This window comes from Manacus candei, unplaced genomic scaffold, assembly GCF_025592945.1.
Source record: "Manacus candei isolate 608988 ecotype Guabito, Panama unplaced genomic scaffold, ASM2559294v1 h1tg000014l, whole genome shotgun sequence".
NCBI classification, from domain to species: domain Eukaryota; kingdom Metazoa; phylum Chordata; class Aves; order Passeriformes; family Pipridae; genus Manacus; species Manacus candei.
In genome coordinates this window covers 36,690,081-36,834,259 of record NW_026138062.1, presented here as the reverse complement: position 1 = coordinate 36,834,259, position 144,179 = coordinate 36,690,081, and the positions used below count along the sequence as shown (strand labels likewise).

Below are 144,179 nucleotides of genomic sequence, written 5' to 3'. Positions count from 1 at the left end.
ACTGACATTTGGATTCTGTATTCCTGGGAACAGATTCAGGGTGTGTTGCCCCTCCTTCCTCTGGCTCTCTCTTTTTGACTAGTGTGTCAATGTTTTCTTGAAGACAAGATCTCACTGTCTACAAAGACACCTCTCTCCCCCTCCAGTCTTTAAGGAACCTTCACTCATAGAATCATAGAATCATTTAGGTTGGAAAAGACCTCCAAGATCACTGAGTCCAATGTTTGACAGAACACCACCTTGTCAAGTAAACCATAACACTAAGTGCCACATCCAGTTGTTTCTTGAATGCTTCCAGGCATGGTGACCACCACCTCCCTGGGCAGCCCATTCCGATGCCTGACCACCCTTTCCATGAAGAAACCTACGCTACATGGCTGAGGGTCTTCAGTTTCACTTGCAGTGAGTTAATCTGTCTCTACATTGTTATTCATGCACAGAAAAACCATTATATTCCTAGGGCATTTTTGCTCAGACCTTTCTTGGTTTCATATGGCAGACTCCATTGATTTCAAATACCTAAGAACCTTGGAAGATGCTTTGGGAGAGCTTTGTCTGGTTGGTTTTGTTTTGTTGGGTTTTTTTAGTCAGCCACATTTCATTTTATATCTTTTTCTTACAGTCTCCTAAACCTGAATGCAGTTCTCTAAGTTTCTCCCGGCATGGTAGGCAGGATACACAGCTTCTGTATACACACTAGTTAAAGCAATGCAGTCATGTTTCTGCTGCTTTAACATCCATTCCCTCTCCTCTTTGAATTCATCTTTGCAGGTCCTCTCCTGTTATTGGCTTCAGCTCATTCGCTTGATTTACAGAGGCCATCTGACTTTGCAGATGATACAGATACTGGCAATCCCTTTCAAATTACTAGTATATGAAGGTATGACACCCACTCCTGTTCCCATGAAAGTGGTGACAAGCCTCTCATAAAATGTTATGAAAACAGTATTGGGCCTCAGACTCTTCATTCCATTCTCCATAATGGTAATTAAAATAACATTAAAATTAGCAGTAGAATTAGCAGGTGCCAGTCTCTTCTTACCGTCTTTCATTTTCTGCATCTGGTAAGGCATCTTGGTGCTAATGATTCCATTCTCTGAGCTGATATATACAGAATATGGATGCTCCAGGCTTTTCGTAGTGTCGAGCACATGCTAAGAAAGAGAAAACTGGGGACTGCACTTCAATGTACAATCTGTCTTTCCATTTGTAATTGCAATAACAATAGTTGCATAGATGCTTAAAAAGTATTTGTAGCCTTTTACCTTTTTTTAGTGTGAAATCTTTTGTCCTTTTCTAAAATGTTAGTGACAGTCTGAAGTTGTTCCCTTTTTCAGCCCCACCCTGCACTTCAGATAATTATGCCTTTGGAAAAACACTGATATCAAGCACCGGCAGCTTCAGAAATCACAAATTAAGCTAAATCTCTGCAACTCACTTCAATACAGGGTTACCAGAAGTTTACGTTGCATCCATGAGAAGTTATCATTGCACCAATGTAATTATTGTGGTGTCAGTATGCTCTAATAAAGGCAAGTATAGAGATAAAAACCCCCAAAGATTTTACAACATTATGCAAATCGTTTTATCTCAAACTAAGAAACAAACACAAAATCAGATGTAACCATTTTGATGCACTTGCATGCAGGAAAGAATTGCAGTGCATTGTGAGATGCTCATCATTACATAGCCATGAAAGGCAGTACTGGTTATGCACTGGGAGGTAGCCGAGGTCTTTTTCCTCTACATTTGGAAATTTGAAGAATTTTTTGTATTCCTCTCTCTTAATCCTGTAGTTTTCCTTCCTCCCCAGAGAATTACAGAGCTGTGGTAAAGGACAAGATGTTTCTCTGGATCGTTCTTATGGGAATCAGGATCCACTGGGTCAGTGTCTGGCTTCATCTCGTGTTTCCCGAGCTATGGGAGCTCCCCTCGTGCTAACCAGTGGCAGCAACAACAGTTTTTGCCAACAACATCATTTTCAGCTACAACATCCTTCTGGCTTTCCTTAGTATTGTCTATGCCAGGTGATTTTTATAAGCACAGGACACCTACTAACATGCCAACCCATAGTTAATGTTAGTACAGCAATCTGAAAAGGCCAAATCCTACACACATAACCTTAGAGATACATATTAACAAAAAGCCCCATTCCTCCCATGCATGCTAAGAATACCATCAGCAAATGTCACCACGGTATGTTCAAGAGTTGAAAATTTTCCAGTTAAATTATGTTGATAGTCATCTTCTGTGGCTCTGGCAACTCCTGGTTGAACAGCCCTAATTTTGAAAGTATTTGTTAGACTCTTCAGAAAGAAGGCCAGCTTCCAAGAAGTAAAAGGGCCCTCACAGGAGGCATCTTGTAGAGGCAACATTTCAGGGGTTAGGTCAGGGGGTTCTGTGTAGGTCGTAGAAAATTAATGAATATAGATAACAGCAGTCTGGACAAAAGAATTTAACTATTTGCATCTGCTACTGTTTGACCGCCAGTAAGAGACATGAATTTGGGAAAGAATATATAAATGCAGAGGTATATAAACACACAAATTGTCCATTTACCTTACTGGCTCAGTCATACAGAGTAAATATGTATAACCCTTGAATTCAGCTACTTCACTCTCACAGGATCCAAACGTACTGCAAAAAAACTGGTCTTCCTCTAAGATTTGCGTTTTATTTTCTACTCCAACATTATATGCTTTTAAGTGTTTACAATGTTTTATGCAGCTGTACAAAGAACAACAAACCGTGTTCTGCAGGACAGAGGCTCTGTAAATTAGCCCTTAAATGTGAGCTGGTAAGGGCCTACAGGATTTAGCCTTAGAGACACAATGTGTGTGGAAACTTATGAAATGCAGAGCAAAAGTCAGAATTAATTAGCTGCTAAGTTCCCAAATGACTTATCTCCTTCAAGTAATCTCTTCTTCCATGGCTTTGTTTAGAAGCTGCATAATTACAGTGTCACTGCTTTCATATATGTTTTATGCTTTTTTGTATATTTTGTCTGTGAAAGGCCATGCTTTTTATTGGCAAAAAGAATGATTATGGTTAGAATATATTTATGGGCCTTTGACTTTGGCCCACCCGTTGGTAACTGCAGCTGCATATTCACCTTCAGAGGTATTATTAGTCGTGGGAAAATAGCTTCAAATATTATCAGTTACACTGACATTTTCATTTTGTAAATGATCATATCTATGAAATGTTGTTATATACCTTCCTGCTGGAAGGGTTACAGCTACTGTCAATCTTTGGAGGTCCTGGTGTGCATTTTCCCTGCTGCCCCTGGGGCTATGAGGGTCTGACATGGATGTTTTCATACACCCACAAAATCATTCACAGGGACCGTTGGATAAGCAGGTAACCTATGTGCCAAGTATTCTATAATATTTTTGGCCGGAGTAGAAAAATGGCTTCCTACTGGTGTAGAATGGAAACCTCAGCAATAATTCACATTTTTCCTCATTACTTAAAGGAAATATTCCCCATTAATTTGTTGCCCATTCCTAGACTTCTTGGTTAAAAAGGAGCAGGGTCTCCCAGAGATTCCCAGGTCTCCCTGGACAGCTGGGCCAGCTGTCCTATGTTGGCTCTAACTTAAGGAGTGCCGGGCTTCCAAAACATAACAAGGGCTTTTGCCTTACTAGCTTTTTAAAGAAACTATTTCACATTACATTCCTCCTTTACCTCCCCTCTACCTTACCAATGAAATGAGAGAACAGGTAAGAGCCTGTCTTGAAAGTGTTAGGTTTAACCGTGATGAGGTCCATGTGACTGAGGCTCCAGGGGGGTCTCATGGATCCTATCCTCCCAAGTCCTCTTTCTCTGCTCCCACATGTCCTGCTGCTTCTCTCTTGGGGTGTGTCACCGCTCTTTACACCTTCTAGGCCAAGAGCAAGATTTTTTCCTTGTTCTCACAAGCATTTTGATTATCTCAGCAGCTCAACAAGCAGTGGCAAAATAATAATGGGTTTCCATGAGTTACTCCAAATGGATTGTGACTTTGAATTAATAATTTGCAACAATGGAGTGCAAGATTTTGCTATGTCAGCTACTGGATTTGAACAGGAGTCATTCCCAGCATGTGCTCACAGAAGCATCTCAAAAGCAAAATTCTTTAATCGCTCATCATGCAAGTGAGTAAACTGGACTCTGCAACATAGGTACAGGCTGAGCAGAAAGCTAGCAGCATTTTCCAGCTCAAGGACAATTGTCCCCCAGCCCCAACACTTGCCTAACTTTAGAAAGACTTAAGTTGTAGAGATGGAGTGACTAAAGAAGGTCTTGACAAACCTCCCCTCTTCCTTATATTCCCTCAAGGAAGAGAAAGGAGGAAGAGATATTCCCAGCTCTCATCCCTCCTGAGGTATTCCTCAGTTCCCATCAATTGAAACCACTGAGATAATATCTGCTCTAGTGCCAGAGAAGTCAAGCCCCAGTCATAGCCTTTCTTTAATTTGGTCAAGTATAACTCATACTTCATGGCCTTTATGAGATCCTACCTGAAGAGGTGAGAAATATATCCTTTGTCCCGTAGGATATCATTACAGGAATCCCATGAAGAGTCCTCTACCTCCTGAAGCATGTGGGCTGCTGTCAGAGAGAGGATGCTGAGATCAGCCAGTGGTGACTACTATCACCTTTCTGGCCTGTCTGCTGAGCCCATTAGTATTATCTAAGAGTTTTCATTCAGCCAACACTGTTGATTTTCAGTGGCCAGTTGGTGCCTCTCATCTAACTCCTACTGAGTAGAATGGAATGGTCTCTGCTTAGCCAGCATCTTCCATCAGACACTGCAGTCAGGACTATGCCTAGGGACAGCCCATCCCATCAAACCCTCCCCAAGGTCACAGCTGATCCTAGCTAATCATGGGTTAACATGCCAACGTGCTCCTCCTGCCCCAGTGCCCAGCCAGCCCTCTCCTCTCTTCTTCACCAGCATGGCCAAGCAGATGTCACCTGAGTGGGCAGAGGTTGGGCAATACAGGACAGTCACACCCTCTGCTTTTCCTGCTTTGGCATGATGACGATATATTCTGGGGCAGCAGGAAGATCTGTGGAGCACCTGTGGCTCTGGAGGGGTGCAATCTCCAATTTTTCCTGCTGCTTTGGGTGCACATCTGCGTGGTAATCTACAGCACGGGGGTTACAGCGCTGACTCAGGTTGTGGGAAGCCTTCTTGTCTCATGACACTTAAAGGTCCCCACTGAGACTGTGCTAGACATGTTTATGTTACAGGAGAACCTCCTTCTTCATCATCCAGCAAACCAGTTTTCCTCCTAAAGAAGGTCTCTTCCCATTTATCCCAACATTCTGCTTAGCAATGAATGAGCTCCTGCTTACTTCATCCTGCCAGTCATCCCCTTTTTGGTATACGCTGACTAACATCTCTGCATTTCTGGCATTCAGCAGTTTGAATGGTTGGAGGTTGGAGGGCCTGGCTGTGATCTCCTGTGGTTGCAAACCTCCGGTGTCCTGGGTGCTCTTCCTTCCCTCACCCCATTCAGCAAAATTGTTTTATTTCCACCAGGTTCAGGATCTCCTGTGGCTCCAAGGGAGGAAAGATTTGCATCTTAGCCATGAAACAAGATTTGCTTTGGTTGTAGATTATTCTCTACCTAGTAAAAACAGCCAGGAAATTTGTTTTGGACTATGGAGTTTGACTTCTCTGTACACGATTTTCAGCCACTCATCTCAGCCAGATGGTTGAGATCTCTCTTATTTGAGACATAGGCGAGAGGGGAGACCATCAACTGAATGGAGCCACCAGAGTGTCCCTGGCATACGACATGAGACAAAATCCATATGAAAGCCAAGTGAAATGCAGACACAAAGACATGTTAGAATGTGCTCTGGTTATCTATATGGTCTTCTGCCAGGAGGATAGAAAGACTAGAAAAAAGGGAAGGGCAGGTATGAAATGGAATTGGCAAACATCACCTTCTTAAGCAAAATGGACACTTAGTACTGTGTAGAAGAAGTGACTCAGATTTTGATGCTGTCTGTGTAGATTACATGGCATATTTGCGGGAGGAGTACTCATAGAATGAAGATGTTATTAGAGCACAATAATTATTTGTATTTTGTGCCAAGCCAAAAGCCACGTTACAGAAAGGTCTTAAATGCAATTTTAACAAAATTATTCAAATGCAGAAATGAGAGCAGGAGAGTTGATCAGTGTGTAAAGGATGACACATCGAACGCAGAATTCTTTCTTTTTTATGTGAGTTGCCTTAAATTTAACAAAGCAAATCCCATAACAATAGTTGTTTTCAACTAGGGCGGGTGAAGGCTTGAGCTCTTGAGAAACCAGCGGGCTCCTGCACAGAAAGAATATGTAAATAGTCCCCACCAGGAATTTTGGAGGGCAGGAGCTGTTGACACTTATCCACATCCTTGTTCTGGTGTTTCTTCTGTCTCGCAGCAGAAGATGGGGCCACTGAAAGCAAGCTCTTTTCTGGGCCACAGGGGTGATGCATTACTCTGAGGTGCTCAGGATACAAGAGGGAAGTCAGGGTGTCTAGGAAGCCTTTTAAGTCTTCACAACCATAAACATTTCTGTTTAACTTCCAGAATCCCTCTTCCCTCGGGGGAAACTGCTGCATATTTCTCTTTTACCACTGAATGTGAGAGCAGGCATGTTATTACTGGCACTCCCTTCCCGTGAATGCATTTTTCTTGGTTTAAGAGACTGAATTTTTAAAAGGGAAACCTGAGACTTTTTTTGTTAAAGCCTCCTGTATTTTATGTGAGCAGAAGAGTTCTCTCTGAGTACATTTGCCATCATCAGGGCCTTGAGCATGAAGGACTCCTTCTTTACCTGGTACTTCGTATGCAACTCTGCCCTTTCTTCAGCCATGAAATAACCACACCAATACGAAAATAACTCATTGCCTACCTGTAAAACAAAATTAATAGTAAATTAGGAAAACCAGAGAACAAAGCAAAGGTAAATAACTGCTCTTTCATTGTCTTTATGAGAGATGAATCCTGCACATAAAATCCACATCCCAAGTGTAAGTAGGAAAGAGAGCTGCAAGGCACAGATGTCCAGAGGGGTTTGTTTTGCCCAGATGCCGTCACAGCCTCCCAGGGCCATCCTTATCCACCTACCCAAGACCCGCCTGCTGCAACCACTTGAGGGTCTCACCTCTAGGAGAGCCCCTGCCTTCTCCTGGGACACAGAGCCGTGGCTCACACATGCAATTACTGGGTCAGTGAAAGGACTGAAATTTGCGTCTCCAAAGCCTGTGCCATGGACCATGCCACATGCTGAGCAGCAGTAGAAAATTTGTCCTGAAAGCAGCCTTACTGAAGTGGATACAATCAAAATAAAACCCAAACTATGAAACATCAGTATTTTCCCCCTCAGTGATGGCCCTCTCTGTGCCAAGCACTGGGTCTCTGAGTCCATCTCATCAATGTAGAGTAGAGCTCACAGAGGGAATCAGACCAGCTTGTGTTTTACATGCTTCTGTGGCTTTTGTTGTGACATATGTCACCTCCCACCCATAGACCCCCATGGGAATGCATGGGTCTTCCGAACACTTTTGGGAAATCATACGTCCACTTGGCTTCCCCACTCAGTTTCCCAGCTTAACCCCAGAGAACAGGTGTTCCCTGGGACTTTTCCTTGGGGGACTCTATGGCATAAGGCAGGAGTTTTAAGAAAGAAAATTTTACATGAGCTACTTAAGTATGACCTTGATTTGACCTCTCCCTCCTTTGCAAAGTCAGGGTGAGGCTTTCACCTTGGCATTGGCTGGCTGGGGTCTGGTGGTGCCACTGAGCATGTACCTACAGGCTTTCAGACTGCTTTGAAGCGCTCACAGTTCTCATCCATAGCTCTTGTCCTGCAAATCTCTCAGGGTAAAACCCTAGTACAGAGAACCCTGATCCCTGTGGTCCTGCTGGAAAGTATACAGCAATAGAAAGAATAACAACACATATCAGATGTACATATGCTGAGGAGGGTGCAAAGGAACTTAATGAAAAAACAAATCCTAACAAGCATGGGATACTAATTTTAAGTAGTAATTCACATATTGCTTAAGGGCAAAACTCATACTGCCTGAGATACTTTCCCAAGTTTGCAATGCATGGCATTTGCAGCACAGTAAGTAGGCACATTTTAACACTTTCCATGTCCACAAAGATGTCTCTATAACTCATGCCACATCAGATATTCACAAGGCAACAGCATGATTTTGGGAATACATTTTAGTGTTGTTCAGATCCCTGACGAGATCTATTCCTGCTCTCCCTCCTTGAAGGGTCCAGACTGCCATTACAACCACATTGAGCAAGAAGGAGGAGAAGATGTTCATTAACTCCTTCATTAAGTGCTGAGGTGGCAGTCACAAGTCAGGGTGCATCCAGAAGAGCCAGATGAACAACTTCTGTAGAGAGCAGAAACCCCACTTGAATCCCACGGGGCTGTGGACAATACCAGCAGTAACAACACTGAATTTTGATGCAGCTTTCTGTTTCTGGAACTCAGAGAAGCCCATGGTGATTAACCAGCTGAATCTGCCATCAGTAAGAAAAAATTTCCATTTTGGAGCATGGAGGAGGCATCTTGAGTGCCCTAACACGAAGCAGTCCACAGCATGGGATACAAGCTTAGGGTCACCTTCTCCATAAGACCATTCAGGTTTTGTCACAATTTCTTATTTTTATTCCCCAGTTACAATAAAAATGTGATAAAAAATTCTGCTGCTGTCTGTCTTGCCCAGAGCTGCGTGCTGCAGGAGACTGCAGTGGGGTTTATCTTGACTCCCAACTCCCCTGCCAGGTAAAACACCACTCACACGCAGACACAGTGATAGATGGTGATGTCTACTAAGCTGTTGTTTTTAGTGGTGTCTCTATAGCCTCCCACCAGGACATCAGGTGGAAAAATGACATTGTCAGGCATTCTCAAAAAGACTGGCAAAAGAACACAAGATCACTGAGCTGCTCTGCCCAAAGTCATGGCTGCAGGAGTAACCAAGGTCTTGTTTTCTCTTACTAGGAATAAAGGGTCCTGAGGAAGGGGTGTTCCTCAGCCTAATGTGCTGCTTTGGCAGGTGAACAGGACTTGGGTTGGTCACCTGCACACAGGTGCTGCAACACCTCCACTCAGCAATCTGTATCCAAATCTCAGCCATCCCCAGTGGACCACAGCCAAGACAGCATCCCATAAGAGGAAACTCTGGGAAAGCATTAGTGGATTTTTACAGAATAACAGTAAAAATGTAGAAACATTATCCAGAACTGGACTTCCAACATGCCCAGCTCATCACAATCCAAGTTCTCTTGAGGTCCTCACCAACGACCACTCTCAGCATTGGCAAGAGCTAAATGTTTGTGGGAGGAAAGAAACCTATATCTTAAAAATCAAATTACTGTGTAAACTAGAAGGCAAAGAATATATTGCATGAGATAAATTTTCCTGTATAGAACTGCCAATGTGCAAAAGTGAAACCAATTATTTTTCTAACAAACATCAATGTGTATTTCAAATAACATTGACTTATAATTTTTAGTTCTTTTCTCCTCTCTTCTTTCTTTCTTCCCCACTTCCCCGTCTAAATTTCATTTTGGTAAATATTTCTCCCTGTTGCTCATATAACCGTATCTGATTGCAGAGGATTGAAGCGTAACCGATGATGAAAGGCAACCTGAGGGATACAGGGGTGCGTGTGCCACAGGGGTGTGGACATAAATCCCTGAAATATGCCAACAGTATGACCAGAGTGGTTTTACCTGTAGGTTAAGTCAAGATAAGAACTTGCTTGATTGCACATACAGGGGATTAGACAAAACCAAGTGCTTCATGGTTGTTAAACATCCACCAGGACTGTTGGCTTGAGATGGGGCTGAGCCTACAAGTTAGGGGACCGGGAGGGTCTGAGTTCCCCATGTCTTTTGGCATAAAAATTGATGGCAACCCTCTATCCTGATGGTGTGCTCCCAGCTGAGAGAGTGGGAGGAGAGAGTTAACCCTACCAACCAGGACCAGGGCTTTTGCTGCATGAGGGCTTTTCATCTCAGGGCTGGCACTGTTGCACCTAGCTCATGCACCTCTGCCTTTTCATGGCAGGCTTCAATGTCACCCAAGGCACAAGGTCCCTGATGGGCACTGGGGTGGTGGGTGGTGGTGGGCAGTGAGGCTCCCCATCACCAACCAGCTCTTTGGTGGGGTTTACATAAAGGCAGTGGAACATGTCTGTTCAGGGCACAGGCAATGAGGCATGTGATGAGTGGATGACTAATGGCCCCACTAGACTGGCCTAGTTAACTCAGGACAGCTTTGCTACGTGCTGCTCCAGTAGGTCCCTGCAGCACTGGTGAACAGGAGAGAAGGACTGCTTCTTGCTGGAGTGGAGGGCAGGTGCCTCCCCTTACTCAGAGATGCTGAGCACAGATTTCACCTCCCTTTCATACAAGAGGAGGGCTTAGATTTTGTACAGGAAAGAAATTATGGGAAAATACTCATAGAATCATAGAATATGCTGAGTTGCAAGAGACCCATCAGTATCATTGAGCCTAACTCCTGGCCCTGCACGGGTCACCCCAAGAACCACACCAAGTGCCTGAGAATATTGTCCAAACACTTCTTGAACTCAGACGGGCTTGGTGCCACGACCACTTTCCTGGGGAGCCTGTTCCAGTGCTCAGCCACCCTCTGGGTGAAAAACCTCTTCCTGATGTCCAGCCTAAACCTCCCCCAAATCAGCATCATGCCATTTCCTTGAGTCCTGTCACTGGTCATGAGAGTGAAGAGATCTGTACCTGCTCCTCCACTTCCCCTTGTGAAGATTTTGTAGACTGGGATGAGGTCTTCCCTCAGTATCCTCTCCTCCAGGCTGAACTAACCAAGTGATCTCAGGCACTCCTCATAAGGCTTTCCGTCCAGACTCTTCACCATCCTCGTGACTCTCCTTTGAATGCTGTCTGATAGCTTAATGTCTTTTTTATATTGTGGTGCCCAAAACTGCACACAGGACTCGAGGTGAGACTGCACCAGTGCAGAGTAGAGCAGGACAGTCGCCTCCTTTGAGGCGCTGCAGCGTGCGAACTGGCACTTCTTGCATAGCACCTTCATACAGAGCTATATAAAAATTATTTACAAATGCCAAGCAAAGCCAAAGGCACAGCCATGCGATGCTGGTCATGGTATTGCAGGATTTTACAAGTGTTGGCTGATGATAGATTCCCTCTTTGAAAAGCCAAGGCTGCTTGGGTTGCCTGGAGTGTGCAAAGATCTCTGCAAACAAAACAGGCAAGCAGAAATGCATTTTTAGTTCTGCAGATTGTGGATAGAAGAAACAAAAAGTAGTCTTAAAGTAGCCAAATGCTCTAATACAAAGAACTAATTAAAAAACTCTCACAAACTAATAACAACAAATAAAAAGTGTTCTTGACAATGAAAGCCAGGCCTCTGGCTGTCTGATGCCCTGGAGCTGGAGTGGTGCCAGGTGTGTGCACCCACTTTCCAATCACATGGCTCCTCCAGTGCAGACCAGACAAGGTCTGTCCTGCCCCACCACAGCTGGAGTGTGGATAGGCAATGATGGAGAGCATCTCCCAGCATATAGCTTCTGAGTTTGAGAGGCTCAGGTGTTAGAGGGGACTCCCAGTGGAAGGCTATGGCCAGAAACATGTTATTTTTAACGCTTAAAAGCTATCCAGTGTTTAATTCCTCAGTTCACCTCTCCCTTTAGGTCTGTACCTCTGATGTTACTGCAGCTATTTTTAAAGTGTTTAAACTTTTCTTGCTATTAATCAGCTCAGGAACCTGCATTTCTGCAGGTTTGTAAATGCCCATGTTGTGGACCTGTACTGTCTTACTCTCCATCAAGTATTAAAATGTCATGAGATCATTTTTTTTTCTTCAGACTTTTTTGACCCATTTTTAATGCTGAAATTCTTTATGGCTAGACTGTTGATTGGGCCATGCAGCAGGGAAGCAGCAGGCATCTGCTGCCAGCAGTGACACAGAGGAGTGCAGAACTCATCTGCCAGAGAAATGGGAAGGGAGTGCTGCTCTAAACATGGGGCCATGTTTGTGCCACAGAAGTGGATATGTGCAGTGAGAGATTTTTTCCCTGCAAGAGTGGGGCCTTGGCCATAGCTTGCAGTCAGCAGGGAACGTGCAGCTCCTGGTTCAGGGAGGGAGCAGAGGTGGAGGATGACTCACAGCCCAACCCTGTCCTCCCTCCCTGGCATCCACAAGTGCCGGGCAGCAGATTTCAGGGAGGAAGAGAAGGACAAAGCACGCACCATCCACTCCATATCCTCTGCTGATTTGCTCTCTGCTCATCTAGACAGGGCTGAAAATAACAGCGTGCAAGAGGAAGTGCAATAGCTGCAGGCTGGGTGGGAGGTCTGAGCTTGCCAGAGTTTGAATGGGATCACCACTGACCCTCATGTGGGTTGCCCTGGCATGGCAGTAAATCAGTTTGAGAACTGGGAGAAGGTGAGCATTACCTTCACTCCTCTTGACACAGAAGTGAGCATCAATTTGGTGTGGTTTGATATACGCTATGATCTTTCAGTAAATTAACTGGAGTGCTGGGTCCTGGTCTGGGCATGGTGCTTGCAGACCTGGAAGCATTCAAGGAGCACAAGAATTAGGAGAAATATAAACCAAGGGATTCAAAAGGAAAAACTTAGGAACTTGGCTCATTTAGTCCAAGAAAAGAATATTAGGAACAGAGATGGAAAAAATCCTCTAACACATAAAAGCTTCTTGATCATTTTACATTATTTGTGTAGACAAAGACATAAAGAAATCAGTTTTCCTTCTGCAACAAAGCGTGCTTTGACAGCCTATTAGGGAACATTTCCAAAATGTACAAGGCATGGAGTGGAGGGAGAGGTTGGAGAATCCCTTTCCAGAAAGATTTTTCAGGAGTCCTTGGACAATCCTCCCTGTGATATTTCCCAGTGGTGTGGTAGGGGTCTGGCAGGGCTCCCTGGCAAGGGTGGGGGGGGTCTCAGTGCAGAGGGGGAACCCAGCAATCCCGACAGGTCTCTTCCTGGTTTACATTCCATAATGTAATGCCAAACGTGGCATTAAGTATTCTTGGCAAGAGTTGTGACTTGGCTTGAACAAGCATTTGATAAGATCCAGAAAGCTAAACACAGCTTACTGCTCTATAAGAAAGTGTTGAACACCAAATATGCTCCACTTTCTATGATCTAAACCATGTCAATTCTCTACATGCAATTCATAACACATCTGGAGCCAACTATTTCCATCTACTTACAGACAGTGTCAAGTGAGATACTGTTTTAATTTTGCTGAGCCAGACAGAGATAATACCCCCAGGAAACAGTTTAAGCCTGTAAAAAATAAAAAGGACAGCATAGGTTGCTAAGTGATAATGATTTGCAAAACATAAATACTTACACAAAGGAAGTGATTAATTCAGGACATTCTTTACATATCACCTCTATAATCTTTTCAGCTGCAGACCATTACGTACCTTTATCTCACAGCATACTCACTTTATCTCACAACCAATCCTTTTAATCTGCCCATTTTGTTCAAATTTACGTCCCTAATTTACCCAGCCTTCTACCTGCTGCAGCCATCCTCACTCCGTGGAATGACACCTGTGGACCCCTTGCACTCAGGATTGGACACATTTGCATTTCGACATCAAAGAGAGGTTCAAAGAATGGTTCCATGTACCAATGTCTGTTCAACATGGGTGGCTGAGCCACATCTCCTTTTGTTATCACCATGGAGGAATTAGCAATGTGGAGTCCAGCTCCTATGAACATGGCATCCATCTGCTCTTTATTAATTCCTGTTGGGCATGGCAAGATTTTGCCCTTTGTATTAGATGAAGACACCGGAGATGAGAGGCTATAAATCTTAGATGGAAAAACTAATGTTTGCAGGACAATGGAGAGTGTTGTCAGTAATTTAAACCTGTCAGCTGTTTGTACTGTCTTACATGCAGTGACCAAGGAACAGCATTCAGATCTTCCATGAGAATATCTCTCCCAGACTCCAAATGCCAAATCATTACTCATGGAAAGGAAAAGCACAGGAGCTCCACAGCTCCTTGGCTACCATTAGCACTCCACCTCAGACAAAGGCCTAAAGGTTTGCTAATTCTTGGAAAACTGCAATCTTGTGGAAAACTGCATTTTGTTTTACAACAGCGTTGTCATTTGAGTGTCTGCATGACTTATTGCTTTCTTGGAAAAGTGCTGCCTCCTGAAGCAGATACCTCCTGGAAGGAATGAGCACGACCAGCCCATGGCATCTCCAGCTCCCAGACCAGCTGTTGGGGTTGACTGGCTCTTCCTTGCTCACTGCTGCCTTTAAAATGATGTGAATCCACTGACAGCAACTTTCACCAAGGCTGCTTCCAATACTGACTCCCATTGCATCCCTAAGGAAGCATTGAAGTGACCCTCCACAAAATCAGGAAAGGGCAGTCAGTACCTCTTTGTGCTCTTCTGGTTTTGGAGATCTTTTCTGGTGTTACAGTGGCCTTTCCCCGCTAGTTTCACATCCATGTTCTGCTCTGGAGCTGTTTCCCTCTTCTTTTCCCTCATCTGTCACAGCCTCAGTGTTGACAGTGATTCCTTCTGACAGGCTCCCTGGTTATTTCAACACCCTGTGTCTGGACTTTATGTCTGGACTCCATTTCTTTCATGACTTCCACTTTCTAAAAGTTATGATTGTCCACTCTTGGTGATTTCTTCATTACTTTGTGCAATGGTGATGTCTCAGAGCCCTGGCTTATTCATACCCTTCTGGAAATTATTGGGTTATGTATTGTTTGCATAGCTTTACCATGTTTCTGTGATGCCCACCACCTCTATTTTTCCACAATGACCTAAAATGCTCCCAAAATATCCGTTTGGAAACCACCTTCTCAGAGCTAGCCTTTACTTAATGTGATCAGGTGTCACCCTGCCTTTTTCTTCATCTTCCACTTCGTCTCTTTAGATAAACTGATTCGTGGCTGCATGAGCATTGGGTGTATGCTTATATTAAGCATTAGGCAATGTTGTATATTATAATTGTTTTTAATTTGCATGTTTGTAGGGATGAAGGATCTCTGATTTGTACTAACTATATCTGCACCATCTTCAAGACGTGTATCTAATCTTTCCTAGAAGAACTCAAAGACCTCTGCAACTGCTCTAAATAGCTTGTTCAGTTGCCTAACTTACATGTAGGAAGACTTTTTAAAAAAAATCTAAGCTATGGATCAAACTCTCTTGGTACTTGTATGATGAACTTTGTACAACCTTGGAAATGCTTGACAAATAGTTTTTAATCTATTTCATAAATACAGTTGAGCAGTGAGTGGGCAACTGGAAAATGAGGGAGACTGCAAGGGACCTCCAAACAGGCATGGATTAACAAAAATTAACAAATTGAGGTACTAGGGCAGGAACTGTATAAAGACACAAATGGAAAAAAAAGAGGCTTCTAGGAGAAAACTCACTGTCTATGAACAAATGGCAGAAAGAAACAGGGTGGGCCAGGAACATTGCCCATCTTCCTGGGCAGTGAAGGGAGATGCTCACATGAATCCAAGGATAACCCACTGCAGCCTCCCTCTGTCCAGGCTATGCTCAGGCGTTATTTCACTTGTTATCTGTTATGCTGCCTATTAGATTATTGCCAAGGGTGAAAATGTACTGTCAGAAAATTCTCCCTAATAAATTCGCCTTCATTAGTCAGCTGGCATTTTAATTGTGAAGACTATACTTTCTCCACCCAGCTACTGTGGTTTTCCCAGGTACGCAAGCTGAGGATTTTAGCCAAGGGTGGAGTTTATGTGAACTCTTGTGGTTCCGTATCCAAACTGAGAAAAGTAACGACAAAAGTACAAGCATGTATTAAAAATTTAATAATTTCCCTACAAAACGGATAAAAAGAGGCAGACGTGTCACAGATTTGCTAAAGTTTTCTCCTAGGGAGATTGTAGGATATACCACAAAAAAAAAAAAAAAAAAAAAAAAAGTGAAAATAATATTTCAAGTAAAAAAAGATTAAAGACTCCCTGAGAAAACCAAGAGTGGAAGGAGAGTATTTGCCAAACAGGCCTGGAAACCAACAAAAATATACCCCATGGCTGGAGAATATAAAGAATATGAAGTGAGAGCTGGAGGGAATGAGGGCTCAGAAAAGCTGTGCCAGTGAGCACTAGTATGTCCACCACACATCCCATCTGTGGGGTCTCTGCTTCTTAGGGAGGATGCAAGGAGTTGAAAAGGCAACAGGCAGGAGCCAAGAGTTGGAAGAGCTGCTCTGGGAGGCTAAAAAGGGAATATAATGTTCCCTATTACAGGGACTGTGCTGACCACAAGGGTCCTGCTTCTACTGCCCTGTGCCTACTAGGTCCAAACATAAAAGCCCCATTGTATAAAAAGGCCTTCTGTCAATAACTTTGTTTGAAAGCTCACAGAGCAGCCAATCACCAATGATCTCAGCAGGCACCAAGTGCACAAATAAATACAGAGTCAGCCATAAAATTGGGAGCAGCTTCATCTTCAAACCTATCATGAGTTATATTGGACAAGTCAAACATCACCTTCAACAGAGAGGATTAGGAAAAGGGTGTGTTTGGCACTCTAGCACCTCCAGCACATAGCACTCTCCTAGTAGAATGTGAGTCAGATGGGCAGCTGGGCTGTGTCTGGGGAACTGCTATCTGCTGCTGAGAATGACCAACACAGGCCCTTGTGACATCAGCTATGATTAAGCAGGGTCCAGACAGCCAGAGATTGGAATTTGGATCCCGTCTACTGAGTGAAAAAAATCAGTAGTCACCATAAAGAGTTTGCTTGTAGAGGCTGGAGAGGGAGGTTGGTACAACATCTGCATAGCAATTAATCCTCATGTGCAGCTTTGAAATTAAAGATGATCCTCTGAGCAGCTGAGAAACACCAGTAATAAAGGGTCAGAAGAAACAGAGTAGAAACAGAGGTGGATGGTAAATGGTGAATGGACAATTCAAAAGAAGGTTTAAAAAAAAAGGAAAAAGAACTATAACATAGGGCAGCATATAACCATATGTCAACATGAGCTTGGCAATCATGGAAAGGATCACATATTTAAAAAGGGCTGGAAAATACAAGTTTCTCCCTCAGAGAAACTTCTCGATGAAATGTACCCAGAAAGGAGGAGTTATGAGAAGCAAACAGAGTAATGCTGTTCCAGTGTCACCATTGAAAATAAGCTCTCTGAGCATTACTGAAAATAAGGAAGAGCTACGGACTTAAAACAAACCAGTCTTCCCATGGTAGCTGAGTTTTATTCAGTTCTGGTCTTTGTGCTTTCTTACTATAAACAAGGTGATCATGTATTGTTCTAGAAGTCTCTCAACACTGCCTTAATTAGGCAGCTTCCAAATTATCTCTGTTGTGTTATGCCATATTATCCATAAATCATGACCATGGTCATATTCAAGCTGTTCTTGTAGGCTCTAACATCCAGTAGTGATCACCTCTGCCTTTTAATATAAGTTTCAGAACCTTTGATATGACCACCAGAGGAAGGTCCTACAACTATACAAGACTTGGCAAAAGAGCCCCATGCTGCTGATAGATTTGTCTCATGGCAAGTTCTCAAGCTTTCCTCACATTGAAGAAATGCCATCCGGTGGGTGGCAGCTGGCGGTAACCTGTGTAAGGGGAAAGCAGAAAAGCTGCAGCAGGTATCACGGAGCAGAGAGCCTGGACAAGCACAGCAGTGGGGCAGATGGACCTCACTTAGCTTTTACAGGTAAATTATCTATTATAGGTGAATAGTTCAAGCTTCTTAGCCTGGGAAATGGGTGAATGAGGATGAGCTGTTAACATCTATTTCTAACTATGCAGTAAGCTGTGGCTGGGCTTCCTATGAGCTGGGCAGACTGGCCTATTTTGGCAGTGCAAGCAAAACTCCTTTGCTACAGAAACAGGGCAGCAAGCCATGCTGGAGGCCAGCACAGACGGATCTGGCCTACAAAATGGAACAAACCCCCAGGATTGTGGGCAAGGCTGTCCATGTTGCTTATTTACTGAAACTGCATCAGCACGGCCAGGAGTGAGGTTTTGGAGCAAAATCCTTTTGGTGACATTAAGGAAACTCATCGGCAGATTACAGGGAAGGTGGCAGCTGGAAATTACACTTCCTTTTGCTCTTCACAGGCACAGGGACAGGACTGCCAGTAGGGTGGACATGGCAGTAACTACCTGAGGCTACAATCAGCAGCCACTGTTTGGACAGTTGTCACAATAAGTTCTGTGGCAGTAAGTGCAATGAGTTGGTCAGGCAGCACTTTACTGAGGTAGCACTCTCCAGAGGAGTCTGGACTGTAATTTTTGTAAATGGAGACTTTAAACCAAAAGCTATATGCAGATGCAGTAAGCACTGTTCACACAATGTAACAAGCGCATACCTCACTTACACCAATGATTAAATATGATTGCATTAATCCCTATCTAATGGTTTCCTTATAACAAACTATTAAGATACTACTATCAGATTAAAACATAAAATCAGATTACTACTTAATTAAATCTGATTTTATTTGTAATAGTATAAATAATACCTGCATCTTGATAAGAAAATTTATATTTTCTGTTTTTCTCTGCAGTCATATCCTTATTTTTAATGCCTTTTGTTTTGTAAACAACAGACTAGTGTGAGATGTCTCTTTCAGCAATTGAAGTTATTTCAGACTTCTGTAATTACCCTTTAGTATGCACTAGATTTTGATAGAAGGGAGATGTAGTTTGTAATTATCTTTTCTTCCTAAAAAAAAGAAAACCAAAAGCAAGCACGAGGAACGTTTCTGGTTTACAGAATTACACAATGTTACTTTGTGCTACTCCATAAGCTTCTGTATGACGTGGACCAGGCACAGGCACTGCTCATTCCATTAAATTGCCTAGTTTCACAGTTTGCTGTCCCCACTAGCCCATATGTTTGAAATGGCACAGTTACATCTTTTCATTACTGCATGGCTTTGAAATGACATTGCTGAGTAATATCAGAAAATCTGTTTTTGTGGTTGCAAAGTGCTCTGGAATGTGAAAAGCATTTCTGTGACTGCTACCTTTGTGTTATAGTGGCAATTCCAATAATATCTTTTTAGCAGAAATAGTTTCTATATTACTACTAAGAACTTAGTAGGCAGATTGCAGTCCATTAAGTTTTTAAATAGGGCTAAAAAAAGATACAAATTCTACAGCAACACAGCTTGGAATAAAGCTGACTGGTAAACTACAACCTCATTTCCTCAGTAAGATCAGAGTGAGAGTGAGGATTTTCTAGCCTCATCTAGCCCTTCTTGGGCTGCCAAAAATGCCCCTATGGTATTCCTTAGGAGGATTATCTGTTTAAGCAGACCAAGAACAAGAAACTGTGGGCTTTGTGTGGAAAGTATCTACCATTAAGGTAGTGGAAAAATTAGTGCAAGATCTAAAGTTAAAGTTTAAACACATAACAAATGCAAAGGAAGGTTTTCACAATGTTTAAGTTGCAGAGGCTTTTTAATGTTTTCTGTTAGAAAACATCTCCATTGTGATGACACAGAGGTGTTGGAACCTTACGGAGACCTTGGGCTGTATGTTAAAAAATGTAACGGTAGTCATCATTGAGGGTTAAGCTAGGCAGATGAAACATCCAATTTAGGACAAATTTGCAGCTCTATTTTATATAAAATCTTCTAAAAAGTAAGTTCAGCTTCTGCAGAAAGCTTTCCTACATCCATATGAAAGTATGGACTCTTAACCTTTCCATGTTAGATGGTATTTTACTCATAGATAAAGAGAAACAAGTTTATGGATGATTGTGCATCTTACACGTCTCTGCTTGCAAGAGCAGGTCTGAAATCCATGTAGCTGGAAGAAGTCTACAAAGCCACATGTTAAAATCTCCATTTCACACTCAGGTTCAAGAAGAAATCTCATGCATGTCAAGTGCCGTTTTATTCCAAGTGTCCCTCCATTTCAGTGTTTGGTGAAGAGCAATCCATCCTTGCTGAAGGAACAAAAACTGTCAGAGAGAAGGGAAAATACTGAGGGACATGGAGCACTTCTTCGAATAAATGTTAAGAAAATAAGTCAAGCTGTTCCCTAGCAAACTAGAAAATTTCTGTTTTTTTTCTGACCTCCCATTTACAACAGAAGCAAGAGGTCTGTGTAGCCTTTCTAGAGAAGAAAATTCTACCTGAAAAATGAACTGTAAGAGACACCAGTCCATGAGTAACACCCTGTAAGCAATGTGCTCTAAGCTGCATCACTGTTTAACTTTGAATAACAGGCTGAAGGGAAGAATTCCTTTCTGTGTCTGAAATCACAGAAAAGAACAGAAGGAAATCCTTGGCTGCTGGCTTGATACATACAGAGCCTTACCAAATCAAATGTGAGTTTTCCCCTGTGGTCAGTTTTCGTCTCTCCACTCTGATTGATTTGCAATAGCACCCACACACACACACACACATGCTCTGAAGCTCGAGGGAACAGGAGCAGATAAGCAGGCAGCTAGAGCAAACATATTCATTTACACTTGTTTAACTAGATCTAAATTAATTTGTGGAACGTTCCCTTTGGGCCTGGTAGGCTGTTGAAAGCAAAAGACCTTTTTTTTTTTTCCTACTTACAGTAATTGCTAGGTTCGCATCTGCTGGGCTCCTCTTCTCATGGAGAACTCCTGTCCTCCATATCTCCATCTCTGCAAGGGCCCCAGTTACATATTTGCAAAGATCTTTTTGTAACTCCATACTATGGCAATGCAATCCTGACATGTAACTATATAGGCACTGGCAGCAGATCTCACCTTTTGACTGAGACTGACAATGACATAGTTTTGTCTCAAAATTATTTTTTCTCTTTTTATAACAAGCACCACAAGCACTTATCCTGCTTCCGTAATGAAGCACAGTTCACTCTTTGCCCAAAAGATAGTATGGATAGGATAACACAGTTTCTTAATACCATCCAATTAGATAACAGGGGAATCAGAAAATGCTTACATTTTAACTTTCAAACTATTATCATGACTAGAAGAATAACTACAGAATAGGGAAGGTAAATTCACATGGCTGCTTTGCAGGCTGCAAACTACTCCCATTACACTCAAAGATTTGGGAAACAGAGGTATTGGACTTCCCTTAGTGAAGGAGGTATTTTCCTGCATCTGTCCTTTCTTCCTTATCTTACACATGATTTAGTTTGATTTCCCACAGCATTAAGTCAAAGGCTTTGGTATGGACACAGTGGTCTCGGCTTTCAGTAAGCAGCAGTAACTTATAGTGAAGTCTGCATAATAAGGAAAATAATAAATATCAAATTAGTAAAACAGAGAAAAACACAGTGCAACAGACTTAGAAAATTCCATCTTCCATCACAAGAAGTTTATTGCATTTCAGGAGAAAAGTAATGGGATAAAAGGAGTAAGACAAATTTGAAGAAAAAAATCAAACCAATTAATTCAACAGAATTGGAATTTTGCAGACTTATTTACATGCAGTAACACCACCCTCAATTTCATTTATGATTTGGGTAAAAAAGTCCTCTCATCATATGTGACAATTTGAACTAATCTATCTACATTCTTTGGGGTTAACTGACTTAAGACAGAGCAACATTTCTGATGCAAAATGGTCCAAAATCAAATGAAACTTGGAATCAGGCAAATGCAGGCTGGGATGGAGCTCAGAGGTCTCTGCTGTAACCTCCTGCTCACAGCAGGTGAGCTCTGAGGTCAGACCAGGCTGCTCAGGGCTTCACCCTGCTGGGACTTGAAAACCTCCAAGTACAGAGATTGCACCACCTCTGCGGACAACCTGTGCCCCTGCCTTACTATCTTCATGGGGCAAAAAGTGTCTTCTTACATCCAGACTGAAACTCTTGCCTTTCAATTTATGTCCATTGTCTCTACCTTCTCCCCCAGCCCCAATTTACAGCCTGACTCAGTCTCCTCGATGACTTCCCTACAGGCACTGGGGACAGCTGGTAGGTCCTCCCAAAGCCACCATCTCTGCTCCAGGTTGTACAAGTCCAGCTCCCCCAGTCTCTCCTTGGAGCACCAGCCTCACCATCTTGGGGGCCTCCCCTACCCCTTGTCCCTGTACAAGATATGTCCCATGTCTTTCTTGTCTTTCTTGTCCTGGGACCTCTAAGCTGGGTGCAGGATTTAGATACCATCTAACGACTATGAGTAAAGGGGATTAATTGTGAACAGGGTACAGGTCCCTGGGATGAGGACAGCCCATTTCATTCTTTTAGCTACCTTTTCCTAATGCTTTCCAGTTGTTGCATTTACTAACTAATAATTGTGTGTACTTCAAATCCTATGCAAATGTCAGCTAAAACACATTTTTTTTCAAGAATCTCCCCCCACCTTCAACTTATAGCTGTGAACCTATGTGGGAACTGATGCTCCAAGGTGAGCTTTGCTGTATGCTAGACCCTGTGGAGGAGCTGCTCACAACACGGAAGTGCTCTGGCTCTCTTCAGAGAGCTTTTCCCCCCACAGAAAACCATTCCCTCACAGCAGAGCCTCGTGTCTGCAGCAACTGGTAAAGTGTCTGCAGCAACACATAAAGTATAGGAGAGTGTGCATTATTTCTTGTCTGTTTTCTCCCCTGACTTCCACAAGTTATTCTACCAGGACACTGGTTTCTAAAGACCCGTATGTAGTATGTAGTAGTGCTACCACTAAAACATCAATCACACTGGAGCACAGAAGTTAATACCTTCCTCATTAAAATAGTTTATTAATAAGCAAAATAAAAACAGTGGCAAATATTTCATTACATGATTCAGTTTTAAAATATCTCAGAATAAACAGAAGCAATGCAAGCTAATTAATTATGACAATGTCATATGCCCATAAGAAAAACAGGTCAAATCTTGAAAGTAATCAGAACCTTGTTTAATAAGGCCTCAGGAGTGAGGATTGACCTCTCCAACTTCAGATATCTAAATGCAGGTTGAGCCAGTTGCTGTGGCAATAAAAAACAATAGAAGAAATCTGACAATTTTAAGTCTATATTGGAATAAAATAATTTAAGCTTACAAATTTTCCTTTCTCTTGGCTGATTATAAAGAAGCACAGGACAATGTCTGCACTATGCCTCCCATCCTATGTTTCACATCCAGAAACGTGTTCTCGGCCCACCATTTGTGTCAAGCAATACAATTTATCCTACATCTCTTTTACTGTGACCTAAGCAGAAATAAGTGGTATTGGTATGTTCATGCAGACGTTTCAGCTCAAAATGGTAACTAATAAAATTTCAACAGCTTGTTTGTATCCTCTATAAAAAACAGGAGAATTAGCAAAATGACAGCTTAAAACTTCTGCATCTGTGCTGTGACTGAAGTTACATGACCAGTTAGCACAAATTCAGAAATGCATAACTCAGGAAGGGTGGGTGCAATGCACTGTTTCAAGTTATTCTTACTATCTGCATAACAATAATGCCCCAAGGTTCCAGCTAAGATCAAAGTCCAACCATATTATAGGGTTCAGACATTCATAATAACACTTTGTCTGCTGTGGATGAAAACATGCCACTGCAGCACCTGAGGTTGATACTACTTCCAGGTGTATCCTGCCTCTTTGTCCATGGAGATGTTGTGTCTCCAGAGGGAAGGGCAGCAGTAAAGCCTAAATGCTGCATTTAAGCCACTGTATCTTTCCCTCTGCAGGGGAGCAAAATAGCAGATCACAGAATCATAGAAGGGCTTGTGTTGGAAGGGACCTTAAAGATCATCTAGTTCCAACCCAGATACCTGCGGTCCCTTCAGCTGCAGCTGTTACACTCACTACAGCTGAGTCCTAAAGAAGCAGATCTTGTTTCAGCTAATGTATAAAACAGACGTGGCACGAGAGAGGTGAACTGGCTTCCCAAGATCATTCAGATGATCATGGAGAAAGCCCAGACAGACCCACTACACGGTACTGTCTCCCAAACTAGCTACTAAATCAAAATCTCTTATTTCTCAGAGACAAGCCTTAAAATGAGGCACATACTAATGCAGCAATGCCAATGGCCAGCATCAAACATCGGTGGGCAAAGCCATGGGGTATCAAGTGCATGGTCTTAAAGACCAAGTAGGTCTCTGGTAAGTTTAACAGAACAAGGGGTAGGGAATAAAGGGGAAATTCTGCTCTATTTACTTACATTTAGATCACCATACAAGTACAGAAGTGCCAAAGGGTGGGAAAGGAGGAGCAATTCTTTCCCGTACATTGTGGTACAGTAATAGATAGGAGTTGAAGTGACCCTTACTGCTGCTGAGGTCTCAGCTCACTGACCAGTGAATCCACTCTTTGCTCAATGCAACCTTCTCCTATCTGCAGCCAGAGCTTCACAAATTAACCTCACTGTCACAGTGATTGGTGGGTGTGGGCTTATTTTCTCCAGTGACAAACAGCTGATGTTTGCCTGTTTCAGATCCTTGCATAATCCCTGCAAATATTGTTCAAGTGCTGAATTCCTAAGCAAGCTGAAAAATGCATTATTTAAAACACGATTGTGTTCCAGCATTGCACAATATTAATATTGCTAAAGCTACTTAATGCTTGCACATCTAATGCATTTATACAGTAATTTGATAAATTTTAACTGAACTTTTTAATAACTGTTTCTAGTTATTCATTAATTTGTCAAATTTGGACCAAATGTTTCATTGGTCTCTACATGTGCACATATCATTGGTTGCACATTCAGTCTCCTCTTCCGCACGACAAAAAATTTCCACTTTTTTATGAAGATCTGCTCTTCATTTGGTCTCTCCTGTTAGACAAGGTGCACCTCAGTTGGATTTCATTTGTGTTTTCAGTTTGGCAAGACCAGTGAGACAGTCATCTCTCCATTTTCTCCTGGCATCCAAGACTTTTGGCACAACTGGAATTTTTTCAGACATTGCCTGGAACAGAAAATTTAAGATGATTAAATCTCACGTTCTGAATAGAAAGTTTCTCACCAGCACTGTTTTCCTGTTTTCCCTGTGTCAGATCAAGTCAACATCCACACAAACTATAATGTAGTTTCACAAGCAACAGGTCACTAATTCTTTACATGGATGACTGGAAATGAGCCAACCCATATGAGAAGAAAAGAGTTCCCACTTGTATAAGGTTATCCTGAATGTGACAATGAAGATGACTACAGAAACAACAAAACATCAGCCTCTTCCCTCATTTTGCTCCACACAGCCACTGCCTAGTCTCTTTGACAATAATCTTTTATCAAGCAGGAGGGAGGCAACCGGGCCATTTATGTGGCTGAAAATGTGCTCTAAACCATATTCTTGTGTGTGTTTTTAAAGCTGTGATGTCTCTTCTGGTTCCCAATAAATGTAATGAGGGATACCACGTTTATTAAAAACATTTTGTCTTAAGAGTGTCAGTTATAATAAAAATGATAGAGGGAGACACATAACGAATTCAGGGGAAAAAAAGGTATTTCTGAGTGTACAACTGAAGTTCTTAGAAGTGCCAAAGAAAAAGCAGTTTTTTTGAGAGAGCAGGTAAAGATTACAAGGTCATCTTTGCCAAAAGAGTACCTGAGGTCTTAGGTTTAAAAATCAAGTGTTGAGAAACTTGGTAAAACCAGGACCTGCTACCAATGACTGGCAAGCTGTGGTCACTCCAGAAAAAAATCAGCCGGAGGGATAGAGAAGTAAGATAAGAAATGTCTAATGATTTACTCTAAGAAAGGATCCTTGCAAGCCCATCTTTGGTGCTGAAGACTGAAGATAATAAAGAGACACAGAAACAGATGTTGAAGTGGAATCCAGCTTTTTATAAAAAACCCCAAAGTCTTTCATGCAGATTAAAAGCTGCTAATTGTGAATGACTCCACAATTATTATTGATTGTTATTATAAGCAATCTATGTTGTTAAAGCATAAAAGAATTCTTTTCCTTTTTAAAATAGCTCATGTTGAAATTGCATTAACATAAAAAGAAACAAAACAGTGCTATCTTCCAGACAGACTGCCTCCATATTTCGAATGAATCTCTGATAGCTGATCAGAAATGATCCAACACATACATGCGTTCTTTAGTGAAGCATTAAAAAAGGCAGAGTTAGGAAACACTTCAGTTAGTTCCTATGGTCATTCAAAACAGCCTACATAGTAAGTATAAACAAATTGTGGGCTTAGAAATGTTAATAGATAAACTAGATCCCAATCCAGAAGAGCACTTTAAAACATCTTTAAACATGCAAGTAACCTTACCAGACTGCTCACATGCTTAACTTAAACATGTATTTGCAGCGCTACAGACTGGAACTCTAGTTTGTAAAGCACACAAAAACAAGAAAAAGAACACCCAGAAGGAAAAAAGCTACAGGGTATATACAGCAAGGAATCTTCTTCCTTAAAGTACATATTCACACAATAAGTACAGACTACGGATACCTATAGCAGTTAACTGAAATGGTACAAATTTTAAAATAAAAGCTAATATTCTTTGTTCCGAGTGGCACTGTTTTTATCAATTCCGTATTTACCTGATTGACTTTCTGCACAATTTCACCTGAAAATTCTGGAACTGGCCCAAAGGTGTTCAGAACAAGTCTCATTCCTTCAGAGTATCTTTCACAATAATTTGCAATACCTAAAAATAAGAGTGAAAAGTTAGATTTCAACAAAATTTCCTAGTTAAGGTCAGTAAGGCTGCCTGTGCTTAAGCACTGTCTAATATCAGAAACCCAAAAAATGGTCTGCTCTTATGATTAAGACATCTAATTGTCATCAAGGAAAAATGGATTCTAATCACCACATTTCCATTAAGGTTCATGGAAAAATCATTTAGGACACACCTTCATTGCAAAACCAGTTAATGTTACATACCAGCAGGTAATGCTATGTGAGGGGTGTTGTACACAACCACAGCTTTACTTGAGACAAGAAAGCCTCCTTGACCAGTGTCCACAAGGAGAGTGCTCTCACCTCTCCTCTCCTCCTGTTCAGTATGTGTCATATCCATTGCAGCACTCCTGTTATTATTTTTATTTATGAACCTGGAGTGTATCAAGAACAACATGGCTCAGGAAGAAAGGCATGGAGACCCAGGTGGCCTCTAGTGAAAGAAAAACACCTAAGGAGGAACAGATGGATCTTGCAGATCAATACCTTATATCGTAACTGGGGTTAGTGACTTTTATGACCCTCTTTGAAGGTTGAACACTTGTAGGGGGAGACAGGATCCACCTGACAAAGAGGAGAAAAAGCATCGTTGCCAAAAACCTGGCCAATCTGGTTAGAAAAGCTTTATATTAGGATCACTGGAAAAGTGAGATTACAACCAGTAATCAAGAGAGGAAGGTGTGCATGGGGATGGAAAGAAAAGAGTGCAGGGTAACAGGTACAAGAAAAATCTCAAAGTACAAAAAAAGGCAGAAGTCCACTCTAGTGTATATGCAAAAATGCATGCAGCTGGAAAACAACCAGGGGAAGTAAGAGTGCGGTCAAACAACTACAACATTATTGGAGCAACTGTGGTGTGGTGGGATGGCTCACACAGCTGGAGTGCTGCAGTGGACGGATATGGTGAACAGAGCAGTGTCAGCTACCAATTATTCTGGTGCTTATCCAGCTGACACAGGTCTATGACACTTAGACCAGTGCTAAATAGTTTGGGTTTGGTACTTTTCCAAAAGTCAAGGGATACCTTTCAAACATTTGGTAAGCTAGTTTAATAATATCATAAATCTGGTAGTTTTGATTTTGGTACAGGAGAAGGTAGAATAGAAGACTGTGTGCCAGAAGTCTTTTTCACAAGCCTTAAGCTAAAGAGCTAAAGAGATAGTATCTTAGGAATGCTGAACGGATATGGCTGATCCATTTACTTGGTAAATGTGAACTTCTGAGCTGGATATGGCCTTCAAAGCTCACTCAGCCAGCTAGACTTGAAAATTGAGCTCCTACTGGTAGCTCACTTTGAATGAATCAGAACAATTTCTGGGTGGGTGTAGCTCATCAGTTCAACAGAGACACGCCAAATGCAGGCTGGGTAATCCAATTGACTTACTGCACATAATGTATGAACGAAAAGAAGCCTTACATAAAGTCAGCAAAATAGGAAAAGGTGGGGAAAAAAAGTTATGGGTCTAGAGAAGAGCAGCAGCATTAGTGCAGTTGATCTCAACATTGTGGCTGAAATGGCAACATGCAGGCCCGTATGCTGCACACCAAGCAGGGAGGGGGCACTGCAGAATCTTTCAAGTCTCAAGTGAGGGAAATAGACCAAGTTAGAATACACACATAGTCTCAGCCAAGGACTAAAAAAATAATAGTTTCAAAATAACTAACTTAAGGTAGTACTCCCAGTGTGAAATGTCAGTGGAGACAACTGCAATTTTAATTTAGTTTCAGCAATCAGGATCAACTGTATGCTGCTGGCTTGAAGAGGGCACTTGAGCAATGGGGAATATTGCTGGAAAAATCACTTTGCTTTTCAACTGCAAACTCAAAATTAACAAATATTTGACTCCAGGTCTTTAGTCTTGGGAGTTCTTTGGTTCAAAGGTCAGGGCTATTGCAAAGGTGGATGTGAAGAGTCCTTGACTAGAGCATAGGGACAAGGAGGAGGAAAACAAATATGACAGAATCCCTTTAACTTTAATCCTTGTTGATACTACCCAGGGAGCAGCTTAATCTTAAAGAATTAGCATTAGTAAACAGTGTGAGACAGATAGGAGAGCATCCTAGAGATGGAGAAACAGGAAGAAGATGGCAAATGGGGTTGTTAAAAACAACCATCTCTTCTTGCATCCAGTTGCTGCACCCACACTGTGCCTCACTACCTCTAACTGGAGAACAAGAATGACGCAAAATGCATCTGGGACAGAGAAAGAGGATGATAGCTTCTTGTCTGTGTGGTTTGTTGGCTCCCTGTCTAAACCTCCATCTTCCCTGCACACGCTCACTTCATCAGCTTTGGAGAAAAGGCTGTGGGAGAAGGCAGATGTTGCAACAATTGGGAACTATGAACACAAGGCAGAAATACCTCCAGGGAAGGCAGGAATTCCTTGAATCTTCCTTCCACCACTTAGTCACAGGTATGGCAGAGATTGAAAGAACCTCTTCTTGAGGTAACAAAAAGTTCTAAGGGAGTAGTGGATGCATGATTATAGAGAAGAAAAGGGGAATACCCTACCTTCCTTGAAAGTTCGAAACCCATCTCGGCCTTTCTGACTTCTACAGTATAGTTACGGGAACATGTTATCACAGGCTAGACAAGGGCATTGATTCAAGGCTCTTCAGCTGCCCATATGTATCTAGGACACACAAGGCTCTTTACACCACCACCAAAGGAATAAGCTGCTACTTACTCAGCTTCAGTAGGAGTCCGGGCAGTTTCCAAAATGGCTAACGAACTGTCCCACAAGAATTTGTCCAAATAACCACACTTCAGGTTTACAGGTCCTTACCTGAAGGACTTGCACTGGTGTGGTTCAAACATGGTTCTTGCTGAAATGCCTCCAGTTGCATCATCAAGATGAACACGACATTGATGAAGAAAAAATAACTCAGAACAGATATTTAGCTTAGAAACATGCATAAAATGCTTCACTGCCCCAAGAAGACCTCTTCACAAGTGAAGTTCATAAAGAGAAAGGTGATGGGAGTAGCAGGAAGAAAGGGAAAATGTAACAGTATAAAATGTAGTATATTCATGCATTATAGTTTGTAAGCATCTTGAAGTACCTCAGCTTCTTCCTTTCTCTTCATAAGAAAGACAACAGGCATGAGGGATGCAAGCAAGCAAACTTGGTAAACCAGTCTGACAAGGAGACTACACATGGGGCAAAACAAGGAAGGCACTGAGATATTTGTGAAAGAGAGCAAGAGACAGGAGCAAGTGTTACTGGCATGGTCAGGGAATACGCCAAAGAGAGGGTGCTTCATGATACTGAGTATTAACTTGATGACTTTCAACCTGATGAACAGCATAACAAGATACTGTAATGACTCAAAAAGAGCTGCTAAGATGGTCAAGCCACTGATGCAATAGCATCAACAACTTGAAAAGACTGGGGTGGGGTTGACTTTAGCACATAAAATCTAAGAAGCAGCTGCACTGAAAGATGAGTATGGATGACAGTAGAAAAGAAGGGGCATATTTTGGGAACATCATGGAGTTCTGACATCATGGAGAACATCTGACATGGTTAGGTTATGTTCAGAGAAACAACAGTCCCAAACTCTGTTTTACTGATGGAGGAATTACATTTCTAGACATTACAGCTCCAACGGAAACTTTCTAAATGTAATCCTATCTTCAGCAAAGGTGTCTCTAACACAGATGCATGCTCTTAGTTAGGGTGTGAATTCATAGGACGCTTCATACACTACATTAATTCCCATATGAATTCACTTCAAAATCTAGTTGTATGAATACTTTTGACTACCCTAAGACAGCAGTAGCACCCAAAAAAGTTTTATTCTCACTGTTCCTATACCTCAACAGCAATGCACAAACATTTCTGTAGGTCTGTGAGATGGATCAAGGAATTAAATTGAGTCAATATGAACCACTCGGATGTGCTTTTTTTGCCCCCCCAAAGCAGTTTTCTTCCTGTCTGTTGCAATTCAGTTCTTAATATGCTGGTGGGGTTTCTGCTTCTTTTGATGACTTGATGCTGTCGTTTTATTTCACGTTCAAGGCTGTTGGCTCACTGCCATATATTCAACATTCCTAATACTCACGCATGGATTAACTGGTAACCTAAAGTAGCCTGGATAATAGGTTTGATAGGATCATTTATGAATTAACACAGCAGAAACAAGGCACTAGCACATAGGAAGTTCATGGGAAGATCTTGATGTATGCATCCCACAGGGAAAGAAGAAACACTGACTTCAGAAAAAATAATTGGAATAATATTTCTTATTCAAAACCAAACAAAAATGTCATATCACCCTAAAAAAAAAAAAAAGAAAAGACAGACTCTCCTACAAATAACACTATTTTTCTCTCACATGCCTCCTTCATGCCCACCATTCTTCCTCACTGATTAACAGAGTTTTAAGATTGTGGGCAACTAATATCTTACAGCTGTAAAGAAAGGCAGCTGCCGTGAAGCTGGTGAAGCTGATAGACAGGCTAACAAAATGGATAGAGGGGGTTTCTTATATCTACCTCCATTTCCCTCCACTGATAAAAAATAGACAGTATTAGTACAGTGCTTCAGAGCAGGTTGTCACAGAGTCATTTAGACTGGAAAAGACTTCTAAGATCATTAAGTTCAACCATTAACCCCGCACTGCTCAGTCCACCACTAAACCATGTCCCCAGGTGCCACATCTACATGTCTTTTCAATACCTCCAGGGATGGCGGCTCCACTACTTCCCTGGGCACCCTGTTCCAATGCTTGACAACCCTCTCCACAAAGTCTTTTTCCTTCGTATCCAATCTAAACCTTCCCTTGAGGGTTCCACCTCAAGGTGCAACTTGAGGCCATTCCCTCTTGTCCTATAACTTGTTTCCTGGGAGAAGAGATGGATCCCACATGGCTACAACCTCCTTTCAGGTAGTTGCAGAGAGTGATAAGTAGTTGCAGAGGCTCATCTACCCTGAGCCTCCTTTTCTCCAGGCTAAACACTCCCAGCTGCTCCTCATAAGATTTGTGCTCTGGACCCTTCCCCAGCTGTGTTGCCCTTTTCTGGACACACTCCAGCACCTCAATGTCTTTCTTGTAGTGAGGAGCCTAAAACTGAACACAGGATTCAAAGTGTGTCCGCACCAGTACCGAGCACAGGGGGTCAATCACTGCCCTATCTTGCTGCCCACACTATTGCTGATACAGGCCAGGATGCCATTGGCCTTTTTGGCCACCTGGGCATACTGCTGGCTCATGTTCATCCACTGTCAACCAAGACCCCCAGATTCTTTTCCACTGGGTAGCTTTCCAGCCACTCTTCCCCCAGGCTGTAGCACTGCATGGGGTTGTTGTGACCCAAGTGTGGGACCCAGCACTTGGCCTTGTTGAGCCTCATACAGTTGGCCTTGGCCCATGGATCCAGCCTGTCCAGATCCCTCTTCAGAGCCTTCCTGTCCTCCACAAAATCAACACTCCAACCCAACTCAGTGTCGTCTACCAACTGACTGAGGGTGTGCTCGATCCCCCTTGTCCAGATCATTGATGAAGATGTTAAATAGGACTGTCCCAAATACTGAGCCCTGGGAAGCACCACTATTTACTGGGCCCCAGCTGGATGTAACTCCATTTCACCACCACTCTCTGGCCATTCAGACAGTTTTTTACCCAGTGAACAATACACCTATCCAAGCCATGAGCAGCCAGTCTCTCCAGAAGAATGCTGTAGGAAACAGTGTCAAAGGCTTTACTAAAAGTCCAGGCAAACAACATACATAGCCTGTCCCTCATGCACTAAGTGAGTCATCTTACCATAGAAGATCAGGTTAGTCTAGAAAACCCTTGGCAAACAAGAGGAGGTCCATACTATTCATATTATGTGAAGCAATAGTGGACAACTGAAGAGAAGTTAGCACTGGAATGGAACTATGAACATAAGCCATCACATGTCCTGACATCAGCAATTTTGATTTAAACTGATGAGGGCAAGAGCCTGAGTCAGTCTGCGAGCACATAAAGAGGAGCAGCTCTAGACTCAGAGACAATGCATCTGCAAGGGCAGGAGTGAAGCAATACTTCTCATGATCCAAGTTATTGAACAATGGTGGAAGTGGTCCAGTACACAAGTGTACTAAATATGTTATTTTGGGGTTATTTTTAATTGAGAATATTATTTAATGTTAAAATAACTCTACAGATGTATTTTGGTTTTGTATTTTGCAAGCCTATCACCAGACTACTCTTTCGGTTTATCAGTCACTTGGATTGTATTTTCCAAGTTTTCTTCCCAACATATTAATAGAAGGAATCATTAAATCTAGAAGCTGGATAATTTCTGCCATTAATAAACAACCTACCAGTTTCATGTGTTACCTAAAATTGGTTTGAGACGGGAAATTTCAGAAATGTTTCTGTAACAATGACTATTTCCTGATAGGAAGAAAGAAGCTAAACTGGATCATGATGGAACACTAAAGAGCACTCCAGGAAGAGCCTCAAAATCAACCCAGATGACTTACATGATTCCATTTATCTCAAGTAAACATTGTTTTAGAATTACGGAGTCTAAAATATGGATAACAAAAAAAAGGATTCACAAGCATGATTTGATCTCTGAAATGGATTGCCATTTTTTTGGTATTAATAAACATTCTGTTTCAGTTTTATGTTTTAGTAGAGGCAGTTCAACAAGTTATTCTGACAGAAGACCTTGTGTATGGATGGTTCCTGCAGAGGGATGGCATGAGAGCTTAGTGGAATGGTAGGGGCTGGACAGGACAACCCTGGCCTGCAAGACTCCAGGTAGTTTGCTGTGCTGAAGGCTAGTGCTACATGCATCTGTTTTATATAAAGAATGTATTTGGTTATACTGAGTAAGTCTAAAATCACTAGAGAGAATGGAAACTGCTAGATATTAATATATCAGAAGAGGGAAACTTTTAGAAAGGTGCCTCTATTTAGAGGATGAATGTTGTTTACCTAACAATACACAAAAGCAAACACTCTGTGACATTTAATTTACTGATATACAACCAAACTGACAAGCTGAAAGACTCTGGTAGAGCATCCACAATTCCACATTCATGGCAAATTGCTTAGTCAGCCTTAAGAGACATAAGCTTCTGCTAAGTAACTAACCAAGAAGTAGAAGTAAAATAACACTTTAATTGTGCACTGGTATTTTATGATCTTGGTTTCTTATTTTTATTTTACTATTGTATTCTACTTTTGTTTATTTTACTGTTGCAGGGACCCCTCATGTTAGGGACCATACAAAAGCAGAATAAAGGCACGGCCCATAATATAACAAGTTAGTTTTTAGTTGACCTTCATTTCTTGAATTTTTTGTGATTTGCTAAAGTCTTTGCTCAGTCTTTTTAACATTGATCCACAATTTTTCTTTCATTTTATGAAATTCAATTTTTATTTAGCCAGGATTCACATATACTATTCTAAAAACATCTAAAAATCTGTCTTAATTATGCAAGACAGATTTTGAACCATTACTTGACTGCTTTGTCAAGTCAACTTCGTATGCACAGTATTATGTGACTAAAGTAATTTTACTTCACTCAGGATCTAAGCCAGCTTAAAGCACATCAGCTCCAGTGATATTTATACCAAGCTCTTGCTACAAATTCAGGGAGGGCAGCACTCATCTATGGAAAGTGATTTTCTGTTGACACTGGATTATCAGCTGAATTTTTTCAATACTTTCTTTTCCTGACACTCAGACAGTCCTGAACTATGGGTACAGCAATGCTGTCAAAGCACTGGGATGAATCTTGGAAAAAAATTAATTACACAGCTAGTGTTTTAATGATTTGTTGTCTTTCATCTGATCATTTACAATAGAGCAGTCAATATCCATTTCCTTCCATCAACCTCAAGTTTTAGGTAAATTTTCCTTTTCTTACCATTACAATAAAGAAAGAGACAAGCCATAGTTGCAGCAATCCTAACATGGTTTTATTACACATTTCCCAGTCTTGTGCAATGTAAGCCTTCCCTTCATATCCATAACATTTTAAACTACCTACCTTCTGCATTAAGATGCATGGTTTCCAGAGGTCCAATAAATGCATATCGCATTCCCAATCCATCAGACATTACAAGGTCTAGATCAGTAGGAGATATTACTCCTTCCTAAGCAGTAAAAGTAAAACAGGAAGGAAGGGTGGTGAATGTTTGCTTTTAATATAAAATTTCACAGGTTTTGTATATAATTAAAAAATTAAAGAAGTAATAAAAACCGAGGTCAGAAATAGCAGTTAGTTTGCAAAGAAAACAAAACTGCTTGCCAGAAATGTCCATCTATTATGCAAACCTTCCTATGGTTCAGTATAAGCACTCATTCATATCTCTACGATTGCTGTACTTCATAGTCCAACTACACTTTGATACATTTTCACAGTATTTTTTTAATTTATAAATTAATATACTTTTTACATACAGTATGTACTATTTGTACACAGTAGTTTGCCTGATACTTATTACTTTCAATAATTCATGTACTAAGACTAAACTAGAGCTGTGTATGTTAACCAATATCCTTTTTTTCCCCAGAAACGGAGAATCAGAGAAGCAAGCAAGCATGACACTCTTAATAGCACATGACCAGAAGAGTTTATATCAAATCTAAGTACCATAGTAACTCTTTCAAATACAGGAGTTTTGGCTGAATGTTACACCTTCCCTCATATTCTCTTGGGCTTGGATGTTTTGGGCAGAGTCACAGTTAGCAGAATGGCAGTGCAGCAGTGGGTACTACTCCTGAGGCCACCTGCAAAAAAAGCTGGGACCAAACATGCAGGCAATGAATGCAGTTGCCACTCCCTCCCAAAAAACTCATCAAACATTCAACCTACCCAGTCTCAACCTGCCCAGGGTTCTCAAGTTCATTGCCAGCCTCCCATTTCCGAGCTGGCAGGATACAGAGTATGCAAAATGAAGCATTTTGGTGTTAAAACCTGAGCACTGCTATTCCACTCACATGGTAGCACTTAGAAGAAAGCCAACGCCTCCATCAGGTTAGGGCAAGCACAGGAAAGCTTGTAAAAAAATGAGTTACAGTTCATTACCTTAACAGATTTATTCGAGAAGAATACTATTTATTACATGAGGTTGTTTTCACCTACTAGAAAGATATGAATTAACAAAACTTGTTCTAACCAATTCTGTCAGACAAAGCTTAGTTTCAAGAATCTGTCCTCTTTATTCACAGAGACACGAAAACATTTCCTTCAGGTTTAGGAAGGCGGAAGAGGTTCTGAACTGCTTCTAATTTGTCTTCTCACCCTACTCTGAGGTGCTGTCCTCACTGAGTGCCTCTTTACTAACAAGCCCCTTTGAGCTGCAGAATACAAGTACGTATACACATTTGCTTGGCCAAAGACACATCTTTTTCTGTTAAACTTCCCTCTTGCAGGGCCCTGCCTGAATGCCCCTTTATAACACACAAGCATCAGCTAGAGTTACAGGCACATAGGACAACAACCTGTGGTAGACACTGACATCTGAGCTAGACATCTAGACTCTCTTTGTAATCACTAGGGAGAAAAAGGAAATCAGCATCCTAAAGCAGGCTCCTAGAATAGATAAGATGAGTTGTGTCCTAAAAGGGCCTAATTCTCCTCACTGATTGAAAGATGAGTAAGGATCTTAGATGTCAAAGTCTACATTGTAGACATCCCATCTTAAGTGACTTAATTCTCACCCCACAGTGTCTTCCTGTGTTCATCATCTACATCATCTCCTGTTGCTTTAAAAGAAAGTTATAAGCCAAGAACCAACATAACTTCTACAGCTGGCCATAGACATCGTTTTGTCATCTCAGGCTTAAATAGAGACATTTATACGATGATCTCAAGTCTCAACTTGTCAATTGCTCCTATCAAAAACAAGCCTGTCTGAATCCCTGTTGCAAATGACTTTATAACTCTACCTTGAAAAGAAAACATTAACAGAATTATTAAGATCTATGCACTATATATGGAACACATGGTTCTGGTAACAATTTAATTAGACAGTAAACAGCAGGGATAAGAAAGCATTATTTTCTTCAACTTAAAGGTAAAGCATAGGCATGGTAAAGTAACTCATCTAAAGGCAGACAGAAAGGTCTGCATAAAGACAGGACTAAATGAAAACCTCAGACAGAATTCAGATTACAGACCAGCATCAGTGTAACTAACACAGGCATCATAGGTTCTGTGAAAGCTTTTTCTCCTGACGTGGCAACACAACTTCTCTGAACAACGTCAGCAAAGTCAACAAAAGTGCTCTTCTGTTGGGAGTGCTTCATTCAAACAATGAGTTATGCTGGTAAAGCTGTGCTCCATGAGTGTTTGTTTCTCCCCACCCCCACCCCAGTTGACATGTATTTGTGGACAAAAGATTAACCACAAATTCCAGACAAGCATTTGAACCACAGCAGCAGTTAAAAACTGTAAACATAGCGTTAAAAGAGTTAACAGGCTCTTGAAGCACTTCAGAATAATTGCAAATTAATTTTCAAATTAAAAACTTATTTATTTATTTGATACCATAGTCCTCAGCTTTGATACTGACATTTGAAGACCAGGTGCCCTGAGTCATGACATGAGTGCTTTGCTCTTGGTCTTTTGACTATAGCTGCAGTTGATGTTTACAGGTGCTAAAAGGCAAGAATTGTTGCTACTGGGAGGAAAACATGAGCTGAGAGATATAGTATTTTATACACACAGACTCAGCTTTTTGTCACATAGACTCTCTTAAAGAAAAGGTTTTTGCTTTTTCTCTTCAGAAATTAAAAACACATAAATGATAAACAAGTTAGACCGTCCTCCCCTAGGGAATAATCCCACACCCACTTACGTTAAGGACATCATAAGTTGGTGGAATGATTCAGGAGGGTGGGTGCAAGGTTAGCAAAGTGTCTTCCACAAGGATTGGTGTTTATGCTAAGCACCAAACAAGAAAGAGTTCCAACCCAGTTTCATTAAGTCTAGGTGTGAAATAATCTTCCCAAGGGGAGTTTTCATCCTGGATTACCCTTCCTGTAAGCCTTCACCTCCAGCACTTGTCAGAGGGAAGAGGAAGTGTATTAAGAGCTCACTAGAAGCTCTTGAAGCTACAGAATTAAGCTCTTAATTTAAAAAAAATTCCACCAGAATCCTCAGTGGTCCCAATGGCCAGTCAAACTTCAAAATCTAGACCAGCTCAGAATCATCCACACTTCTTATGACATCACAAGTTCATTTTCCTGGCGATTTTAATCTCCAGTGATGCCACAGTACTGTCCTAATGAGCCTTCAGTATTCTATTAGTGCTTCTCTCTATGCAGGGACCCTTTTCACCTCTCCAAAAACCTGCGGTGGTTCTGCAGTATCCACCTTTATGCTTTGACCCAATCTGTTTGGGTTTAATCAACAGTCTTTACATCTGTGACTCACACTCACATTGCAACTTCTGTCACTGACTTGGTTTGTAATTATATTAGATGTAGCATGGCCAAAACCCCCCAATCTTACTTTTTTTCATTCTACCAATTCATCACGTTCTTCTACTCACTCCAGTCTGTTTATAGAGTTATTCTGGATTCCACTGCCTCCTGGACCACATACCTTCTGTCTTCAAATCTTCATTCTTCATTCCACTTCATTCTCTGTATCTCCCAAATCCAGTATTCTTTTTTTTCTGATTGCCACTAACATATGCATTCTCTCTCAGCAGCACTTCTTACACCCTTCTCTTCACTATCACTTCAATGAAGTCCCTTCCATCTACATACACCCTGATGAGATCTTTTTCCAGTCCTGTCATTTTGAGCAGATAACTTTTCTCCTATATCGCTCTACCAGCTTCATCTCTGCGCATTTCATAATGTTTGAGAAACCTGTTGTCCTCCACACTTCACACCTACTTTGCTGGCCTTTATCTTCCTTCTTCCATGGCACCTTCACTCACCTCACACTGTAAGAAACACTTAATATCAACATTTTTTTATCCCTGTCCCTTTCAACTTCCTTTTATGGGGCCCCTTTCATGGGGCACTGTAACTAGATGTTTAACCCTATATGTTATCTTTGATCTTCTGGAAAGGTCCTCTGTATAATGCTGAAATATAATTAATAGTAAGGAATTTGGAATTCAATAAGTCTTGCCAGCATTTAAGGACTGCTAAGCTAATCACCTGAGAAGGGAAGGGTACATAAATTAAGAATTTAAGACAATGCATCTGACCATTGTGAAAACAAATTAAAATGGTGTGACTTTATTTTCCGAAAGATTAACAAAAACGGCAGGCTGCCCATTCTTCTCGTCTTTTACAATGACTACAACATAAAAGAAAGCCTGCTTGTGAAGAAAAAAACCACATTGAAGACAGTATTAAAAACTTATACAGAGGGAAGCAGAGACTCTTAAGATATTTACACAATCCATCATGCAAAGCAGTTTTAATGCATTCTTAAAAGCAGCTGAAACTCCTAAATTATATCAAGGCTAAAAAACTGTCATCTTCCCTTTGTTATCTCTGTTGCTGTATTTTATGACCTTCTGGCAAATTCCAGGTGATGTTTAAAAAAATACTTCAAGAAGTTAAGATTCCACTCAATAATCCACAGTTAAAGGACAGTCCTAGATATTCAGAGTAAGGCTTGCAACCTCTAAACTGAAGTGTTGGTGAAACCGTTTGGTTGTTATTTTCTGGGTTATGTCTATCAAAACTGTACCTTCAGAACAAGACAAAGTCAAGCTATTTAACTAACAAGCTTTTGCAATGTAATCTCAAACTACTATAAAATGTATTGGTAGTAGTAAAAGTACAAAAGTAATACTGTCCACAGGGCAAAGGGTGCTTCCCAGGCAAATAAAGGCAGTAAGTCTCTGCTCCAAGGAATTATGAACACAATCAGATAGACTCTGTGACCACTGTCAATGGAGATGTGAGAAAGTAAATAAATGGTAACAGAGACTAATAGAGAAAGCAGTTTGAGATATTTTTTATTACTGGCTACAGAGTATTCTAATGGTTCCAAACTAGTAATATCAAAATTTAGGGTTGAGAGGAATAAAGATCTTCAACCTCACAGTACATCTTTTACTCTCATAATCATCAGTTTTGTAACACTTCTACCAAAGACCTAAAGACTAAAAACATAAACAAGAAATCTACAAGAACCTCAGTCTCACATAGTCTATGAGGTCCTACAGAAAGTTCTCAATCCTTAAAGAGATTGGTATCTGCTTTTGGTATCCTGGTATCTGCTTTTTCATGGAATAAGTGTGGAGCATGAGGAGACAAAGATAACTGATGCAAAAAGTTCCTGCCACAAACACCTGCATTGCCCATGTGCTCATGCAAGTCAAAACAATGGTCAAAAAGACATCTTGCCACAAAAAGAGTAACTCACATCCAAAATGAAACATCTCTTTGTAGCACTCTTGCCTCAAAGGGAAGCACTTGCTTGAATTACATCTTTTAAACCCATAAATGAATTTATGGTCTTTGCTTCTAAGTTCTTGTAAAGTCAAACTTCTGCATCCTTTAACCCTAATTGTCCACATGACCAAAGTTCTCAGACCTAATTGTACGTCTCCAAATCAGTTTTCATTCTCCTACCTTCCTACAATTCAAATCTCAACTTTCAGGCCTCTTAATTTTTTATCATCTTAACTCCACAATTCCCACTCCCATATCTAGTTCAGTCCTGCATTCACAGGATTAACAGTGTGGTTATTTTGGTCAAGAATGCATTATTAGTATGTTCCCCCTGCTATCATTTGCAGTTTATCTTCCACCCCCAGGTGCTATGTAGAGTAAGGAAAACATTTGTTACAGATATAATCAACGTGAGTAAAACTTGATTTTTAGGAGTCTCTCAAAGACTAAGAGTGGGGAGGCTGATGTTTTCAACAGTAAGATCTGAAAAGTGATTTAACAGTTAGAAGCAAGAAGTATTCCTCTCCATTTGGAAAGTGGAAAACACCAAAAGAACATGACTTGCAATAAAAATTACTATGTTGGCAGCACAACAGTAGAACCACAAACTGCCCCAGGACTACAGCTCTAACCTATCTGCAGTGATTCCTCTTCCATCAAAGGTACTGTGCAGCCTGAAGTCACAGAGCTGAAACTATACAGCTTTGACAGCTGCTATTTGTTCAGGCTTCTGGAATGGAAATACAGCCACCAAAGCTGCTACAGTTTAAACGTACATTTGCCTGAAATGTGGTAAGTTTATACAAGAACAGAACAACTTTAAAACTTTGATGAGGCACAACAAAAGCGACTTTAATTATCTGTCAGTGCTTCAAGCCCTATTTTATCACTACTCACATAACCACCACCCATACAAACGCATCCACACAGGTTCATACTAAAGGTTCACCCCAATTCAATACCTCCTTTCAATAGTAACCCATGAAGTGTTCTTGCACTCTTTCCACAGCTGAAGACCAAACACAGATTGATACTTTAAATGATACGTACTGCCTCAGCTCCCAGCAGTCCAGTCTTTGAGACCCTTGACAACTGGAGGTTGCTTCTGCACAGTCTAACATGAATGTGCCTAAGTGATCCCATTCAAATTTAGCATCTTAGGTTACTACGGCAGCAGCCTCCACAACTGAGTTTGCCCTCAGAGATGTGAAAGAATCTGACTAGATTTTTGAGGCATTATTGCCTGAATACCTATGCTAACCAAGGGTATTATATCAATGTGCCTACACGTTATCAGACTTACTGGTCCCCAATTTCCCAAAGACTGTGATTTTTTTAAAAGACCTACGATGTGCTAACTTCCATTTCTGCAGTATTTTGCTAGACAGTGCGTAAACCAGCACTTAAATTAGTATTTCATCAACTTCACATTTCAGTTTTATGATCCTCAAAGAAGTTCCATTTCTCTTTCACGGTCTGTCATTACTCATTTATTCTTTCTTCCTCCAAAAACCTTGTTCTTAGAATGACTTATTCTGCATCAGATCTCTCCCTTTCAAGAAGGGAATGCTGCAGTTCAGCTACCTTTCTTCTCATGAACTTACCTTCCTTGTCCACAATTTGTAGTAGTTGTTTTACATTTTTATTCTCAAAAATATTTCTTTTCATCAGTATTTAGAGGTTAATTTAGATAGGACCAGACTCTTTTCAGTGGTGCCCAGCACACAGGACAAGGGGTAACAGGCACAAACTACAAACTCGGACAGTTCCATCTGAATAGGAAGGAAAAAATTCTTTCCTTTGAAGGTGATGGAGCACTGCAACAGGCTGTGGAGTACTCTCCTCTGAAGATATTCAAAACCACCTAGATGTGATCCTGTGCAACCTGTTTAGTAAGGAGGTGGGACTGGATGATCTCCAGAGGTCCTTTCCAACCCCAAGTATTCTGTGATCCTGTGTTACTACCCCTTCTAGCCTATGTCTTTCAACATAATTACAGCTTTCTGAAGGGGTTTTTCTTTTCATAAACTTGAGACTTTGTATTAAATGTTTAATAACGAAAGCAATTTTTAAAATTTAAATAAATATCTGCAGAAGATCAGTTCCTTCCTAACAATATTGTTTTCCTTATTATTCACCATCTCCTTTATATTGTTGTATTATGTTGCTAGCGAGAGCCAGCTACAGGTAAGCAAAATCAGTTCAGCAACTATATTGAGATACTTCTTTGGAAAAAGAGTAGCTTTATTTATGATAATATTACCTTAAAGATCTTAACCTACATTTGTGTGCATGGTTGTTTTAAACAGCTTGAAAAGTCAAAACACTCTCTACAACAAAAAAGTAAGCCCTATTCAAGCCCAGTTGAAACTCATCTCAAGAGAATAGCAACAGACTCATAACTCAGCTCCTGCTGATGAAAGATCAGACTTTTCAGCACAGAACAGGTAACTGTGAGAAAAGCTGAAGGGACACAAACAAATGATTCTCAGCTAGAAGTCTGTCTTTACCTACAAGTATCAAGTAACAGTTGAACCTGAGTGCAATTCCTGAAAGGCCAAAGGGAAAACCATTTCAAATATTATTTTAATAACCAATGTCCATCAGGCCAGCAACATTAAAAAAAATAAAAGGAAATTATGAGACAGCCTACAAAAAAGAAAAATCGGTATTTTGATTTCTATGCTTTTAAGATTTTTCTTTTTATTGTTCTGAAAATAACAATATTCTGAAAAGAAAGCAGGATAAAGAATAGTTGTTATGATCACATATCACTTTGTTTTTGCCAGTCTTTGTTATTTGTATCTGACATCACTTCTTACCGATTTTAATCTACATGTTAAATATATATTTCATGTTCATAAGGGACAATTTAACAAAGATGACACAGATTTATAGGAAGTTTAAATATACATCTCACTTGTCACATCTACAAAACTGACCAAATGTGTGTGTAGATAACAAAAAAAATATATACATACACCCACAAGTCTCCAGGCTTCACTTATCACTGCATACTGTAGTCGATTCAGAACAAACCCCTCAATTTCTCTGTTTAGTTTGACAGGAGATTGACCAATCTTCTTCATTAGGGCATATGTTCTTTCTGTAGTAGAAGGATCTGTTTCTGGATGAGGAACAATTTCAACCAACGGCACAAAGTAAGGTGGATTTACCTCAAGAAGAAACACAAAAGAAGAATGTCAACCATTAATGGAACAAGGTAATATAAAGCATCTTTAGAGTTGCTACTAGCTTGAATATTTTCCAGTGAACTCAGTAAGCCTGATATTCTGATCCTGAAAGACTTCACCAATCCAATAAAAGCTGGTGCATTAATTCAAATTAAAAAAAGTAATTAATCTTGCACTAATTTGAACTCTGTTTAATCCCAGCAAAGTTCATGGAGCTACACTAAAGATGACAGCACTCAAACAGTACTATAAGACTTTATATTGACTGGAGTAACTGATGCTTTCTCAATATTCAGGCTGCTTGTTGTTTTAAGTCATATGTTCACCACTTGTCTTTCCAAATTAAGGCATTTCCTTTTAGATATTCAGGAGCTTTATAATAAAAGTATTGCTAAACACCATCTGTAAGATGCATCACTTAATAGATAAGCTGCTACTGGCCCAAGCCTGTAAATATATGCTAAACACAGTAACAGATATCACATAAAACATACTTTGAAAATGTTGCTGAACAGGTTACCTTCAAACACTGTACTTAAAAAAAAAAAATTACCTCTCCCTGACTCTTCCCAAATGTAATTTCTCATCAAATCAAGAGCTTTGTGTAATGTATTTTTGAAGTAAAAACCAAAAAATCGTTAAGAAGATTCTGGAAACAGCTAAAAGCTCTTTAGGTCACAGTGTTACAGAGAGAAACACTGCCTTGCATGCTCTTTCCAAAGTAGCAGTTCTTCAGCCCTACTCCTAAGGTGTTAAACTCAGCTTTCCATCTAGTTTCCAGGCAATAGAAGAAGCTAGCATATCATAAATGACTACTAGGAATAACATTAACATTTAAAGGATGGTAATTAAGCACTGATTCTTTCATCATGCTCCCTTATTGTCAACCACTCTTTACTATGCTCATGTAAATGCAAGTATGGGGTTTAGTTCCAGCAACATGCAAACAGTCTTTCCTCTCTGCATGTTCTTTCTCGTGACCAGGACCCAAGGGAATGACCTGAAGTTGTGTCGGGGAGGTTTAGGTTGGATATTAGAAAAAGGTTCTTCACCCAGAGGGTGGTTGGGCACTGGAACAGGCTCCCCAGGGAAGCGGTCACAGCACCAAGTCTGACAGACTTCAAGAAGCATTTCGACAGTGCTCTCAGGCACATGGTGTGACTCTTGAGGATGGTCCTCTGCAGGCCTAGGAGCTGGACTTGAATGATCCATGTGGGTCCCTTCCAACTCAGAATATTCTGTGGTTCTGTGATTCTTCTCAGTATTTATATGGTTCCCTTTACTGTAGGGTCTGACCAATGAATAATCTGATGTATGTTACATCTCCTCTAACTACTGATGTAACACACTTCATTCCCTTTAAAGTGCCTTGTGTCTCACATAGCCTCTCTCACATAGTCTCTTTGGCAGTGCCACCACTGACGCCAAGAACAGTGCGATGGATACCATCACAGGTGTGGTGTCAGGCAACTGAGCAAGACCCAAAACACTACAAGCACCAGGACATTCTCTGAAGGCTTTTCTAACACACAAGTATATCACAAGTTCCAATCGGAAAGAGGACAAGTTAATTATTGAGGGAGACTGGAGCTATTAAAAATTTCTTCCAAGACTAGTGTTGACAATGATCTTATTGAAATATTCCATTTCATAAATTTGGCATGGGGAGTATATGGGTGTGTTCATGAGCACACTGAGGAGACTCAGGAAGACAATTTTTCAGGAGTGAGATAATAGATGTTGGTAAAAACTAAAACTGGTAGAACATACATGAAATAAGGAATAGTGGAAGATTTCTAAAAATAAGAAGCATTTCAGGAAGCAGAAGGTTACCTTAGTCTATGAAAATGAAAGCTAAGAAAGGATATGACAAAGAAAACACCAGAAAGAATTAAGCTACACAAAAGCTACCAACATACATAAAAATTAATTTTAATGGACTGTTAATTAGATTGGAACAAAAATTAGAAGACATAAACAACTTCTAACAGGACTAGTGGAGTTAAAAGAAAAACTAACAGAGTTTAGAACATTTTCAGGATGATTTGATTAAAGGGTTTCCTGTACAACAGGGGACTTGACTCAATGGCAGTCTCCTCTAGCTCCATATTTCTGTCATGTGACCTAGCAGGCATATATAGTACATGAGACAACAACTCTGCAGCAGACCTCTACTGATACACTGCCTGAAACTGCTCTCAGAGAACAGTTGTACCTGTTTTGTATTGTATTGTGAGAATTGTGTGCATTTCTATCACACAGCTGTGCTATGGGATTTAATTTCTTTTTTTTTTTTAAATTACTGAACCATGTTAAGCAAAGGGATGAGCTGCTTCTGCGCTTAGGGCACTTCATTTTATTTCATCTCAACATCGTCACCTGTGTCAGAGGCTCTACAACTTTAGCTTTTAATTAATTTTCAAATTCTACACTTGTTTTCAGTGTCTTCCAGAGCTGCTTCCTTCCTGCAGCCACCAAGTCCTAGTGTTGTGTTTGAGATCTTAGTAATGGCAAAACCACCCAAAACCAAACAAAAAACCCCCACCAAAAGCTATCGACTACTACAAAGCAAGCATATTTCCTGATATAACAGATGCAGAAAGGCCCCTAGAAGAGTACACTGGTTTACAGGTTCTCCAGGACACTCAGTACAGCTGAGATTACTAAGAAAATAGTCTCAGTTGCAAAGCCATTTCAGAACAATGAAGACATTTTAAGGCACTCCAGAGTGTTTGTTTTGAAAAAATACATATATCCTTACCACAGCAACCTAGGAAATGCTTATGCAGAGACTAGCTACCTTTCCAGATCTGATAAAACCTGGTTTCAGGAGAAGCTCCTATAAAGACTGCAGTTCAGACTAAACAAAGTCAACTGGTACAGACCAACTTGGGAAAACAGTAAGACAGAGTACAATAAAATCAAAGACTGACAAACAGTCAGGCGGCCAGGAACTGGTTAAAAAAAAATAAAATTGTATAGTTACTTAATACAGAAGTCTAGAAGAAACGCTATTTCTTCTCTTGCACTACAGAAAGTTATAGCCCTGGAAATATGACATAAGGAACTACTGAATTTCAAACTGGAGAAAGGCTAAATCTAGGCACAGATGCATACTTTGAAGTTTCACTTTGTTTTTTAACTAAAAAGGATCAAAACCTATTTATATAGAAACAAACCAATCCTTTCGTTCCCTTTGCCATCCAGTCACCCCAAGGTACAAGGATGGTGGTGGAGGGGTGTCAGAAAGGGACTGATCAAATGCTTTGACACTACAGCATTAGGCTACAGGTAGCTGTACAGACACTACAGTAGAGTAGTGTTGTATTTTTGTGTTCTTGAGCATGCCCAGGGAACCGACATTTATTTTATACACTCAGGGATGCAGTTACCAAATTGCAGAAACTAGAGTAGTACCTTTCTCCAGATACTGTACACCTTCACAACCACAGGCCTCTTAATTGATCGGTCAAACACCAGATTAACATTGGGCTAACAAATTCATTAGCTTATTGAGTAGTAGAAAACAAAAGCAGTAAGAATCCCAGTGATCAAGATAAAATGCTCTTCCATGTTGAGAAGAGATGTGATAAACTGCTGTCTGCAAGTTTTACATAGACCTCTACAGAGGCTCACAAGTACCCTTCGCAATTTTGAGGTTCTGCTGCAGCCTCTAGTCATGCCATTTCTGCATCACTGCCCTGTCCCAGTTGGTCGTGAAGCATGCAAATTCAGCTCCAAGTCCAATTTGTTCCATTTCATCATTCCTTCATTCCTCTTTCAGGTGTACTGCTTCTGCACCAGAAATCTGAAGAAACCAGAGTCAAACATTTCCATCTTTCATCACCTGACAAGCACATGCAGCTCAGTGTTTGGATTCTTACTGTTACTCAAAAGTAGCTGAAAAAGGATACTACAAAAGACTAACCATGGCACAAGAAGAAAGTAGGCAATGTTAGAGATTTGTATTCAAAACACAGAATTCCAACATTTTGAAAGCCAGTAGTTTGAGAAACACACAAGAGTATGAGCACAGGAGCTTACACAGGACATATTGAGCCAACAGTAGGAAACGTGCATATATTCTCTCAATTTAGTAAATGCTGCTGCTCACAGAATGAACAAACTACGCCTTTTTTGAAAAGCTGGGTCCCTGCACGCTAACAGTTGCACACAAACACTCCAAAAACCCTTCTGTATCTTTCAGTCTGCAGGAAGGAGTTTGGGATGCAGCTTATACCAAAACAAAAAACATGCCATCATACTTACAGGATGTGATACAATACACTGCTTAACATGTTTAAGGCCAGTGAACAATTTGCTGGGTAAGAGACAAGAGGTCGAGCTGCTCAAGATAACATTGTCACCCACGATAAGATCCAACTGACCAAAAATCTTCTTTTTCAGTTCCAGGTTTTCTGGAGTGCATTCCTGGAATGAAAGTAAACATGAGTATTAGAAATCATCTAGTTCAATAGTATGTATCCATATAATCCAGATGCTACTGATCCCACCTTGACACCTAGGAACTCAGCACAAACCATCTATTTTAATCAAACTAGGTATACCAGTAAGCCATAACACAAAAATACCTTCCCACTGATAAAGAAAGGGAAAGCCCAAGAGTTTCTCTACAGCAGAAGATGGACCACCACACACCACAGGAGATATAACACAAAACAAATGATTCTACTTTATCTGAAGTGTAGACATTTACTCACATACAGAGATAACACAGTACAGAAGAATAAGACCGGGCCTCCTTTTTATTTTTAAAGAGAATATCACATGATAGTAGTCAGTGTTCTCTCTCAGACAAGATAGAAATAAAGAGGTGTATCTCAAAAGAAGACAAACTTACAATCTACAGAACTACGGCAGGAGATGCCAAGGTACAGCTCTGCAACCTGCACTGAAACAATTCTCAGAGTTGACATGAATGGAGATACTTAAGAGTTTTAATGTGAGAAAGATTTCTGAAGTAGAATGCATGCTATCAAAACTTCTCCCAGAGCTACCAAGCATGTTCAGCTCTACAGTATCGTGTGAAATTTCACATGTACGAGCTAAGAGCCACAATCTACAGTAACTAGATTTCTAAAATTATTTCCAGGAGCTGCCTGAAGGAGAGAATGCAGAAGTCCACTAATCTGAGAGCAGCAAGGACATGGGAGAGTAACTACAGTGGATCCTACAATCAGCAGAAAATACTTCTGTCTGCAAGAGGAAAACAGAAGAACAAAGCCAGCTTGTTTTCTGGGGTTTTTGGAAGGGTTTAAAAAAAATCCAAAATGGATCCCAAAGTTGCAAAACCTCAGCTTTCCCCTTAAAACACAGAAAATACCTGTTCTTTTCCAGCTCTAACCTCCTCCCACCTGTCAGTACTTCATTCTGTCTTTCCTGTTATGCTGAAATGCACATGGGGGGTAGGGAAAAAGGCCACACATGACATAATCCAAAATTTACATTTAATATCTTCAGCTTCACAGCCTCAGTGGCAGGAATGCCCAGAGCCAGAGTTTTTAATTGAGTGAATGGGTTAAAAGTAATTTGAAGTTTTAAAAAATACGTTTCATAGAACAGTACTAAAGGTTCCATGATGCAGAAGAGATAAACAGGGTCATTTAAGAACTTCAGATAGAGCCCAAAGTATTAGATGGCCTTATCAAAACAAAATGATACTCTGCTCATAGTTCCAGAATCCCTGCTTGTTGGTTAGGTTTAAATAGTTTCTTTTAGCAAAGCCAAAGATGACAAGAACTCTGCAGATACTGTTCAAGCTAATAAAAGGGCTGCTCTGAATAGGTTTGTGAACTTGAAACTCTAAGCCTGCTCTCACATCAGATGATAATCAAAAAGGCAAACTCAAATCTGCTGGAAACTCAAACCTGCCATGGTTACGTAAGGTTTCTGAATGGGCCATTTGCTTGAAGTTTCTCATATAGTGTCACAATTGTTTTCAGGTTGTTGGACCACTGCAATAAAGTTTCTGTTCTCAAGCATGCAATTATTTTCTCAGAGACACCAATTCCCTAAAGAACAGGGGGAAAATTAAACCCTAAACAATCCATTAAATAGGAACCTCACTTGATGTCAGTTATGGAGCCTGGAGAGGTCTGAAGCTACTCTGTTTACCCTGAGAAAGAAAAGATCAAACAGAGAGCAGGTAAGATACAGTTTTAAAGCTGCCACAGTCTCTCTCAAACAATCAGTGCAAAAAGGTTACATGCACCTCTACACATTTCAAGTGACACTATATTTCTGTGCCCTTTTCTTAGGGAAGATCATACTTCTTGTTTGCAGTGAACCTTTATTTCAAGGCCCGATCACTTAAACAAGGTTGCTACTAATCTGACTTCCAATTTAAACTTTATTAGACATCTCTTAACACCCTAATCAAAACATGACAGTTGCTAACTTTTAAAACCCACTTCCTGGAAGAGTTGTACTGAATTAAAGGCTTAAAGGTTAAAAGTAACAGGCATTACACTATTCAAATACAGAGAATTCAGAGAACACATAGCAGCTACTTGACCAGTATATGAACTCTTAAAGAGCTACACAAAGATCAACACATACTAGACTCACTCCCCTAGCTAACAATAATACCCTGACAAAGGTGATTGAGGTCTAGTTGCCCCTAATTAAAAAGTTGCACTCGTATGACACAACCCCTGGAATGCCTGTACATGGAAAGCTAGGGGATTTTATCTCTTTAAATCCAGTGTCTCTGTGTTTTTGTATAAGCCTTTCTCACCGTGCTATCCACCATCTGTGCTCCACATGCACCCACACTCATCTAAGTGCACAACTTCATTTATCTATATTTAAATGCTGGCATCTACTCAGGTTCTTCCCATCCATTCTCAAATGTGCCAAGGTAGCAACTCACCTGTACTTTCTGGGAAAACACTACCCAAAACACTATCTTGCAAAATACCTTTTCCTTACACTAGCAATAAGAATCGCTGCCAAACGATTAACTAGTACTGGGAGGCAAAAGAAGCAAAGCATGGCCTCAAGCAAAGCACTGCAATACAGTGGTATGGTCCTAAAATAAGTGGTATTGTCTACACAAACATGGCAATATAAGATGAAAGTCAAATATTTAAACTAGCATGCAGAAGGTCAAACATTAGCAACCATTCAGCAACAAGCAAGTCACTTTCTGTTAGATCATCTGGAGATCTTGTCACAGGGAGCACTTGGGGCCCTCTCAATAGTGAGTATGGAGTCTGATGGTAGTCACCTGCATAAGGAATTACCGAATAAAGAAGTCCGAGCCACAGTTGCACAATGACAAGTTCCTACCTCCTTACTAGATTCTGGCTGCTGCAAATTCAAAATATAATCAAGAAAGCATTTCTTCCCTGGTAATCTTAATAAGATTTATGATAATACAAATTCCTACAAGTGAAGATTGATCTATCTTGAGCTCTCCTAGACTCCTCTTCGTTTCAGGACTGTATCCCATACCATGGGATTCTTCCAAGCAGATCTTGGCCTGAATAGGTCAAAGTTGTCTCCCCTGAAGTCAAGAGCTGTGATCCCAGTTTTTGTCTTGCTTCTCCTCTCAGGATCCTCAACTTCACCACCTCATGGTCGCTATAGGCAAGACTTCCCTGACCTTCACATCTCCAACCAGCTCTTCATTGTTTGTAAGTATAAGATCCAGCACAACATATCCTCTCTTCTGTTCCTCAATCACCTGTGTTGGGAAGTCACATGAATGCATTCCAGAATCCTCCCAAATTCTTTGTGCTCTCCTGTGCTGTCGCACCAACAGATATTGATGTGGTTGATGCCCCACCATGAAAACATGGGTCTGTGAATGTGAGACTTCTTCCAGTTGTCTGAAGAAGGCCTTTTCTTCCTGATCTACCACAATATCTTGGTGGTGGTCCTGTTAATCCCGACCCATAAGTGCTCAAGTGACTCCCTCAATCTAATCAGGGCAGAGCTCTGTCCATGCTAGCTCTCAGCATGGAACAAACACCCTAGGCAGCTGCTCCCCTCCTGTCTTCGCCTTGCACCACCTAAGCCCCAAAAGCTGACCTTCACTGCCATGCAAGAGCATTCTGTAGCCTTCCCCTAACCATAACTGAGGTAGAAAATTATTTTCAAGAGTTCTGCGACTTCCCTCTTCCCAATAAATTCAATAGGGTTTCAAGTAGTAGGTAAACTGCTTAAAAGTCATAATCAGTCTGATTGCAATAGGATGCTCTTCACCTTCTGCAGCTAAGTGAGGATCTCCAAATGTGCCAGAAGCCCTGGCTCGGTTCGTCTACTTATACACATATAACTTACAGCATTTTAAGCAGCCTCAGCTTTTCAGTGCTGTGATTTAGCTGACAATTTCGAGGCACTTCTGTAGATCAGTTCCCAGAGTCAAGTGACAGCAATTCTCTCTTCTCATAGAATGAGGATGTAGCAGCAGTTTTCAAAGCACCGAACTATCTCACAAGCTCAACACAGACTGTCAGCACTCCTGCAACAGGAACCACATAATATCCAGCTTTTGTAGGAATATAAAGATCTTCACATCATTAAGAGACAAAGAGTTCTGCATCTCAGAAAAGCAGCTTTTCTGAAAGTTTTGGTGCCAAATACATTTCTACAAATGCTTCCATTATCTTCTATAGTTATAATCCACTAGAAAAGAACTTCAGAAAAGACAAGCATAACTATTTTATTTTCAACTGAACGAATCACTTCAGAATTTGTATTTCTAAAACAAAGCCCGATTAACATAAACCTACAAAAACCTGAGACCTGTTTATAGAGATAACCCGAATTTAAGATAGATGTTAAAAATACCTGAAGAGGAGACCTGCAAATTTAAATAAATGAAATACAGGTTTCAAATCACTATTACTATCTATAGATAGCAACTGTACAGTCACATACAACTATTCCATAGAATTTTAACACATCTAAACAATAACAATAATAATAATAATAACATTCTTGTAAAAGCCTAGTTGGAAGAAGTACATATGCTACAATAAGCTCTCTGCAAACTAAACCCTGCAATTTTACAACCAGTTCTGTTTCCCCCAATATCACTGGCAAAGTTGAGGTTACAAGACTGCATTTATTCGCTCCCTCTTGCATACAGACTGCTGTGTTTCTGTCATTACCACCATTTCATTCAATTCACACCAAAGTCAAATTATATTTTAAGTCGAATAGTGTTTAAAGTGCTCACTACTTTTTAAGTTCTAATTATTATTATTATTATTATTTCTATTTAGGCTTTTGTACTGACATGTCCGCTCCTGCAGAGTTTAGGTGTGTATTTCCATTCCATGCACTTTCTATTAAGGAAACTGGAGCTTTTTTTCTTTTGTTTTCCATGTCAGACACTGAAGTGAACTCTACTCAGCAAACAAGTCACACACACAAACCTGGGGAACTACATCACCTGCAATCAAAAAATGTGACATTTTGACTGCAGAGTTTTGGAGTTCAGCTACTGAAACAAGCAGACATCTAAAACCATAATTTTAATATCAGAATAAATTATTAAATCAGAATATCAATTTTTCTTCTGATATTATTGTTAAGCATTACAACTTAGCTCAAATATCTAATTTTTTCATACGTTGAATAGGTTTGGTAAATCATTACACATTTCAAATGCAAATATTTTACCTCAAGTATTTTGGAATTTTCCGTCATGCTCCCTTCAAAAATAGTTTTAAACTGAAGCACTTTAAAGATGGATAGTATGTGGATCTAACAGTATACTAAAACATTAATTAAGACAAGATGACAAATAAAAATTCGTTATTTCAAACTGCAAAGATGGTGATGGGAAAACATATTTACTTTAGTCTCCTTTTATAAAGTGTTGTTACCCTCATCTCAGGTTAAAAGTAGGAACAGCAGCTGTCCAGGAGACACACACACTCTTGTTCACCACTGCATGGGTTTGGGATGAGACACATACACACAGCTGTTATTGAAGGAAGTCCCCAGGCTATCACACACCTTTCACTGCAGTGTCAGCATTTTGATCAGTTAAAATGAGGAAGAAGGAGAAAAAAAAAACAAACCAAAATGAACCACCACAAAAACTCTTGGAACCACCACAGAAACCCTTGGAGGTGATGCAGAAACCAAATCCAGTGGAACGCACACAAGAGTACAGAAGCTCATCAGGCTGTCTGCCCCTTTCCCCCTTTAGAGATACTCATTCCACTTAAGTGGGTACACAACTTCCTCCAAGATGGTTTCAAGCACATGTCCAAATACCAGATCATTAACAAAAATATCTTAGGCAACAAAAGACTCCTTAGATGTAAACCAACTCTGGTTAGCCCAAAACAAGCCACACAGCCTTGGCAACCAAGACTTTTACTCTGAAACTGAACTATCTTACTAATTCCTTCTGTCCTGTAAGCCAAAGGTAAGAAAGTATGATAAGGAGAGCAGCACCTTTAACTGAAAAGCAGACTGGCCGTTTATTAGGAATGACAGGGCCACAATATCACCATGCAACACAATTATAAAAAATATTAATAAAATAAAGGTATGAGGGCTTCACATCCTGGGGCTTCAGTTACATATCTTCAATGGGTTATGTATGCACTGAAGTAAAATGCTTAACATGGGAGGAGAAGGAATCACACCACAAGAGGATTTTAAGAACAGGTTAACACATTTTTGACACACAGTTGTCTAGGTATGACTGATCCTGCCTGACTTTGGCCCAGGGTTGGCCTAAGTAAACTCTACAGTCTCTTCCAGCCTGATTTTGTGTAACTCAGTAGTCAGTATGGCAGCAAAGGTAAAGGTGAATCTTCTGATAAAGGGTTTTCTCATACACTGTTCTACTGAGGAACAGAGCACTGGGGGCTGGCAGGGACACACAGACCCCATTCAAGTTTAACTCTTATTTATAGCATTTAAACTTCTTTAAATTGCCATTCAAAATGTAATTTTAAAAATGTCTTACAGCAAATCTACAAGTGCCTGGTTTTTAGAACACAGTTAAGTTCATATTCAGGAAAGCTTTAACAGAATTCGAATCCAGCAACTAAAAGAGCAGTAGATGAGTAAGCTTATTATGGAGCAGTTGTAAAGGCATTAGTTAAAGCACCAGCAATTTCGGGTAATCTAATTAAAAAAAAAAGTAGGGCTATAAATCACTTCAGATCTGAAGTGATAACTTCTTATTTGTCTTGAATATATGAGCTCATACCAGTGTGAAATCTGATGCTTCTTAAATCACTACCTCTTGAGTGACATGAAAGACTGTCTACCACATGATACTGCACAAGTAAACAACATTTAGGTGAGGTGAAATCTGGCATTTGGATAGAAACACTTGGTACTTTCCTGCAGTTCAGAAACATACTCTGTTAAGGAACATGAGCAATAAAAATATCAAGTTACTGCCATTTTATACTGTTCAGAATAAATGACTGAATTACAAGTGTCTGTTCAACCTTTACCCAAAAACACAAAAGAGGATTTGAGGAAGTACTAGTTTTCAGAACTACATTTTCTAAAATTAAACTCACAGATTTGGGAGGGTTTGGGGGAAGTGGGTGGCTTTTTGGCTGGTTTTGTTTGTTTGTTTGTTTAAAACTAATACAACAAATGAAGACATTTTGCTTCACTTCGTGTTAGTATCATGGCATGAAGAGATCCACCATTTTCCATGATGTTCTCATGTCCTACAAAACTTTTAAAAGACAGACAGACGAAGATCCTTTTTGCTCCTTCAACCTCTTTGAGATCTTACTCCTCTTTGTTGACTGACATGTCCTCCCCACATCTCAAAGAACTAGATCTTCTCTGTTTTCTTCTACCCTGATCCCATCCACCCTGAAAAACAGGGAAAGTGATCTAAGAAAGGCAATGGAAACACAATACAGCCCCAGAAAAGAGACTAGGGAGCACTGGAAGAGAACCTGAAGAGTAAGATTAATTGTTAGGCAGAATGACAATTTTGGTAATGACAACCTCCTGAAATGGCGACCAAAACCATATTCAAGACTGCAATGGTAGACAACATCAGCTGTTACATGCAGAGAATATATGGGGAATGAATGTTAGAAAGTTTGGAAGGACATAAGTCCATTCAGCAGCAGCACCACTGCAGTGACACTGGCAAGCTCTTTAGCTAAACATCCTTCAGCTCAATTCAAACACTGACTTGATAAAATGTTTTACAGCAAGTTCTTGAGATCAGATGGTTTCAAACCCTAAAATGGGGAAGAGTTTTCTCAAAACATCTACAGAGACAGCAAGTCAGGTCACATGCTTAAAACCTGTTCCCTCAGAAGCCAAAACACAACTTCTGGTGCCTCAGGCCAGCATTTAAGATAAGTAGGGTAAAGTCAGGCCTAAGGTTATATTTACCCAGCTGAAAGTAAACAGACCCATGTTTGTCCGTCTAAGGCTCAATCCAGAAGCCCTGTTACTGCAATGCTTGCACACTCTGCCTTCCAGCAGTTTTGTTTCTACAAAGGTAGAAACACTAACACAGCTTCCAAACTGGTATGGTCTTCTAGCCTACGAGCTCAGGGCAGCTGAAGACATCTTCACCCACTGTCTGGAGCTAATTCCTTATTCCCAGAAGTAAAGGGGTTCTTGAAAAGCCATCAGGAAAGCAAAACAAAAGCTAGGGGTAGAAATTGGTACCAGACAGTGAAAAAACTAATTTTTATGACCAGAGACATGAGACACCTACTGTCAAAGCTCCAAAGTCAATGGTGGTTTTGCACTCTGAGGCACCACCAGGCTTTTTGAAAGCTGTTAACACTGTTTTTCTAAATATGTCTAACTGGGAGAGACGAACGAGCCTGCAATACCTAAAAGATACCAGGTTGAAGATCTATATTAGTGTTGTTATCACCAGCTCAAGAGAGCCTGCAGGTGTAATGGGATACAACTTCCCCACACACCATCCCACACACATGCACCCCTCTCCTTTTAAAGGGGGGGGGGGCAGGAGATAAAGATACTGTTCAAAGACTTTTAGGTAGAGTTCTTTTAAAAGCAAAAAGGATAAATACCTCAAGAACACAAGGTATAAGTTAAAAGCTTAATTTAATCCCCTTGCCCAGTCTGCTCGGTCCCATGCCACAGCACAACTGATGGGTTTAGAGTGCACATCTCAGCCACCTCCTATGTCCATCTTCAACTAGCCCGACCAACCCTCACAATTCACCAGAACACACAGCAGCTCAGATGTCAAGAGTAAGATCTCACCTTATCTTCCTCTGAGAGCCAGTAAACTTTATTATTCAGTTAGTAAACTGTTCCATTTAACTGGTTTTGTTTTACTAGCACTGCAGTAAGAGATCATACACTGACTTCTATTCAGTTTATATTATTTAGAAAATAGACACACATGCACTTAAAGGTGGTTTTAATATAGAAAGACATAGTAAGATGTTCAGTACCCAGTAGTCACACAAGAACAAAAGGCAAAAGTCATCACATATTTATGCAGGAAAGCTAAGAGAACGATATTAAGAAACATTTACCTCACCCATGATAGTCCCGTGCCAGGGACATTACAGTACAAACATATCCATTAATTTGTCTCATGGAGTTTTCAGCTGATGGAAAACTTATTTCAGAGTTAAAGCTTCTAGTGATACAAGAGCTTGCAGTGTACATTCACCTAAATACTGCACATCATGCATTTTAAGCAGCACAGAAAAGTTCTGAAACTGTGTGAATACTCAGGTTGAGAGCAAAATATGGACTAACTTCCTTCTGAAGTTGATGCAAAGCACATTACTCAAGACAAGTTACTTCATGAAAATGTCAGGAGAGGGAATATATAAAAATATGCATTGAGGCATACTTTGTTTTTAAAGGTTCATGACATTACAGTTACAAATTTTCTTCTTACTCAGTCCTTCTAATAATTTCTTGCACCTTTTTCACTTCTATATCTTCACTAATAGAATTTAAGAAGTTCTACTTTTTACTTCATCATCCCATCTGTGTTATGTCCCATGAAAATTACAAAGGCAACTGTCTGAAGAATTTATTCATGGAGTGCAAACATCCAAGAAAATTTTTAAAGCTTGAAGTAGACTTACTCTACAAAGGCCAAAATCTGAAAAGAAGTTAAGATTTAACCATCCGAAATCCAGGGTAAAGAAATGCAGTTCTCATGGAAGTTTTCTAACAAGTTAATCAGTAAGTTATACCATTAAGCAAGAAAATTTAGTCTTCTATATTCAACTAACATAATGCAACCAATATTTTATTTTTTAAGTAACCAAAGTCAGAACACTTGCATTCCTAAGTTACTATTAATACATTTTGTCCTTCCAGGTTCAAAGTTGTGCTAGGCAATGTTTCTGGAGTTTACAATGGTTCAGCCAGAAAGTAGTCTGCTTGTCGCTGAAATAAGGCCGTGAGCCTAGGATTAAGATTCTTTCATTCTATTCCACCATCCTCCTTTCAAGAGAATATTAAAGACTAGTTCAAATAAGTTGCCTGCCCACTTCCACTATGTATTAGTTAACACTTTGAATCAAACTCAAATTTAATGCTATGGTTTGATGAGCTGACATAAATAGCGCCAACCATGTTGCACACGTACGATTTGTTATCCATGAGCATACTGAAGTAATTTAGTTTATTTTTATTTATATACATAAGAACTACATGTTAAGAGATATCAAGAGGGCTAAGGGAACATAAAACAGTACCAAACAGCTCGAGGTACAATGTTGCTGTTCAGAGACTATCAACACAGCACGGCTGTCTTCAACTACCTGAAGGGAACACACAGACTCTCTGAGGTCCGTGTGGTAGGACAAGAGGCAAGAGACTGAAGTTGCAAGAAGAAAAATTCCAATTCTATATTGGGAAAGAAGTTGCACAATGAGGGTAATTAACATTGTAGCAAGTTACCCAAAGAGACCAGAAGTGTTTATCCAAAACACCAACTGCACAAATCCTGAGCAAGATGATGTGAGCGGGTTGGGCAAGATGACTTCCACTGGTTCTTTCCAACTCAAAATTACTTTGATTTTGCAACATTTGTTCGATGCCCATTTCATAGATCAACTGATGGTGGTGGGAAAGGATGCTGCCTTTGATTTAATCTGAAGTGGCATGTTCAAAAATACGACTGCCAAAGACCCCCTCTAACAGGATCAATGGCATTGGACTAAACATTTCTGTTGGAGCAATAAGATCCAAAAACTCCACAACAGCTGTGTTCAGCTTCAAAAGAAGATGGTAAAAAGAAGTGAGGATGCTAAAGAGATGCAAAATTAGCATTAAGAAGTATCAGATCCTTACAGGTAGCATACAGAGAAAGTAAAGACACCATACAGATAAACCAGGTAGTAAGTAATGCTTGAAAGAGCAAAAGAAAATTAGAAGAACTATTAAGAGCACTGGAAACCAGAAAGGCAGCCTTCCCAAAGTTGATGTGGTACTCAAATGGACATGGCCACATAGGATTGTTAATTTGTGAAAATAAGGCACCCCCTTACAATTTACAGATAAAATAACTTAAAAATATCTCTTTTTTCTTCAAAATGCACAGAGAGGAATATATAAGACCAAAAGATGATGAAGGATCATCTGGAAAATACACACAGAACAGTAATTTCTTTGCATCTGTTCTGTTTTGCCTTCTAATCCTTGTAGAAAACTGAAGCCTCAACTCTTGCAGACTCCCAGGGTCTCTCTGAAATTGAAAGAATTTGAAGGTATAGAACAGAGGAGGGTGGAACCAGAACTAAGGTACTGGGGCATGTTTTGATATTGTTGAAATCCCCAACACAGTAACAATGATATACAACCACTCACTTGAAACAAAATTGAATGTACAGTATTTTGGTACCAAAGAGAAGAGTGGCAATCATGATGCAATTTCCAAGGTAACTTCAGGAAAGATCTCACCAGTAGGCCTGTAAGCCTTATGTCTTTATCAAGTAAATTAAGAGAAAAAGGTAGCACCAAATGAGTATAACATAAATTAGAAGCAGAATCAAAGAGAAGAAATATTAGAGAAGAAAAGAGCAACAATATGGAGGGAAGTCCCAACTCACAGATCTAGTAGAATTTTCTGAAGGAAGCAACAAGCACAGGTATCATGTAGCTGATGCCGTTTGTGTGAACACCCAGAAGTATTACAACAAAAAATACTAAAAGCTTTCAATGAAGTTAACTGGTCACATGTGAGACAAAAGATCCTTTAATGGACAGTAACTTGTACAGAGAGAGTAAGCAGAAGATAGGAAGAACAGTCTGTTCTTACTGGAATATGCTGTGCAGTGCTGTTTCACAAATATCTGTGCCCTTTGTTACATCCATTCATAAATGACTTGAAAGTTAGCTCATAAAATTTAGGTTGGCCATCATTATTACAACCACAAACATTTACAGAAGGACTTTACAGAACTGAGACAATAAATTTGCAGATTAAACTCAGTAGAAATAGGCAATACATACGTGAATACAACAATACGAACTGACAAGTTCTGAGCTCATTAGTGATGAAAGAGTAAGATACTGGGGTAACAGTATATAGTTTCATGATATAGAGAAAAGGAAGTGAACACAAAACAGTATACTACTGTAAAAATCTAGAGTCCATTCACACCTTGACTTCCATGTGAAGCTTTGCCCTGTCTCCCATTCTCTCCCCTCCACCTCATTAAATAGTGAGGAAGAGAAGGTCTGGAAGTCTATCCCCTTTCAGTTTGATTTGATATTAGGGTTGTGTTAGGAGCTAAACAGACAATGGGATTTACTGAAAGAATGTAATTTGTAAACTCTGGGGTGCAGCACATATACACGTAGGGACAGCTAATGGTACGACACTGGAACTATACTGGGGGACCATGCAGGGTAGAAGATGCCAATCCTAATGAAAACTCATTCATAATTTATCCCAGAAATGGTCTCAGATTCACTTATCCCCAAAACTATGCCCAATCCAGTGAGCATATTAATAGGTAAGCAGCCACAAACTATCAGGTCTAGTACTTCAGCTTGTTTCCCATTCCAATTTTACTTAGCAGCACACATTCCAAGCTTATATATCTACCCTGTTTTTAATACTCTAACACTCAGAGATACCTGTGTTTAGCTACAGCACTCCCTTCACAGTCAGAATAGAAGTCAGCACAGACATAGTCATATTCCCTGCCTTCACTAGGTACCAGGACAGGAAGAAACACGTTTTAGTTTCAGCTCTAGAATGTGTGGTGTTTACTAAGAGATAATTTCTTCCCCAAGAATCTCCTGCCCAACTGCACCTTACATTCATCTTTCTAACAGGTACAGTGTCCTTTATACATGGAGGGCAGCAATTCCCTCTCAGCTTAGTTGCCAGCCTCTCCCAACACAACTCAGAAGAAACTTGCAAGGAGTCTTGAGTAGGAAATCCTGCAAAGAGGTATGATCTCCCACGTCATGATACATAGCACAGCTTTTGATCATCTTTCTGAACTGCTTGCTAGAAGTTGGCAAATCTTTGCTTACCTGAATGAAAGTAGCACCCTCTACTGCTGCCTTCAGGTCTGTACAAACGCTAATGAGAGCAAACTGCTGTTCCGCACTAGAAGATCCTTTCAGGGATCCCGACTTCTCCATCTCTTTCATTTGTTTGCTGACAGAAACAACACAGACACATTTCAATACTTTATAATTGTTAAGCCACCATTAATTTTTTAAAAAGCTTCTTAACAAACCAGTAGTAACTATGCTTTTTGCAACGCCACTGCATATATTCATACTCAAAAATATAAAGGTAAATTTCAGTGGCTTCTCTTTGCTCCCCCTTTTATAAGGTTTTCTTTTCCTTCTCTTCAAGCAGAGGCAGCTCTAAGATCTACTCCTAGATGCAGGATTGCCTCTTTGTAGGAACAGCTCTTTAACTGTATAGAAATAAATAAATACATTCCATGCAGCCAGGAGTCCTTCCTAAAAAACCTGTATCACTACAAGAGTTTTTTTTAATATGTAACTAACAGAGCAAATGTCAAAAAATTCAACTACTTCTTAAATTGAGTGGCCAAAGCTTGAAATGAATGTTTGAGTACACACCACTAGTAGGGCTTTTACCTTCACTTTTACACACACTGCTTTTACCTTCTCAGTAAAAGTCTCTACAGTCTGAAGCCCTCAAACATCCAGGGCAAGCAAGTCATTTTTCAAACCCATTATAAGTCACTTAGAGGAACAATTTCCACAGAAATTAAGTGGGATTAAACTGTCTGATTGCAATCAACCCAAAGGTCTTTGCTGTAGCCATTATCATGCTTAAATCTGTTCAGTTACCTCAAGCCAGAATTCCTCGGAGCCTTTGGTTATTATTCAGCAAAAACCGCTCATCCTGAATACAGGAGAAAATTGAACTAATGAATAGCAGCAGGGAAAAAAACCCCTTTATTCTCCCTACCAACCCAGTTTTGAAGCACTGGCTTCTTTTGGGATGCCTTTTTACACGATAAATAAACTGCCCTTGCCACTCAGTTAGAGGGTAGAAAAGCTGTAGTGACTAAAAAAACTGTATAGAAAAAGTATATTTTTGTACTACACAAACCATAACTGAATATAGAAATAACCAGTGATCCATCATGTGTTTCTTAAGTGACCATGGCACTGAAGCACACATGACAGTCTTCTTTAGGGGCTTTACAGAACACATTAAATGGGTAGAACTTAGTTATATCGGCCCAGATAATCTCCACTCCCAGTCACACCTCAGACCTTAATACACCTGCCCAGTCCCCTCCAAGTGTCCAGATAGTAACACTGAATTTACTTTTGTACCTAGAGACCTCAGAGGAGATACATGTTTGTCACAATCTACAGCAGCCAGAGACAGACACTGTTCTTATGAAGCAGGACAGGTACCCCATCCCAGGGTCAGGAAAACATCAGCCCCAGGCTACTTCTCCAGTCCAGCTCCTTCACTTACGCCCTGGGGCAGACCTTCCTCACCCCCTGCCAATGACACCGCTGCAGCCACCAGCAATCCTAAACATACAGACAGAGATCCTAACTGGATCCCAGATCTCAGTTGCTTTATGAAGCTGTGGGAGGTGTTGTCTACACTTTTCAAGCAGCATTTAAGTAAATTGAGAAGGGAGAGGACTTAGATCACACTGCCTCTTTTTCTCTCTACACCTTTCAGACCATCTGCTGAGCAATGTGTAATAATGCACTCACACTTTGTCAAACCATCCTTTTATTTAGAAATCTTTCCTCTCAACAAGTATTGTTGACATAGATCAAATAAAAATATTAAGCTTCCTCCTCCAGACTGTCCTAAACAAAATGAGTGCAATTCATCCCACCTACTCTGACAAAATGCACACCTGAGACAATCATTTTCAGGTCTCTTTTAGAGAAGGAACAACTGTTTCGGGTGCATTTGTCTGATCTTTTTTAGACATCCAAGTAGGCAATCCATCTTGTCTTACATTGGAAGTACATATTTTCCACCCCAAGAGAATATAGTTCAGAATGAGAATTTAGACCATAGTATTCTGAAGTCAAGGATGAAAGTTTGCTGGGATTTATTTAAAGGTAAGGCAGTTCCTACTTAACTATATAGAAGCAAGTCACACCTCAGCCAAGATTCACTGAGCCCTCAGATCTTTAGCTTGAACTGGCTCACTGTATTTACCAATAAATTCCAAAGAATCAGAATTTTACTTCAGCATCCATGTCATTGTGCTGTATCCAAGAAAATGGAGCAAATACAGCCTCTACTAGTTTTATCATGGCTTTATTAAGAGGTTATAAACACCCGCAGCTCTGCAAGTTATTCTGATGTCTTTTCTCCCACACCAAGAATCAGAAAAGAGAACATTTGTTTCCCAGCAAACAAAATAGCTTTGCAGCAATATGTTATCCTGGGAGCAAGTTCAAGTTTACTTGTTAACACATCTAATGAGTTAGGGCATCTAACCTTTAGCCCCACTAAAAATCACATACCTTCAAATCACTATGGACTTTGTACATTAAAATCAAAGCATTTCAAATAACTTGGGAGCAGGCAAGATATCAACAGAGGCTCTGTTTAACGTTCTGTTGAAGTGCACCTTACAAACCAGAATATACACCTATATTCCAGATTGGAAAGAACAAAACCACCACCACCAAATATCCACATGCATGCACACACACAGTGCTAACTCCTACCAGCAGTAACTTTCTCCTCTTCAATGAATCTCTTCAGCAATTAACTCCAACTAATCATTTCCGTACTGCAACTTCTAATACTTCCTCTTTATTTTTGTTGTGAATGATCATGGACAATGAATTTTTACTCTTTTAGTAATTTAATTTTTACTCTTTTTTACCTCAGTAAACCATTAGACATTGCATTTTGTTTAGACTGAACAAGAGTTTTGAAAAGGATCAATTAATTCTTAACTGGAAAACCAAGCCAAGAGTCATATGCTTTTTATACACTGCTCAGGAATGTCCTGTTTGCTTCCCTGAAGTCCCTTAGACTTGGCACTAAAATTATTTTCACCAATTTATGCAGTCTAAAAGTGATGAAGAGTTCCATAAATATCTTTCTGCCTCTTTTCTCAAATACGGGTATAGACTCAAAAACCTAGACCTTTCCTACCCAAAGCTAAAGTAGTCAGAAATTCCTTTTCATAAGTTTTGTTTAAGAGTACTTCAAGGTAGAAAAAGAATATTAATAAAATGTGCTCAAGCACACACCCCTCCCTAGGCAAAGCCACAGAAATCAGCAGGAAATGCATCAAGTGTCTGGAGGAATTCCCCATTTAGTTTCTTACTGACACAGCAAATGAATGCCTGAAAAGCACAGAATTCTACCTCTTAAGCAATTTGCATGGCAAGGAATAGGAAGCAGGAATATTCAGCTCCATTTCCCAAGGTCACAGGGTATATACACCACAGCTTGCTAGGCAAAAACTTCATCCAACACTTAAGGTTTCTAGCACACTAAAGGTGCCAGTGCTTCATCTGTAAAGAAATGGTGCACCTAAGCTAGAGTATCCAAACTCCTTACAAGGCTACCTCACACCTTGTGAGGCAAGATAAGGAGCCAATAATTCAAGTCTTAACTATTCATTTGTCAGAAGTCCATTTTCTAGTTGCTCTTGCCCAAATCCAGCATACTCTTGTTCACAGGATATATATATTGCTTGAAAAAAAACCCACACCAAAACCCAAGAAAACCCAAACAAACAAACTTAATGTTGAAGAGACCACAACAGAATTATTTCCTTCTTTGAAGAAGGGGGTCAAGTTATTATTCAGCATCTATGCCACACAACATTTGTCTCATCCTCCCTGGTTCTCCACAGTAACAGTACATGATTGGTAACCCTTGATTCAAAAAAGCTAGAGGTATAGACTGAGAGACCAAGCTTTTATTATTCTTCCTCAAGCTCTCACAGAAGTTTGTAGCACCTGTCTCCTGTTCCATATCTTTCCTTCTCTGCCAGTGATAACCATCCTGTCATTTCTCCTTCTCTGTCATAAGCCATTACACACTACACTGTGCACTGATAACACTTAATTGATCAGCAAAACCACCATCCTTATCTTTTGCAACTTAAGGCTGGATTTTTGTTTATTCCTCAACAAAAATCTCCCTCTTAATATCACCAATCTTCATGTTAGCTATTTATTTAAATTAGTATAGTTATCGGGAATATGTGCTTTACTTTAAATTTGGCTTTCCTTCCCAGGAAATGCTGTTCTTTGGCACCTTTTGACAATATACTTATTGACATTTTGGTTGTTTTGTTTCACAAATGAATTTTAAGTCTTCTAAATGCTAAACCATCTTTGTATTCCCCTAGGCTATTAGATTGCCACAAAAGTGTGGGAAAAGGAAGAGAGTGTTCCCTGATACTTATACATTAAGGCAGAAAACAGACCAGTTTGTACATACAACGGTACACCACTGACCTCTAGTGGATGGCTTTTTATTCAAAGGCTCGTCCCTAGGATGACCAGAGACTGAGGTCATTGCAGTCATGTCCTTAGCACACAGTACAAGACTTCACTCTGTTGCAATTGGCTATCTGAAAGCATTAGCAACCACTTTCCTCTTCCTGCTTTTCCCAAAGGCAAACACACAACACATCACCATGGAAAAGTCATCACACATGAAGTCTTCTTGAAACAGCAGTACAAGCTGAATCACTAAAGTATGTATGTTTATGTCCAGACAAGAGAGATCCAGAGCTGTCAAATGGACTTCACCTATAGCAACAGCAGTATACTAAAAGAGGGACAGATGCACATCTGCCTTTGACACAGTTTTGAAGAGGCACAAAGTAAAGGACTACAGAGGAGCTGGGACGCACCATAAGAGTGTGCTGATGCATAAAACCAATCAAAGTTCTGAGATGTCCTCAAGCTATCACACACACAAACTGTTTTCCAGCCACAGCACTCCCAGGATGTCTACACTGGCACTTCACAAACTGGATGCTGCAACGAGAGCAAAGACTTCGTAACAGGAAAAGCATTTAACGTCGCCGTGTTTTTCCACAGTAAACACAGTGTTGTGAATACTGGAGAGTCTGATCAGAGTTTGCAACTCATTACAAGTCACTTCTTGCTCTCTGAATATCAACCCTAATGCTGTCTCCAAATCTAGTGACCTAAGTAAGTTCACTTGTTAATGCATCTAATGAGTTAGGGCATCTAACCTTTTTGGCATCTTGGCATCAGAATGACAAGTTCATGCTGGGAAACCTTCCTGCTAAATACATTGTAATACTAAAACAAAATAAACCATAAAAGCCTCTAAGCCTAAAAACTTCCCCAAAAGTATTAGCTATTTGGAGGGGAAAAGGAAAGCAAATCACAGCAAGTCCAGAGAAACAGTCACCAGGTGGCTTTGTCAGACAGCTCCAATGGGAGCTGCTGTTCTCCTGTGAGCCCTCATTACCTACTGAAGCTCCAGCTCTCACGGAGGTAGCACCCAGTGTGATTTGCTGCAGGTTGTGTACTATGAAATCAGTGCAAAGAAGTTCAAGTTTGACCATATTCTGATAGATGCAATCATTAAAATAGTGGTTGAAGAAACTGCATAGCTTGTATTCTTAACACAAAAACTATGTTGTCCTGAGACCCAGTTTTTTAACTAGAATGTTACAACAGCCAAGATACACAAGTTAATTATAAATTGAGTTAAGAACACCTTACGTAAAAGGCAAAACCTGCCTTGAACGCAGTTGAACTTGCCTTGAACTTATCAATGACTTAGATGAAGGGGCAGATGCCTCCACAGAGTTCACTGATAACACAAAGCTGGGAGTAGTGGCCAATACCCCAGAGTGCTGTGCTGCCCTTTAGAAGGACCTCAGTAGGCTAGAGAAATGGGCGGAGTGGAAGTTCAACAAAGGCAAATGCAGGATCCTGCATCTGGGGAGGAATACCCCCATGCATCAGGCTGGGGGCTGACCTGATGGAAAGCATCTCTTTGGAAAAGGACCTGGGGGTCCTGGTGGACAACAAGCTGTCCATGAGCCAGCAGAGTGCCCAGGCTCCAGTACCAGAGAGACAGGGAGCTCCTGGAGCAGGTCCAGCGGAGGGTGACAAAGGTGATTATGGGAGTGGAGCATGTCTCTTACAGGGAAATGCTGAAGGAGTTGGGCCTGTTCAGCCTCAAGAAGAGGCAACAGAGGGGACCTAAACAATGTCTATAAGCATCTGAAAGGAGGGTGTCATGAGGATGGAGCCAGGTTCTTCTCAGTGGTGCCAAGCAATATGATGAGAGGCAAGGGGTAGAAACCGGAATACAAGAAGTTCCACCTGAACATGAGGGAGCACTTCTTCGTTGTCAGGGTGACTAAGCACTGGAACAGGTTGGCCAGACAGGTTGCAGCATCTCCTTCCCTGGAGATATTCAAAAGCTGTCTGGACGTAACATGCTCTAGGGAACCTTGCTTGAGCAGGGAGGTTGGGCTATATGACCTCCAGTGCTCCCTTCCAACCTTACCCATTTTTGACTCTGTCAACATTTATGCTACAGCACATGCAGGCACAGGACAGCACAGACCCACTCAAATTGTACTCTATTCTATTATGCATGACATTTTATGCTTTACTTTTTCAAGCTGAAAACCTTGGAAGGCTAAAATCCTCATTTCATGATTTTGTTATTAGAAAAAGAAAAAATTAGGGGCAAATGCTGTCTTCAGTAACATAAAGTTTAGTAAACATAGTTTAGTAACATAGTTTAGTAACACAGTTTAGTAAAACTGCCACCTCCACAATAATCCAGAATCTTATCATGGCTATTACTATGACAGCAGTTGTGAAAAAAAGCAAAAGTGTCTGTCATCTAGGGATGCAACAGAGATGTTTGGTCTGACTAACATCTACCTGGAAAGAAAAAAAAAAGTAAAAGATAGATTTTCCTCTTCTTTTGTTATCAAGCCTTTTTTAGCAAATCTCACTAGATATCACATACTGCTTTACTTTTGAATTCCAATGACTGAACCAACCTACAAGGGGATCCTGAAGTCATTTCTGTTAGCTTTAAGCCTTGTTACAGAAAGAAATGAGGATGCAACACACCACAACCTGTTTTTAGGTGCACCTTACACCCCATACCAGCTGACACGTCACTACAATGCATCAGAGGGGAGAGTTGATGCATTTAGGTTGATGCTGATCGTGAAGCAATCTGAACTTTAGCATTAAATGCCGATAAAGCAACATAAGGCTGTGCACAGAACAACTCGATAAATGCACTCTCTCCCTCTCTCACGTGCATATAAAAGCTGTATTTCGAGGACCAGCAAGAAGAAGGTGCATATGACCAACACTGTCTCTTCTAACATAAGAACTAGGGGTCAATCAAAGCAACTGAGGTGTCAGGTTCAAAACAAACAAAAGGGAGTAGCTCTTCATGTAGCGAGCAGTAAACCTGCAGAACACAAAGTCCTTGGGCAAGGAGGCCATGGAAGGATTTATATGGGTTCAAGGGACAGTTAGAGAAATACTTAGAAGAAATCTAGTTAAGAGCTACTGAATACATTAACTAAAGAGTTACAGCTTCTGGGCACTGAAGGCTGGGGGCAGGGTGCAGACAGGCAAGACTTGAACTTGTAGCTCTTGTAATATGAAAAGCATGGGGCTTTAGCCACAGTGCCACAGGGCAAGAGAAAAGGGCTGGAGGACTGTTGGCCTGAACCAGTGTGAGTGATCTCATGTTCACACCCTCACATTTACTATCCCTCTAAAGATGCTTCCCAGCTTCAACTACAACTGATTAGTAGTTGTATCTTTGGTGAAAGTGGCAACCTGTTCTTCTAAGACTCAAAAATATTACTTTAAGAGTTTAAAAAACTCTAGTTATAAAATACTAATAACTGTAGCAGAGTTCCTCAGCAATCCATTTTAACCTACTTAAACTTTGAAAGCGTTTTTGTTGCCTTTCTATGCAAAACCTCTTATGTTTGTATATTTTAAACTTAGCCTATAGATAACCTAATGGTGGTAAGCATAATTAAACAAAAATGAATTTAAACTTAAGCTCTTGAACTACTTAAGAATTAAATTTCTCTTCACAAGTGTCAGTGACGCTTGGGAACACAGTTCTGATCTTAAAAGGACCTGTACTTCTAAATTAAAGCCTTCTTCAAAGCTTAAAATCTATGCTCCCATAATAAGATATGGCTATTCATTCATAGTTACAGCAATGCCACAACTTCGTTACAACCCCAGTCATTTCAAGCCAGGTGACCTACCGAATAGTTTCCAGTGCGCTTGTCAGCTGCTGTTGTGCAATATCATAAAGTTTCACTTTGAAGCCTGCAGCAGCAAATACCATGGCCCAGCTGCGACCAATGAGTCCGCTGAAAAGAAAAAAAATAAATATCAGTCCAATTCATAAAATGGCACTTATTTGGAGGAAGAAGGTCTTGCAAGCACTGCAAAAAGGAAAAAGGAGCTTGAAGTCTTCAATATTTGACTAAAAAATAAGTTGATATCGATAAAAAATAAATGTCTCTAACAGCTACTGAAGTCACAGGCCCTCAGTAATTCGGAAAGTACCATATGCACATGAAATGGGAAAAAAACCTCACCTAACCATGGGTTTGATACTACTTTTCCATCTAGCCACTTCTAGCACTACCTTTATTTTTAGATGAAGCACTTCAACATGCTGGATACACACAGGAACAGCCTGCCTGCATCTTTTGGTGAAAACACATTACTGAGCACTACATAGAAGAAACTTGTAGTAACTGACAATTTTATCATGTCTCTCGAAGCAATGCAGGTTTTAACTTAGTTAGATGTACAGCAGGCATCAGCCTTTTCAAATGGAAGCCCCAAATCACGGTGTCACAAGCTTAAGTAACCTGAGATCACAAAAAAAAAAATTAAAAATTAAAAAAAAAAAATCCATAATAGAGACAAGATCAGAACTCCATACCCATGACTGTTACAGTGGGTTTTTTGATAATTACATGCATTTCCTGTCATTTTCAAGATCAGCTTATTTGCAGCAATAAACTTAAGTGATCTCTGGCAACTGGAAAATGTAAGGCCGCTAGGGCATCAATAAAAGATTAAAACGGGAACAAAAGTCAAAGATAAAGCAGCAGGACAGATGAGAAAAGAAGGAAGAGAAAACAAGAACATGTTCAGCCTTTGGTTTAAGTATACATTTTAAAAAAGGATCAAAACAGGAAGCTTCAGGAAATAGCAAGAATAAGTGGAAATAATTGGGACCAGAAAAAAAAAAGTCAAGCTTTGCATTTAGTCTTGTTAAACAGACAGTAAAGTCTCACTAAAAACATACCATTTGAAAGTAAAAACACAAAACTTCACTGTAGTAAGTCCAGACTTCATCAGTTCTCAGGCAAGCTACAGAACAGACTTATGGAACCGGTAAGGTATGGTCAAAGTTTGTAAGCTACTGTAGTCTCCTGGCTAACAAGTATTTATAAAACTTGGACCACTTAAGCCTTAAGCAAGTAAATCCGAGCTGCCAGTATCTTTATAAACTTGCATCATCTCTCCAGATTGCACTCTTAAGTTTCCTTAAAAGAGTGTTTGACAAACAACAGAAAAAAAAAAAGTTTATTTCAATACAGGTTTTTAGGATCGTGGGCTTTTTTTCTTTTGAATTACAGAGAATACAAAACAAATCAATGGTAGGTATCAGTCCTGCACTCTTACATCATTGTACACAACCACATCATTACAACCTGATGTTAGCATATTTGACCCCAAGACAGTGTTTTTTGAAACTTTAAGTACTGTCATTTTGAGTCCAGTGATAGACAGTCTTAAGGACCAGATCTGCTCACATAACTTCTGTGGGTGCTACCAGAAACAAATTTTCTGCCTTCACTGCAACAGTGCCACAGCAGCCACAGCGAGCAAGAGCCTAGCTTTCCCAACCCTTCACACACACTCATGGGGAACAAAAGTTTACTTTTGTCAGTGTCACACAACAGCACTGAGACTCATGTCTTGAGGCTTCAAGTGGTCTTGCTAGTGAAGTTTGTTGCAGCCCACACTTCTACACCAAGGTACAGCGGACTGCTACTGTCTGGCACGTGTTTTCTCTCCCCTCCAGATCATCGTTCAAGAACTTCAGGTTCAGCTCACAATGAGAGGATGAAACAATGCATTCCCACACAAGCCAGAAATATTGCTTTATCTTGTGGCAATTAAGCATTACTTCAGGAGCGTCTTAGAGGAACTTAGAAGTTTCTTGACACAGTTGACAAACAGGACATTAAAGCTGTGCTTGGATTTCTCCACTCCTCTTGCACTTATGCACACAAAGCATTGCAATAAAAAAGGCCACCAGTCTTTCACACTTAAAGGATGACTTACTTCGGTAGAGGTGCTGTGTATTTTTTTTGCTGTTTGTTTTATAGTAGCACGGGGCTGTCGGGGCGTTAAGCAAAGGCACTCTAAGGAGCCCAGCAGGTGCATCACCGCCTGGTTCCCGAGATCCAGGAGCAGTACGACCCCGCAGCTAGCCAAAACCCACCGACTGCCCCGACCCAGCATCTCCCCGACACATCCCACGCCGGCAGCAGCGGTGACATCTGAGGCAGGGCCGTACTCGCCACTGAGTCCCCAAACCCACCACGCCGCAGGCCGGGCCGTGCCGGGACGGCGTCCGAGCCCCTTCGCACGCCGCGGGCATCCGCCCCCAAAGGCGGCGAGCGCTGCCGGGCGCTTCCCCCACCTGCGAGAGAGGAGAGGCGTTACCTGCCGACGATGGCAACCTGGGAGTGCTCCATGGCTGGGACCGGGAGACGCGGGATCGGCAGCAGCACGCGCAGCCGGCACCGCCGCCGGGGACACCTCTGCCCTGCGCGCGCCCGACCCACCCCCGCGCGCCACGTCACGGCCGCCCATTGGCCCCGCGCGCCGCGGCCCCGCCCAGGGGCGGGGCGGGCCCGGGCACAGCCCCCGCCTCCAGCAGCCGGGTGTGCCCCCCGTCCCCACACGGCACGGAGAGCTATGCCCGATCCTCCCGCACCGCCAGCTCTCATCTGAGCCGAGACCAGCTCACCTCTTCCCCCTCGAGAGGCCAGCGGCAGTACTAGAGTGCATCCGACCCCACTGCTTTTGACAAAGGCACAAATTAATTTCAAAGTTCAAATTTGAAAGCACATTAAGCAAGGCTTTATTATTCTTAAAAATGCTTTATCCTCTAATTCTGAGTTAATTTTCTTTTTTGCTGTCCTTGATTTTCGTACAAAATCTTTTTAAAGTTGTGCCAAAATGTGACATTACAATGTCAACTCTTCAAGCTGCTCTGTAACACTGTTCGTGTTGGCGTGCTCATCATTACTCACTTCTTCCAATTTGGCTTAGTTCCTACTCATCTGCATACTGCTCTGTAATCATGCCAGATGTTCCTGAAAAGAAACAAAATTTAGCATTTTAAATGCCTGCTTATTATCAAAGATTATATTACTGTACTCTTAACATAGCTGAGAGATACTTGCAAGTTCTCCTGTGTTTCTAGCTTTCTGAAAAAAAAAAAAAAAAGTTGAAACTTAATACATTTGTTCCCAGAATAAAGGTTTGATAGTTACTGAACAAGCTGCTCAGTGAACCTTTGTTTGGCTATCATTTCTTCTAGTTTATGAGAAAAAAAATTAAAGACCCACATAATCATTTGGTACATCTGTCCCCCTCACTGGCACTTTGCTAATTCCAGTCACATTCAAAAAGGAGACAGAGATCTCACAAGTATAAATTCCTAAGGGCTTCATGAATACTACTCAACAGGTAGCAGGTGGAAAACCAAGCTATCTCTGACTTCATGACCTTAATATCATCCATGTAAGCTGAGACATGCCAGTAGCTGGGAAGTGTGAGTGGAGTGAAGTGGATGTAACTGGGCCATGGAAGATTTAGGGCAGTGGGACAGAAGAGTGCAGGATGCTGTGCCAGTTCTGCTGCTCAGGGTTTGCATAGAAAAGCGTAGAAAGCAGTGTTTTATGATTTTAGCAAGTACCAATTTTGTTCCTTTGAAGACTAATTCAAAATGCACGACTTGACACATGTTCTAAACACAAAGATCTTTCTCTAGTCAATCAATGTATATTTATTTTGTGAACTCAAGTTTTTACTGCAAAGAAAAAAAATTAAGTTCCTAAAACATAAAACTAATATCTCCTGGGCTTTGGAAACATAGTTTCTGGAACAACTTCACCATCACTCCCATTTGGAAGTACTTATCAATTATTTTAATACTCTTTGACTTCCTGAGATGTGTATTTATATTCAAGTTGTTGTTAGCAACAGACTATAAGAGACAAAAGCCATTACAGACAGACGAATGGATTCAGCAGAATTAAAAGCTCAGTTCAACTGTTCAGGAGTGTTACCACAGGGGTTTGAGAGCTAATCACGGTCATGATAAAAGCAATTACAGGACCTTTAAGTTCTGGGGGTGAACAAAACAAATACGTGGAAATGAATTCTGAATTATATTATTATTATTATTAATATATTAGTGACAAAGCCACATGCATTACTTAATCATAATTAGGGTATGACAGGACAGCAGGCATATTCCCCATTGTTTACAGCGATGAGACACACTGATAAGTCCAAACTGAATAGATCAAAAGAGGAGAGAGAAGTTTGCAAGAAGAAAAGAAAATAAAAATAATTAAATTATCAGAAGGGTAAGTCAAAGGAAGAAAATATGACTTAAAAACAAAGTGCAAGTTTCATTTCTACGTAACAACATAAGAGTTTTAGGCCCACAACTTGCAGCCTCCACAAATAAGGGACAATGATTCTCCTCCTTCCTCTGCAACTCACATGGGAAGGAGAAAAGCTGCCCTAAGCCCAGAGACAGCAAAGAAAGGACTTGGGCTCCACTAGGGAATGAAAAGTAGGGCTTGTCCTGCCAGTGGGAGGGGTCCAGGTGGAGCCAAAATGTGCTCACCAGCGTTTTCTTTCTTCTAAGCCCAATAGCAGTTAGGAGCAGATTCAACTTGTGTTGGGAACTGCATAGTTAATCTCTCCATGTTTTTAGTCTCTCTGCTCCTCATGTGTGGAGCTGAAATCTGCTACTGGCCATGGACAGGTGAGTTTACTGCAAGGGAGTAGCAGGGTGGTATAAAAGGGTCATGTAACGAGCAAGGGGAAATAACTCACATTAACTGGGAGCCACATAGAGGCAGAATACAAAGGAGATGTGAATTTCCCTTTAGAGAAAATAAAGGTATTGTATGCTTTAAGGATACAGAGGGTTCTAGATTGAGCTTTTGGCATGGGATGAAAACAGAGGCATAGTTCACATTTTGTTAAGTATTAGGTCTGTTTAATACATTACTTGCTCACCGGAGCGACCAGAAAGTACATTTGTTCGGTAATGGACTATGGCACGTTGCTACTATGATCCTAATGGTTTGGAAAACATAATGCCTTAAAAATTATAGCTTTAATTAATTAATAACTTTATTGCTATTCTGTAGAGTTCTAACTAACAGTTTGCATACTGTAGTTATGACTAGTGATTATACTGAAATTACACTACAATTAAAACTATAATTTTAATTATCAGTAGTTTCTGCTGTTAATTTAGGTGGTCCTTTACAGTGCAAATGGTTTGATGCAAATACTCCCAATAGTGCTAAAATGCTGATTCTTAATGAAGCAATCTGCAGGAATTGGAAATAAATAGTAAATAGTAGTGAAATAGATATTACAAAAGATTCAGAAAAACTAGATAGAATTATATCCTTCAATAGTAGAAATACCTGTTAACAAGATAATTATCCTACTGCAAATGTATTTGAAACCCAAACTATAACATATGGTGGGATATATAAAAGCACGTGGTGTGATTCTTGGGGTGGTCCCATACCAGGGCCAGGAGTTGGACTTCAATGATCCCTGTGGGTCCCTTTCAACTCATCATATTCTATGATTCTATATACCTTACCTGTAACATATGTTTTATTCATAATGAGGTTCTTCAATTAATTTTGTTTTCAAACTGTACATAAATTGATTTATTTACTTGCTTTACTAAATACAGACTATATAGTAAATTGATATTTAGAACAGAACTATAATGAATATTTTCTGCCTTTAGAACTGTTCTGAAGTAGCTCTTTTAAAACTTTTCAATATAAATCTATAAAATATTTTTACATAATTAATTCCTCATTAAGAACCTAACTGAAAACATTCTGATGTGGTACTTATCATTGCATCAATAGTAGCTGTATACACTTTATTTTCTACCTTTAATTATCTTACTGTAATTTATGTATTTTTATGCACAGAAACTTGGAGATCATAAATACAAAATGGATGTTTAAATCTCCTTCAAGAGACAGACGGCTTCTTTAACATACTGTTTCTATTTTAGAAAACATTAACCAAAATAAATTGATGTTATAAAGTGCTACAGAGGTGTATTTTTAACAGCACTGAAATAATGAGCTAATACATAAAGATTCTAACACTCATACTGTTCATACACTTGATAACGGAGGAAAGTAACATGCAACATGTATCTGCTGATGGGATAAATAAGCTCAGAGCATCAAGGCTATAACATACACCAGTCAGCAAAATAGTAAACAGTTGAAGTTTGAATCTTCAAGTTTAGGGAAAGTATGAACCATCGCTTTAATTTTTTAATTGTCTTTATAATAAATGTAATTATTAAGTTCTCTGCATAACAGCAAAAAATCCGGAACACCTGGTCAGTCCAAAATTCCATGCTAAAAAAATTACTTTTTAAAGATTATAATGGGAGAATTACTTTTTCAATTTAGACCATTTTCTGAAAACAATTAGTGGCCGATCAGAACAGTTCAACTGACAAAGCAAGGGTAAGGTACACACTAACAGCGACTGTAACAGGCAGATGGTGGCCAGTAACCCCTGAACCTGAGTTTGTAGGTCCTGGAACAGTCCTTATTTTGAAATGGGAGCCTAAAAGAGGCCTAAAAGAGTTAACCGAGATATCTTGTCCTGCTAAGAAACCCCAATACCTGTTTTGCTAGAACAACATTCTAGGAGCACTGGTTAATATCATGTTCTATTCTGCTCACTGGACCAAAGGCCTTATCATAGAAAGAATAAGAATAGTATACACAGGGCAATAAATTAGGTAAACCAGACGTTTGAATAAGATATAGAAGGCCCAAAGCCAGGATTTTGCAAGCTTCAAGAATTCAGGTCACCTAATAAAGAAAATTGAAGAGGTCAAATCATGGAAGATATCTGTGGCGACCACCAGAGAGATGAAGGCTTGAGGAGAAGACTGCCCGTGCCTGGAAAGACTCCGCCTAGAGACTAGCCTACTTATTAATATGTACGATAAATGATGTAACCATGTATCTGAAGCGTATAAAATTGCTTGCTTTTGCACTTTCAGGTTGAGCAAGTTTGTCCAGCATGAGCTGGCTTGCTCCCAGTGTTGAATAAACAAATACCTTGCTGCTTAAAGATGAAAAAGTCTCTGAGCAGTTAATCATACCGAGGTTTTTTGGCATCAATTTGCACTGTTACCACTGCAAAAAGACAGATACACCAGGTGTTGAAAGGAAAAGAAGTTCATACTTAAGAGTATAGCTTCATGGTCTCCTTAATCTGCCCTAATTTTTCACTGATGTCCCTGGATCTTTTACTTCATGTCTTGAAAGGTATCTGAAGAAAAACCTCATGAGATCTGCAGTTTGCTTCAGCTGCACAAGTATGTAACTTGATGCCAGTCAGAGGACTGATCTGGGGCAGGGATGAAAATCAGAAGGTGGCAAAAGAACAGGAGAACTTCATTTAGTGACTCTGCTGGCTTAATGATTAGGAATTCACAGCATACGATGTTACTTGGACTGTATACTAAACTTGCTACACTTCTTTCTGTCATATTTGTGTTCCAGCTTGCCCTCTGGATTTAGCCAAAACCAGTAAAGACAATTACATCATCTTACATCATTACAGGGTTTCTTCCTGTAGCATCATCTTGTTAGATCATATCTTATAATCACAGCCCACTAGTATGGTCCTGTGTCGTCACAAAGGATCCTGAGGGTTTGTGTTAAATCTTCATGCATTTTTATACTTCACAGCACCAGAAAAAAAAAAAAATCATAGATTGACACAGCTTTTAGAAACATGAAAAAAGTCTGTTGAGACTCTCATGTTGTTGTGAGGATGTCAAAAGTAACAGCTGTACTGCAAGGCCTAAGGACCTGGGCCAGGGAGTGTTCCCAAGGTCCTGACCACTGGTGTACGCTCCAGCAGCACAGGCAACATCCAGCATTGGGAGGGGCTGGACTGAGTGCTGGAGCTAAATGTCTCTGAGGTTGAAGTAGCCCATTAAAGTGTTGGCCAATTACCATTCGCCAATATAATTTCCAGTATGGTCAAAGTCCATAGAGGCCAGGGACCACTTCCAATAACTGGTTTAAGTGTATACACCCAATTTTGGAGGGTAAGAAAATTTGACAACATGAACATGGTCAGATTCCAGCGGTGCCTTGGCACCACCTCTTTTACAAAGCAGGTACACTGCCTCCTTACCACAGTGCCTCCTCTCCACTGCCCTAGGTATTTGGGCTGAAACATCAGAATAGCGCTGGGCACCCGTATGCCCAGGTCTCCAATATGGACAAGATGGATAGCAGAGCTATCCACAGAATCTACCTACCACTCAGATACATACTGATGCATCTGGGGACAATGAGAAAATTCTAAAAACCACAGGCTCAATAATATATGAGGAGTCACAGGCAGAAAAAAGGGTGCTATAAATGTATATATATTTCTTATGCTGAAGTTCATAATTTGTGGCAAGGAATGCAACCGAAATATTTTCCCACCTTAAGTCTGTTATGCTGCAAAATACTTGTAATTCCAGAAATTTAGAGTATAAAGATTCTCATGTCCAAAGTTCTCAAGTCTGAAGTTTCTGTGTGAAAGTGGTTCATGCATGGAACGTGAACAGGTTAATGCAAGAAGTGATAATGTCTTAATACTTCCTTATGTTATCTTGGTTTCTCTTGATGGGAGTCAGAGTAGAAAGACCTTTCACTCATATCCTCTTCACCTTATCTCTCCAAAAAGGACTTTGAGGCTGAAAGGTGAGCAGCAGAAGGCCCTGACATTGCATAATGTGCACAACCCCTGACCACAAAAAGGGTGTTGTGACTGACTTTGTACTGTATATTGTCTTTGCAGCCTTTTTATGCCATTAGCATAAGGCAGTAGGGGTAGGTTACAATTGGTCTCATAAAATATTTTCTCTCTCAAAAATACTGTAGGCTTGTTCAGAGATCCCTGCTCTATTCTGTTTCCCATTTAGGCATGTGAAACTTTCCCCGGAGTTAATGATTTGCTGTGAGCAAATCAGCTGACACTCGTCAGGGTTTCCAAAATATCAACATAAACTAGTAAAAATGGTAGGAGGAATCATCTTTTTTTAAGACATTAGGGATTTTAATTTTTTTATTTTGTTTCAGAGACTGGCCTATGGGAAGCTTTAATAACTTTTTTTTTAATTGAGCTTTTCAGTTTTGAGCTTCAATTTCTCAGCTTATTGGAAAAAATGGTGTAGCTGAGCACCCTAAGAGTGAGTGGTGATTGTGATGAGGTCTCTGCCCAGAGGTGCTGGCTGCTGCCTGAGAGCCATCCCTGCAAGTGGAGTCCTACTGCGCTCCAGAGGACATGTGCCAGCAATAATTTGGAGCTCAAGAAACATGCTCTCAGGTACTCTCAGGTATGGGACATGTGCTTGAGTGCAAGCTTTGACAGCTATGCAAGAAGCCATTTACTTTATCAAAGTATATTTTCTTTTCTCTCACGAGGAAATCTATAGCATAAAATAACAATTTGCGCCATAAAATGACAGTAGGCTGGCTTTGCTATTGGGAAGTGACACAAAGAAATTTAAACTAGGTATAAAGATGGGAGCGATGTCCTGAGGTCCCTTCTACAATCCTGTAATCCTAAATTCCCTGCTATGGAGAAGCATAGATTTTTTTTTCCCCCATTCTGAACTTTAGTTGCCCTCTATTTAATGTTTCAGAAACACCAACTAATTTATTCTAATAATTTTCCCTTTAAAGTCAGTAAATATCACCCACACCACAGAGTTTTATTTGCACACAGCAAAGCAATGCCTAGCAGACAACAGATCTTGTTTCCATTTGTTTTCCTTATCCCATGGACAAAGGTAGGCAGTCTGATGAGCCCACACAGCTGTTTTGTGTTCCTCTTCCATAAGACAAGAAAAGCACAGGGAAAAACAAAATTTTATTTGTACGTCTATCACATGATACAACTTTTGTTTCTTAGCACTGAGGCTCCCATATTGGAAACATGGATAACCTGACACACAGAGTCACAGAATGGTTTGCATTGGAAGGGCCCTTAAAGATGATCTAGTTCCAAGCTCTCCTGCCGTGGGCAGGGACATCTTTCACTGGACTAGGTTGCTCCAAGCCTGTCCAACCTGGCCTTGAACACTTCCAGGGATGGGGCAGTCACAACTTACCTGGGCAACCTGTGGCAGCACCTCACCGCTCTCATAGGGAAGCACTTCTCTAAAATATTGAATATATTCAAATATAATAAACTATAATAAAGAAATTCTTCTTTAAAATATTGACATGATGAATGGAGCATTCAGATAAAGACCTTCATCTTAGGTGGAAGCTGGAAGCAATGGATACAGCCCACACATCTCCTGGAAGCAGTGGGGTAAGATGGCAAAGACAACTTCACAGAAGTCAGTTGTTTGAATGTTTGGACTTAAAATCCCTTTGGGGGACAGAAAAGTGCGGGTTTTTTTTATTCCAGTATGTGCGTTGTCCTAGTTTACTCCACCACCACAAGAAACGGAAGTTTTATTCAAAGCCGACTGTAGTCAACAAACTCTTCTCACTCTTTGCCCCGAGTTATACCCATGGGAAGTATATAAACGCCATAAGCACTAGGGAATCGTCTGCAGTTTTAGGCCATATCTGTAACGTTTTGGATTGTGACTCGGGAAATTAGGTGCACACTTAAACGCTTGAAGGACCTTTTCTTCCTGTTTAATTTGCAGAAAAGAGGTGAGGACGAGCCCTTTCCCCGCCTCCTCGAGGTCAAGCACGCCCCGGCCGAGGCGGGGGAGCAGCGCTGTCCCTCACGGCAGGCCCCGCCCACCCGGGGGCCGCGGCTTCGGCTGCGCCCGGCCCCGCTCGCTCGCCCCGCCCGGCCGCGGTGCATGCGGGGACCGCCGCCGTGTCCCGGAGCAACGCCACCGGGCCGCCGTCGGGGCGCGGGCTGCGGGCAGCGGGCCTCTCGGTGCTCGGGGCCGCTCGCCCTCTGCCGCCCTCGCCAAGGCGGAGCCGCCCCGGGCACATCGCCGCTCCCCGCCTCGGGCGCGGGCTGAGGGAGCCCGCACAAGGAGCAGTTTGGCCGCGGTGGCTCCGCGGGGGACATCCTCCTCCTCCTCCTGCTGCTGCTGCCGGAGAGGAGCCGTGGGTTCATCCTGGCTGGGGCTCGCTTGCTGAAGGGCACGTACTTCATGTTACTGATGAAATCAAACGCTGCCTTCTTAAGATTTTTATGAAAATAGGAAGCCGGGCAAAGAGAGACCTCCTTAGTGTCTGTGCTCCGTGAGGGAGAGGCCACCAGGCGAATGCAGCCGTATTAGACAGTGGAGTGTTTGTGAAGAAAGACTTTGGAACCTGGGCTTGTTTAATGCTGGCATTTAAAAACCTTTTTGACTCTTCCGTCTATATGCAACATTCTTCGTGTATGATAGATTCTTCATATATGATAGATTCTATTTACAACATTCTTCCTATCTTCGTATCTGTATAATACCTTCGGCTATGCTGATATAAGGACATATGAAGGAAGGAAGATTTGAAGCTAGGGGCGATACCTTTCATTAGACTTAACTACTATGGTTTGGCCTAATAAAGACAAACTTTAGAATATGAAAGAGTTATCTTAAACCTGAATTAGCTGACAATGGAAAGATACTATTGGAAAAGTAGTAATACAGTTAGTTGTTATAATCGTTTAGTTTTAATGATGAATATCTTTTAAACAGTTTTCATAACTGGTATAAGTACAAAACAAAATATAATTCTATGAAATGGTGCCATTTAATACTGTTTATAGGTGAGTCCTAGCTCTTTTGAACTTGTAAACCTTACATTTGTATTTTACATTTTTAAAGATTTATATAAAACCACCAGGGTAACATTTGGCATGTTAAATGTTTCACAGGAAAATGATGCAAAATGTCCATCTGGCTCCTGAGAACGATGAAGATGATCTCTATTCTGGCTACAATGATTATAATCCCATGTTTGATACAGAGGTAAAAATATTTGCTATTTTTCACCTTTCCCATAGATAGAATTATAATTTAGAAGTACAAGATAAGAACTTGTGTACAACTTTACTACTGCTTTGAAGTGAAATGTACTTTATTTAGCAAGAAACATAAAAAGCTTCTCCAAGATTTTTTTGAATAGTTAATTCTTTGATAGTTTTCTATTCCAGCAAAGGAGTTGTGTACATCTCAGGAAACCTAATACACTATAATAGTTAGAATTTATGAAGTATAAAATCTTAGTTATTTGTAGGCACATTCAGTGTGGTGTTTCCCAGATTACGTGCAGGAGCTCGTTTTCTGACAAAAGAGGCTACTCATTGGCCAATAGGACACTGATCTCTTGCTGAGCTGCTGCTGCTGGAGCTCACAGTGAAATGGAATACTGTAGGTCTCTGTGCAATCTGGGGTGTCTTAAGATAGCCCTGCAGACCACTTTCTGGTAACTGCTGGTATGGTGGAATTGGAACAACAGTGGGCTCATTTGATCCAAACCCACTAGACGTGGCATCCTGTGTGAAATCCCAATGCCAAATTCACAGGAGTTGCAGCATGACCTGAGAGACATGAGATGTCTTAATGTATTGGGATGGCAGGTCTTAATGTTAAAATTTAGAAATAGCATGAGTAGTAAACATTTGGATGGAGATAAAATTTCATATTTTATCACTTCAGCACTGCTTCCTCAGTATGTTTTTACTTTTCAGAGAATAACGAGTTTTTGCATTTCCTAGTCTAAAATAACCAAAAAAGATAGACAAATACTGTCATTGTAATTTAATGTCAGTAAAACCTGTTCTTCAGTTATCTTCAGGTCAAGTATTTTGGGCAGAATTACTGTGTTTTTACCTTTCTGCTTTTAGTAGTCTGAAGGTTCTGGAATTGTGGCTTTGGGTGTTGTCATTTTAAAAGGGTTGATGTTTTTATTTTATCTTTTCTAGGATTTAGAAAACGATGTAGCTTTTCAACAGGCAGCAAGAACAAGTCATGGAAGAAGACCCCCTGTAAGTACCTTTGAAAATACATTGCAATAATGTAGAGCTTCTCTAGAGCCTTAGCTCGAACTTTGGCACTGATACAAACTTGAGAATCTCTTACCTTTTTTTTTTTTTTGTCTACTACTAACATGAAGATACAGACTTTAGTTATGCATATGAAAAATAAGTAAAAAATTAGCAGAACCTGATTAACTTCATTGCATTCTGGAATTAATCTAGAACAACAAGGAACTTTGGTTGAAAATGCATCTTCCTGTTTGAGAAAATGAGGTAAAGCCTCGTTCAAGAACAAAATTATACATTCACAAAGGACTTTGTTTAGTATTCCAAACATAGAATTACTGGCTCTGATGTCCCGTTACAAGGTTGAAATATATACTAGACAGTGGGATTTAGAAAATCATGTGCTATTGTTCTGGTAACCTTTTCCTCCATATTAACGTAACTGACATCAATTCCCTTATTTTCATCTAGCTTTGACTTAATCTTACATCAGTTTTCAAAACCAAATATGAAGTTGGTACCTGCACTTTAGAAGTACCTACTGAAGGCCTAAAAAAGAGCTGGAACTGTCTGATTGTTACTTCTTTGCCAGAATAATCTGCTTCTACAATGAGAATTCTTTCTGTAACAGTTGAAGGATTATATCTGTGAAATCACTACAGAACTTATATAGAAAGACTAATAATTGACACATACGGTTGTTAATTGGTGAGGATTTTTTTTTGGTTTTTTTTTTTTTTTTTTCCCATTCAGGTGACAGCCAAAATTCCTGGCTCAGCAAGTTCAAGACCTTTAGCTACTGGATTTGGGGTAGGTTTTTGTTCTATTGTATCCCTAATGAAAATGGTATTTACCAAAAATTAAGTGTAACATTTAATCCCTCGCACAAAGTGAGATTATTTTCTTTTTTCTCCCAAACCATACTGTAAATCTACTTCCATACTTCATAAGGCATTAGAATCCAAGGAATTAACCAGATTCTCTTGCAGGGGAAACTGAATAGCTTGTTATTTTGACTTGGGAAAATTTTTCTGGAAGTCTGAGTTGTTTATCCGCAACAACAGAACTAGAATTTCCAAGGCATTGTCCACAATACTGTATCTTCTGCTCCACAGATTTGCTTCTCCTACGCAATAATCCTTGCTAAGGTACATTAATCCTTAGCAGTAAAAATGAAAAACAATCATGGTGTATGTGGATAGTGAGTATAATAGTAAAACATAGGCCTTTGAGTGGGAAGTAGGGGAATACTTTTTCATGGCCTGAAACGCTTAATTTTTGTCCGTTTGTATTGTATATTTGTAGCAAGCTTTAGCACTTACTAATAAATGTTTCACATTTGTTTCTTTACATTTTTAACCTTCTGCAGGAAGACAGTATGTGTCATTCAGGAAATGGAAGAGATATCCATTGGCAGTTAAAAAGTGTGTCTGTATTTATGATAAAATAAATCTGCATGAAAGTAAAATTTAAGAATTAATCCAGGGACAGATTTTATCAGCTCTACTCAGAATTTTACTGAAGTATCTTGTGTAAATCACTTGTTCAATTTGAAGATAGTAATTTCAATAATTTAATAATGGAAAGCACTGCTGCCTCAGATAATTTTCTGAGGGAACTCCACAACATTTGCACTAGCCTGCAGGTTTTACCTCAAGTGCTAAGAGAGAAATGGCAGGCAAATTCCCTCAAGTTCCCTCTTTTTAAATGAGCTTACAGAAGTATCCAAATACATAAAAAAAACCTTATTGCAAATTTGTGCTAACAGAAGTGTTCAACATCTTTAAGTCTGCTAGGCACTGGCAGTATATTATTTATGAATAACATAAATGGGAATTTTGCTATGAAGTTATGTGAGAGCTCAACTTTTAAACCTCAGCTTTGAGAAGACTGTACTTAGGCTTCTTATGCTTTCTGAATGCCAGTTTCAAACGATTTACTTATTTTTGTAGCCAAAGACAACTTTACCTTCATCTATGGGAAGACCAATGACAGGAGGTATACAGGTAAAGATTCAATATGTACATTTTATATTCATTTAGAACAATAAAGTTTTCTGATAAGTGTTTGATACAAGTATTTTTAAAAGATTGTAATATTTAAGTAATAAAAGCATTTAAAAAATGTTTTCAGTTGAGTGGGGTGGTAACTAATTTTTGTATTTAAAGGTTTCGTAGTATATAATTATATATAAATAATAAAATATATAAAATTATATATCTCTAAATACATATAATGATGTCTGTATTGTCCACAATATAATTTTTAGTAAGTCTAATTTAATATATCTTCTTCTTTGTTTGAGGATGGGGTTTCTCGACCAATGACAGCAGTGCAAGCTGCAGGTTATACTAAGGCAGCTATGAGAGGTATGGTTTGTAGAAACTGCCAGCTGCCCCAGGGAGATGTTATTTTATAATTTTCAGTACGCTGTTAATTTTGCAGGTTCTTCATTTGATCCTCTTGGCCAAGCAAGAGGTCCTGCTCCACCTCTGGAAAAGAAAAATTCAGACAGGTTTGTTCAGCTTTGCATTAAATTATTTCAAAGCATTAACAGCAACAGAAAGCCAACCATGCATAGAGTTCAAAAACATCCAGGCAGTTACAAAACCTTGAGAGGCCAAACTCTTAACTTTGTGGAATAATGCCACAAACAGTATACATGTAGTTAGCTGACTTGCTGGAGCACTTACATTGACTTTCAGGAACATTTGATTTCAGTGATTTCTAGTTCTGAATAGCTCAGCAGCCTGGACGTAGGTGTTGTCACACAAATGCTGTTCTATAGAACTGTGGAGGATCGTGGAAGTGTGTGTGACAGGCAAGGAACACCATGATTCTTGCAGCTCTCTGGGAAGAATTTGAGGGAATTTGAGGGAATTTGCCTGCCGTTTCTCTCTTAGCACTTGAGGTAAAACTTGCAGGCTAGTGCAAATGTTGTGGAGTTCCCTCAGAAAATGTCGTTGAGCTTTCCAATACAAAAGTTACGTTCCCCAAATGTAACTGTGTAGGAACAGGGAATCCTACTGAAATGCTCAATTATTTAGCAGACGAAAAAATCTAGATGAATAACAACTTTTTGTTATAATCTGCATGTGCAAGCAGTACTTTGGAGTTATCTGTGTAAATAAAGGTTCAATCAATTGCTTTTAATATGATATTTCATTTCACTAGGTGTTTGACTTGAAACACCTTATCTGTTGTTCTGTTGTTACTTCTCCTGAACAAGCTGAGTTAATGAAATTTACCTGTCTGTATTGTTCTCTTAAGAGGATTTATGTTTTCTTAGGTCTCTGTTCTCAAATTGAAAGTGCAAATGTGATATCTTTGGAGGATCTTCTTCGGGCATGGTTTCTTGTGATATTTTCATTGATGGGAAAACCAGTTAGTTGCGACGTGTGATACATCACTGTGCTGTTTTATTGAGTAGTGTGTAAAAGAATTGAATTATGTGTAAAAGCTTAGTGTTTGCAGTTATGTTACTAGTGTTAATCCTTTTATTGTTATTTTTGTTTTAGTCCAGAAGAGAAGTTGAGGCAGTTGGAAAAAAAAGTGAATGAACTGGTTGAAGAAAGCTGTGTTGCCAACAGCTGTGGAGACTTGAAATTGGTAATTTTTCTAGATTTCACTTTTGCTGTTGTGTGAAGAACAATTTGTATAGATAAGTGTTTCGTCTGTTATAGAGGGTACTAGAGCAATGTTGTGCCAGTGAATAGTGGCTAAGTAACAGGCTCTCACCCATTTGATTTACATCTAGTGTAGATGTTTTTGGAGAGCTCAAGCTGTTTGGACAAATTAGCACTTTTAATAAATGTGGTCTTTCTGTTTGACACAAAGGAATATTTTTCTATGCTACTCCAATTCAGACAATTTCAAATATCTCCGTAGGTCTTATGAAATGTGGTGGGTACAGCATCATTTAATCTTACTTCAGCTGTCTTAATGTACTGGATCTGTTGGTAGATTATCTTTTTTCAGATGTCTTTTTTTTTTGCTTTGAGATGTAGAATTCATTCAGCTTTCAGGAGATGAGCTAACTTGTTTTGTTAATTTTTCTTGAGCTCCTTGCATGTATGTTCTAGAATATTCTTTTTTTCTTGATGTCAAAGGGTTGTTTCTTATGTAGATTATATCAGACTATTCCAGGGGTCCTCTAGAACGTTTGTGTTAGTTTCTGGTAAGTCCAGCAGAATATCCATTTTTCTGCAAAAGCCATCAAAGTTGCCAACTCGTTATCTATAGAAGAGTCAAGTTGGATTTGCCTTCTGTCGTAAGGGATAATTATCAAGCTGTATCTTGAAGTACTTCCTTCACTGCTGGCTGCTAAATCGTTACCTGGAGTGGTAACCATTACTTTCTTAATGATTGTACCCTTGTGAAGGCATACAGGACTGCTAATGGCACTTCCTAGACCCAGAGCATTAGTTGTGCAAAGGGTCTTGACACCAGTCTGCAGAGAATTATAGTTGGGTATGTACATGTGACATAACCACTGTGGATAGATAAAAAGGGAAAGCATCAAGAATTAGTGAAGGTGTAGGTACAGAATACAATTGTGTGGTTGTAACCTGCATGTTTATTTCTTGCCTTCACTTCCTTCCTTCCAACACTTTCCTGCACTGAGATTCTGCAATAAGAAAACATACCAAACCTAATTGCTCCCTCTTTTTTTTCTTTTAACCATTTCTCTGTACTTTCTGTGATTAATACAAGTAGAATAATCGTCTAGGATCATGATAATGTAGTGATTATGGCATATGCGTGTGTGTGACTGTACTTCTCTAAACTTATACAGCTAAGTAGACTGTATGTTTGTTTAGTGCTAAGTAATACCTTTTTGTGGGTTATAGTACCATTTTTCAGGCATTTGGTACAGTCTATGCATCTAAAGAAAATAGACATGAGTATATTCTCTTCATACTTTTTTTGAGTATACTTTTGTCATCTTGGGTCAGTAAGATTCAAGGCACTGTTAAATTCTAGCATTTTGTTTAAGGCTCTGGAAAAAGCAAAAGAGGCTGGAAGACAGGAAAGAGAATTACTGAGACAACGTGAACAAATTACTCCTCCAGAAAATATCAACTTAGACCTCACTTACTCAGTAAGTGCTTAGAAATCTTCAGTGATTGAAATGTTGCTAAAAACCCCCCTGAACAGATATTTCAGTGTTTCCTGAAGTGTGTGTGTTGTAATGCTCCTAGCAGGGTACCAGAGGAGATCCATTTATGTCATTGAGTCTATTACCGTGTCATCTCAAGTACCAGAGAAACCATGTACTCAATGTTAAGTGGAGAAGGATGCCCATGAATATCTACTCCAGCTATCTACTCACATGCAAAACTTGCATATCAAAACGTAACAGATATAAACCCTGTACTTCAGAAATAAATAGTCTAGAAAATGTGACATGCCAAGAGAAGAAAACAGGAAAGATCAGATGCTGTCTTTAAACCATAAAGTGACAGAGAATGTATTACATGAAATAGAATACAGTAATATTCTTGAATCTTAAAGCAGATATCTAGATTTACATTCTGGTTTTCAAATTAATAGTAGACTTTTTTTAAAAAAAAAGGGTACAAGGTGTATAAAAATACTTGAGGTGTGTTTAAAGCTGTACCCTGGGTAGTACTGTAGAGACAACTATTAACAATTAAATTAGGCAGACCTAATAGTTTATTTTACTGTGAAGGTCAGGGTAAAGCTGGGGAAAAAATGCGGAGGTGTTTTACCTGACAGCAGCAGAACTTGTGTTTTGAAACAGCAGTTTGGAAAAATTCTGTCTTTCTAAACTGAGTGACCTCGGGCAGTGGGACTGTTTTCCACATGTTGGGAGCCATAAATTACACACAGTTTCTGAGAATGAGCTTGTATGAATATTTATTAATAACTTTGTATTATAACATTGCGTTTACTTGGATTTAAGGCTCACTTAGTATGACTTTGAATGGTAGTTATTTATGTACAAAATAAAATAATTACCTAGAATAAGTATCTTTTAAACTTGTTTCCTCTATGTCCATATGCAAGAACAAAGGAACATTAAAGATGGGAAGCTTAAAACTGGTACAAACAGGACTTCCAAAGTAAAATTAATTTCAAATTATCTATTATGAATTCAAGTTTATTACTGTTGAGAGGACAATGTATTTTGTTGTACCTATAATTCCAATTTTCTATAGGTTCTTCTCAATCTGGCCAGTCAGTATGCTGCTAATGAAATGTATGCTGAAGCACTGACTACTTATCAAGTCATAGTGAAAAATAAGATGTTCACCAGTGGAGGTAGGTTATATTCCAAGGTGGATTAAAATTGGTAGTTAGGCATTCAAAATGAGGGCTGCATCTGTATGGTGTTGATGCATAGAGATCTCAGCCCTCAGAGTCAGCTGGTTAGAGGGGGCAACAGATAGCCAATCTCTGACTTGGAGAGCCAAACCACATTAGGTTACACTGACTCATGAAATCTTTTTTTTCCATAGGCTAAGCTAAACATAAAGACAAATCTATAATTTTCGCATGCCACACACACTATGTTGTCTGCTCTAATACTAATTTTTTCTCTTTTGATTTGGCTTTTCCCTCCTGAAAGATTCTTTTAGTATTTTGCACGTCTTTGAGACAACCACAGTGCACTTTTCTTAGAGATGTTGATTTGCAGCTGTTTTTCTGGAGAGCACTGTAAATAATCTCTACTTCATCCCTCAGTTCATAGTCAAAATCAGAATACATCTTACATGGTAGTTCTTTCTTGCGTTTCATCAGTACTTCATCTTCTCCTGGGTGAAGGCAGTTCTGTGCAGTGCTACTTTAAAGGGACACTGGTATCCTGTAAGGAAGACAAATTTATTAGGAAGTTGTTCTACTGTGCCACTTTGAAACAATTTAAAAATCTTGTAACTCATTGACTTCTTTTGATAGGTATACTGAAGGTAAATATGGGAAATATATATTTAAAACAAAGGAACTATTCCAAAGCTATCAAATTCTACCGTATGGCTCTAGACCAGATTACTAGTGCCCACAAAGAGATGAGGTGAGTTTCTTCTAGGAGGCCTGCTTATGAAACACAAGATTTGGATACAATATGATTTGAGAGTTAAAAATATAACCTAATCCTGATTTCTTTACTTAGGATGAAAATAATGGAAAATATTGGAGTTGCATTTATTAAAACTGGCCAATACGTTGATGCCATTTCTTCATTTGAAGATATAATGAGCATATCCCCAAACCTGAAGGCAGGCTTCAACTTGATCCTATGTTATTTTGCTATTGGAAATGGTGAGCAAATGAAGAAAGCCTTCAAAAAACTGATTGCAGTTCCTTTGGAAGTAGATTTTGATGACAAATACATTTCATTAAATGTAAGTTTGAAAAAAAGAAACTGTGTCTTTACATAGTAAATTGGGAGAAAGAGGGAGATATATGTAATGCTTGGAAAGTACTGAATATGTAAATCAATGTGTACTTAGATATCTAAAATAACTTTTTTTTTACCAACATGAATTTAGTGTGACACTACTGCTTGGAAGTGTAAAATAATGGAAGAAAATTCAAAGCCTTTCTTCTCAAAAGATATGATGTACATAAAATCCACACCATTTTCTTTTGAATTTAATTATTAGTTCTTTTAGAGCTAGCTGGAAAGATAGAAATCATAAGATGATCATGTGAATTATTGTAATGAGAAGGTAGCACAAGTCCTTCTCTGCTGAATGCAGTTCAGCAAATGCTTATTTTTAAGCATGAGAATATTCTCACTCTGCAGCCTTCCCAGTCTGATATACATGACACGATCTACATCCATTAACAACCCTAACGTGAGCTGTGACAACATATATGAGCAGAAGAACAGGACTGAAGTAGTTGTAATGCCAAATTTCAGATTTTACAGTTAGAAAACTACTTTAAACTGAAGCTAGCTTTTTCAAATGTGGAAAGTAAGTGACATTATAGACTATGTATTCTGCATCAATTTATGTTTGCAGTCGTATTATCTATAAAATAATTAAAATGTTTGTATACTGGCATAATTTGCAGTTATTTTGTCCCCCTTCAGGATGATCTACATACCAATTTACTGCTCGAAGCCATTAAAAATGACAGTATAAGTCAAATGGAACGTGAGAGGTAATGATGGAATCTGTTCTTTTTTGACTGTGGTGCCTGGATTTTAGCTCCTGAAAGGATTATCAGACTCTCACCTGTCCACAGCTCTTGTTACGAAAGTGTCATAATTCTTAGGAAAGAACATACTCGAAGAACCAGTTGGATCACTCAGTTTAGTGTACTGCACTAAAGTAGAATATCTGCCCCAAATGATCTAGGTTACGTTGCTTAAAACTTGCAGCATTAGAGATTTTTTAAGAATACAACTACAGTGTGCGGTGAAAGGAAAATAGAAAAAACTGATACAGGGCAAGATACAGGGCAGTGTCAAGATACAGGTAGCAGGGGACTGGTTAGACTGACTTCTGAGATTGTCCTGAGTGCAGGAAGAAGCAGGAACAAGATTTGTGTTGGTTTTTTTTTTCTATACATGTTTTTGAAATGATGACATAGAATGGTTTGGGTTGAAAGGGACCTTAAGGATCATCCAGTTCCAACCCCTCTACCATGGGCAGGGACACCTTCCACTGGACCAAGTTGCTCCAAGTCCCACCAAGCTGGCCTTGAACACTTCCAGGAATGGGGCATCCACAACTTATCTGAGGCCACCAGTGCCCCACTACCCTTGCAGTGAAGAATTTCTTTAATATTTTTATGTTGTGTCTTTGTTTGGTTTTCTTTTTCCTTAGGAAATCCATGGCAGAGGAATACATCATGACGGCTGCTAAACTCATTGCACCAGTAATTGAGACATCTTTTGCAGTAGGCTATGACTGGTAAGAGTCAAATGGGGCTTCTTTTTTTCTAAACTATATGTGAGTCTCTTGTGCTGGTTATGAAACTAGATTCACAAACATAAACAGCCTGGGAAACATAAGCCCCACATCTCCAATGTAGTATCCAGGCTGTTTACAGTTTGCCTCCATAATCCTATGGAGAAGAATAAAACAAAGCATTAGAGTCCATCATTGAAACTCAGCTGTTAAATATATATTTTGCACTGTTCTGTATTCATGCAGAAAGAACTTCTAAAAGCTCAATTGAATTTGAAAATTCAACTTGAAAATTGAAAAGCTTTTAAAAATCTCAGTAAACAAACGCTATATGGAAGGTAATGATCACTACTCTTTAGTGTAAGTTTGAAGATAGCATGATGAAAACTTGGGGTGCCCAAGAAGTTTTCATTACTCCATAGACTCATTATATAAAATACTTAAATCCAAATTTTTATTGGAAAGGTTTATTTGCATTTCATTTAAAAACTTAATATTTTTAAATGTAAACTTAATCTACCATTTCTTAAACATTTTACAAGTATATACAGGGATAGGCTGCTGATACAGTTCACCATTTGAACTTTATTTTTTAATTTATAGGTTAGCTTTTGCTTTCTGTGGTATTTTCCAAAGGAGAATACTCTTCTCTTTAAAACAAAATCAAGTAGACACACTTACTGTAATGACAATATAAAAATGATTTGTATAACTTTCCCAAGATGTATTTTAAACTTACTTTTAGTTTTCGATTATAAGGACTTTGATATTTTTATGTATTTTTAGTAACACTGGAAAATAACATGTACACAAATGAGTGTTGTGTATCTGCAGGCACAAAATTACTTACATGTTCAGTGTTTGGGTAGTGAAGGACATCTGTTGAGAAAAGAGGACTGTCCTTTGCCTGGGGTTTTTGGCCTGTTAGGATTATTTTCAAATTGTGCAGATCCTATAATTATAATTTACAAGGATTTTTATACTAATATGAAATAATCTCTCACACAGATGTGCTTTGTCTGCTAGGGTCCACAAGGTGGTGTTTGATGGTTTAATAATCACTATAATCTTACAATTTCACTACTTCTGCCATTCTGAATTATCAGAACTTAAACAGTATGTCCTGTGAAAATTAGCTTGCCACTTTAGAATTTGTTAGCATGAGTAAGTCGTATTTGTTTGCTCTGTATCTTGTTGTTTTTTTTTTTTTTCAGGAAAATTGGAAAAGGTTGTCAGATACTGTTTTCTTAGTGCTATCCACAGAATACTTGTCATGAAGTAACACACTCTTTTATGTGTTCTGGCTAGTTAGACAACTTCTGGTGAGATATGTGGGATTGTTTTGTGTGTATCAGGACAGATCTACTCTCTGTTATTTTAGGCTGAGGTATTTGAGCCCAGTGAAAAAGTTTAACCAGCAGTTTGAGCTTGGTTTTTCAAATGATAAACTTTTTAATGAGTCCTCTGAGTATTAAATGTGCTTTTAATCAGATTAATTGTCTTTAGAGAAATTAAGTGGGGACAAATAGTCTTTGGATTTCATAACTTCTTACTTAAAACGTGACATAGTCATGGGACTATTCTGTCATATTCCAAAAAGAACAGTTGGATAGTTAGATCTCATTGCATTTTATAGTTAAAAGATGTTAGCAGTAGCAGTTGAAAACTTTTTTGACTTTGCAAAGACATCTATAATAAAAGAAGAAATTACTATTATTTAATATAATATTTCCTCCAGCATAAAAGACATTTGTATAGAGACTGTCCATGTGCCAACCCAATTACAGCAGGAGGCAGTTTGTTAAATTAAACTTCTGTTGGCAATGTAGCCAACTGTGGGAAGGAAAGAAGTCAGCTCTCCACCAGTTGAAAAAATAGAGGAAGGGATGAAGGAAACATCCTGCAAGTTGTTCATTGACTGTGCTTAATTACCAGCTGTTTGAGAGAACAGTATGTACATGCAATAAAGGTCTTGCTTCATATGATCAGGCAGCTTAAGGTAGACCACATCGAACCCTGGAAGATGGAGTTTGTGAATGAACATCTGAACTGTCTGCTGCATTCTCTTCTGCACTCATTTTGCAGAAGACCCTAAGCCACAAATAACTGGGAGATGACCAGAAAGAGGTTTATTATTATGACTTTATTATTATTATGGAGCTCAGGGACACAATCTGCAGTCTCTGCAGTTTGTTGACTAATCTGGTCTACAGGTTTGGTAATATATGCAACAGGAGATGAGGTTTGAAAAACCACCATATAGAATGTATCCAAAGAAAATAGTTTGAAAAATTGTCTTAGTGAGTTTTTGATATCAAGTATTGCTCAGTGGTGAAAAATAAATTGATATTTAGACAGCTGGCTTAAAAAAAAAAAGAGAGATAGCAGAGGTACTATTATGAAGGTAAGTTATGGGTATAAATATTTTCTCAAATATTTTTTAATCAGAGTGCTCTTTTCCTCTGTGAAGAAAGATTAGCTAAGAAAAACTGAATTTGGAACGCTAATTAGATGCAAAAGTGTATAACTTAGAGGGGTTTGCACAGGTGCATTTTGTTTGTCTTTATGGATCGCTTCTGTTGCAGGTGTGTTGATGCGGTGAAAGCTTCCCACTATGTAGAGTTAGCCAATGACCTGGAAATAAATAAAGCCACTACTTACTTGAGGCAGCAGAATTTTAACCAGGTATAGTAACTTTTCGCATTACTGCTTTTACTGTATTTGCAAAGATACCTTTCTTAGCCACAGCATATTTTTTGGTGAGGGAAAGAATGATTTATGCAAACATAATTATTTTGATGCTGATCAGTAAAATAACTTTATAAAAACACTGGCAAGAGATGAGTTTTATCTAAACAAAATTTCTGCCACAGAAGCTGATGTGAATGCACTTCAAAATCAAGACACCTAGATTTAGTTATCTTCACTGGGTGTCCAAGCTGTTATTACAGTTAGTGGAACTGAGGTTAGTACAGTCAATAGAGCCTAGAAAGCTTGTTGCTAATCAACATGAAGGTGTTTTCATTAATATGAGCCGAATCTTGTTAGGTTGACTGTAGTACCAAAATATATGCAGCTGCACTTCATGTGTATCATTAATGTTTATGCTCTGGTATTCTCACTGTTCCCCACGTACTGCAGCTTTTATAGGATTTTACTATAAACTGTTCTTATACTTTAGTCGACCCTCCTATCATTCCATTGAAATACAAATTGAAATTAAATTAAGCATCTGCTCAGGAGCTTGGACAGTTCTGCATGTCTTATAAAAATGCTTGCCCCTCTGGAGAGCACAGAGGGCTGGCTGAATCACCAGTACTGGGAAGATATTACAGCAGTTTAAGCAACAGTGTGTATTAGCAAATGAAAAAAAGTCATAGAAAAGATACAGTATTAGTACTTCCGAGTAAAAGTATAGCTCATTGCTCAAAATTCAATAGCTTGCAGAAGTTCAGAAGATTGATCTACAAAAACCATTGTGACTTTGTATTTTTTTATCTTGCACATTATTGCATGTTTAATTGGTTTGTTGTATTTTTAAATATACATGTGAGATAACTTATGGTTATTTTGAAATGATTTCTGTATATTTATGTAGGTAAGATCTTTCTCTAGCTGGCTGCCCAATCACTAGTAAGATAAATTTCTACCTGTGAATTTTATGCCGAACTGCCTTCATTTAAAAATTTTCACCAGTTTCTTTTTAATAAGTACAGGAGGCTGTTAACTCTAGCTTTCATTTTCTATGCATTGCCAATATAGGTGTACAAATTAATACCACAGCTTGCCACGTTTAAGTTTTTGGTATTATCTGAGTGAATGTGCAGCTTTCTGACAGTGTTTTATTTAAAGACAAATGCATTTTTTTGCACTTAATCTTTATGGGTTGTGGCACAATTTATAATACCAGGTTTTCATCAAAATTGTAATGTAATCTTTTATTTGCTTGTGGAAAAGGCTTGGTTTGAAATGTGAGCAGTTGGAAAACAGCTTCATTTGAACAAAAGGAAGCTCAGATATCTGACAGGATTTGATCAGCTTCCTTCTAACATGCACTGGTTGGTACATTCAGTGATAGGAATGCTTAACAAATAAGAAGGAATATCAACCCCCAGTTTTGCACAAGTGGCAAGAAGTATGAGAGATCATATACAGCAAAATTACTGCTGAAGCTGTGAATACCTCCATCATCTTCTAAGGTCCTTCCCCTTCACACATCTTGGACGGGTACACACAGGGCCACGTGCTTGACTTTAACCCCTTTTACTTCTCATGTTTAAGTTTTTCTAGTTTCCTGAACAGCTCTTCCTCCTCCTGCCTGTCTTGTCCACTTCTCCTTCCCTGTAGATACAGCAAGAGAGTTATACTTTGTTACACTGCATGTCTGAATGTTGTGGTTTAACCCAGCTGCAAACAAAGAACCAGGCAGTCACTTGCTCACTCCCTGCCCTGCTGGCATGGGGGAGAGAATCAGGAGAGTAAAGTGAGAAAACTCGTGGGTAGAGATAAAGGCAGTGTAATAGGTAAAGCAAAAGCTGCTCATACAAACATTCACCCCTTCCTTCTTCTTCCCCTACTTTATATACAGAGCATGATGCCGTATGATATGGAATATCCCTTTGATCAATTGGGGTCAGGTGTCCCAGCCGTGTACCCTCCCAACTCCCTGTGCACCCCCAGCCCACTCTCTGGTGGGGTGGGGTGAGAGACAGAAAAGGCCTTGGCTCTGTGTAAGCCCTGCTCAGCAGTAATGAAAACATCCCTGAGTTTCAACACTGCTTCCAACACAAACCCAAAACACAGCCCTATACAAACTACTATGAAAACAATAACTATCCCAGCCAAAACCAGCACACTGATAGCTTTTCTGAGGTCAGGAAGCAATTTTGAGAGTTTGGAAAATTTTGGGCAAATTTGGTAGATTTTGAAGGGTGAGAGTGATATGGGTAGGTAAACAGTCGTACAAACTTAAGAAATTACTATTTTGATGGTAATTCTTTGTGATTTCCAGTTAGTATCCAGTATAGGCTAAAAAACCCCCTAAAATCAATTCTCAGTAGTAAAATGATATACAGAGATCGTTGGTGATGTTTCTGTGTAGTACTTAAATGGAGGGAGAGGGAAGGGTGTTGGAAGTTAGCAGTAAGGGGAGAACTCCTTTTAATCGGATTATGTGATTATTATTTAACCTGCACTGGAACCACTTAATGGTACAGTGGGACTGCAGAATGGTGATTGCAGAGAGTCATTTGGTTTTGTTCTGGTAAAACTGCAGCTGCCATTTAAATTCATCCAATCTGCCCGTTGTTCGTATACTTACTAACTCACCACCTGCTCAGCACACCTTTGGCTGAAGAACAAGAATGGAAACTTTTTGAAATACTCAATTTCAAGGCTTAAAGGGGGTTTTTTTGTGTTTAAGAAAACCCAAAACACTAAAATAGATGGGTTCATTGTAATGAATATGCTATTTTAAAACAGGTCTTGCAAATAAAAAAATAAAAGAAAATTCAAGAGGAAAACTACCATACTATGTCTGGTTTTGTGTATTAGACATTTTGAATGTTTTTTAATATCAGAAAAAACCTTTGAAAATCAATTTAAAACCTAAATTCTGCAGGTTAACCATGCAGCTCCTAAACACCTCTGGCACACCCTGCTTGAGTCAGGCAAGCTGCTTTGAAGTTTAATTTCTGTAAGCAAATAATTTAGGTACATTGGAAGCATGTCACAAAGAATAGTTTGGACAGTCAGTGTTTTGATTGTTGAATCTAACTAATAATTATTGTTGGGATTAAAAAGTTAGAAGTTCTTTAGAAATCTTTAAATGTAGCTGATGAGACAGTGCTGTGTTGCAAGGACAAAAGGAATATTGCTATGGATTTTCATCCTAGGGCTCATAATTGCTGAAAGGGTTCAAGAGACCTGCAACGTTATTTACCAGTAAATGACCAGTAAATGAATTGAGTTTAGAGTCCACGTGAACTTTTTATTATACATGAAAAGGATATTACTTCCTCTCTGATCTTTATCATCAAAGATACCTTTTAGCAGTAAAAGCAAAGTTAAATAACTCAGCTATAATGGGAAATAGCTTTTCAGAAAGTAACTTTGAACTATAAAGCTCTAAATTCACTAAAAATTCCATGAAGAATTTTATTAATAGTAGAGTACCTCAGATATAGTAGTATGACATCTGAAAATATTTGGGATCGTTCCCTTTTTGGAGAAAGTCACAAATATATATAAAATTTAAAATTATCATAGTTACAATTCTTACATTTCTGAGACTACAAAATCCAGAGCCTTTTGAAATGCTTTTCTTGGTTAAAATTAGTGTATTTTTAGAGAATTTTCTGTTATTGGAGAATATTAAGATCATTAGTAATTCATAGTTCTTGGGTGGAATGTAGTTGACTAAATCAATGAACTACATTTAGCTGTGTATACTTTGTCATTTTACACATCATTTGTTTTTTGTGTAGACTAACTGTGAAACATTGTATGTATGACAGTCAATTAAAACCTGTTTCGTTTATGTTTATTTTGGCATTTGACATACAGTATAATGTATTTGCTTTGATATGTAAATAGCAGCTGAAATGTTTCACATCAAGAAAGAGGGAAACTTTTGAATTGCTAGTGTTGATGGCTAAATTGAGGTTGCCACATCTGTGTTGTAATACATGATGGGACTGGGCTCACTGTGATATTCTAACAGTTTGTGTAGTTAATATAAATATTTGGCATCAAGAAGACAGATTTTTCTTAATCATTTAGTCTGCAGTTAGAAATGTTGTCCAAAAGAAAAAGCTGCCTTTTATTTCGAAGTTTCTCTCATAGTTTAAATATGTTTACTTTTTATCTTTATTTTGAAGTTGATGAAATTTAGTTTTCATGTAAAAGTTTTTAAAAAGCTTTGTGGCCTCAGGCTTCACATTTGAGTACTTCCTAGACTTGGGCAGTTGTCGTTGTCTTAATACACAAACCAACTGCAAGTTCAAGTCCAGTCCTATGCTGTTGTGTGTATTTTTTTACATATAGCAGTTCTTTTTTAGCTTTTTAATAAGGATTTTAATGTCAATTGCTTTGTGTTCACTTAAAGAACTGGAAAAATATGTATGAGAATTTTAATTAGCCAGATTAAAAGCAAATCATCTAACATTGTGTTTTATATGTATAGAATTGTCAGATATCTGTGTAGTTCACAGTAGCCTTATCTAATCTAAATTTTGGAGAAGTAATAAATATTCAATGTTATAGAAATTTTGTGACCAAAATTAATGTTATGTATAATACAGATATACTGTTGCATGTACATGCTTATAAGTATGTGTTACAAGCTCTAGTAATTATCAAATATGTGAGTACATGAGTTGATAATTTTAGCTGTTTGTTACTTTGAAGTTTATCAATGCTTTCTGAAAGGATTTTGGAGTAAGTTTACTTCAGTTGGAAGTAAGTTATTTCCAAATTACTTCTAGGCACTGGAGACTTTGAAAATGTTTGAAAAAAAGGATAGCAGAGTAAAGAGTGCAGCTGCAACAAACCTTTCATTCCTTTATTATTTGGTAAGTGTTTGTTTCAACAAAACCAGGTAAGAACTGTGGTTTATGTAGCAATTTCTGTATTTTTGTAACAATTTTTGTGTCTGTCTAAATAATCCCTGTAAACAAGAAGAAACTGCGTGCTAGAGGAGTTAATCTGGAACACCAGTTCTTGGCTGTAGTTGAAGTTCAGATCAGGTCTTTTTGTATCCTGTTGCTGGGAAGAAGAGTGAGATTGAGCCCCAAGCCACAGAAGTGTGTCTGCAGTGGGATTTGTGCAGCAGCTCAGTGGCTCCATTTAAAACATGGGTTCTGGAGACCCAGGTTGAACTTAGGAAGACCTGAACTACGTAGCTTAGGCAGGTGTGTTTGTGTATGAAGTTGGTAGGGTATGGGTATTTTTTTTATTTATTTTTTTTTAAATAAATGCTACTTTAAAAGAAAACTTCCAGACCAGGTGGGACACAATAGCAAGACACATCTCAAGTGTTAAGTTATCAGCGACTAGAAAGAGATGATCTGCCTTATGCAAATATATAAGAAATATTTTGGGAATGAAGAATCTTTTTTTTTTTTTTTAATCCTCAATCTTTTGTAATTCCTGTAAGAAGCCACAGCTGCAAGAAAATTAACTGACAAAGGGCTAATACAATGTTTGTTTTGTTCATGTAGGGGAATGAATTGGCACAAGCAACTAACTATGCAGATTTAGCTGTAAATTCTGATAGGTATAATCCAGCAGCTCTAACTAACAAAGGAAATACTGTTTTTGCAAATGGAGACTATGAAAAAGCAGCTGAATTTTATAAGGAAGCTCTCAGGAATGATTCCTTATGCACTGAAGCACTTTATAACCTTGGTAAGTCATAGGTGCTTTTGTGATTTAGCTTTTGTCTAAAGGTAACAGCTTTTCTGAGAATCTGTCTTTCAGAGTGTTCTTATGTAGAAATGTATGTGAATTATTATTACTTTATTGAGTAATTTATATTATAGCAAGATATTAACTGGTACTTCCTATCTGTTCTGCAAAAATAATCCCCGTGTTAAGAAAATTGACTAGTAATTCCAGATGAATAAGTTACTTTGAAGATTAAGAAATTTATGCTACCTACTAAAAGTATACCAGTTTTAGCATTATTAAACCCTTATTCCCCCATTCATCTTGTTCAAAAAGTGAGATTACAGGCGTCCTTGCACTTTGATTGGGTTCACGTTCCTTGTGTTTATCAGTTTGGTAGGTCAAGCATGGCTCTCACAAAGAGTCTGTTAATGTCAAGGCAGTCATACTTCCTCCAAGTACCAATTTTGGTTTTCTTGTTATTCTGTCAGTTAGTAGGCCAAAGTAGTCTTTTTCTCACTGCATTGAATCTGTAACCTTTATTTTTTTTAGGTTTAGCGTACAAGAAGTTAAACAGGATAGACGAAGCTTTGGATTTTTTGCTGAAACTCCATGCAATCCTTCCAAATAGTGCCCAAGTCCTTTACCAGATAGCAAGCATGTATCTTTTTCTGGATTATGATAAGGGTGGTGGTTATAGTAAACTCATTTAGTCTGAAGTACGTGTTTCAATCGTGACAGGGTGACTTAGAAATTTACTGCAGTGTCCATTATAGTAAAGATTATTTGTTCTCTGATGTTTGTGAAAATGAGACCAGAACTTAAACCTGCTAGAACATTTCCAGTGAAGACAGTGAAGAAATACATTAAGACTGCTCTCATTGCAGGGAACTAGTGATTTACCCTCAGTGTTAAATTGTGTCCTGGAATATTTCAAATGCTGCTGATTTTATTATGAAAATAATATGGCATATATAAGCACAAGTAAGTAAAATATTTAAGAAAAAAAAATTATGGTTAATGACTATGATGTTCTCTTCTGAAAGCTGTTTTGAGATTAGTTAGTGTATGTGTAAGAAAATTATTATCTCCTAATACTGCAAAAGCTCAACAAATTGAAAAGCTGCGGAAGGAAGGAATTGGCTTTGCACATCACCAGTGATATTCTACACTATAAATTTCTTTAACAATTCTGAGGATGTGCAAACTGTAATAAAATCCTTCCCAAGACAGAACAGATTTCAGTTGCTGTACTACACTTCTAAGAATAGTGTAGATAATAAAAATATATTTTAGTCAGTAAAATAAGTAACCTCCAAGAATACCAAAGGACTCTGATTTCTATTGCTTGTTGTATAGCCCCTCTACAACAGCATAAATGGCCCAACAACTCCCAGTTCCCATCTAGAGCAGAGCTTGTCTGCTTCACTGCTGTGTAAAACTGTTTTCCACCAATACTCACAAGCTTTGTGCATGATAGGTAGGATGCAGCAGAAAGTGAAAAAGCAGGTTGGGCAGTAGCTCCAGCTCACACTGCTGAGAGCTCTGAGCCATTGTGCCCCTCAGGGGTGACTGAGGAGGGAAGAGCACACTACAGGCTGAGTTACAGCTAATGCTGCCTCTCCGGACCAGAATCTGGCTTGTGCTTCTTAGACATACAGCAGAAAACCTCACTACTGGCAAAAGTCTGTTCTTGGGAATAGCAGTTTCACCTTATCACTTACAGTAAAACAAAATGCTGTTAGTATGAAAAACTAACCAAGTTGTAAAGGCTAAAAATCAGTGGCCTGGTTGTCAGACTTATTCTTATAAACGAGGAAGTCAAAGTAAAATTAGTGTCAGAAAGAGAGAGGAGAATTGAGCCCAAAGTTCTGTTGAGCCCAACCTGGTTTTGAGGTGAAAGAACACCCGAAGTCTCTGAATATTTTTTTTCCTTTAACGTAACAAAAAGACTTTCTAATGGAAATGAAATTATGAAAACAATATGGAAAAAAAAGAAGGCCAGTGTATCTTCACACTACAGTGACTGGTGTATCTGTTCAGCACATGGATTGCGTTAGGTAAAGTAATAGGAATTCTGAGTAAATCAAACTACCATTGGCATCAGTCCTTGACTGAAGAAAACTCAGATACGAGATCATGGAAGATCCCAATCAAGCCATAGAGTGGCTCCTGCAGTTGATCAGTGTAGTACCAACTGATCCACGTGTACTTTCAAAGCTAGGGAAATTATATGATAATGAAGGTGATAAATCCCAAGCTTTTCATTATTACTATGAGGTACTTGCTCTTATATTGCTTTTTCAGTGCACTTTATAATAATTAAAGAAAATTTTACCCTAAGTTCCTGTATCAAATTAACAATTGATTCATTTAAACTTTTTAAAATGTCCTCCAGAAAGGAAAAAAAAGAGATACTGGGAGAGACAAAACCTAATTTTTGTAGTCAGAGCCTAAGGAAACACATAGCCTGTGGTTCCATGTGGAGACCGACCCAGACTTTCATGTTTCTTTATGTGGTCATTGTTTACACTGACCTGTAACAGTTTTATTTTAAAATATAGTCTGGGACAAAATAAAATCTGAATATAGCAAATTTAGTAAATGTAGTAATTTTAAAGGTGTGTAATGTGACTGAGTTGATTGGAGGCTGTGCCTGTATAATAGATATGGAGATACGTATATAATGTGTTTATATATGTAAGTTTATGTATATATATATTAACAGTATAGCTGTACATTATGTATACATGGTTACATAAAGATATGCAGCCTCTTTAATTTCAAGCCAGCTGTACTACTATCTGTAGTTTGGAGAGATTCTTCTGTCTTAGAAAAAAGAATGATGGGAAATGGCTTTGTTGCAATATGAGGGTTCTTTTTATCTGTGAAGTAAGGATGACCAAAGGCTGTGTTGCAGTCTGAATTACTAGTTGAGTTGTGCTTGATGATAATTTTGCTGCCTATTTCAATGGGAATTTCTAAAAAGCTGAAAATGTTATTTATGTACGTATGTATAGAAAAGAATGCTTTTAGTTGAGTTTTCCAGCAGACTGATGTGAATATGAAATTGTACACGTATTAGTTAGCATTGTTTAATGTTTTAGGTAACTTACTCATATGTAGACATGAGCTAAGTAAATGTTTTTGTTGTTGCAAGCTATTTAAAATAGTATTTCAAATAAGGCTGGATGGAAAATGTGACAGACTCATCTCAGGTACTTTCTAAAAAGCATTCTGCAATTAGAAAACTTGGCATGCCTTTTTTTTTTTTTTCCCCAGGATCACTTAGTACAGCACACTACTTCTATTCATTTATATTACACATTTTGGGCATCTGGAGAATTAAACACTTGAGTAAGATATTCCAGAAGTACCATAAAGATGTTGTTTATCACTAAAATTGTGGGGGTTTTCACCTTTCCTGTTTTGTCAGTCATACCGGTATTTCCCTTCAAACATTGAGGTCATTGAATGGCTTGGAGCATATTATATTGACACCCAGTTTTGTGAAAAAGCCATTGAGTACTTTGAAAGAGCAGCACTTATCCTGTAAGTAGTTATTATTTTATGCCTACTCAGATTTGTGATTAGACATCCATAAGTATACCTAGAGATAAATCAGTTGTATAACTTTATTAATACTATAAGCAAACATCAGAATTAAGAGTATTTGGGATATTACTTAATTTTCTCAACTGTCTGTTCATTTACAGTGTGTTTTTGTTCTTACTGTGCAACTTCAATGTTAAATAAGATCCTCCTTTGGGCCCAAGAAAGTATTAGGTATTAGACCCTCTTTTTCTCTGTTATCTACCATTAAACACAGCTACAAAGTGGGCAGTAGCTCTCCAAAGCCACCAAGACCTCTTTCTCCATGGCTTTGTGTAAAATATTTCCTTTCTATTGTTTTGTTATGCAGTGATGATTTGGTGGTTCAGATAAATGCGTGTTTTAGCCGTTCTTGCTGCATTTCCACTTTTTGCATCACTCCTACTTCCATAAAAAAGCTATTACAAATAAGGTATATAAGTAACCAAAATTGTGCAGTGCAGTGCAGGGGTCAGTGAAAATAAGTTTGCAGATTAAATCGATCCTGATAGAGATGTTTGAAATATACTGAGTTCCGTTCAGCAACTTAATGGCTAAAATTGTTCATTTGCAGAACATGATGCACTTCAGAAAGTATATAGGCTATATACTTTATTTTAGTTCAGAAAGGGAGCTTACCAGAGAATGGTTAAATAAAATTTGGTCAAATTTAAATCTATAATCCAGAGTTCAAAGATAATTCTAAAAAGACATGCATATGGTCTTTTTATGTGGAATTCGTGAAGCATTTTGTGTTAACAGACCAATTCATGCAACTGAAATTCACTTGAATAAGTGTGAATTTCTCTATTTTGTGTTTTAGGAAACCTACCAAAAATCATACTAAACAAAACTCTCTTGTTTCTTGTCTTGTGATGATCTAAAATTTGACATTCTTTTTGTTCTGGGAATCTGAATGGGCATGCATGTACAAAGACAGTGTGTGAACAAAAAGTTTGTACAGATCACTCAAGGAAAAATTATACTGCAAATAGGTTGTTGCCATGGCCAAGAATGCGCTCCGATATCAGTCATAGTTGAGGTGTAAGGTGATCAGGAAAACTGTTTATTGCTCTTAAGTGTTTCTTTTATATTGTTTGCATACTATCATGCTACAACATAATTGGTTAAAAGTCTCAAGCATACTGTGCATACTTTCATTGGTAACACAGAAGACACTGTGCATGCTGTCATTGGTGACACTGAAGACACTGTGTACACTGTCATTGGTGATACTATACACATTTTGATTGGTGATCTTTGGTCTCGGCTGCATTAGGTTTATTCCATCCGCATTGCAGTAAATATTTCCTTAGAGTTGTTTACATTCCTCTGCAACTTCAGAGCTGCAACTGCTCAAATTCTAGGCCTACCATTCAGTCATTTCCCACAGGTTGTAAGAAGTTCAGTAAAAAATACTAATTCTGGCTTTGAGACACTTGAGTTGGAATGGACATCAATTGTAGAAGAGAAAATCCAAGGTTTAAATAAGGATTAAAAATGAAAAAGAAATAATAAAAAAAGACATAGACTTCACCCAAATGGTGTTATAATTATAAAGAAATAGAGATGTAGATAAGATAAAAATACCCAGTTCACAGGTTTGCCAATATTCTTTTCCCTATAAATACTGACCATCTTAAAAAGTTATGTTTTAGTCAAACTATGAGATTGCAAATACTGATGTTCATGGCCTTGTTAGAAAATTTTGAAAGAAACAGATGAAACTAAAAAGAATTATTTCACAATCTTGTTTTGGCAAAGATATAAAGATTTTGTGCTTCTTATCTCACTCAGTCCATGAATGAAGCATGAAGTATATGGATTGTAAAGTACTTAACGAATAATTGGCATATGAAATTCTTCATTGTTATTTGTAATTGTAATCTATCTGTAATAGAGAGAAATTTCTCTGTGGGAGGAGATTTTTAACAGTAGATAATGGTGCATAAATATTTTGGTGTTTATTTGGTACTAGAAATAGAGCCTAGATATGCTAAATGGTAAATATGTATGTAAATATAAATTGCTACTGATTTTAAATAGTTATGTTTTTAAATTATTTTAACTGTGAACAGCATTTTTTAGTTTAACAATTTTTAGTTTGTTTAGTTTGTTTACAATCCATATACTTCATGCATTCAGTATTTTAATCACAGTAACTACATTTTAAATTGCATTCTAAGATAACATGTTAGACAATGAACTGGACAACAGCTTCCATTATTTTATTTTTACCAGCATGCACAAATCTATCATTAATAAAAGGAGTTGTGCAGTTAATGCTTGCTGCTGACAATTTCTTCTCTCTAGAATTTTCATACTGAACTGTGTAATAAACTTTATTTTCATGTCTCCTTGACTGCCTTTGTTTGCAGGAGACACATTCAGCTGAAACTAAAAAGGTGCAGCGTCTGTATTTCATGAGCTTTTTTGGCAACTACCAGGCAAACAGATTATATAGAGTTAAAAATGGCCTGTGCTACGATTAGAAGGAAAAACTGAAGAGAATAAGTACAAAACTATTCTGAAAATGTTGTCTTACAGTACCTTTTGGATATGCTGCTATTGCATTGTAAGCCACATGTGGAAAGTGCTTTGGCTTATAGAGGATCTTGACACTATTGACATTAAAATTTCCCAGTTTTCACATTAACTTGAGAAGAATGAGGAAGGAGTCCAACTGTTTTATTGTACATGCTGAAACATCTCAGATATTTTCTCTGACATACCTGTCACCATTATGTGCTAAAAAGAGAAGGAGTGTATAGGCAGCAGCTAGATGCTACAATGGCATCTTAGGCAAAAAGGAGAAACCAGAGTTTGAAGCTGTGAGTGGGGAGTATGCTTCCTGGCAGGGATCTCTTGGGCATGCATGGGATCCTAGTGGTAGGGCCTCCTCAAAATACAGTTTAGCATTTTCTTCTTCCCCACTGCATGGTTCTGTAACTCTGACAAAGATTAGTGATTCACCTGTCCGGTCTACTAATTGTGTCTGGGCACAGAATCATGAGCAGGAGGAAGGCTATAACATACAACCGAAAATAAGTGACATCAAGGCCTGAAAACAGGTGCATGATGCAGGGGTGAACTGTGTGTGAATTGAACTGGATAAGTTCTTTCTAGGAAGGCAATAGGCTAGGTGAAAAATTTATTAGTAGTTTAATAGTAGGTCTTTAGCAGTGCTAATGCAGATTATTTTGCTTATTCATTCTTTGGCAAATGTGCATAACTTTATTTTATTTATATACAGGCCAACACAAGTGAAGTGGCAGCTGATGGTTGCAAGTTGCTACAGGAGAAGCGGTAAGTTCTGTAACTTTTTGGTAACTGGTTGGAGGTTTGTAACATTTCTTTTTTTTGTAATCCATGGGGGTTGCTCAGACTAGACAATATATGAAGGGAGCATATAGAAAACATGGAGATAAACTGGTGTCTGCAGTTCCAGGGCAAGGAGCAATGGTTTTAAACTGAAAGAGGGTAGACTTACATTGGATATTAGGAAGAAATTCTTTACTGTGAGTATAGTGCGACACTGGAACAGGCTGTCCAGAGAAGTTGTGGATGCTCCATCGAGGCCAGATTGGGTGGGGCTTGGAGCAACCTTGTCTAGAGGAAGGTGTCCCTGCCCATGGCAGGGGGGTTGGAACTAGATGATCTTCAAAAGTCCCTTCCAAACCAAACCATTTTATGATTCTGTGTTTTGTTTTGTTTTGATTATGTTTTGACTTTTTTCTCTTGATCTTTTCTGACTGATGTGAATATTGGTGCTAAAGTTTGTGTGAACACTCAGTTATGTATTATTTTGTTATAAATTTTCTCTGTATATGTAATAAAACATGAAGTTTCTTTTAAGTCCAGGAAGCATGCCTGCACTGACTTATATGTGAAACATTCCTTATGCTCTTAAATAAATAAAGAAAATAGTACAGCATACGTGATCTGATAGAAGGTTTTTTGAATGTAATTATACTACCAACTGATCCAACATAAACAGTTAGTTTTTCAAGTTGCTTAATTCCCTTTTCTTTTCAACAACAGGTATAATTTTTCAATATTAAAATAGTATTTGCACTATATAAGCAGAAGAGAGTCTTAATGTGCTGTATTTCCATACTGGAAATAGAATACACTGATAAGCAAAATTTAAAGAGACTAACCTTTTTGGGTTTTTTCACCACCTAAAATGCATTCAGGATGCTTGATGATGTAAATTATACTCTTCTTTCTTCCTGTTCCATCTTGTCTCTCTTCTTTATGCTTCTTTAGAACTTCACAGAGCAGTCTTCCGTAATAAATAAGTGCATTTTCTCACTTAGCTCAGTTATTTAATACAACAGTGAGAAAAGGAACAGGACCTGGGGAAGCCAGTGTATTAAGAATAATCAGCACCACCCAAAACTAGACAGATGAAACATTTTCCTAGCAAAGAAAAACAGTGGGCTTGGCTGCTTCTTAGATCATTTATGGTTCATTGGCAACATTCCCAGTTTATCATGTTAACACATAGCACATCAGTTTGATCTCTGCCTCACACCAGGAAGAGAAAAACAGCGATATCTCAAGAAACTTTTTTTGTCAAGTATTTAATGGATATGATATTTTAGATTTACAGGGTCAGTCAGTCCTTTCCGTAATCAGTCTGAGTCAAAATTGAAGGCAAAAGACTTAAGGAATAATTACTTCACTACCAGATCTGGGCAAAGGAGAGCCACACAATTTGTATTTTGTGGAAGGACAGGCAGAGCTCTGCTGTTAGATATTTCCATTTGATCAATCCATACATTTGCAGTCCCAGACAAGTCCTGTTAGGCTTGATACAGTTCATCTAGTAGTCGTGTTGTAGAAACAGAGTAGTATTAGGGGAAGGTCAAAAAAAAAAGGCAAAAGTCAGGAAACTGCTCTTCGTTAATTCTGTTATTTACAGAGTAATTTGGACTGTTTTCAGATGTTCTTAATTTTTACTGTTAAAGTAAATTACTATTAAATTACGTAATTAAAGAATTTTAAGTTTGGTCTCACCAAATTTGGTCTTATAATATTAAATTATTTACTCTAACTAAAAAGATGCATTGATGTTAAAGTGTATCAGTTTCACATCAGATATTCTTTTTTTATGTTTGACTGTGTGGATAGGAGATGTTTGTTTTATTTGCAGGTAACTACCAGAAAGCTCTAGAGAAATACAAAGTCATTCACAGAAAATTCCCAGAGAATGTTGAATGTAAGTTTTTTAATTCTGTGGTACAACTATCAAAGGAAACTTTGTTACATAGAATATGTGTGTTAGTAATCATATGACGTGTTTTTCATATGAAAATATTTTTATGAACTAACATTTTTATTCATGCTAATGCTGCGTGTTTTCTGTGACAACACTGAAGTGTGATTTAAGAAATATTAGGTCCATGCTGAAGAAGAGTGATGAAAATAAACTTAGTTATAACTGAGTTGGATTGGTTGAGTTCTTTCTCATACATAACTATGTTACTTATTAGATATTTCTTGTGATAAAATGTATGTATTTGTACTTCTAGTTCCAGCTACTTGAAATTCCTGCTGTAAGTTTCTAGATATGAGAAAATCATATTGCTAAGTTTTACCAAAGCCAGGCTTTCCAAAAAATGTAGAGGGTGAGATTTTGTTGCTGGGTTTTTAAGTATAGTTGGTCAACCAGTCTCTGGAAATCTTTGAAGAGTAAGACATTTTGCAAAATCAGTCACACCTGTACTCTAAATAAAAAAACCATGTAGAAAATAGGGGTTGTCAGTGGTTGTGAAAACATTCTGACATCCCACACTCTGCCTCACAAATTCCAAAATACAAGGTTGTCGCCAACAAGTCTATGCTTTTAAATGCAACGTGGGAAGAACATTAATTCAGTTTTATTTTAAAATTGTATCATTCTGCTTTAACAAATGTATTGCTTTTTTAAAGAGGAATCACACAGCTCTCTTGTACAACTGAAGTTCAGTGCTATTAACTCCTCAAAGTTATAAGTAAAATATGGTGTTCATTTTGGTCACACATATTTTGGAGGGGTATTTAGTAAACCTTTTAGAGTGCAAATATGTTTCTGAATGTAGTTTCTACAAATTACACAAATGGAGGCAGAAGTTAGACAAGACAATTTAGCCGATTTAAGTTTTCTGCTGCTGAAACAGTGGTTCTTCACTCATCCTTCCCTGACCATGTTTTCCCTAAACCAGCAGAAAACTAGCTTAGAACATAATGAATAACATGTTTGTTAAAGCGTCAGCAGAGAAATGTATCATGTCATGCTTGTTTTGGCTTTAGTTCTTTCAAAGGAATGTTGACAAACACATAGGAATAGCAACAATATCTTCAGTTTGGTATAGTGTCTCAGGAGAATGTTTTTAGGGGTTCTTCTGGTTCAGTCATACAGTTGTAGTTGATTTTCATGTCAGGTTTGTTGGGATTTTTTAATTCTATAAATACTACTCTTTAAAAATCAACCACAGCAACAGAAAAAACAGTTTTGATTCACTTGGCATTTGTAAAATTGCTTTCAACAAAATGCTTTTGATAGCAGCTCCTCAGTAATGTCTTAGTATCATTACTGTGCTTTCAGCTTCCAAAATATTTTGCAAATGTTAAGAGTTCTGAGCCAGGTGAGTTAGTGCCTTCCACATGTATAAATGATATTTGTACTCTTCAGGGGTATAGACACACAGAAAATGTTGAATTACCTGCAAAATATCACAACTCAGATGGCGATACTGGACTGGAGTCACCTTATTTGCACCTTGTACTGTTTGCCATTCTGCATGTCCAGTTCTGTTGGGGTGCACTTGTAGTTGGACCTGCTTGTAAGCCTTTTTTAATGGTACTTTTTGCTTTTCAATTAGGCCTCCGATTTTTAGTTCGTCTCTGCACAGATATGGGGCTGAAAGAAGTCCAGGAATATATAACAAAGCTCAAGAAAGTGGAAAAATTAAAAGAAATAAGAGAGCAGGTAAGTACATAGATGAAGCTAAAATAGTGTTTATTTTACTTCAAGATAAAATGTGTTATTAACTTCCTGGTTTAGAGAGGCTTATGTTTTGAGGTTTGGGAAGTTTAGTTTTAAATTACTGGTCAGTCTTATATCTGTCTGAATAGTTTTTGAATACCGGATTTTCTTTGATTTTTAATACTAGTGAAAGATGGACTGTGTGGATGTGATGGGAATGCCGGAGCCACTTGCATAATTCAATGTCTCTGGAATGTCATCTTTCCTACCTACTTGCCAGATTTCATTTAATACTTTAGTGTACTTATGAGCCAAGTAATAATGCAACTACAGGGAGAGATGGGGAGCCTAAGAATTTGTCTTTTTGTTATATACAAAGCTGCAACATTGACAGATTACATAGTTAGATATAAACTATTCATATTAGTGCCAATTTTTAAACTGAAAAAAAATGCATGGAACAGCAACAGACTGGGAAAGGTATGAGATCATAACTTGTGTTCTGCTCAGAAGTGAGCTCACATTTGTGTGTGTGTGCACTCGTGCATTGTTTTCTTGCTATTCTGGTGATAAAGTAAGATTTTAAAATGAAAAACAGCTGCTTGTTTGAAAAGCAGTATCCCTGCTGTTGAACTGCAAAGTGTTCAAGTTTGCTTTTCCTATTGCCTCAAAGCTACATAGTCACATTAGGACACATTAAGTCTTAACTAATTTACTGTGCTCCTAGTAACACTTACTGGGTCCCCTTTGATGCCAGATACTTTTACTTAAATTCCAGGGAGTCTGAGTATGCACATGGACACTAGGACATTTTAAAAATGAAACTCACAAAGGGAAACACTGATCAAAGGATTCCAGCTTTATGCTACAACCATACTTTGAAGGACTAGCTGAAGTGTATTGGTTTGAATTTTCAGTAAATGTAAAATTTAAAGCACTTGCAAAAATGGACAAAAGAAGCAGTCTGTGGCTGTAATGGGATTATTATTCCTCCATGTCTCCCCATAATCATATCAGTAAGCAAAACAGATGACCAGATATAATGTTTCTATTCTGCAAAACTCATAATTAAGAGATCTCTCTAAAGTGTGTTAAACAGGTTTTGCTTGGTTTCTAGGGAGTATCAGTTCAATGTCAGTAATATACATAGGTCTTTGCAATAACTTTCAATACCTCAGCACTTTACTTGGGAAAGCTCACCAGTTAAACCATTTACAACTATTAATAGTTCATAAGAGAGAAAGAGGTGGAGAGGCTATCTATTTCCTTGCATGTAATTCTGGCTTTTATTTACACTGAAGGTGTTAATTATGTACAACAGATCTCCAAATGTCAAGGATTTTAAGGAAAACACCTTTTTTCCTTTCAGAAAGTTAATGTTCGAATATGTTAAAAAAAAAAAAGTCACATCTCTTTCTGTTTATTTCACATTGGAAGCGGGAGCTTTCCCAAACCATTTTTCTACTTTCTCATGAGGAAAAAGCTACCAGTAGAATATTTAGAAGTTTTAATCATCTAAGTTACTTAAGATTTTAGTAACAGAGAAATCACACTTAAATTATGGAGGTTTTTTTTCATTCTGACTTCATTGTGTTAAGGGAATTCGTACCTATCATATCTGAATGACAGAGGTATCAGTGGAATCCAGTACAGATGCATGGTAGCACAAGTTACTGCATAGTAAAGGAACAAAGACTAAGAAAAGATGTTTCAGGATGCACTGCAATTTAGTATGTGGCTGTCCTGTATTAGAAGTTGAGTATCTCTGTGACAGAATCCCAGCATCAGCGCTGTCTTGCAAACAATAGCCCTGCAGTTCCTTTTTTTGTGATTGCATCCGGGTTCCATACCCTGGTTTTGGGTTGGGGATTTTTTTTTTTTCTTTCGTTGGTTGGGGTCTGTGTGTGATTTTTTTAGCCTTATGTCTACCATCTGGCTTTGGAAATTACTAGGCTTTTTTGTCCTAAGAATTTTCTTCTGTCTTCCATGACCATATAGTCATAAACTATACTGTCAAGTTCTAAAATTACCAAAATTTTATTTCACCACCTATGTTTCCAATAGGAATACTGGTTTCAGTTAGCAGTACCAGATATAGTTCTATTCCTGCTCCCAGTTTCAGATTTAACCATGTTTTCCTGATTGCACCCAGTAAACACAAAATAGTTAAATGCTAGTGTAGTATACCTGCATTTCAAAGTCTGCACACAGACTTTGTCTTCCTGTAGAAATTTATCAAAATTTGCTGTTCTGGCATTGTTTTTCCAGAATAAGTACATCCACATGGAGTTTTTACCAAAATAAATATTCTGGAGTACTTATTTCTCTCAGTTCTCAAATATGGACAAGTTGTTAAATACTTCCAGCCAAGAATCTGAGAACATCTGTGGAGTTCATTCCCTGTAGAAATTTTTCTCCCTGCCTCTCGCAGCATTCAATTTTTACTGCAACCTTCATATGTTGGGGCATTCTGGGGGGGATGTTGGGTTCGTTGTTTGGTATTGGTTTGGTTTTTTGCTGCATTAATCTTCCCTTTTCATGTTTCAGTTTAAAAAAGACAGGTAATAGTGTAAAAGTTCACACAAGCTCCTTGGCACTGATGTATACACACATTACTATTTATTTCCGTTAAGTGAGCTTAATGACTGAAAATGAGGGGCTGATGGGGTGTGCTGTGAAGCAGTGATGATAGGTGCAAATGCTGGCAGGGACTTACTACCCTTACCTTCAGGCATCTACATCTGGGCTAACCATCCTGAATGTCTTTTGCAGTCATGGAAGAGAAACAGGCATTTTTAGGGTGGAAACCTATTTTGAATGTCTGCTTTTAGTATGGGATTACTTACAAACTACTCGCTTGGAACTTTACAGGAATTAATCATATGCTTAAGCTGTAGTACTGATGTAGTATTTTGGGAGTAAAGTCCTAGGATGTAAATGCCAAGAGGGCACTATCATCTAGGGACTGCTTCCCTCTGGCAGTCAGAAGCTGAGCTTCCACTGTCAGACTTGATGTCAGTCATTCATTGTTTGGAGAGTCTGAATATGCTTCCTGAAGGATTGGTATATGCTACTTCACTGGACTGTGAAAACGATATTTAATACAAAATTCAGAGAACATATTTTAAACTTGAGGATTTCCCAAAATAAATAAAAAGTATGAGAAATTCTGGTTCCAGACTAAATTGCTCCTAGACTAATCCTGGTTTCACACTAGGCTCAATGCTTTCCTGTCTGACTCCTGTGAGTTTTGATTTAAGAGTTCTTCCTTTTTCTGTTGGCATGAATCTTGAAAGTTCTTTCACTTCTTTGGTACCATTCCGACTTTCCCAGACTCCATTATATTGTTCTGGTGAAAAATGAGTGAAGAAGCTTCAGTAATTGACCTGAAAACATGGTTAGGTAGTGTGCATGTGTGTTTTATTCAGATCCTGAAGTCATATTTTGAAATAAGATGCAGAAATACTTTATTAATATCTGAGTGCTTTAAACACCAAGTTTTTGTACCTACCTATCAAAAAGTCCCTTGCTGAGATATACATTCTTGTAATTCACAAGATGTATGTGTGAGAAATTCGGTGTTTTGCCAGGAGAAGCTGAGTCTGCCATGTCATACAGAGGTATTGTTTTGATAAACTGTTAAAGTTTTCAAATAACACTTAAAAAAAACACAGCTGGAAAATGTTTATGGTACCTTCCTCTTTGCAAGAGAGGTGACTTTTTAAACACAGCTTTTAAAGTATTTACCTTCACCTTTATCTTGCATTTAACACTCAACAGCAAATTAAATTTTGCTGTGAAGTACAGTACTGTGTCAAGAATTCAAAATCTAAGATCCATAGGGTGAGTAGTTTTTTTATAGATTCCCAAACTTCTCCGCTTTGAGTCTTTACAATAATAAAATGCTTGTGGGATTTACAAGATGTTAATAGGTAGAGGCTACTTTGAACTCATGCAAGGAGGGCTATGTTGCCTGTTTTTTCAGCTGTACTTTACAAAGTAACATCTGAACTATTTTTATGCACATTCCTTGTATAAATTTTATCTGAAGAAAAATAATTTATTGAGATATTCTTTTTGAATTTCACAGAACTCTTGTTTTATTGGATTTAACAATGATTTTAAGGACAATTTTGTATGTTGAAAAAACAGGGTTTATTAGTTGCAGTGTAGTAAGTCTAGCTTAATGTTCTTCTACTGTTTTGTTAATCAGCTAAGTTAAATTTTCAATAATTATCTCTAATATATATATATTACTAAATGGGGGTTTTTGTTCTAGTCTTTTCAAACCTTTTTCACTGTTCCCCAGCGCATTAAGTCTGGCAGAGATGGCAGTGCACGTAACCGCAGAGAAGGAGGTGGTGGTAAGTACACAAGGCCTCTGCTTAAATATGCAATTTGTCAGGATCCTAAAGAAAACAGTTTTTCTGAAAGGATTTGTAAAGTCTCCTTACATTCTGAAATGCACACAAATATGCATTGAGCAATATGGAAGTACTTCACAAATTGTTTCAAACTTTTGGATTATCTCATTGCTGTATGAAACCACGACTGGTACAGTAGCATGGATTTGGTCTAACATTTGTGTTTCATATACAGATATCAGGGTATTTCTAAGGCTAAATTTCTGCTTTTTTTCAGTACTGTGGACTTGAACATTTTTATCCCATTAACTTCGTATTTGAACGCTTTTATCCGTTAACTTTGGAATATTTACTATAAGGAATCATTTATGATAACAAAACAGAACACATAAGCCACAAAACCAGGAATTCATTGTTTCTTTATTTAACATGGAGGAAAGGGAATTTTTTACCCACCGTCTAATCTACTATGTTAGGTATTCATTACAAGTTCAAGAGACTGTTCTGTGCAACCAACTCCATAATAAGGATAACATACCCTTACTGTCTTTGAGTTCTTCCTTCCCCTTTTCCCAGTATAGCAGAAGCGAAGTACTAGAGTCTTCCCCAGAGGAAAGCTTGCTCACTGACTACTGAGTCTCTCTGCTTCTATAGATTTACAATGCTGACTTCCATAAATATAAAACTCATGCAATGCAAGTCAGGAAACTGTCCTGCTTCATCTTTTCTGCACTAGGTAGCCTGCATATTGCAGAGCTAATGATTTTTCCCTCCCATTATTAAATCCATGAAATGTTAGTAATGTAAACCTAAATGTTCCCCACTGCCACTGTAAGGAAACTAGCAGAATTAAGGCTTCTTCAGCCACCTGGACAAAAAAAAAATCTGTATTTTGACCCAAAAATGAAATGGTTTCTTTGCATTGTGCTTTTAGTTTATCTTAATATCAATGGGTCTCATAAAAAGATATCCCCCATAAATTCTTGCATCTCTTCCCTTCCTTTTACAGAGAAATAATTTATTATTTTTTTTTTCTTATTTGGTAACTTTATTTCTCCATCTACATAACAGATATTTTACAACATGTATCAAATTCTATAGGGCCATGAAAAGTCATGGAAATTATTAGTGTAATCTGAAGATGATCTTAAAATGCTGTTACATTTATGAAGACTGCTCTCCTGGATTCTCCAAGGCTTAAGAGTGAGTGTTGGGTGCTTAAGAGAGATCATATTCCTTTTTCAGCTCAGTAGTTTCACTAGAGAAGCTTTTAAATCATTTCTTGATATGTAGAAGAAACTCCATACACCTAGGATTGAATTTTACCTGTTCTGGGCCTCAGGCCAAAGTAATTCTTGGAGTGAAATTCCTTGATTTGGTAACAGACAGGAATGAAAATGTTTTTGGTCTCTCCTGTGTTACATAAACCCTGTGATCAGGCAGCCAGCTAGAGGTGCCAACAAAACATTGGTGTGAGACAGGATTGGTCCTTGTTCTCTGTCATAAAGTAAGATCCACTTTGTCTTATAATAAATAGAAATGAAGAGCAGCACTGGTAGCAGGCAAGGATATTTACAGCTGTGCAAAACATTGCACCAGGCATGTAGGCAAAGGGCACAAAGAGTCTCTTATCTTACAGCTCTGTTTCATAATTATCCCCACCCTCATTAGTGAAAAAGGGGTATGTTATCAGGAGAGAGTGAGTTAGTAATTGAGCAAAAGATATAAATACTGATCAGGCTGAAAGGATGCTAAAACAACCCTAATCCCCCAAACTACCAGTTTGTCAATACTTATTTTAAAGACAGAAGTATCTATGGAAAATTGTCCTTTTTTTTTAAAATTAAAAAAAGAGAATGAGAGGGTAAGCAGGGACAGAATTGACCTAGAATTTGCCCTATCCATAATTCTTAGATTGTCGCTGGAGATACTATGTCAAGGATATGAAAGAATGGAAAAAAACAGTTTGGGAACAAGTCTGTATAAGAGCATGTTTGAGAAGTCTTCGTTATACAAATTCAGTGCCAAAGATCCAGCCTCTCTGGAAATGATTCTGCAAACACGCAGAGGTACAAAGAAGGTCCTGTATTGAGCCTGGAGTTAACTTGTCTGCTGGGGTTCTTAATTAAAAGTTGTGGTGAGATACTTACATGTATTTTTAGCAAAAGTTAAAGGCGTTATGCACATTTTAACTGGTAATATTGACTCTGGGGAGCCTTATCAGTGAAGAAACTGCACACTCACAGCGTCAGATGTTAAGGACTATGTTGCAGTTTTTCTATCTTTTACTGAGGATTACTGAGTAATTTTGTCTAATGTTTGGCATTATTCAGCTGGGTTATGAGCTGTATTTTTGAAGTGTAATAAATTTCTGTACATGGCCTGTGTCAAGACACATGTGAAATATAAACATGGGTTATTTTATTTCATAATGACTTCAAAAGAAGAATTAAAAGAAATGGTTTACATTTTAAGATTAGTCTTTTCCAGTGGTGTTGCCAAGACCAAAAGGGATCGTTTTTCTACACTGTATGAGGGATATGCCATCATTACTGAACCCAGTGAAGCATGGAATCCTCCTTAGCTCAGTACTTACTAGCTAAATTAACGTACTTACTAGCTAAATGAAGTGTGTATGCATTCCAAATATTTTAGGTATGATGCCTGTTTTATTTCTTCCCTCTTAGCAGCTCGCTGTCCCCATACTTGCTGGCATTCCTAACAGATTTTTTTTTCCCCAAGTATTTTGTCCCTATATAGTTATTTATATTGTAAGTATTAATAATTCAGACTTTCTTGGTCTAGGAAATATGATCTACAATTGCTATTAAAGAGGAAGCTAAGAGGAAAGAGAACTAAGCCAACAGGGTTTGTACTTCAAAGGGCATCTGCTACTTTGCCAATATAAATTAAAACAGAAGGTGTATGAGATGCACTGAAGCACAATTTGCACAATAGGATTAGTGTATGTATGAATGGCACACAGAATGGAAACAGGGAGACCAAGAAAACTGACATGTGTATCAACATCAGTTAAAGTCTGCTCTTGTCGTGTGAGGAAGATGAGCATTAAATCTAAAATGCCTACCTAAAATTGAACACATTTGTCACTCTTATTATAAAAAGTGAAATTTTCTTCTCGCCACAGTTATCAGAGTTATGATTTTCAATCTTATTTGATTTATGTTGGAAGGAGATGACGTTGATATGGTCCTGTTAAAATTATTCTTTTTACTGTGTGAAAGGAGAAAGAAAAAGAAAAAAAACCAAAACCAAAGCACCACAAAACCCCGCAGGAAGCTAACAGTACATCTCAGTTTAGGCAGTTCTCAAAGATTTCCTTTCCAATAATATTTTCTTGTTTTCGTGCTCATTTTTTTTGTGTTTTGCAGAAATATGATGGTAACATTCAGAATTTAGAAGTTAGGGCACTGTGGTTTTTACTACCATAAGAGATTTTTATTGTTTGATAGCACGGTGCCTTTAGATAATGAAAAGTATGACTTTAAGGAATACATTGCCACAGCAGTGTTTGCTTGGTCTCTGCATTTGCCCAGCTCTCTGAATGGGTGGGTTTGTACTGGATCAGAGGAGCCATGGAGTCTCAGACAGGAGCCCAAAGAAGCAGTGTTGAATTCAGAAGATGAAAGGCTGAGCACTTTGCATTCTCCTTATTACCTAAGCCTGTCCAGATGAATTTGGAAAGGACACCATGTGAGAGTAATTTAGGTGTCTTTTCCCTTTTTTGTTCCACTGATGATGGTGTTAGTGGAGAAATTGGTTTGTCCGTCCCATATTCAAACACCTCTTACCATCCCATAGGGATTTCCTCATATATTATGGAAGCACATTATAAATGTTACAACTGTAGGCATCACAGATAATCTTGACTGAGAGGCAAGAGATTTTCTTGTTACCCTGACGCCAGGACCTCATGATCACTTATATTTTCTAGGCTTTGTGTGCCTGTTGATGCCTCATTAATTAAAAGTCATTGTGAGATGTTTCCATTGGCTGTGTGTGCAAAATAGGAAAAATGTTTTCTTAATAGACAGGGAAATCTCTGAGTGAAGATAATATCTTGTTTTCTGCTATGAACTCACCTGAGGAGTTAGCTGAACTGACACACCAGATCAAATCAAAATGACCTGCAATGGAGTTAAAAATTGCATCACTTCCCATGCCGTTTCACAGTTTTAATATAATACTCTGCCTTTTACACTGAACTTACTCTTCTCTTTGGTCAAACCAATGCCCATTGTTCTCCAAAGATAGTGTCTGTATTCCAAATATGAAAGATACACAAAGCTGCATTAAAAGGCATTCTGGATTCAATGAAACATTAACCCACTGTGCACTTTGTTACATAAGCATCTTGCAGAGGAGGTGGATTACCAAACAACCTTACCCTTTATTGTCTTTTCCTAATGAGTAAAATGGTACTAAAAATTCTAATTTACATCCTTTGTGATACTGGAGGGGTATCGAGTGCAGTAGTCTCATCACTGTAATTGCAACTAGTGAGATTCCTTTAAAAAATAAATACAAATACTGTGGATTTTATGGGTTGGAGTACAGACAGATATCATGTGACGTAGAAAGTACAGAAACACACAAAAAGATTTATAATGTTTTTTGCTAGATATCACTTCCTGAAATAGGATTACTACAAAATAGGATTACTCTTGAAGTATGTTGCTTTATTTATTTTTCTGCCGTATAAAACTAACCAATTTTTTTAAACTTAAGTTTTATGCTTTTATTCTTTTTTTCCCCCTCCAAATTCTATGTGGAGGAATTAATTCAAATTAGTTTTTGTGAGATGTTGAACAAATATAAATAAATGGAACATATTATAATAGAATAAATTAAATAACCTAAATACAGTAGTATGGCCATGACTTTTAAACAGATGAGAGAAAGGAATGCACTGTAAAAGGTATCAGCGTGCAGTCTATTATTTATGTCTTTGTATGCATAGTCCCCAGTTAAGGCTACTGAGGGGAAGATAATGTCAGCATGATAATCCAAGTCTCAAGTATAATTGTTTTACAGAGTAAATGTATTTATAAATCAGATTTAAAAAATATATTGACCAACTCTACTTAATTAGTTACTGTTGCTTTTTCAACTGAAACCTGGAGCCATGTTCCTGCAGTCAGTTTATGTGTCTGTGACCACATTTTCACTCCAAAGTGAGTACACAGGGACTACCTCCACATGAACTATAATAATAACATAATTAATAAAAGCACAATAAGTAAATAAGGAACAGGTATTCATTGCAGTGAAGGCTTCTTTAATACAGAGAACAATTTAGTTCAGCAGCGGTCTTCCATTATTCAAAAGCTGTCTTTAATTAGGAGTGTGTGTTTGTACAGTTAATACAGTAATGCAGATAGAATTAATTTGCAGTTTGAGAAATGTCTGCTTGTAGTCCTTTGATTGCAAGTGCAATCAGAAAGACATTAACACTCAAAACTGTGTTATTAGCAGAGAAAAACTACAAATAAAGCTTTTTATCCACAGTTTTTATTATTATACTTTGACCCAATATTAGTTTTATTTTCTTCTGTGTATTACTTTGATGAAAGTTAGTTTCATTCCCTAATCCAAAACGTGTATAAAATCTTTTTCCTGGATAGGGTGAGGGCAGCAGGGAATGGTGAGTAGAATCTGTAAAACTCACCTCCCAAAAGTATCCATGTCTGTGATAAAATGCTTTAAAAACAATTCCTTCCCTGAAGTTCTCTTCACTGTAGGATAACAAAATCCTGAAGTCTGCATTACAAGCTTGTGTTCCTTAACATTGCCAAATTATGTGTGAATGTATACTGGATAAAAACGTGTAGATGATTTATCTGCAAACAGAACTAGAAAAAGTAACTTTGAAATGAGATTTAAACTTCCGGCAGATCATGTTAAATGGTCAACAGAATTTTTAATAGCTGCCGTATTGGCAGGCAAATCCTGTATCTCATGGCAGAGTGTCAAGAAAAGCTTACCCCAATTGGCTCAAAAACTAGGACATTCCTCCTGAAAGCTGGAACTCTGGGTTTGAACTCCCTCAGGTGAAGGAAGGCATTGAAGCCAGACCTCTCTGTTCCTGAGCTGCTGTCTGACATCTCCATGTAACACAGATGTTGTCAAGCACCTCTTACTTTCTTCAGTATGTACTTTCAAAGGAAAGATGCTTCTCTTCCATGTCTTTAGATATTGTCAGAGCATATTGCAGTCCATGGAGACTTGATGGGGTTTTGCCTGTTAGCCTGATTTAAACTAACTGCGGGCTGCTACCAGAAGAGGTGTTAACCTTACCTTCACTCTTGCTGAAGATATAATGCTCATCTAGAGGTAAGGTGAGCTGCATTGCTTTGCTGATCCACCCGAAAAAAGTTTTCATTAGGTTACTTCTAAATGTATCAGGAAGATGCTCCACCACAGCCTGCTGCCACTGGACAGCATATGGAAGGGGATACGATGCAGGGCGGGAAGGGCTGGGTGCTCCTTTCTGTGGTGAGGTGGGGCTAGAGTTGTAGGTTCAGAGGAAACGAAAGGTGGAACTCCTTACCTCAGGTTCTTACACATGCAAAAATTTCACAGGGTCACAAGAGAAGAACGGACAAGTTCTTGGAGAGTAAGTCCATCGATCCCATTATTAAACACAAAGAGCTGCCCCGTTTCCCCGAACGGACATTTGATTTACAAACTGTTGGAAGCTAGGAAATTATTCTTGGAGAGCTACTGTATATGCTTGCTTTACTTACAATGCTCTTCCCTCAGCATCTTGTGATCTTTTGTGTGGACAATAAGCCAGTTTAGGTAGACCTTTAATCTAGTAAGGCATCCATATGTTCTTGCTGCTTAAGTGTTAAGAGGACAGTGTGCCCATAGACACCTACTCATAGTTTTTTCCAGGGTGTGTTTAGTCAAGGTGGGATGTATTGATCAAATAGAGTGCAGTTTCTGGAAACAACAACCCACCCCCTCTCAGCACTTCTTTTCTTTCCCATTCCTTTTCCTGTGTTCTTGCTGCTTTCCTGGCACTACTTCTAGCATTAATCTCACCCTTTGGTGAGTTGATCCAGTCCATTAAAAACAGTAAATAATGTGTTTGGGCAACTGAATCAAGTCTGAAGCCTGAAAAGCTCTGGTTGTGTGAAGAGCTACATTTACTGACTATTACAGCACTCCACAATTCCATGTACTGTATTGGCTCATAAACAGAAAGGGGAGCTTAGGCTCCAGGGTCACAGGCTGAACAACCTGCAGGCATGGCCATTTTGGGCAACTCGATCATAGCAATATGTGCTTAAGGAACTTCAGAGCTGTGGAAGGGGGAGCAGGGTTGGACATCCAGTAGATGGGGAGAGAAAAAGAGAGGGAAATTGACTTCAAATTTTGGACTTACTGCCTCATTCCTTTCTTGGATGTAACCCTAATAAAACTTAAGGGTCTTAGGGTGTCCAAGAAAGCCTCTGTTTTCAATTGTATATTTTTAGGACAACGAGATGTGCAGGTAACTTGTGGATATTATGTTTATTCCAGCCAGTTTTGTTTGTTTACCATCCTTCTTTTCCGTCTTTTAGTTAATACAAAGTCTTTCACCTTCCTCTGGTGGTATCGCTAAACCCCACGTGTTTTCCTCCTTCACAGTCAAAAACCTTTGATATGCCATCTTCTTCCTCTTTTGTTTTCATTATACCCAGTTCTTCTGTTCTGGAACCAACCAATTAAACCTGTGGAGTTTCTTTGACTAGCTCATTCTTCCCCTAGTTTAGTTTCTGCTGCGTTGTTCCTGTCTTTGCAACTCTTTACTGCTTCTTCCAATTTTATTCATTATCTTGTAAATTATTTCTTTTCCACTGCGCAAGACTCTGTGCCTACATCTATCCTACTCTTTTTCTCCTTGTTATCATTTTGTATTTTCCTCTAACTGTCCTCAAAACATTTTTATCCACACCATCTTTGTTGCACAGACCTGTCCAGAACCTGCTGAACTCAAGGGACGTCCCTTTTTGTAGTTTCTCAGCCCTTTGGTTGAGCCCCCCTCAGTCCAACCCATTGATTTCTCTCCATTTCTTCAAATCCTTCGTTAAGTATTCACTTCTTTCATGAAGCCTTTCAGTGAGAATTGGTCTGAGGAAGGTAGATGTACATTAAAATACATTTTCTTCGTTTTGAAATTTCACCTGTAATCTGTATTTTGTGAACTTATTCAGTGTTTGACATGTGACTGTGTGTATTAGATCTTGCTTGGAGCAGAGACATTGTTCTTCCAATTTAGGGCTGAGCAAACGAAAGTCTGCAATAGTATTTATAGAGAAATTGAGGTTTGTCATCTTTGTAGAAGTTTGGGGGTTTGTTTGAGTTTTTTCCTTTTAATTGTAACAATATTTATTAAAATAACATTTAGAGTAAATAAGGCAATGGAAATGTGTTGCCAAGTCCAGACTTTGTAATTAATGTTTACTGAATGAAACCCATTTTTGCTCCTTACAGATGGAAGACTTTTAATAACGGTGTTCTTTGGTGTAGTAAATGAGCATGTTTGTATTTGGCTGTATGGCATGCCCTGCTTTTTAAGTATACCAAGTCAAACTCGAAATGTTTTCTCCTAGGACAAAATATATGTCATAAAAACTTTGTTGTAGCAGATGAGATTGAAAGCTTGCCATGAATGTGAAAAAGAGATTGAGAGATGAACAGAATATTTAAAGTGTCTGGAACACTACTGTGGCAAGAGAATGTTAATCTGATGTTGTCTGGGCAGGAGGCAGCCCTTGGAGCCGACACATTCCTTGGGGCCCCGCTGCTAACTGAGCTGCCAGCACAGTGTTTACAGCAAGATGCAGGGCTAGGATGGTCTGTATACATGAACTGTGCCTGCCTGCCATGCAGACAGCACGTGTCAAATATACCCTTCTCATTAGAAGCAAAGTCAGCGTTGTGTTTAACCTTGACAGTACGGAGCAGGTGGATCACACTGATATATTGGTAAGCACACAGACATAGGAAATGTCCCGTATACCCTGTAACGGTGTTTATATTCACTGTGCTTATTTTAACTCCAAAATGTGACTGTAATTTATAAGCAGATGAAATGTCAGCATTTGAAGCAGAAATATTTTCAGGTGTTTACTCCAAAGTAAATAAGGCTGTATAGATTTTTTAAAAAACATTAACACACACGTGTATGGACACAGTGTCCATTGTGTTTTAAAGACCACTATTACAACTGAGTACTGTATCCATCATGAAAAGATGGTTTCATCCAAACCTTGTTTGACAGATAGTAGTAGCTAAATTGATGTTGTTCTTGTATCATGATTTCACAGAATATAACAGCATGTTATTTGTCTTCCTTTTTTTTTTCTGTTCCCCAGACAGTGGTGGTACCAAAGGGGAAAGACTGAGTGCCAAACTAAAAGCTTTGCCTGGAACAAATGAACCCTATGAAAGTAGAAGCAGTAAAGAAATAGGCAAGTGGACATCTTAGGCCTTCTTACTTTCCTGACCCTCACAGACTGGAAAAATAAGGAGAGAGGAAAACATAAATTATTGGAAGAGCATGTAAAATTAGATATTTAGGGAAACACTTTCCTCATTAAAATGAGATTTTAGCTTCATTGTTCAGAGCTCACTATAAAGTTGTAAATATTAGGAAATGTGGCTCATTTATTTCATATTACTTTCAATATCTGTCTTCTGCATCTTTTAAATCAGTTTCTGTGGGTCTGCAGTCATGAAATCTTCAATAAGATTGAGTTTTCAAAGGGGTTTAAAAACTCAACTCCATGTGGAATGTGGTACTTCCTAAAAAGCCGTTCTTTAAACAAGTAATCAGGCTTGCTGTTCCTTGCACTTTTCCAAAGCCTTTTCCTCACTGTTATATAATAAAGAGAAATTTATTTAAAAAAAAAAAAAAAAGAAGGGGGGAAAAAAGGCTTCTATCACTAGCACTCAGGAACTTCACTCTAGTGCCCTTCATCAGTTCCTAAATGCAATATTTTGTTCTCCTTTAGTGTTCATATGCTCTTTCTGGTCTGCATTTCAAAGACACCTTACAGATGTGTAGTGCTAAAACCCAATCTTGTGTTTGATTTTGTATGTTTGAAACAAAGCTAAAATTACTTGCAGGTAACCATTTCAAATGTATTTATTTAAATCCCAGATGCCTCCTACATAGATCCACTTGGCCCACAAGCAGAAAGACCAAGAACAGCAGCAAGAAAAAGAACTGAGGAAGATGACTTTGCTGATGAAGAACTAGGAGATGATCTGCTTCCAGAATAGCATATGGGCCACTCAACATTTTTTTTAATCCCTGTAAAAGTTTTAGCTGAAAAACTTTCATTCATTATGATTTTGTAGTAGATTTTGATAAATTATTTGGGAAATATTTTGGATATATGGTACCTTATATTAAAAACCTGTATTTGAAATTGTGGTATCTTTTATAATTGATTTTAAAAAAATAATGGTTATTTTACTCATGCATAAAATCTACACAGGTACTAAAACTCATTGCAAACTATATCAAATGCATGAAGCTTTTCCTTTCAGAGATAGATATGATGATCATATGAAACACAGAAGCCTGTAAAATTTCACCTTTCAGTGTGAAATACCTCAAAGCAGTGCTTACAAGGTTGAAAATGCCATATCCTTCATCCAAAGCCAGAATTTATTTAAGGCCTGTGAACTGACTTTCTGAAAATGTTGAATGTGACCTTGGTCTTCCTTAAGGCCCCAGTTCAGCAAAGCACTTAACACTGATACCAAGGAAAGCATCTTAATTTTAGTCTATGCTTAGCTGAACTAGGGCCATTTTGCAGTCTCTTGGCAACCTCCTTATTGGTCAGAGTTGGCAGCATTTCAGTCTAGTTTGTTCAGAATTCCTAAGTAGATTGCAGCTTTTGAATCTTAATATTGGAGACTGTGGCACTGACTACACAGTGGTAGCTTTCTACAGCCCAGGCTGAGTATGGGCAAAAATGTTATTTACAGAAATCATCATTTTGATATGAACTGAGCAAGTCTGACCTGAAGTTACTGAGACACAGTAAATTCCTTATTTATATCACTTTTGGGTGATAAAAATACTAGTTGTGTGTTCAGAATTTCCTAATAAATATTTGAAAAACTAGTCCACTGAGGTGGCTTGTTTTTAGAACATTAGCATGAGTTTAATAGTTAGAGTTTGGTTATTGTACTTTGAAATGCAAGGATTCAGTCTTCTAAAATTTCCAACACTGGTGTTTCCAGTGCTTGGTGTTGGTGCTCAGACTGTTTCCCAGCTAGTGACACTGGAGAGGTCTCTTCATATCTTCACAAAAGGTTCCTTCCATGTTTTAAAAATATCTGCCCAGCCTCATAGTGTGTCTCTACAAGTGGTCAGGAATGTTGTCCTGTGGGGTTTATGGTACAGCTAATGAGCTACTTCATATGTACCTGCTTCCCATGGTACTGGTGCAGCGCTTGACCTGGGACTGCACCAGCTTCCTCCTGGAGGGATGAGCAGAACATATGCAGAGTGGCTTATGAACATCCCGAGGAGCTCATCAAAGGAGAGAGACACAGAAAGCTATGGGGTCTGACCCTTCTAAGGGATGAAAAACAACACAAGAAGGATGTGGATGGCACCTGTCTTACTTCTCCAAGTCGTCTTCTTGCCTGCTCCTCAGTCCTGCTGTATCTATTGCTCTGGTCATGGAATGACATATTCCTGGATGTCATAGTAGTTCTTTTCTGTCAGGCTTAGTCTTGGAAGAGCTGGACCCCCAGGATGCAATGTGCCAGGCAGGAGGGAGCATTTTCAGCTACAGACAGCAGTGGTATGAGATATCTGACTTACTCACAGTGAGAGGAAATACTTGGGACCATGGCAAGGAGCATAAATGAACCTGTGAAACAGTGCAAAAGAGAAGACAGACAAGATGCTGTCATGGCGTTCTAACACAAAAACATTTGTGTAGAGCATCTAATCAAACACTGCAATCACACAGACATGTCCATGATGAAGTGGTAGGAATTACTAATAACTTGGGATATGGTTCACAAGTTAGTGAGTGTAGAAACACTCCTGTGGACATCAGAGAGATTTTGACCAGCAGCAGTTTCTTGGTTCAGTTTGTCCTAAGTAACTGTACATTATGTAAAATCCTGTGAATTACAAGGAATTGCACTTTTGTTCCAGTCCTGCACAAACTCACAGGCACTTCTGGAACATGTTGTTTCCTATGCATAAACTCCCAGGAACTTCTGGAACATGTTGTTTCCTACAGCATGAGGATCTGATTATATAATGCTCTGGGTTATAATGTATTTGCATGTTATTTTGTAAGTGCAGTTGAGCTCGTTCTGAACTGACAGAAAGCCATGTGATCCAGCTCCAACACCAGAATAATCAGTCCCACTGACAGTCAAAGTGATGTAGCCCAGGTTCATCTACTTCAAAACCATGTTAACTGTGGCTACATCTCTACTGGAATCGCAGTGTTGCCAGGGCAAGCCCAGAGCAGAGGAGCTGATGTGTAACTGTCTGTACTGTAAGGCCAGTAGCACAGGGGTGCACAGGAGTACAGTTTTGGACCATGACAAATGATCTCCCAGACAATTGCCTTGCATCATCCAAAGGTGAGCCTGGGCCAGGAAGCATTCTTTGTAAGCAGTTTCAGTGCAACTTCCTTCTTCTTTGGTGTGAGGCGTTCTGTGTGAGGGAACACAAGATGTGACATCCCAGCTGGACCCAAGGCTGAAGAGTGATACTTGATGGGGACTAATACACTGGAATCTGTAGAGAAAGAAGCTGCAGGAATGTCCAAAGTGCTGTGTCAGTGTGTTGTTGGAGGGCCTCAAGCTGTTGGTAGGTGAACACACCTGCAAGATTCAGACAGCTCAGGTCTCGAAGGAAGCATGGCCAGGCCAGTGGGGTGTTGTGTTTAAAATAATTACCTGTGTTATATGGGATTATTGTGCTATGTTGATGTGATCATACTGCCCCTGTCCTGAAGATTGGTTAGCATTTAGCTCAGGTGCAATGAGTTACATTGCCTGCTGCCATGTAGGATGCCCTTAGTCTTGTGATAAGTCTCAGAAACCACAGGAGTGGAAGCACTGAATGAGCTAAATAATTCTACCTTCATCCCAGAAATTCAAACAGAAACATTTCCTTGGGTTTGATTGTACAAAACAGACTCCATCTCCAGAAGCCATACTGTGGGCATGTGCTTCCAGCAACATTTAAGCCCCAATTTTGTGTTTATATTCTTAAATCAGTAGATCAATCATTTAAAATTCCTGAATAAATTTTAGCAAATACAATAGGACTGCTATTATATTAATTTATTCTTTTATATTAGAAGAGTAGCAGTATTAAACCTAGGAAAATGCTAATCCTCTTGAGGAACTGACTTGTGAGCTATTTTAGCTTGTATTATCATGAAAAATGTATTGGTCCCAATATTAAACAATCTTCAGTTGACCTCTCAGACTTGAGATCTTCCTCAGGATTTGCTGGATTTAGTTACATATAAAGTTGCCTTTCTCTTTACATGTATGAAAAATGTACAGTAGCCAAATGTAAATGATTACTTGGGTAGTCATTTATTTATTTATTTCTAAACAAACCTAATCCCACAATATCAAAGTATTCTTAATCATGTATTTCATGTTTTACTTTGAACATTCTTCACTACAGATTACATAACTCATTACTTTTAAAAGAAACCTATTCTAGAGTAACATGGAAATTAAAAGTTGTACAAAGAAAAGATATATAGTTCATAGAATCATGGAATGCTTTTGGCTGAAAGAGCACTTAAAGATCATCTAGTTCTAACCCCCATGTGTAGAGGGGACACCTTTCACTAGACCAGGTTGCTTCAAGCCCCATCCAACCTGGCCTTGAACACTTCCAGGAATGGGGCATGCACAGCTTCTCTGGGCAACCTGTTCCAGTGTTTCATCACGCTCACAGTGAAGAATGTCTTCCTAGTATCTAATCTAAACCTACTCTCTTTCAGTTTAGAGCCATTCCCCCTTGTCCCATCAGTACAGGCCCTTGTAAGAAGTCCCACTCCAGCTTTCTAGTAGGCCCCTTTATGTACAAGAAGGCTACTCTAAGATCTCCCTGGAGCCTTCTCTTCTTCAGGCTGAACAACCCCAACTCTCAGCCTGTTTTCCAGCCCTCTGTTCATCTTCATGGCCTCCTCTGGACTTGCTTTAACAGGTCAATGCAGGGCACCCCAGAGCTGGATGCAGCACTCCAAGTGGGGTCTCATAAGGGCAGAGTAGAGGGGCAGAATCCCCTCCCTCAACCTGCTGGCCATGCTGCTTTTGATGCAGCCCAGAATACAATTGGCTTTCTGGGCTGCAAGTGCACACTGCTCGGTTACATTGAACTTCTCATCAACCAACACCCCCAAGTCCTTCTCCTCAGGGCTCTCAATCCATTGTCCACCTAGCCTGTATTTGTGCTTGGAATTGCCAATAAATAGATCTGCAGGTATTATGAAGAAGTGCCGTTTCTCTTCTTGGTTCCTTTGCTAGCATAGTCTGAGACTGTTAGAAATTAATTTAATTTGCTAGGCTTTGATTGTTCTTGATGTCAAAGGCACCTTTTTGGTAGAAAGGCTATTTTTAACCTGTTTGCTCCTTGGTTTCCACCTTTGCAAAATGAAGTCCATTGAGGATTCTTCACTTTGCAAGAATTTCACTTTTGCAATGCTGAATTGCCTAACAACTGTAAATCTCAGTGCTGAGATCCTGCTGTAGAAGATGTTATGCCATGGAAGCTGCAAAGTGGTATTACAATCCTTACAAGTGCAGGGAAGATGAATGGGAACAGAACAATTTGGGTGACAGGTTATCTGCAAACAGAATGTGAAGGAGACGGGTATCTTTGGGCAACAATTTAATTCTCTGAAGATTTATGCCTACTGGTGATGGCAGCTGAATGTTTGGTCCACTCACAATACAAGTTGTTCAACTTTAAGGTCTATATGATGATTTTTTAAATGTTTTTCAGATCATTATTTCAGATAGAGACCGGATCTCATTAATGTACACACTGCTGTAGCAGGATGGGGATAAACATTTGGAATATGCCAGTTTAGGGCAGTTCTGCCATTGCTGTGACAAGCACATTATGTGGTATCATTAATAATGCTTGTCAAAATAATGTGATTGATTTATGTGTGAGCCAAAGTATCTGGAATCAGCTATCATGCAAGGGCGGCTATGGAAGACAACAATCCCAACCAAGAAAAAGTCCTGACAAGGTTGCTTGTTGCTCGTTAATGTGTCTGGAACAATGAAGACACAAACCTTCTGTGTTTTTCATGAAACACACGTCAGTGTTTAACATGGCATGAAATGCTCTGATGGAACCACATCAGAAAACGTTTCTTCTTATTCATACCAACTCACTAAAAATGTCTGCCTTATTCTTGCACAGGTTAGTTTTCTTTTGAACATCCTGATTTTCTCATAGCAGGGTTTTGTAGAACTGAAATTCTTATTATCTGGCATTGATCACTATGGTGATAATCTCAGGAGAGAGGCAGATGCCACTCCCAAGTATAAATGTTGAATGACAATTACCAGAAAGAGTATTTAGAATATTATGTAAAAGTGAAAGAAATACGTTTCCTTCTGTCTCTCCTATAAGTGACAAGTTTCTCTTCCCCTTCTTCTCAAAATTTACTCTTTGTTTTGGTTAAAAAGGGATAATATAAGGGGAATAAAGGAGGATAAGAGATGGTAAGGCACACCATGAAGGTCACCAGAATCCAATAAAATAGAATGTGAAGATTTGATCAGGCTATAGATTAAATGTTTTCATATAAGGAGATGAACTGCTATCTTCATTTGTAATACACTTGGGTCAGGAAACTGGAAAGTTAAAGATAATATGTTGTTGGAACACTAAGGGGAAACACCAGAAGCTTGGGACACTATCGAGAAGAACACTTATGACTGGAGGCTGGCAGGTGAGGGAGGGCTGAGAGGAGAGGGCAGGGAGGAGGGCAGGGAAGGGAGGGCTCCTGCACTTCCATGAGCAGGGCGAAGGCAGGGGGTGCCTTTGGTGCAACAGATGGTGGCTGTTCCTCCTTTGTCCTCCAGAACTGGAGGCTCACCCGAGGACATGACCAGACCATGGTCCACTCCTTTCCTCCCCCACTCAGCCAGAGAGATTTACTACTTTCTACAAGGACACTGATATAAAGATAAGGAATTGAAAATGATACCAACTTCTGGCACCAAGCCCAGTGATGTAGTGGGAACGGGATGGTGGGCAGCAGACTGGCAATGGCCCGTGTCACTGTGGGGATGGTGACATAGCCAGCCTGCAGTGGGTGTCTCCTGGATGCTTGTGAGATTTGGCACTGGTAGCCTTGGCATGAGGCTGAGAGGACCACAGGCAGGGAGGCAGGGGCTGCCCATGGCAATGGAGGGTTGCTGCTCCAGCTGACCCTGTTGTCAAGAGCATGGGCTGGATGTTCTGTGCTCCCATTGCTGGGAATTTTCAGCTGAGGCTATCAAAGGAAAACATCTCACTGCCCCGCTTTCTCTTAGCAAACAGCATGAGCCATGGAATTCCCTATAGATTCACATACAGGTGCATATGCCTGTTATTCTGAAATCATTGATTGAAATATTATCATGTATTGCATCAAATTCAGGACAGACTTTGTATAAATAAATATTTTTTTCCAGTATTTAATTACATAGATGTTTTAAGCCCCCCTCAAATTCTGAGAAACTTACAGATCAGCTCCAATGACAATGACACTGGTTAGTAATTTCTCGAAGTCAGAAAAGAACCTAATTTGCCAAATGTATTAGTGAATTTTTTATAACTCAGATGTCTCTGGGGTAGAGTATGCCACGAGAACTGTCATTGTACTCTTTCAGATCCTGTGTAATAGAATCTCATTTGCTGCCCTTCTGTGATTCTTATTATTTGAATCAATGAGATTGTTAATAAGACAGTACAATGCAAGTAATGTACAGAATTAGAATATTGCCTAAATAAGACTCAAAGCCTTAAATTCACTGGCAATTTGATGCTTGTGCCATTGTTTTCTCTTCATCTGCTCTGATTTTTTGAGGCAGACCTCTCCCAGAAAGGCCAATATAAAGGAAGTGCCTAAAATTCCTTTTGGAAAACCAAGTGTGACATCCTTACGCTATTCAGAAAGCACTGAGAAAAGATATCGGTTTATCTACAGAAGAGTAATATAAAAAGATCTGCTGTGATAAATATTTGCCATGTTACCACACATATCACTGGAAGATGCTGAAGTAACACAAGGCCAGGTGCAGCGCCGAGCTCAGGAGTTAGACTGTACTGAGTTAAATGGAATCTGCCTTGCCCCAGTCTCTCACCTGAGGATAAGACTCCAAAGGAAAGTTTTTAATTCAATTTTAAACAGTCCTTCCTCAAAGTCAAAACCTGATTCAAATCCCACACAGTTCAAGGTTAAGACACTACTCATAAGTGATACTAACCTGTGATGCATACAGTACCAAAATCACTAAAAAATCACAGTTAGACTTAACTCAATGACTTTTCAGAAACCATGAAATCAAGTCACTTCATGATGAATGCCAGTTTGTTCTGTTTCAATTCCAGTCTGGTCGGTGAACCTGATGTCTTGTATTTCTGTGGTACAAAGCTGGGGTTTCTCAGCCCTTTTATGATTTATGATTCCTATTTTCCCTCATTCCTGATCAGTATTTTCATATTGACTATCCTTATACTAAATGCCTCAATAGATGTACAGGGCTTTAATATAGCACATGAAACATTTGATTTAAGTAATAAATTCTCAAGGCTGTTTTTAATGCTGACCAGTTCAGTGTACCACATCTTTAATGATCCAGAGTACTACAGATGCTTTTTTTTGTAGGTTGTGCCAGAGGCAATAAATACATTGCATTATGTGTTTTTAAAAGTACCAGCAAGCCAGCACAGAATAGATGGAGAAGTCATTAGAGGTGAGACTCACCTCAACGTCATCTAGATGTGTATCATGCAAGTTTCTCACCTTCTGAAGTGGCTCTTCTTCCAGTGAGCAGAGTGACACTGCAGTGGGTGTCTGCCACAGGCCACCTGAGCAGGAGGAACTGGCGGATCAGGCTGTCGCACAGACAGCTCCAAGCGACCTCACCTTCGCCAGTCCCAGTCTTCATGAGGGACATCAACCACCCCAGTGCCTACTGGGGATGTTTCAGGAGAAACGCGCCAGAGGTGCTACCAAGTCGGCGATCCCACACCGCTACGAGGGACAGTGCCAATTGCTCTAGAGTGACTGGGAGAGCCCGGGCTGCAGCGGTCCCTTCCCCAGCTGCAGTCACACAGCCAGGGCTGGGCTATTTCCAGCTGTAAATCCCCGCGTTTTTTCACATCAGCCTTGACCCTTTGGCTTTGACTGGGCCAAGTCCCCCTGGCTCTGCCTCACTCTCGAGCCCTGGACGCCAAGTGTCCCGGCGGGGCCAGGTAGATCCCGGCCCTGCCCGTGCCGCGGGCGCGGTGTGAGGGAGCGCGGCTGCCGACGGCACCGGCGGGCTGCAGGAGCGCTGGGCCGGTGGCCGGGCCCGGGCCGCAGCTGCGGGCGGACCGAGCCCGGCCGTGCCCGCGGGGCTGTGCCGGGGCCGGGGGCAGCGCGGCGGGGAGCGGGACAGGCCCGCGCCCGGCGTCGAGCCCTCGCCGCCTCTCCGTGAGCTCCGCCGAACATGTTCCTGGCAGGCGAGGCCAGGGGAGATGCAGTGAGGCGCGGGGCACTTTTCCAACAGCTCCTCCGCCGGGAGAGCCAGTGGCACGGCGCGGCGCCGCAGCCCGCCGCCTTTCGCGGCTCCCTCGAGGCGGAGCAGCCCGGCCGCCATGCAGCGAGGCAGGGTAAGGGCTGAGGGTTGCGGGCCGGGGGCTGCGGGGCGCGGGTGGTGCCGGCGGGTCGCGGTGCTATCCCCGCTGACGGCGCCGTCGTTGCAGGTGCGGGCGGCGGCGGCGCTGCTGGCGCTGCTCTGCGCGGCGCTGCTCCCGCTCCGCGCCCAGCCCGCCAGGGCGCACAAGCAGCGGCCGGCGCGGACCCGGAGCTGCGGAGAGCGGCCCGAGGAGCTCCTGGAGCAGCTGTACGGGCGGCTGGCGGCGGGCATGCTCAGCGCCTTCCACCACACCCTGCAGCCCGAGCCGCCGGGCCGCCAGCACAACGCCAGCTGCCCCGCCGGGGGACGCCCGGCCGCCGACAAGAGGGTCCGGCTCCCCGTCAACCTGCGCAGCGCATCGCCCTGGGCTTACAGGTGACTCCGGGAGCCGCGGGAAGGGGGGTCCAGCTGCCTCAAGGGGACTTTGCGGGCTGAAGGGAGCCGGGCCGGTGTCCCCGTGTGGGGCCGGCGGCGCCGGGATCCTGCGGCTCTCCCTGCGCGGTGCCCGGGGGGTGATTGGAGGGGCGAGGGGTGACCGCGGCACCGAGCAGCAGCCGGGAGCAAAGGTGCTAAAGTAGACGTCTAGGTAAGGCGATATAAGGTAATTACGTAAAAACAGCTTGTCTGAGGAATACGTCTAATGGGCAGAAAGAGAAACGAATGAGGTGGAGTGAGCCGTGAGATGCAGCTCACACCCACCCAGGAGCACAGACCACCCCTCAGAAAGTTGCTTGGGGAAATTGTCATATATGAAGTTCACTCAGAGGACCCTCAGCAAAGAACCGCGGCCAAGGAAGCACCTCCTGACTCTGTAGCAGCCCCAGGGGGGCTCAGATCTCTTCCTGAGATGTGACTCCAGAGGCTCTGCTGTTTCTAAAATACATGAGCACACTCAGTGTTCATGTTACATACAGGCAGAGCCGTATCTTCACTTACCAAACACTCCCAAGGGATTGCTGTCCAGTTTGCTGTAGGAGCGTAGGTAAGGAATGAGTACAGCAGTATTCTGCATCTGTGTTTTCAGCCTATGCTTTGCAAACCTCCTTCCCCTGAGGTGGAACAGAGGCTCACAGACTATTTTTAAGGGGGCGTAAAAATAACTTAGTAAAGTAAATTTGAATTTAGGCTAATTAATACACAAACCAAGGGTCTGCATTTCTACAGGGAGCTATGGAAAAGCTTGGAAACCACTTATCTAGAACACTAAACCCAGTGTGTGATCACATTCTCAGAAGACGATCAAGCCTTCTGGTGGTTTGTCTTAGTAAGACTAACAGAACTAAGAGAACTGAGTTCTCTGGTTTCATCTTTCTGTAAAGATACTGCAGACAATAGGAAGGTAAAACATGCCCATACTTAAAAGGAACTGACTTTCTTGCTACTTTCTGTGCATTATCCTTCCCATATGCTTTGATGCAGTTACCGTGTATTCAGCAAACAAATATCTCCTTGTTAGTGGTCTCCAATAAACATTCATTCTGTGGCATGGGTTTTGCCCACTTTTAGTTTAAGAAGTAATCCTACCGAGAGAAAAATGGTTTATTTGCTCAGTAAGTTTTTCATAAACAAAGTATTTTTAGTAATACATTTTCTCTAAGCAGACTGAGGATTTTTAAGCCACCTAAGCGTGCACAAAGCAAGTATGAGGAATGTAACACCTACCACTAGGCTCAGGTAATTTTTATGATGGTTTTGCCAAATATTTGCTATCAGAATCAGATATATCAAGTATTGCTATCAGAAAATTGTTCTTCTGGTTTGAAAACAATGCCTTCCATGCTTACATCTCGTTAGGCAGGTGTTTATTTTCAGCTGGGCCTCTGAATAGGCTTAATTCTTAACAGAGAACCAGCTGCTTTTTGGGGCTTGGCTTACAAAAAGTTTATCAAGAAGCTGTAAATCCACTGTACTTTTCATCCAAATGTTTTCAAACAAACCACCAACCATTCACATACAAGTAACATGATGACATCTCCAAGCTAGGAATTTTGAAAGATAGTGGGGGAAAAAGAAGTATACTATTAAAAGCAAAATCTAAAAATATATTTAGGTGAAAAACTGTTTCTCTAGGTTGAAGAGAACTGAGCACACGGTCCAGTTAACAGATCCCATTTACAGCTTTTTTTTTGTGACTATGGTTTTACTGTATCATTAGTGTGCATTGAGAAACCAACAGACATTGCAAGATTTGTAATGAAAGTGTAAAACATAAGATTGCTAAAGTGCATTAGCTATTCCAACCTGCTATGTCATAGATTTTGAAGCTAGATATGAAGATCTGTTTTATTCTACTGTCTTCACCCAAGTACTCTGGAAGCAAGCTCCCTCATCCCATTAGAGCTACTGTGTATCCTTGATAAGCACATGCAGCTCTCCATTAAGAACCTGCAAGTGATGTTACATGACACTTGGTCAATGGTTAACCGATTTAATTTACACAGTCCCAACGATTTCTTCTCCATGGCTGGGGTGTTAATCTGAAAAACTGCTTACAGCTGTCTTCTGCAATACAGAACCTTCTTGACAAGCCTACTCACATTTAATTCAATCTTTCCTCATAAATTTCTCCCCTTCACTGATTCATTGCTGTCTCCTGAACTGTCTTCTGAATCACTGAAATTGTTTTAGTAGTGAAATAAATTCACTAAGTAGACTGCTCTTGTACACTATAGGACACTGCTCAAGGGCTGGATTCGACTACTTGAAATTTGCATCAAGATGCCTGCTCCGTTTTGGTGTGTCTCACAGACATCCTGCTCTCTGACTTCTTTTCTGCACCTAAAAACTTACAGTGCAATTCATTTTTGCTCTGTGCATAGAGTCTCTCTTTTTGACCTGCATTTTAATGTCAGAGATATCTTATGCTGTTTCTACGTCTTCATTGGTGTTGCAGCAGTTCCCATTGTTACCATCTGCAGATTTCATTAACATAATGTTTACACACCCGATTCCAGGTCATTAATATTAAAGATATTAAGTCTGGCTCTACTTACCTTCCCCTGTATATCTCCCTAGGCACCTGCTCCCAGCTGTTTTAACACTGCTGTTTGTAATTCTTCTGCTCAGATGACTGTTCAGTTAAACTGAATTTTTTTCATATCAGCATTTATGAGAAAGAATCAAATATATTACTCAGAGATCTGTTCACCCCCCTGCATTGCCTGTATCCCAAGTTTGTCATTCTAAGTGTGGAAGAATTAGGTTTGACTGGCTTAAAGCTTAGATAATCCTTATGTAGCTTCTTTCCTTATCTTTGTTCTGTGCTTACTATTTATTTTCCATTACTTGGTCTTTTAATTTGGTTATACAGAAATCAAGACTTACATCATTTTTGGCTTGCTGCAACCCAGAGATACAGGGGTTGTACATGGATTGCACCACAGATCCATCTGGTCCCCAATCCTGCTGCTAGCAGCAACCAACAGGTGGTATTTAAAGCTAAAGTTAGCAGAAAAGTATTCATCTGTCTGATACTGAAATTCCACCCTGATGGCCACAGGAGATCAGTATATAACTCAGGGCACAAAGTTTAATCACATGAATTGCTCTTTACTCTGCAGAGCTATAAAGAGACAGCAGAGTTCCCTGAAGGCAGTTAGGCATGTTGGATTTGTTCAGCAGTTCAGGAAGCTGACCTAAAAATTACCCAGTTTTTTTTAAAAAAAATAAAGCCAGCAGCAGAAGCTTTGCCATGAAATCATCATTTCATGAAATCCATCAGGCAGACTGTGTGCCAGTTTGTGGCACCCATCCAGGAGCTGCTTGTCCTTTTTAGCAGCATTACTAAATGGACAGTCAATGATATCCAGAAAGCCTGCTTGTACAAGGAGGTTCTGCAAGGGTCATGGTCCTTGGCTACTCCTATGGTTCAGAGTTGCTTAAATAGTATTAGTGATGTGGGCTGACCTACAAAACTCTGCCAATAGCACAGGATGGGTGCTACTTGTTAAAATTTACAGAAGCCATAATCATGGTGAATCTTTACCAATGCAAGCTCAGCTCTACAGGTGCACAGACAAGATTCTCATGGACAAGAACCATTATAAAAAGGATTAATTTTAAATGCATATCTAAGTGTTTGCAGGGTCTGATCATAAAGCTCAGAGTAATTGTTGAAAAATCCCACTGAAGTCAACAGCATTTTTACAGGTAGTCTTAATTTGTGCTTCCATTCTTGGGGCTGCAGAGCATAGGTGCCATTCATTAATCAGCTGTACACATCACCTCTATTTTTATTTTCTGTTTTCTTAAGGTTGTAATAACAGTCATAGCCATTTTGTAGGAATACATTGAGTCTTCTGCAAACACACCTCTGCGTGACTTTAGCAAAAATTCTTTATGTGTATTCAAGAAGTCATTCACGTTTCTAAATTTCCAAATCCCATGGTTTCCGTGTCTGCCTCTGGGGCCTAATCCTATGTATACTAAGGGTTATTTACAGAGATTTAACTTTTATTGTTAGTGTTGCTCTGATCATGAAATCTCACATCATCCACTCCCTCTCTCAAACATTGCCTAGCTTGTTTTTTTATTGATGTTCAAAAACCAGTTTCACTTTATAAGCATCCTTGGTTTAGTGTTCATTTACATAAAATTTACTAAAAGTAATACAGACAAGTCTTTTTTTACTGGTAAAAGCCAAGCATGTCTGCAATGTGTTTGAAAAAGAGGTCTTTCCTTTACATAATGCTCCAGTGGTTTTCTAGAAGCTTATCCAAGACATTTTTCAGGACTTAATAGTACTGCATGGCACAGTGTGCATATCCCAAAGATACAGCCAAGGGAAAGAATACAAGGGGTCACAGACTGCCATCCTTTTCAGCTGAGGACATGTTCGTACAGCTCTTCAGAAAGTCAGTTATAGCATTAGGCTACTCTTTGCAAGCACTGTATTTACTACCTGTATATAAAACAAACTAACTGTGAACAAAAGAGCACCTGCTATAGGAAAATAAATGTCTTGCCAAGAGGGGAAAAAAAGTTATTAGCTCTTAATCCTGTAAGTATTTTGGAGTGTAAAGGAAGGGGATGATGATCTGCTTATTAGACTTCTGATAACATCCAGCTGTTAGCCCAGTCCTGAGTCATTTTCTGAAGAGTCAGCTGCCTGCCCCCAGCACAGCATCTCACTCCCTGGATTCAGAAGCTTGGAAACTATGAAGTGATAATATTATTAAAAATACTACAAGTGAAAGTAGCAGCACAGGACAAGACAGATAAAGTCTCTGCAAGAGTTTTACTTCTGACAGAAACTTTTGTCTTGAGTTTCCAGGCTTAGAATGTAAACGGCAGGAAGTTTGTTTTTCACTGGGAGCCCTCAAAGCCCTTGTAGGGTCATAAGGAAAAGCAGCCTAGTCACACTTCATTAGCAGTTCCAGTTCAGCACAAATCTGCTTCGTGTTCCAGCAGACCAAAACAGAGCAGCCCAGCAGAGCTCCCTGCTCCTGTTGCTTGTGAATCAGGAGCACTGGTGAGGCAGAGTTAGCCTTATATACCAGTGACCCGAGTTCACAGACAAGGGCAAACCTCATAAAAATGTCTGGGCTGTCTAGTTTGCAGCAGTGGCCACAGCAAATGACACAAGGCTGCAGGGGACAGCTGGATGCCAGTGAAAAGCTGCACTTCTCTGGTCCTCCACCACTCTTCTCAGCTGCATCCATCCCAGCTGGGTGTATCTTACACTACACATAGGAAGGAGTCAGTGGGAACTTGGAGCATGTGTTTTGTCTGGTTAGTTAACCTCAAGAAAAATGCCCTGTTCTAGAGGATGTAAAAACATGACTTGTAAGTGTTTGGAGTAATGGAAAGGCATCAAACTGAAGCAGCTGAGGCAGTGGTCATTATCTGCACAGAGTGGTCTTGTTCCATTAATGCAAACAGAGGAAACAGGTCACACAACTGCATTTATCCAGCTAGGTCATTGGTGTTTCTTAGTGGTTCAGACCCAAGTAGGTCTGGGCTGCCTAGAAAGATAAAAATAAGGCTTTAGTTATATGGCTTTGCCAAACAGGTTTGTGCTGAAGATGCAGTACCTTGGATATGGCTCCAAATTTTAGTGACATTTGAGTTAAGCTATTAACTTCAGGAGGCATTACTTAGTGCCTGGATCTGGATGCAAAACCACATCTATATTTTCAATCCATCATCCTTCCAATTCCCCACATGATGGAGTAGAGGTGTCTACATCAAACTTAGTAATACAAGAGATTTTTTCCTTGGAAAGTAGAAAACCATGCCACAACCACACCATCCTTCCAGAAAAGCCCCCAGTTTATACCTGACTTTTTCCATGTGGGAATTTGGAGGGGAAAGTTTGTTGTAGACCATGATTCCAGTGTTCTTCTGTTACTAGTGAAAACTCTTATGTTTGCATGCAGAAGCATGTTCATGCTTTCCAGTAACATCATAAACCAGGTGCTAGAGATAATACAGTAGAGGAAATACCAATGACTTGACATATGGTGTGTTTAACAATGTACCACTGAAATTACTCACACTTGAGTTTGAAATGGGAATGTATCACAGTAGAAAGACCTGTATTCCCCTTTCTTCCCTTCTACTGGCTACCAGACATTTATTTCACATTGATGTGAGATCCTGTAACATGAAGGTATTTCCTGGGGAAAGTAAACAAGTATAAATGGAACAGAGAAGCTTTGCAAAAAATATCTGCAACATTGCCGGTGTCTGGCTATGAGAGAACTGGACAGGTTTTTCTGTGAGGAAAACCAATTCTTTAAATATATATATATATAATGGCCATTATATGTATATTTAAAAAGTCTCTTTTCTTTGATGACAGGATAATCAAGTTTGTGTTTGGCCAAAGCTGTGATTCCAGGTTTCCTTTAACTTGATAAACAGGTGACGATTCTGAAAAGGGCAGCTCCCTTCTGCCCCCATCAACAGCTACTTGTTCCCCCTGGCTTGTTGGTGTAGATCTCTGTGTATATGTGGCAAGATATACACAGCTTTCAGTGAAGTTACTTTTTAGTTGAATGAGTTCTTTAATCAATCCTGTGACCAGAAAAATATCGGCATCAACCCAGGGGTGGGTGTGAGAGGGAGAGCCAGGCTGCCTGTTTTGCAAGTACAGATTTTGTTGACTAGCAGTGACTGCAGTCACAGCTTGAAGCAGACTTATGCTGCTTCTTCCACAGCTGAAACCTCTTCTCACCTAAGAGATGACCTGAGAAGATAAAAGGCTAACGCTATGATACCCAAGGAAGTGCTGCAAACCCTGGGAAACATAATTTAGAAATCACTTTAAATCTATTAAAATTTAAGATGACTTTAAGATCTATTAAGACATCCCACCTGAAGCAGTGCATCCAGCTCTGGGACCCCACCATAAAATGGATTAAGTCCAGGGGAGGGCCACAAAGATGCTCTAAAGGATGGAGCACCTCTCCTATGAAGACAGGCTGAGAACCTTCAGTATCTATAAAAGGGGCCTACAATAGAGTGGGAAAGGGCAGGTAGTGATAGGTAAAGTAGTAATGGCTCCAAACTGAAAGAGGATAGGTTTAGATCAGATACTGAGAAGAATTAGTAAGTGAGGGTGGTGAGGCACCGGCACAGGTTGCCCAGAGAAGCTGTGGCTGCTGCATGCCAGGAAGTGTCCAAGGCCAGGCTGGATGGGGCTTTGAGCAACCTGGCCTAGTGGAAAGTGTCCCTGGCAGTAAGGTTTGAACTAGATGATCTTTAAGGTCCCTTTCAACCTAAACCATTCTATGATTCTATGGTTCTATTGTGGTTTTCAAAATCAGTTACTTTAAAATGGCTGTGGGAAAGGGGTATTGTATACTCAGTATTTTGTTTTATCCCATAAATAATTATCTTGATGACAGGTATTTGATTCATTTTTGTTATGCAGTTGCCTTACTTCATTTACTGCATGGTGGTTCTATCCTGATCCCAAGTAGAGGATGGCTTAAAACCCAGTGCAAGAATTTTTACTGTTCTTACAGCAATTCATGGTAAACATTACAGGATTGACCATTCTCTCTGGTATCAAATCTTTTTTACTCAAATTTTTATCCTCAGCTGCTGTGATTTACCACCCTAACATGGGAAATTATTGATTTAGTTTTCAAGAAAAAAAAATGCTCCACTTCACTGTCAGGAAAATGTATCAAGTAAAGAGGCAGCAAAGTATTGCAACGGAGCCTCTGGGCAGGCTGGGGTTCTCTGCTGGAGCTTTTTAAGAATGGGCTGGACAAACATGGGCAAATACATCTGAGCTTGCCCCATGGAGTCACAGATGACTTTCTGATGTGTCTTCATGCTCTCTCCATGCCAGCATCAGCCCATAGGACACTTCTGCTGTGCACTGTGTGCATCTGACCATGTACGGTGTGAAAGTAGGAGCGGGGGAAAGGGCAGAAAAGGGTTTCCTGTTATCTGACAGGTGGGCACGTGATAACATATGTGAGGTTGGCATCCTCCCAAAGCAGGGATGGGCCCTGAGGGAGGAGCACCGGCTGTGCTTCTGGGCTGAATGCTTCTCCAGTCAAAGAGAGCCATCATCCCTCCCCAGCTGGACAGCAGAACCAGTGCTGAAGCAGGGCTAGTTCTGTAATGGTGTGACAGCAGAAGGTTATCTGGAGGAAACCTGAAGGTACAAAGAGGAGAGTGGCAGGCATAGGAGTTGAAGGTATTTTTAAAAATCCTCATTTTCTGGAGGTGTAAACATATTTTCTAGAATAAGGGCACACCATTCTAATAATGTACAAGTTACAGCCATGCCTGGCAATTACTTCCAGTATAAGCAGGAAAAGCAGGTAAAGAACAAAGCAACAAATACATCAGCATCACAAATAAGCAGTGTGGCTACACACTCCAGTATATGTACTCTGCTGTGCACTTAGTCTTTTATTTCGTAAAACAAGCAGACTTTATCAGCTTTTACTCTCCTTGCTAAAAGCAATGGCAATAGGTCAGCTAGGATCTGTGTGACCTGAGACCATAGTGTCACATCTTTGTTTACGCATCCAGCAACATCCAGAGAGGAATGACAGAACTTGGGCTTTGCTGATCCAAGCTGTACTTAGGATCATAGAACCATTAAGGCTGGAAATGACCTCCAAGATTATTGAGTTCAACCTTTGACCGATCACCACCTTGTCAACTAAACCACAGCACTAAATGCCATGTCCAGTTGCTTCATGGACACCTCCAGTGGTGGCGATTCCACCTCCCTGGGTAGTCCAGTCCAGACCTTGACAACCCTTCCTGTGCAGGAATTTTTCCTAATGTCCAACCTGAAGTTTAGATTAAAAGCTTTGCTTCTACTAATAAGGAATTTCTAGAGATAGGGCATTAATAAGCAAAAAGAAAGGGAAAAACAACAAATGATGAAACAACAAAAAATAGAGGCTATACTCTTGAAGCTTTGAGGCAATGCTTTACTTCAAAATGTAGCAGGTCAGGGCAGAAAAAACACTGACATTGCAGTTTATCTCAATGTGGGCATGAAAATACTACTTTTCTCTGGTTAGAGGAAGAGACAGAGGTGAATTAGAGAAGGAAATACAGAATTCTGCTTTCAAGGGGAAGGCACCTTTAAAACTCCAATAGTAGGGAGGCAAAAGCTATTGCAGAAATAATAGTACAATTCAATTCTATTTAAATTATTAATCTTTAAACATCATGTCCTGTTTTTAACAAAATAATGTTAACAAGGATTTGTACCAATTTTTGAAGAACTCGAGGCAGATCAAATGCCCAAGTGTCCTTTTTAATGCTCTATTTACCCATTCAGTCCAAACCACAAAACTTATTCTTCTTAAACCCCTGAATCTCACAATTCAGAAAGCCAAATGCTTCATACTTCGTGCGCACTGTAGGACCTGATCAGTTCTGTTAGTTGTGCATGGTTTTTTCTTTACACTTTACAAATAAGAAGCCAGACACCAATAGCCACAGCTATTTTCCCCGGCAAAGACAACAAAACCATGATATAATTATTATAATTAAATAATAATAATAAATAACATTATATAACTCCAAAGGAATATATCTATTTTTAGAGGTACTAATGAATCTTTATTTGCTTTCCTATAGAATTTCCTATGATCCCACGAGATATCCCAAATACATCCCTGAAGCGTACTGTCTGTGCAAAGGCTGCCTCATGGGGATCTTTGGGGAGGAGAATTTCCACTTCCGCAGCACCCCCGTGTACATGCCGACCGTCATCCTGCGCCGCACGTCCTCGTGTGCCGGGGGCCGCTACGTCTACACAGAGGATTACATCACCATCCCAGTGGGCTGCACCTGTGTGCCTGAGCCAGAGAAGGAGGCCGAAAGCGTAAATTCCAGCATAGATAAGCAAGAGGTGAAGCTGCTGGTGAGCCAGAACAAGCCCTCATCAGAATGAAGAACATATTAGGAATCGTGTTACAGTCCTGGCCTCACCTTCACATTTCACCACCTCAGGAAACCGCGACACAGCAGCAAACACATTGACTTGCCCTCCTTTTCTGCTTACAGTTATTTCAGTTATAAGATGGAAAGTTTTGTCCAGTCACTCAGATCATTAGAGATGGTGATTCGTATGAAGAACTTCTTTAGTTCATGTACACTTGTTTAGTGAACTTGTTGAGTTCATTGTTGCAAATTCCAAAGTTGCCTTTTTTCTTTTTCTTAGAGCAGAACATTTTATCCTTGCTTATTCACAGTAAATTTTAGATGATGATGCAATTGTAAGACATGTTAACTATTATTATAGCAGGCTGCTGGTTGTAGATATTTTTAAAGAATCTCTTATACTCTTAAGTACCCTTAAATAAAAATCACATAGCTGCTGGACATGTGCCAAATCAGCAGTTAAAAGGATAATTTCTCAGGCTGGGAGAGCCTTCCTTTACATTGCATAAACTCCAAGCAGTGTTCTTGGCTCTTACATCTTTGGCTATTTAAACACTACAGTAAGGAAAACTTTGCTGAGTTAGAGTTATTAATGAAACAATATTCTATGTGTTTGCTATTTTTAAACTTGCCAAATTGCTAAGGGTACAAAAGTGTTGAGAAAAAA

General features: G+C 39.4%; 3 protein-coding genes and 2 long non-coding RNA genes across 8 annotated transcripts; 3 read left to right on the top strand and 2 right to left on the bottom strand.

Annotated features, from left to right (window-relative positions):
• The first annotated feature begins 16,651 nt into the window (after positions 1–16,651).
• Positions 16,652–18,396, top strand: LOC127467327 (uncharacterized). Its single transcript, XR_007903068.1, has 3 exons — positions 16,652–16,830; positions 17,491–17,749; positions 18,157–18,396. It is a non-coding gene; the product is annotated as an uncharacterized LOC127467327 (long non-coding RNA).
• A 4,309-nt stretch (positions 18,397–22,705) lies between these two features.
• On the bottom strand, positions 22,706–71,561 carry CRYL1 (crystallin lambda 1). Of its 2 annotated transcripts, none has more exons than XM_051779138.1 (8): positions 71,374–71,561; positions 68,906–69,013; positions 60,681–60,807; positions 47,469–47,630; positions 42,987–43,181; positions 34,622–34,727; positions 26,486–26,592; positions 22,706–24,894 (listed from the first exon to the last, which is right to left on the bottom strand). In XM_051779138.1, the coding sequence occupies exons 1-8, from the start codon at positions 71,544–71,546 to the stop codon at positions 24,781–24,783; spliced, it is 1,092 nt and encodes a 363-aa protein (XP_051635098.1). In that variant the 5' UTR covers positions 71,547–71,561; the 3' UTR covers positions 22,706–24,780. The 2 variants fall into 2 exon arrangements, with proteins under 2 accessions (XP_051635098.1, XP_051635099.1); XM_051779139.1 differs by having other exon boundaries at positions 71,397–71,516.
• Positions 71,562–79,872: 8,311 nt separating this feature from the next.
• Positions 79,873–125,329, top strand: IFT88 (intraflagellar transport 88). 3 transcript variants are annotated; one of them, XM_051779117.1, is made up of 26 exons: positions 79,873–80,176; positions 80,901–80,994; positions 81,951–82,013; positions 82,764–82,820; positions 83,963–84,016; positions 84,316–84,379; positions 84,456–84,525; positions 85,529–85,619; positions 87,007–87,111; positions 88,193–88,295; positions 88,932–89,046; positions 89,146–89,377; positions 90,073–90,143; positions 90,812–90,898; positions 93,481–93,580; positions 98,380–98,466; positions 99,115–99,301; positions 99,833–99,941; positions 101,410–101,560; positions 102,717–102,832; positions 106,125–106,177; positions 108,030–108,095; positions 109,741–109,847; positions 114,154–114,208; positions 123,595–123,690; positions 124,383–125,327. In XM_051779117.1, exons 2-26 carry the CDS (start codon positions 80,905–80,907, stop codon positions 124,502–124,504), a joined length of 2,451 nt encoding a protein of 816 aa, XP_051635077.1. In that variant the 5' UTR covers positions 79,873–80,176; positions 80,901–80,904; the 3' UTR covers positions 124,505–125,327. The 3 variants fall into 3 exon arrangements, with proteins under 3 accessions (XP_051635077.1, XP_051635078.1, XP_051635076.1); XM_051779116.1 differs by lacking the exon at positions 79,873–80,176 and adding an exon at positions 80,199–80,792; XM_051779118.1 differs by lacking the exons at positions 79,873–80,176; positions 99,115–99,301; positions 99,833–99,941; positions 101,410–101,560 and adding an exon at positions 80,195–80,792 and having other exon boundaries at positions 124,383–125,329.
• LOC127467329 (uncharacterized) lies at positions 124,017–132,791 on the bottom strand. The gene is made up of 3 exons (XR_007903069.1): positions 132,265–132,791; positions 125,663–126,114; positions 124,017–124,094 (listed from the first exon to the last, which is right to left on the bottom strand). It is a non-coding gene; the product is annotated as an uncharacterized LOC127467329 (long non-coding RNA).
• A 141-nt stretch (positions 132,792–132,932) lies between these two features.
• On the top strand, positions 132,933–143,526 carry IL17D (interleukin 17D). The gene is made up of 2 exons (XM_051779147.1): positions 132,933–133,516; positions 143,207–143,526. The coding sequence occupies exons 1-2, from the start codon at positions 133,101–133,103 to the stop codon at positions 143,520–143,522; spliced, it is 732 nt and encodes a 243-aa protein (XP_051635107.1). The 5' UTR covers positions 132,933–133,100; the 3' UTR covers positions 143,523–143,526.
• Positions 143,527–144,179: the final 653 nt, after the last annotated feature.

Coding starts and splice junctions, on each gene's coding strand:
- IFT88 (XM_051779116.1), top strand. CDS start 80,767: ATGGTGCCATTTAATACTGTTTATAG. Junction 82,014..82,763: donor GTCATGGAAGAAGACCCCCT/GTAAGTACCTTT, acceptor TTTCCCATTCAG/GTGACAGCCAAAATTCCTGG. Junction 99,942..101,409: donor CTTTACCAGATAGCAAGCAT/GTATCTTTTTCT, acceptor AAGAAAACTCAG/ATACGAGATCATGGAAGATC.
- IL17D (XM_051779147.1), top strand. CDS start 133,101: ATGCAGCGAGGCAGGGTAAGGGCTGAGGGTTGCGGGCCGGGGGCTGCG. Junction 133,517..143,206: donor GCATCGCCCTGGGCTTACAG/GTGACTCCGGGA, acceptor GCTTTCCTATAG/AATTTCCTATGATCCCACGA.
- CRYL1 (XM_051779138.1), bottom strand. CDS start 71,546: ATGGGCGGCCGTGACGTGGCGCGCGGGGGTGGGTCGGGCGCGCGCAGG. Junction 47,631..60,680: donor AGGGTGCTACTTTCATTCAG/GTAAGCAAAGAT, acceptor CTTTCATTCCAG/GAATGCACTCCAGAAAACCT. Junction 24,895..26,485: donor TTGTGCAGAAAGTCAATCAG/GTAAATACGGAA, acceptor TTTCTGTTCCAG/GCAATGTCTGAAAAAATTCC.